Source organism: Grampus griseus (genome assembly GCF_964374135.1).
Source record: "Grampus griseus genome assembly, chromosome: 14".
Taxonomy (NCBI): domain Eukaryota; kingdom Metazoa; phylum Chordata; class Mammalia; order Artiodactyla; family Delphinidae; genus Grampus; species Grampus griseus.
Window position 1 is genome coordinate 59,835,727 of NC_139008.1, and position 144,179 is coordinate 59,979,905.

The 144,179-nt window shown below is 43.6% G+C and overlaps 3 protein-coding genes and 1 pseudogene across 6 annotated transcripts; 2 read left to right on the forward strand and 2 right to left on the reverse strand.

The window, feature by feature from the left end:
• Positions 1-1,468: 1,468 nt before the first annotated feature.
• TMC2 (transmembrane channel like 2) lies at positions 1,469-89,497 on the reverse strand (the record flags this gene model as incomplete). Its single annotated transcript, XM_082670718.1, has 22 exons — positions 1,469-1,683; positions 6,377-6,488; positions 7,318-7,396; positions 10,738-10,863; positions 19,605-19,844; positions 20,658-20,725; positions 22,404-22,532; positions 24,496-24,645; positions 26,087-26,266; positions 27,384-27,572; positions 33,165-33,312; positions 35,543-35,685; positions 38,892-38,990; positions 43,771-43,877; positions 44,267-44,348; positions 49,313-49,403; positions 58,952-59,104; positions 62,103-62,421; positions 83,235-83,408; positions 85,303-85,340; positions 86,718-86,794; positions 89,405-89,497. 22 exons carry the CDS (start codon positions 89,495-89,497, stop codon positions 1,469-1,471), a joined length of 3,012 nt encoding a protein of 1,003 aa, XP_082526844.1.
• Positions 89,498-99,927: 10,430 nt separating this feature from the next.
• On the forward strand, positions 99,928-114,863 carry ZNF343 (zinc finger protein 343). Of its 2 annotated transcripts, none has more exons than XM_082671068.1 (5): positions 99,928-100,395; positions 101,791-101,856; positions 106,819-107,084; positions 107,258-107,317; positions 113,542-114,863. In XM_082671068.1, the coding sequence occupies exons 3-5, from the start codon at positions 106,901-106,903 to the stop codon at positions 113,613-113,615; spliced, it is 318 nt and encodes a 105-aa protein (XP_082527194.1). In that variant the 5' UTR covers positions 99,928-100,395; positions 101,791-101,856; positions 106,819-106,900; the 3' UTR covers positions 113,616-114,863. The 2 variants fall into 2 exon arrangements, with proteins under 2 accessions (XP_082527194.1, XP_082527195.1); XM_082671069.1 differs by having other exon boundaries at positions 113,545-114,863.
• A 10,244-nt stretch (positions 114,864-125,107) lies between these two features.
• Positions 125,108-133,564, forward strand: SNRPB (small nuclear ribonucleoprotein polypeptides B and B1). 2 transcript variants are annotated; one of them, XM_082671386.1, is made up of 7 exons: positions 125,108-125,232; positions 127,476-127,627; positions 129,426-129,537; positions 130,602-130,754; positions 131,995-132,133; positions 132,454-132,579; positions 133,421-133,564. In XM_082671386.1, exons 1-7 carry the CDS (start codon positions 125,230-125,232, stop codon positions 133,456-133,458), a joined length of 723 nt encoding a protein of 240 aa, XP_082527512.1. In that variant the 5' UTR covers positions 125,108-125,229; the 3' UTR covers positions 133,459-133,564. The 2 variants fall into 2 exon arrangements, with proteins under 2 accessions (XP_082527512.1, XP_082527513.1); XM_082671387.1 differs by having other exon boundaries at positions 133,277-133,498.
• Positions 133,565-134,966: 1,402 nt separating this feature from the next.
• Positions 134,967-135,180, reverse strand: LOC309832072 (TP53-regulated inhibitor of apoptosis 1-like; annotated as a pseudogene). Its single transcript has one exon. The product of its transcript is annotated as a TP53-regulated inhibitor of apoptosis 1-like (transcript).
• Positions 135,181-144,179: the final 8,999 nt, after the last annotated feature.

Here is a 144,179-nt window from a genome sequence, read left to right on the forward strand (position 1 = left end):
TTCTAATGAATAGAAACTGGTGGAATTGATAGTGTAACTTCTTAGAACAGGTTATAAGAGGCCTTGTGGCTTCCTCTTTGCTTTCTCTCGGATCACTGGCTCTGGGGGGAAATCAGCTGCTGTGTTGTGAGGACACCCAAGCAGCCCTATGAAGAGGTCCACGTGGGGAGTAATCAAGTCTGTGGATAGCCAGCAAAGAACTGAAGGCTCCTGCCAGCAGCTGTGAGTGAGCCATTTGCAAACATATCTTCTAGCCCTGTCAAATCTTCTGATGACCATAGCCCTGACTCAGATCTTGACTGCAATATGCAGAACCAGAACTGCCCAGTGAAGCCAATCCCAAGTTCTTGACCCACAGAAACTGTGTGAGATAATAAATGTTTATTGTTTTAAGCTGTTAAGTTTTGGGGATAATTTGTTACGCAGCAACAGATAACAAATACATTCCTTCACATAAAGTTGTGCGTCATCAGAACAGGATAATTTGTCTGTGTTTGTGGTGGGTGTGTAGGGATATTGGTTAACCTTGGAAGCCTGAGGGTAACCATTGGAAGTCCTGGGTTGTTACTGGCACCCTGCTGATACTTGCCTTGCTGGCAAGGCCTCTTCAGCGGTCTGGCCTCCAGGGCTGATGCCCCCATGAGACTTCTGCACAGAACCAGTATGTGACACACAGCATTGCCAGAGACAAGGCTCTGCACTGCACCCTTTGCAAAACTCCCCCCAAAACCATCTTCCGTGTCCCTTTACAATAAACAATCAAATTCCTTTTAGAATTTCATGCATGAGAAAGATTTTTATGCCCTGAGAAATATTTTGTTTCCTTCAATTAGATAAGGAGAACCACACTGCTCTCTCTCCTTGCCTTGCTGCCAGGGAGGCTCCAGTGCATTTTTGGTGCTTGATGGCATCAGCTCCCCTCAGGCTAGTTTCTGGGGAATCACCATCTTCCCACTCACCAAGGCTGGACTTCAGTTCATTTACTTTTATTTTCATTGGCTTCTTCAACCTTTTGTTTACACTGGCTCACCTCCTTTGGATAGAGGTGGTGATCAGGAATGTGGGTCCCTCTGCAACCTCCTCCCAGTTGATGGGGCTGCCAGAAACCTGTCCCAACATGGGCTCCTTGCAAAAAGTCTATGATGGTGGTCATGGTCCTGCCCCCTCTTCCCAAGTCTGGAGCCGAGGGAAACAGCTGTGAGTGCAAGGTCTAGAGCTGCCTGAGCCAAGATACAGGGAAGGGCAGTTAGTGAGGGGAAGGCTCAGCTCTTCTAAAAGGTGGATAAAGCCATTGTCCTCCTGTTTTGGTAGCAAACAAGGGCTTGAGACTGAGTAATCAAGGTTCCCACAGTTCACTGAGAAGAGGGAGAATGTGCATGTGTGTGAGAAGAGAGAGGAAGAGAGAACAATTTGTGGGGGTGAGATGAGCCGGTGGGAGTCCAAGGATCAGCCCCAGGACCCTGCTCCATTAGTCCCAGCTGTCAGTGGGGAGGTCTCTGAGCACTCCTTCCAGAGGCTGACCTCCAAGGACGAGCCTGAGGCTGGGCTTGGCCAGAGTCTGGTCTGACGCCAGGGGGTGCTGGGAGGCAGGCGACACAGTCCTGCCAGCAGAACTGGAGGCCCTAGAGCCCTGCGCCTTCTGGTCCAGGGTCTGGCTTGGGCTAGCAGGGTGATGTGCGGTCCCTGCAAAATGAACAAGACAAGAATGAGGATGTGGGAGATTTCCCTACAGTTTTCTGGTGTGGAACTGGAGCTCTCTGGAGCTGCCCTGTGCTGTCATTAGCTTTCAGTCCTATTTAGTGATGTGAGAATGGTCGGATCACCCTCAGGCAACTAGGTGCACCTTGGCCTAGTCTTGGCATAAACAGCTGTGTAGGAGGAGCGGGCTGGAGAACTAGATTTTGAATGCTGGCCTTAGGCTACACTCTGTGAGCCTGGTTTTCTTGAGAATAAAATTGGAGCAATAATAACAGCCTCACAGGTGGCTACCAGGCTCAAATATGATAATAGGGTTATGGAAACTGTTTGGATCAACCCCAGAATGGTGCTCCTGCTAATCAGATCCATTTCCAGCTCTTTCTCTTACTTGTTTCCCTCCTTCAACTCTGAGTTGGGGGCAATTACTGGCTTGTTCTTCACCAAATCCAGTTCCAGGGACATAGAGATAGACTAAGTTTACATCGTGGATGGTATGGCCTGTGGCTGAAGCCCCGGCTTTGATGGGCACCATGTCCATGTGTGACCTCCAGGCTCCTCCCCGTCCCCGCTTGATGCAGGTAGAATCACAGGATGGACAGAGCCAGTGTTCCCCACATCACTGTAACGGAGCAGGACCCCATGGGGCCTTCCTGGGACAGGCTTTCCCCCATATCCTCTGCTTTAGCTCTTCTCTGAAGTACCTAGATAACAGTATTTGATGCACATTTCCTGAGTTGTTTTATAGATGTGAAAACACCCCACCAAATGGAAGAGGTTAACTACTTGATGACCATGAGCACATAGCCCCAGGCCTCCTGGAGCCTAAGGACTGATAACATTAACCCCTGTGGCACCACCCTGTTTCCTCACCATCAGCCAGTCAGAGAACTGTGCATGAGCTGATCACACACCCTAGGATCCCCTTCCCTCACGTGGCTTTTAAAAATGCTTTGTCGAAACCCTCTGGGGAGCTTGGGACTTTTAGGGCATGAGCCACCTGTCTCCTTGCATGACACTGCAATAAACCTTTCTCTGCTCCAAACTCCGACGTTTCAGTTTGTTTGGCCTCACTGTGTGTTGGGCATGTTGCAGCAAAAATAGAAATAAGACTTAAATAGAAATGAGACTTTTCTTTTCTGATAAACAAGGAAAATAAGGAAACAATGAACAGGCTGGGGAAACAATAAACAGGCCTGAAAGAGTTAAGCAATCTTGGTTATTCTTTAGCGGTTACTACTAACAAACACTTGTAGCTAGACTTGTCCTTCACAAAGCTAAACAAAGCTAATTACTCTCTGACTCCATAGGAATTGTTCTCTGCACCTGGCATTCTTCTCCCCCTACACTCGCCTGTAGCATTCTGCATTTCAAAAAGAATGTCTTGATAACTTCAGAGACACCAGACCTGGTTGCTGAGCCGCCTGAGGCCAGCTTTGGCTGTAAATTTGCAGAAGAAAAGAAAAACATGCAAGACCTTCATTACTTTGAGCCTGACCACCTACCACTGGGATATAAACCTCTATTCCCCAGGGAGGGGAGCACAGTTCTTGAGGCCCTAGCCCACTGTGTTCCCTCTTTGCCTGGCAGAGAATAAAGGTACTCTTTCTCGTTCCTCCAAAACTCTGTCTTCATATTTCCTTTTGGCATCAGTGCACAGAGAGCCAATATTTTGGCATCAGGCACACAAACTTACGTTAACATTACCACTTGGGAAGAAAGTGGTCATCAAGTGGAAACACCCAATTTGGACATTATGGAGTGAGAAATAAAGTTTTATTGTGTTTGAACCATTAGCTGTTTTTGGCCTGTTTGTTACATCAGTGTCATTCTAGTGCTAACTTCAAGAAAGAGAAGGTAAATGAGGACAGCAACAGAGGCTACTGGAGTTTTACAGGGAAAGATTAACCATCTTCCTCAGCTCTCCCCCACACCCTAGTCCCACTGATGTGTTCACATAACCCTTTCATATACTGTAATATTGACTTAATCAGCATAAAATGGAAAGAAAGAGCTTTAGATCTGTAATAAAAAATTCAAATTTGGAGAGGGGCAAACTTTAGATCAGCAGCAGTAGAGAAAGGAGGGGAAGGGAGTGGGTAAGGTGGACAGAAACAGTGGGACTGTAGGTGAGGTAGGAGATAGATGGGGCCAACCCCAAGGGTAAGCAGCTGGAGTTCATTCCCGTGGACAGAAACTCCAAAATATCAATAGCAAGATGATAAAGACAGGAGGCTGGGTCCTGCCCAGATAAGAGATAAAAGACCACATATTTCTCATTCTTGAAGTCAAGGAGACCTTCCTGACTAGAAAGCTCCTTGGAGGTCAAAAGGGGAGTGATGTCAAGGCCACCCATAGGCCTCTTTGCTGGAATCCATCTTGGCTGAGAGATGCTCACACACACAGGGGAGGACCGTGAGATATACCAAATACAGACTCAGAACCAGGCAAATCAAAATGATAGGCCAAAGGAAACCCAGAAGAAATGCCCCATATAAGTGATTTAAATTACCACAAGGGCGTGACTCTCTCTCTGAGCCCACCCGTGTGTCTATCCACAAGTACTGTACTTTTTCCTCCTAATAAACACTTTGTTTCACTACTTTCCTTCTTTGTGGGAACTCTTTTCTGCAAAGCTGAAGGGTCAGGGCCTTATCACTGACCATTCGTCTAGTGGCTAGGATTCTGCACTCTCACTGCTGCAACCCTACCTTAATCTGTGGCCGGGAACCAAAACCTTGCTTAAAGCCGCTGCAGGCCGAGGCCACCCAAGATCATGGGCACATGAATGGACCACTGTCAAACCAATGTAACTTTCTTGCTTTCTCATGTTAAATGTTTTATAAACCTATTTTTTCCTTCCATCGGTGTCCAAATAAGTCCATTCCATTTTTTTGTCTTGTTTTTGTTGGTGATATGACAACATAGTATCACATTTACTCCATTTCCTGCCCTGTGTGGAAAAATTAGGTGAATTCAAACACCTTCTACAGGGACTTCCTTGGTGGTCCTGTGGGTAAGACTCCACTCTCCAAACGCAGGGGGCCAGTGTTCAACCCCTGGTCTGGGAACTAGATCCTGCATGCATGCTGCAATTAAGAGTTCACATGCCGCAACTAAGAGTCTGCATGTCACAACAAAGAGTCCACATGTCACGACTAAGAGTCCACATGCCGCAACTAAGCCCGCATGCTGCAACTAAAGATCCTGCATGCCACAATGAAGACCCAGCGCAGCCAAAATAAATAAATAATAATTTAAAAAAACCAAAAAAGCCCCCCCCAAAACACTTTCTTCTGCTCCACAATAAGTGCCAGCCGTTCACTCTTCTGCATTCCATCTCTCAATGAGGCTTCCAAGCTATTGATGGACTGCAGCTGATCTTGCTGACAAGAATGTCTGTAGTTTTGAAATGCCTTCCATATATTTTGGAGACTTACCAGGAATAGGTTCTACATTGACACAGACCTCTTGTCCTCTTTTTGTAACATCCACTTGTTTATGGCTTATTTTAATACTTATTGCTATTCCAATATCAATAAGTGTTTGCTAGGGATACACACAGGTGCCCTTTTTTGCTCCGGATCTGCTTCTACAGTCACTCTCTGCACTATTGGAGTTCGAGAACTAAGGATTTTCATCTTCAGGGAAATACTGCTATGTGCTTAAATTCTTCTTGGTTCTGTTTCCTAGAGATGCCTATATGTTACAAAGGCATCAAATAAATGATAAGTAATCTCTGCACTAAAAATTCTAACTCCTAAACTCTCAGCCATTTCTTGTGCATCTCTTTCAATTTCCACATCGAAGGTCAAAATTACCGCATATTGACACTTTAATTTTGACACAGGGACAATCCTTGGAAAATGAGATCAGATCAGAGATGGTCTCTTTCAATTTGACCTTTCCTCACTCCCAAGGTAGAGATGGTCTGTGATTATTCCCCTTTGAAGCTCTGTGACACCTTTTTTGGAATGTGTGTGGCTTTTTCTCACCCTGTTATCCTAGCTATTCCAGTGCTGCTCTTTTCTCTAAGAGAATACAAACTGGTTCTGGTGGGAGTAGCAGCTGCTAGATGCAAATCTCCTTATTTCTCCTCCTAAAGAAAATGCTTAAAACAACACACAAAACAAATACCTCCTCCATCCCTGGCAGCTGTGATCCATGTCAGCCAACCTCAGAGCATCTTAAAGGATCTGGATGGGACACAAACCCAATGCTCCTACATTGGGTTAAATAGCCAGATATTAAGAGGATATGACACGGGAAATGACAGACTCGGGAATGAGAGTGAAGAAGACAAAGTCACTTCAGAAATGAAGATGAAATGACTAAGAACCACCACCATAGAAAATGTGAGAGACTCGGGGGATAGAAATGAGGGAAACAACCCTGGTATTTCCCCATTTTACAGACATTCCTCCTCCTCCTACCAGCTCACGTTCATTGGTTCTCTGTGCCAGGAAGTCTGTGTAGCACTTCACATGCATAATCCCACCTCATTTGTACCGCCCCTCGAGGTTGCCTGCGATTCACTCTTGTTTTATTTTGCCCAGCTTCATACAGCTAATAATTGCCAGAAATCTGATTTCAATCCCAGATGTATCTGATTTCACAGCATTTGCTCTTTACATTTTCCCACGTGGCCTTGTAAAAGTAATCATCATGAAATAGAATTTACCTTCTTTGGTGAGCTGGGTGGCATTTTTGGAGTTGCGTTTAGCTGTGTCCTCTGAATCTCTGGCTGTGGCTCTGCCTTTGAAAGATTTGTGGCTCTTTTCAACTTCACGTAGCTGCAGGAAAAAAAATGAAAGGTTGATCCTGGTCAGGGAAATGAGTGTTTGAGTTTCGGAGCCCAGGCTGGTGAGATCTAGAGGGCAGCCACCTTAAATAGCCGGTTCTTGTCCTCACCGCTGGTTGGAGAGGGCACCTGGGACTCAGGTTTGCATGGCATTTGAAGGAACATCTGACCAGGGGAGGACAGAACCTCTGCCAATCCTGTATTTCAATGGTTTTCTATACCTGGGCAGGAGGAAGTGTGGGTGGGGAACTGGCAGTGAGGCTGATGAGACTAGTTCCAGAAGAGGGGGTGAGGAAGCAAGGAAGGCAGGGCTTAGGGAGGGTTGGTGTAGAGCCTTTACCGCGTGAAGAAGGTGGGGTTGGGGGCTGGGAGAGCAGAAGAGGCAGTCAGCGTGTCAGCAGATGTTGAGAGAGGCTGCCCCAGTGTGGAGGGGACTTAAGAGACTCCTTAGGTCATGGGGCACAAGCACTGTGTTGTTCTGACAATGCTGTTTTCTTTAGTATTTCTAGTTTTAGTTTTAATAGGTAGGAATTACTGTGGGTACTGGTTTTATTGTGTATGAACATTGGTTTAATCTATTGAGTTTCTCCTGTTCTTTAGCAACCGCTCAAAATTTAAGTCATTACTGTTATGTATTCCCAAATACCCTCAGAATATAAATGCATGTCATTGAATCTCTCAAGGCTGCTTCCTACCATGCAGATAATTTGGGGTTTGGTTTAGAGGAAAGCCATTTAAAGAATACAACTGGGCTCAAAGAGCAAATTAGCAAAAACCAAAAACATAACATCTTTTTGAATGAAAATGCCCGACAGACTCACCGCTTGGATTTTCTTTCTCAGCTGGGCATTAGCTCGGGAAAGGCTTTTGGAAACTGAGTTCAGGTAGTAAATGGCCAGGCTGCAAGAGAAAAGCATGCTCCGGGGGTACTGTGATCTTGGAAAATGGCAAGAGCTGGACACCTTTCCCGAAGAATCACAGCAGGCTTCCTGGAATAGGTGACCAGGCTTTGCCTCTGGGCAGGGTGGAGGGAGGTCTTACCATCATCTTAAGTTCTCCACTTAACATCATTGACAAGGTCTTGGACATCCCTGTTCTCTCTCTATGTTATTGAACACATTTCTAGTTCTCAGAGTGTTTAATAAAGGTTAACTAAAAGAATCAGTCCTCTTCTGGGGAACATGAAGAGGCAGGGGAGAGGCAGGTTTCTTGTCTGCAGAAACAGCTGCTTGTGTTTCCTGGATACCTGCCCTGTGTCAGGCTCTGTGCCATGTGCATCCCACTCCACGTCTCACTGGTTTTGATGAAACCCTGTGAAGAAGAAAGGATGACTCCTGTCTTTACAGGTCAGCATCCTGGAATGCAGAGAGTTTAAGTCACTTGCCCAAGGCCGCCCTATCTATTTGCACTTGTCGGAGACCACATTTGATGCCAAAGCCTTCAAGTGCGGAGAGAGGAGAGAGAGGTGCTAAGTGACCTGCTCCAAGCTTGCCTAGAAACACAACTGCACAGACCCCAAAGGCCCTCTACCCAGGGTGCCCTGATGGGAATGTCTGTCCTGGGCTTGTGGTTTTCAGAGTCCAGCCCCCACTGGCTGACTGGGTGGCTGGGTGTCCTTTGAGGCCATAGCCTGGGCTTCCCTTTCACAGGATCTAGGATTTGGGGCTTGTCCTGGATGTACCACCTGAGAAGGAGGGGCCACAAAAGCCCGGGATGCCTCCTGGACTGGGTGCTCCAACAGCCTGTCCTTATCTGTCACTTTTCTTGGGTCTTCTGATCCTTGCCCTCAGGGTGGATCCTGAGGTGGAGTCACTTCAGCAGAATCCTCGAGCTCTCTTACAGGCAGAAGGGAGGAACCACGCAGCCTTTGGTAGAGTATGGGTCAGAGGCTGTCCCGTGAGCTTCCTGAAGCAAAGACTCAGAGGACCGTGGGCGACAAGAGGCCAGAAGGAGGACAAGCAAGGGACCACCATCTGTTGGCAAGGCGCCCATGAGGCCTTGCCCTCTCTCCTAATTCACAGCACATTTGTTAGGGAGGAACCAGAGATCAGAGAAGATAAAATACTCCTGGGTGGCTGTGTTCCTCCTGAGGCTGTTTCCAAGCTTAGCATTTCCCTGTGCCACCCCGTAAGGTCAGGTTTGGTGTCTGGGTTCCAGAATTTCCTCAGGTGGTTGTCACTACCATGTCAGCCCTCCTTCATGCCGGGACTAGAAGCAGAGGATGTCTGAAGTCAAGGATGTAAGGAAATACACCTATTTTGGAGAGCAATTCAGCACTATCTTCAAAGACTGAAGAAACGCATACCTATGACCCAGCAATACCACTTCTAGAAGTCTATCTTAGAGAAAACTGTAATATGCGCGCAAGGAGACATATAAGGAGATAGCCAAAAAGTGGAAACAACCTATCTCTATGCAGAGAAATGGTTAAACTGTGGTTTAATCACACAACTGATAAAAGAAATTTTCACATATTGAGGCATGGGGAAGTCATTCTGGTTTATACATGAGCTAACTTGAATTTTATGCTAACTAAAGCAGCCTGCTTGTGACCTATCAAGCATACGTTGTACATCTGCTTTTTTTTTTTTTTTTTTTTTTGGTGACCTCACGATTTGCGGGATCTCAGTTCCCTGACCAGGGATTGAACCCGAGACACGACAGTAAAAGCCCAGAATCCTAACCACTAGGCCACCAGGGACCTCCTATATCTATTTTAATTATGAAAGAAAAGGGCACATTGACCAGAAGTAAAGAATGTCCATGTGAAAAATAAAGATTAAATGTCTCCTTTCCTAGGATTCCAATGCTGGTCCTCCTTTGATGATAAGATTCGCTTCCCAGATGCCAAGGCCATGCTGACTCGCTGTGTGTGTGCTGATCTGTTTTCTTTTTTGAAACCTTGAAAGAATGTATTCCTGATTTGTTTAATGTTCTTTGTTCTGTCAAGATATAAAATTGTGCTGAAAACCATGCTTCTCTGGAGCAACTTCTCAGAGTTATCTAAGAAGCTGTCTTCTGAGCTATAGTCCTCAGTTTGGCTCAAATAAAACTCTTTTCTATTCCTATTACAGATTGTTTATTGATTATTTTTGTGACACAGTGGAATACAACAGAGCCATGAAAATGTGTGCTCGTGTATCCACATGAAAAAGTCCCCCAAACATAACGTGAGTGAGGAAAGCTGTGTAGTCTGAACGAGTCATGAAAAATTTTTGAACTCAGAAAGCAATAGTACGTACACGTGATTAAATGGTCCAGATTGGAAATGATGAAAACTAATCCAAATAGTGGTCACCTTTGGAGAGGGAGGGAGAGAGAAAGACTGGGTGGGGCTTGAAGTGTAACATTTCTTTCTTTTAAAAAGAGAGACTGATCTGAAGCAAATATTGCTAAATGTTAACATCTGTTTAATCTTGTGATCTTGTACATGCTTGTCTGTATGTTTCTGTACGTTAGGAATATTTCACAATTTCCTGCCCTGCTCCTTCCTTGAGCGTTCATTGTTTGCCTCCTACGCCCCAGGCATGGGGCTGGTGTTGGGGATACAGATATCGCCAAGCCCACCCACATCTTCAGTCTGTGAGAGGGATGGTGACAAATGCACCGAACACTCTAGTGCACGGGGTGCTCTGTAGAGAAGTCCTGCGGGCCCAGCCAGGGACAGGCTGCATCAGGCCTCAGCTTTCTTGGGGAAGGGGTCTTTGATATTTCCAGTGGATGTTTTGGAGGGTGCTGCAGACAATGCCAGTACTCACCTTATGCTTTGGGCCCTATCTTCAGTGTGCTCACTGAAAGACTTACAGCTGCCAGTGTAGCCCCGCCCCACACTCGGAAACCATTCTGTCCATGAAGGCAGCTGGCCCAAACTGCCGGGCAATTAACCAACGCCTCTTCCCTTCCACATCTCCCAGCAACACTCAACCAGTGATGGATGGAAACTGGTCTACGGATGCCCCGGATCCCTCACCCTTGAGCGGGATAACTCAGAGGCACACTTTCCCAGAACTCCCAGCAGGATTAAAGTCACCCCAGTAGTAAGAATGCACCTTCCTGTCCCTTCTCTGTCTTACTTCCCTACACACACTGCTCCCTCCAATTGCGATTTAGATTGCGTTTAAGTCTTTGTCTGAGGATCTGCTTCTGGGAAATCCAGATTGAGAGGGCAAGAAAGAAGGACCTGCCAAGGAAGTCTCGGGGAGGTTTCCACGAGGCAGAGCCACGGCCCCTGGCTAACTTACAACATCAGCAGGATGGCTGGAATGATCAGGCCTGGATTGGCGAGGAAAGCAAAAATCTTGCCCAGGAAGGTTGGGAAATCGTTTTCGACCGTCTCTTGGATGACGTCATACATTCTGTTTTTCCCACTGGAAAGAGGAGAGAATACATTATAGCGTGCTGTGAAGTTCATACGGCATAAACAACTGTGTCCATACCCTGGAGGGTCCAGGCCGCCACTCACGACTACTCTCCTGGAAGAACAGAGCTCTTCTCCACAGGGACTGCAGTGGAAAAAGCCCCCACGTGGGGCTGCCCTGTAGGCGAGGGCTTAGACATGCCTCAGCACCCTGGCTCCCCAGCTTCAAGTCCTCGGGGCCTCACAACCTCTCAAACTACCTCGGTCTCCTGTGCCTGGTACCTTCCTCGGCAAGATGAAAATGGGTTTTCTCCTATACTCTCATGGGAGAAAATGGCCTGTGATGTAGCTATGAGACCAACATGGAGCTTCCTCTGGGTCCCTGGGCCTGGAGGCAGCTCTCCAGATACTGATGTGATGGACAGCCTCATGGTGGCTCAAAAATACCTACAATTAGTCTTCAGATGAGAATTCTAGTATTGCCTAGGGCAGGCTCTTGGACTGTTCACAACAGTAATTTTGATTTTCTTCAAATACCTAAGAACCATTATGCAGACTGCCTTCTACAAATACCTGCCCAGAGATTACTGTCTGCTCCTGGCTTTTGGTTGGTAGCTTTGGTGCCAAGAACAGGAATTTATGGTTTGAAATTCCTGGTTTAAATCCTCTCTCCTCCATTTATTAGCTGTGGGACACCATGGACAATTTACTTACTCACTTTCTGCCTGTATTCATACCCTCACTCTCCCCACTAGAGCTGTACTTCTCTTTTCGAGGAGCACAGGCTCCGGACACGCAGGCTCAGTGGCCATGGCTCAAGGGCCCAGCCGCTCTGCGGCATGTGGGACCTTCCCGGACCGGGGCATGAACCTGTGTCCCCTGCATCGGCAGGCGGACTCTCAACCACTGCGCCACCAGGGAAGCCTGAGCTGTACTTTTCAATGTGGTTATTAAAATTAAATTAAATTAAATTAAAAATTCAGTTTCTTAGTCACACATTTCAAGGAGTCATGTGACTAATAGCTACTATATTTGAGGAGCAGATGTGGATTTTTCTCCCTCATATAGAAAGTTCTATTGGTTAGTGCTGCAGAGGTTTGATATCTTTGGGCAAGATACTGAAAATTTCTCTGCCCTGGTTTCCTCGTCCGTATAATATAGTACAATAATAAAATAGTATATACAATATGGTATTATAAATATAATAACAGCATTTGTCTCAGATTGTTTAGAGGACATAGACATGAATTCATATAAAACATTGAGTATGGGGCTGTCAAATTATAAGTGCCCTCCAAAATGTTGCATCTAGAAGCTTCATTTTTCTCTTATGTGTCAATCAGGGGTTAGCAAACAATGGCCCATGGACCAAATTTGGCTTGCTACCTGTTTTTATAAGGCCTGTGGGCTAAGAATGGCTTTTACATTTTTAAATAACTGGAAAAATATCAAAAGAAGAATATTTTGTGACACATAGAAATTGAAGTATGAATTCAAACTTCAGTGTCTGTAAATGTTTTATTGGAACACAGCCACGCTCATTTATTTATGTATAGTCTCTGGTTGTTTTTGTGCTATAATAGCAGAGATGAGTAGTTGTGTTAGCAAACATCTGTGGCCATCTCAATGCTTAGTACTGCTGCACAGCACACTACAAATTGCAATGATGTAGTTATAACATGACAGCATTTCAAGTGCCTTGCATATCGCCACATCATAACATTTAATTTATCATTAGTAGTATTATTTGGCTGTGCCCTGTAGCTTGCGGGATCTTAGTTCCTTGACCAGGAATTGAACCCGCACCCTCGCCAGTGAAAGTGCAGAGTCCTAACCACTGGACCACCAGGAAATCCCTATTATTTTTTTAATTACTGCTACATAACCATTTTGTAAAAACAGGAAAAGTGGACTTCAAATGTGATGCTTAAATCACAATAGAATGTGGATTATTTTGTCATTGAATTATGACGTATTAGATGATGCATTAGTTTTCAGTGACTACTGTGTAACCAATTACCACACTGGAGGCTTAAAACAATACAAATTATTTTCTTACAGTTCTGGAGGCCAAAAGGTCTGAAATGGTTTCACTGGACTGAAACCAAGGTGTCAGCAGGGCTGCTCTCCTTTCAGAGGGAGGCTCTAGGGAAGAATCTGTTTCTTTTTCTCAACTTTTAGAGCTTCATTCTCTGCATTCCTTGGCTCAGGGTCCCTTCCTCTATCTTCAAAGCTAGCAGCATAGAATCTTCAAATCTCTTTCTGCTTTCAAGGTCACATCACTTACTGCTCTTCTATAGTCAAATATCTCTTTGCCTCCCTCTAATAAGGACACGTGATTTAGGGCCCATCTGGGTAATTCAGATAATCTCCCCATCTCAACATCCTTAATCAGATAAGCAAAGACCATTTTGATGTATAAGGTAACATCCACAGGTTCCAGGGATTAGGACCTGGATATCTTTGGGAGCCATTATTCAGCCCACCAGTCTGCTCTCTGGCCTCCAAACATTCACACTCATTCCACCTGCAAAATATATTCACCACCATCCCTACATGCCCCAAAGTCTCAACCTATTACAGCATCAACTCAGAGTCCAAAAATCTCATCTAAATATCATGGACTCAAAAGTCCCAAATCTCATCTAAATCAGGTGTAGGTGAGACTTGGGGTATGATCCATTTTGGGGCAAAATTTCTCTCTATCTGTGGAGCTGTGAAACTAGAAAGCAAGTTATTTACTCCCAAAATACAATGGTGGGTCAGCCATAGGATAACAGTTATAGATATTCCAATTCCAAAAGGAAGAAAATGGAAGGAAGAAAGGAATCACCAGTTCCCAGCAATTTTGAAGTCCAGTCAGCCAAATTCCATTAGATTTCAAAGGCCTGAGAATGATTTTCTCTCGGCTCAACCCTCTGTGCCTGCCTGCAGCTCTGCCCTCCAGGCCCAAGACTCTGGCCTCGGAGTCATCCTTCCTTTTTCTTGAAGAGTAGCACAGGTTTCAGCTGAGTAGATTTGATCAGCCTGTTTACTGACTATAGAATATTTGGAGTCCAACAGCTTTCCTTCATTTTGTCTCTTCTCTGCCCCTTTCAGTCCAAGCTCTGATACTGCTCATACAACAATCTCAAATACCTGGTGGGGCTTCCATGTATGTTGTGGGAATTCAGTCCATTACACAAGAGGGTCCTACACAGATCTTTCCTGGATAATTCCATTTCTATTTCTGGCTTCTGCTGAGATGGTTGAGAGGATCCGAGTTACATGCTTAAAAGAATCATCTGTGTGAATGAATATTCAGATCCTTCAGAAGCACTAGCAAAATGTTGTCCAGCCTCCTCCTTGGCTTTCTCCTTAGAGCATGCTTTCCTAACAGTGAACCTGTTTTTAGAGTCTTCTGCAAACTGCACAGACTGAGAATTTCCCAAATCATCAAGTCCTGGTTCCTTTTTGCTTATCAGTTCTTTCCTCAATTTATCTCTTTCTTCTCACATTTTTAGTATAAACAGCAAGAAGAAACTAGGCTGCACCTTCAACACTTTACTTAGAAATATCCTCAGCTATAATCTCCAAAATATACAAACAGATCATATAACTCAACAACAACAAAACAAACAACCCAACTGAAAAATGGGCAGAAAATCTTAACAGACATTTCTCCAAAGACATACAAATGGCCAATAGGCACATGAAAAGATGCTCAATATCACCAATTATTAGAGAAATGCAAATCAAAACTACAGTGAGGTACCACCTAACACTGGTCAGAATGGCCATCATTAAAAAGTCTACAAATAACAAATGCTGGAGAGAGTGTGGAGAAAAGGGAACCTCTTACACTGTTGGTGGGAATGTAAATTGATACAGCCACTACGGAGAACCTTAAAAAACTAAAAATAGAACTACCATATGATCCAGCAATCCCACTCCTGGGCATATACCTGGACAAAACTATAATTCAAAAAGATACATGCACCCATATGTTCATAGAAGCACTATTCACAATAGCCAAGACATGGAAACAACCTAAAGGTCCATCGACAGATGAATGGATAAAGAAGATGTGGTACATATATACAATGGAATATTCCTCATCCATTAAAAAGAACAAAACAATGACATTTGCAGCAACATGGATACAACCAGAGATTATCATATTAAGTGAAGTAAGTCAGAAAGAGAAAGATAAATATCATATGATATCACTTATATGTGGAATCTAAAATATGGCACAAATGAATTTATCTACAAAACAGAAACAGACTCACAGATATAGAGAACAGACTTGTGGTTGCCAAGGGGGAGAGAGGGAGGGGGAGGGATGGACTGGGAGTTTGGGATTAGTAGATGCAAACTATTATATATGGGATGGATAAACAACAAGGTCCTACTGTATAGCACAGGGAAATATATCCAATCTCCTGGAAAAAAACCATAATGGAAAAGAATATTAAAAAATGTATATATGTGCATAACTAAATCACTTTGCTGTACAGCAGAAATTAGCAAAACACTGTAAATCAACTATACTTCAACTAAAAAAAAACAGAGAAAAAAGTTTTTACTAAGATTGATCTTCAAAAAAAAGAAATATCCTCAGCTGTGGACTTCCCTGGCGGTCTAGTGGTTAAGACTCTGTGCTTCCACTGTAGGGGGCGTGGGTTTGACCCCTGGTCGGGGAATTAAGATCCCACATGCCACGCAGTGCAACCAAAAAAAAAAAGAAAAGAAAAGAAAAAAAAAGAAATATCCTCAGCTAAATATAGAAGTTTATCATTTACAAATTCAGCTTTCCATACAACTGAAGGACATAGTTTATCTAAGCTTTCTGTCTCTATATAACAAGGATACCCTTTCCTCTAGTTTCCAAAATCATGGTCCTCATTTACCAGTGATGAAGTAATTAAATTGTAGGAGCTGAAGGAATGTATTCAGAGAAAATATACTTAAGACTTTGAGATTTTCCAGCAAGAGCAGTTGCTTGAAGAGTTGAGGACATTCAAACACAAGGCAAGTGATCTCAGGTGGTTTTCTTTGGCTCTTAATGAGTCAATAGATGTTTCTGATACTGCTTAGTTGTTATTTGAGGAGTTAATGCCAAGTCTGAAGTGACTGAAGAATTAACTCCTATGAATATTCTGTGCAGGACATATATGGGTGAAATTTTCTCAAAGAAATTGAGAAAACAGTAATTTAGTACAACTGAATGGAACGGAATTCAGTACAACTGAAATGAAGTGGAAGCTGCTATGATGTGCTACAACTGATAATGGTCAAACTATATACAGAGGAGAAGAAGGCATAGTTGAACAAATTAACAAAGCTTGTGAAAATTTCAGTGTGTGCACACTATGGTTATTCATTTTCTTATTCATCAGTAATTTGTAGAAAATATTTGAATCATGTACAATTGAGTCAATAGTGTCAATGGTAAACTTCATTTGCTCTCATGACTTAATCATTTTCATATCTGTGAATTTTTATCAGAAATAGAAACTGAATATCCTGACTTGCCCTACTGCACAGCAGTCCGATGGCTTGGCAGTAATAAAGCTTTATGGCAAATTTTTTTTCTATGGTGGTAGATGTGTTGCCATGTCTGGCACAAAAATTTATCTGGCAGCAAAGATGGCTATCTGGGCAGGACAACTGATTTTTTTTTTTTTTTTTAGGACAACTGATTTTTGATGATACAGAATAGTAACTCTGAACCTCTATTATGTGAAATATCACCTCCTTCCCCTCAAAAGAATTCCATTCTTCTCATTGGTAGTCCTGTATTACAAAAAATTATACTCTATTATTATGATCATATTTTGAATTTTGCCAGTAAAAACTTTGTGGGCATTTGTTTCTCTCCTGTTATATAAGTACCTACATAATAGTCTTGATTTTGTCTCTTGATCCTCAAAGCCTAAAATATGTACTATCAGGTTCTAAAAGAAAAAAGTTAGCTGATCCCTGGTGTAGATAATGCTTCCCACCTCATAGCATTGTTATGAGTACCAGCTACCCCGAATTCAGGCAGGACTCAAGCTTAACAAATTCGTATATATGCCCTACTATGGATTAGCACACTCCTCCAAGTACTTTACAGATAACAGCACACTAAACCCTCACAGCAACAACTGAAATAAAGTGGAATCTGCTGTGATGTGCTACAACTGATAATGGCCAAACTATATACAGAGGAGAAGAAGGCATAGCTGAACAAATTAACAAAGCTTGTGAAATTTTCCATCTCAGAGGCAATGAATCTGCTGTGTAACTTGCTCAAGATGACCCAGCTGGCAAACGACAGAGCCAGCTCTAGAGTCTATGCTCTAAATCAGGAGTGGGGGCAATTTTTCTCCAAAAAAGATTTTAGGCTTTGTGAGCCAGATGGCCTCTGTTGGAACTACTCAAATTCTACTGGTGTAGTTAGAGAGCAGCCATAGATTATTTGTAAGCAAATGAGTGAGGTTGTGTCCTAATAAAACTTTATTTACAAAAACAGGTGGTCTGGATTCGGTCCATGGGATGTAGTTTACCAACCCTTACTTTTAACTATACACTCTACAATGCTGCCCATCTCACTCATTTATCTTGCCTGCCTGGATCTGGTCCCAACCCTAAAAGTGAATTTCTCCCAGGTAAAGGGTCTGGTTCAAGCACTGACCATAAATTTTCTCCTAGACACTGGGTGTAAAGCAAGGAGAAAGGAAGAAAAAAAAAATCACACCCGCATGGAGCTTATGGTCTGGTGGGGGGGAGACGGACAGCAAACGAGATGAAAAAACAAAAAGAATGGCATGCCAGATGTTGGTAAAGAGATGTGATAAACAGAAGTAATGACAAGATGTGCGTGTGTGTGTGTGTGTGTGTGTCTGTGTGTGTGTGTGTGTGTGTGTGTGTGTGTGACTTCAGTTAGGGTCTCCAGGGAAGGCCTGAAAAGGTGACCATTGAGTAAAATTCAGAAGCAAGTGAGAGGACAGCTGTGAAAATGCTTGAGGGATGAATGTTCTCGCTGTTGGTGTTTTTTTTGTTTTGTTTTTCTGTACGCGGGCCTCTCACTGTTGTGGCCTCTCCCGTTGCGGAGCACAGGCTCCAGACACGCAGGCTCAGTGGCCATGGCTCACGGGCCCAGTCGCTCCGCGGCATGTGGGATCTTCCTGGACCAGGACATAAACCCGTGTCCCCTGCATCGGCAGGCGGACTCTCAACCACTGCGCCACCAGGGAAGCCCTGTTGGTGGGTTTTGATCAGAAGAGTGACAGGAAGGAGGTGGCAGCCACGTGTCCTCCTGGGCTCCACTCGTGGGTCCCTTCCTCTGCTATCTGGGTGTCAGCTGTCAGGGCCTCAGGGAGCAGATGAAGCAAGAGTGGGGCAGGTGGCGAGGGCCAGACACAACACGGGCCTACTCACTGGCCTCCTGCCTGGAACAGGTGGGTGGTCTGGGCAAAGGGGCACCGGCTGAACCTTTGCACCCAGAGCCCAGCCCTCCAAACATTGCTCAGGAAGAAGCCTAAAGAAGCTTCTGCCACTTCTGCCATGTGGTTGTCCCTCAGCCTGGTGCCCAGGCCTCCTGCCACTCAGCATGGTCCTCCACTCTGGATCCAGCCCCCCTTTCCTTCTATCTGGACCCCCGCTCAGCCCCATCACACTCTGCTGTGAGCTCTCCTGCTAACGACTCCTCTGAGCTCCCACAGCCCTTGCTGTAGGGCACCAGGCACAGGGCTTTATCAAGGTCAGTCCGTTATAAACTGAGAAGTGTCAGTTCAGCATTTCCCAAAGCGTGTTGATCCACATTAGTAGGCAGGGTTGGGACTGGAATGAGGCGGTGAGGCCCTGGGGTGCACAGTTTAAGGAGGTACTGCCCTCGGGGTTGTGCAAGTGCAAGGTGGGCACCTTACTAGCCTCACCCTCCTCCCTGCCCTAGATGGTGTTCCATGGAGCAAGGGTCTGTGGTCAGCAGGGACGGAAGCACCGGCTTGCACACGGTCTCTCACTGCACGTTTCTTCAGAGCCTTGAATAAAGGAGTGTGCATTGTGCATTTCTAAGCGAGGAGGTGGCAGATAAAAGGGGCAGCATGTCCCAAACTCTTGAACCACAGAATCCCTTTTTATGCAGAAAAGAAAGGGCTTTGTTTTCAGAGGGTGTCGCATTTGGAAATTGAGCAGTAGATGCACATTCTCCATCTACCTCCTTACATAATTGTTTATCTCTTTATATACAATGTCCAGTCTCTGAAACTAGTCTGGCTTATACCTTGAGCCTACAGTGCTCTGTAGAGCATGAGGACCCTGTCAAGAGTCTCAGTAGCGGCTTCACGTTTGAATGGGACTTGTAAATGTATGGTCATTTCATTTTCAGAATGCCCCCTGTTACTCATCCCACGGCAAGGCAATCCAGGGCAGTAGGTTATCCATATGTTAAAAGGTTAGAGCTGTGCTGTCCAATATGGTAGCCATTAGCCACTGGTGGTTATTTAAATTAAAATTAATTTAAATGAAATAAAATTAGAAATTCAATTTCTCGGTCCTCATTTCAAGTGCTCAACAGCCACATGGTGGCTACCATATTGGATGGCACAGACATAGAACACCTCCATCCTGCAGAAAGCTCTGTTGAACAGCATTAATGATTTTCCCAAAGCTCCATGGCCTTTCGCAGGCTGACGTGACACCAGAACTGGAATTCTGAGCCTGAGATCTCTGAGCAGACTGCCCTGGGAGAGGAGGTGCCCTCCTGCAACCGAGGCTGTGCACCTGAATGGCCCGCAGTCAAAGGAGGGTGGAAGGGACATGACGGTGTAGGCCACCGGCAGGAGGCTGAGGAAAAGCACCAGCAGCAAGAGGCCCATGTAGAAGTTGTTGGATCGGGAGGCTTTGAACACGCGTTCGTGGGGGACGTTGCTGCTCATCACTGCCCAGCACTGGAAGTACATGGAGGTCAGCAGGCGCAGCACGTTGATGCCCACCAGTCCTGGGGCATAGAAGGAGCCCATCCTGGAAGGGCAGAGACCGCACACCTGGTTGGCTCGACAGCAGAAGAGGCCGGGGAAGGACGACACAAGGAAACGGGACTGATGGGCTAGGGGCAGGAGGCCTTGTTGCTTTCTCTGTAGGTCCCAAGGGAAGGGGCCTCCCATTTAACCAGGACATTTATCACCAAGCCATAGCCATCCATTCCTCAGGACAGGGACTCTCTGAGCATTCCTGGCTTGGGTTCTGGCCAGGATTTTACCACTGCCCCACCGCCAGGCATGGAGCAAATTACATGGCCTCTTGTCTGTTTCTCCATGGTGTCCATGAAACAGCACTGCTGCTCAGAAAAGTATTTGACGTCCTTAACTTAAAAGAATTGGACATTGGCTTGCTATGAGCCTTTGAAAGCCTTTGGCTGAAGTCAGGCAGCCTCCTCTAACTCCCTCTCAGAGGGAAGTTCCTCAGTTCATTTATCTCCCTCCCTCCTCTCTTTCCTTTCCTCCCCTTCCTTCTCCCTCCCTCCTTTTCCTTCTCTTCTTTCTTTCCCACCCGACTTTTTTTTCCTTCTTCCCTCTCTCCTCCCTCTTTCCTCCCTCTTCCTTTTTTCCTTCTCTCTCCCTAGCTCTTCTCTCCCCTCTCTACATATATGGTAGCAAGTGGGTAGGCCAGACATTGTCCTGGTTCTCCTCTAGTCCTGTTCAAGCAAAAGAAGGGAGCTCAGAGAGGCCAGATGATTTGTCTAGCCTCTCTCTAGCTGGTTGAAAGGCAAAGCCTGGGATTCCAGCTTTTTGACTCCCCAAATGAGGTGATCACCAGAGGAAATTGATAACTCACCAGATCATTCCTTGGTTGAAGATCAAACCAAGCACATTTCCACTAATATCAAACTCAGCATATGAGGGCTGGAGGGAGAGAGAGAGAGAGGAGAGAGAGAAAGTCTGTTAGGTCGTGTCAGCCAGACCCCACTACCGGGCAACTGACCAAGCCACTCCATCCCAAAGAGCCTGCTCTGGTGACCAGAGAGGAACCTTAGATTCAGATTTCTATTTCTTTAACATGTTTTCAAATTTTAAAAAAGAGTTTTCAAGTTCTCAAACTTGAAACTTTCTTCAGTGTCTTCTCCAATGAAAATAATGAGAATTTTTTGGGAATTCCATGGCAGTGAAGTGGTTAGGACTCCACACTTCCACTGCAGGGGTCTGGGTTCAATCCCTGGTTGGGATATTAAGATCCCGCAAGCTGTGCAGCATAGCCAAACTAAAAAAAAAAAAACAGAGAGAGAATTTTTACTTTTTATGGCCTGCAGGCTGACAGTGTGTTCTTGGGAGGCCCCAAGAGAACATTTTACCAATGTTCTAATCAGAAATGTAACTTGAAATTATAAGCAAGGAGTAAATCAAATAAATAACAAAATGCAAATAATTAAATGAGGAGTCAAATGTAAAGAAAGCTTTAAAAACAAAATAAATAAATCCTCCAATTCTCTTTTCTCCTTCTCATCATTTTTTCAAATTAATTAATTAATTAATTTTTGGCTGCGTTGGGTCTTTGCTGCTGCACGTAGGCTTTCTCTCTAGTTGTGGTGAGCAGGGGCTACTCTTCGTTGCGGTGCACGGGCTTCTCATTGTGGTGGCTTCTCTTGTTATGGAGCATGCGCTCTAGGCGCACACGCTTCAGTAGTTGTGGCTCGCGGGCTCTAGAGCGCAGGCTCAGTAGTTGTGATGTACGGGCTTAGTTGCTCCATGGTATGTGGGATCTTCCCGGACTAGGGATCGAACCCGTGTCCCCTGCATTGGTAGGCAGATTCTTAACCACTGCACCACCAAGGAAACCCCACTGTCATCTTCTTTTTCATGGAAACGAACCACCTCAGCCAGATGCAGATTTTCAACCTGACTCTGATTTTCAGAGTTTTGGAAATTTGTCAACTGTTTGAAAGAACATAAAGTGTGTGAGCATTAGGGAGTAGTCGGTGTCCTTGTGAGGCCACCTGAAACCTGCTTCCCAATTTGTCTTCCAGAAATGGAGATAAAAAGTGACAAGAATGAGAGAAGGAGGAAAACAAAGTGAGGAGAGAGAGAAGGAAAGTCAGGTGAGCGTGGATTAAAGGAAGAAACATGCAGAATCCAAATATAGGAGGGTTAAATCTTGGGAATTTAAAATTTAACATTTGAAAATATTAAAAATACTTTTTAGGGCTTCCCGGGTGGTGCAGTGGTTGAGAGTCCGCCTGCCGATGCAGGGGACACGGGTTCGTGCCCCGGTCCAGGAAGAACCCACATGCCACGGAGTGGCTGGGCCCGTGAGCCATGGCCGCTGAGCCTGCGCGTCCGGAGCCTGTGCTCCGCAACGGGAGAGGCCACAACAGTGAGAGGCCCGCGTAACGCAAAAAAAACAAACAAACCAAAAAATACTTTTTATCTACTGGATTTTATGTCCTGCTTAGAAAAAATGAAATACTACTCCACAGAGTAGAGACTGTCATTAAGCATCTAAAGAAATGCACAGAATGCATCTGACTGTAACAGAAAGGATGATTGGAACGCCTTTCTGCACAATGTCCATGAAGTGGTGACCTACAAATCCAGCCTCCAGGTCCCAGCACCAGCAGTAGTTCATGAACCGGACAAAGCAAGCCCGCAGGAAGTCCCCCAGCAGGATGGTGATACACGTTACCAGCATGTCCGACACTGTCAGCCTCATGAATTCCTGCGAGGAGGAACATAGAGAAAGGGGATGGTCAGGGTTTGACCATGCCTGCTTCTCCCAACTGACTGCATGCCAACGCTCCCCCACCCACTCTTATTCTTCTCTGTGACCCTCTGATTAATGGTCGTGCAGATAAAAGACCCCATGCTTTGAAAAATGCTTACTATAGGTTCCAGCTCTACAAGTTACTAATTCATTGCTTTGGAATAGTCTCTGAACCTTTTGAAGTTGATACATTAACCTTGCAGGGTTACTGGGAAAGTTAGTGATTATGTATGCAAATTGCCTAGCAGTTGGCAATACCCAGTATTTGGTAGTTATCAGCACTATTGCATAGATGTAGGATCTGAAGGCTCACTCCTTGCTTCCCCCATCTGCTCTGAAGTGCCAGCTGCCGCAGCTAAGACTGAATCTGACCGCTGTCCCTGGGGACAGCTGCTGGTTTTCTTCACCCTCTGCTAACTGGATTTTTTTTGGGGGGTATGTAGAGAAAATAATGTAGGTTTTTCACAGAGGCACATAGAAGAAGAGCCAAAAGCAAAGGAACAAAGTTTTCTTTGATGTGTAGAGTACATATAATTTATTAATTTTTTTTGAAAAGTTGGAAAGATCTACCCGACTTCATCACAATCTTTAAGACATCTAATAGACTTGGAGTTCCCAGGGGACACAGGGTCTGCTCTATTCATTTTTGTATCTTCCAAGATGATTAATAAATGCTTGCTGGATGAACAGCTGATGAGTTTTCAGGGTTTTTCCTTAACAAGAATTCAGACTCTTACTCTTAAGTAAAACACAAACTGACTTGTATCAGGTCTCCACGTCTATGCAAGGTGATGCTCTGGGGCCTGGGGTGAAGGTGGTGGTGGACATAGGTGAGCAGGACATTATGCCTCAAACCCATCATTACCAACAAACTCAGAAGGAAACAAGTTTTAATCAGTGATGGGCATTCAGGGAGGAGGGCAAGAGAGATGCCTTCCAAGATGTGAGGAAGGAAAAGAGAAATTCTATAGCAGAATATTCCAAAGGAATCATATAGGTAACGAACTCTCTTTTGTCTTCTAAAGAGGGTAGGTTTCACTGACTTGAAGGTTTTCTCTGTTACACACTGTGATGGGTTTAGAAATGTGAGCTGCTCTACATATTAAAGATGAGGACGATTTGAAGAGAATGGGGGAATTTAGACTGGAGGAGATGAGAAGTCATGAGTCTGAGCCTTTTGTGAAGGAAGCAGGGAGAAAAAGCCCCCAGGACCCCGTGGAAAGGAAACCCTGCCTCAGGAAAATATCTGCTGTTGGACTTGTAGGCAGTGTTTGATGAAGTGTGTGATATAATCCTCTCCTCTATGGGACTTCATCAACCTCCGTTAAGAACACTGTTGTCCAATGCTCTATGGGCATGGATTCTTCAGGGGTGGCAGGTGAATAGAAACCCCATGCAAAGAGATGGAGTTGAGGAAGAGAAGGCAGCTGATCCCTGTGTTACCTGTGAATACTTCAAGTTTCTGCCTAGGAAGGCAAAGAACACTAGCCTTTGAAGTCCACACTGTGTAAGCTACAGGAACAGTAGTGAAAGTGGATAAGGGGAAATGGTCGTTGTTAATTTTTGACAATCTAATGAAAATCTTTAATTCTCTTTACAGAAAAATGCACAGATGCATATACACACAAAATCTTGTATACAACTTTTAGGAGTTGTATTCATGATTTCCAGGTGGAGAACCTCAGGCTTTCAGTGAAATCTGCAGTAAAACTCCAAATAAATCCAAGTGGTATTAGACTGCTAGATGAAGCACAGAGAGAAATGTTTGGGACACTGAAAAAAAGATAATGTGAAAAGGTGGAACTTTCCTAAGAAATGCTAGCTTGACATTTTGGTGGCTTAAAAATGGAAACATCAAGAAGGGACAACGAAGAACTGAGAACAGGGATCATCTTTTCAGGAGAGCGTAACTACTCACAATGCCCACAGCTGTCTCCCAGCAAGAACCCCGGGGCACATCTGCAGGGTGTAGGGGTGGCCGGGGGATGCTCTCATTCCAACCCGAGGAGTTGTAGTAGTGAAACAGAGTCCAGTGAGTGATGTTCTTTATTGTCTCTTCGTTAGAAAGCTAGAATGGAAGATGGAGATGTGGGGTTGGAAGGAGCCAGGGAAGGTCCAATGTTTCTACAGGAACAACAAATAGAGCCAGCATATGCCACAACCCTACCATCTAGCCCCTGCCCTACCCCTCAACAGGTCTCTCCAGAAATGCCCTCCCAGCCTTTCAATCTATAGAGGAGAGGGGGGCAACTGGCTAAAGTCCTTGGGTCTTTTCCAGGAAGTTTTCTTCTCTGTTATTAGTCATCTGTCCCTTCATCCATTTGTCCATCCATTCAGTTACTCATTGTTCTTTTGAGATTAATTTATTCAGCGTCTATTCTGGGCCTATAAGGCAATGGTGACACAAGAGTGAACAGGAGTGACACAGGAGTGAACGGAGCTTTCCTCAGAAAGTTCACTGTCTAGTAAGTGACAGAGATGAACAGACAATTACAGACCAGAGTGATAAGAGCTGTGGGAAATTTTCTTTGGGGACTGAGGAAATGCACATCAGACAACAGGGCCCTTCCTGGGGGCAGTGACATCTGAGCCACACCGCAGGAGGATTAGTCAACTAGTCAAACACGGGGAGAAGGATGGAGAGAGAAGCAAGAGAGAATTTTGCCCCGTGGAGGAAATGTGAGGCTCAGGAGGGTGAAGGAGTTTACTAGGGTAGGAGGGAAAAGAAATGAAGATGGAGAGCAGGCAACGGTCAGATCCAGTCACTTCCATGCTGAGAAACTTCCAGTAGCTTCCTGTTAACCTCAGGAAAAAGTTCATGAGGAGGGACGTGTGGGAAAGAGGAGCATCATAATCTGGCCCTTCCCCCAATTTCACTTTTCACTTCTTCCCCTCCACTCTATTGTTCAGCTAACTCATAGTTCCCTGTGTGCATGAGCTGTTCCCTCTGCTTTTTCCAAGGTCTGCTAAGATCCCCCACGGTGGGGTTTGCAGCCCCTCCTGTGTACTGCCACACTGCCCGGGGCTTGCTCCCACTGAAGCACCTGCCCCAGCATGCTTCGATGAATGAGTCTGTCTCCCCTGGAACAGGACCGTGTCTTACTCTCTGCTGTACCCCCAGGGCCTGGCTTGGTGGGTACGCTATATCCACCTGGTGAGCAGTGATGAAAGGTTAACTCAACCATGACTTATCATCTCAGTGGGCACATACTGGGCTGGTAAACATTTATGGTAGCTAAGAAACAATATGGAAAAGCCTGCAGATAAAATATTAAGGGTACCAAATGACATGCAGATGATGTGAAAAAGCCTAAGAAAAAGACAGTAAAGAACTGAAGCAAAATGTTAACAATTGGGTCATAGGAATCTGGTGATATTTTTCTTCATTTTATTTTTCTGACCTTTCCAAAAAATTTTAAATTGATATAAATTATGCACAAGGAAATTATTATATTTAAAAAAGAAATTTGGTGGGCACTAGGAATTGGGGGGATGTTTGTGGTCTCTACCTTCAGGTGGACGTCATCCATCAGGGCCAAAAGAAACGTGTAGAGGTTTCCCAGGAAGAGTGCAAAGATGCGTCCCAGCTGCCACTTCAGTCCAATGCGTGGGTGGTAATTCTCCAGGGCAGCAATGGTTTCAAACAGAGGGGGACAAAACATCCCAAGCAGGGACATCACAATTTCTACCTGAGAAATTGGGAGAGCTGGGTTAGTTTTGTCATCAATATCACTTGCTTCTCCACCATCTCTGCACCCCCAGGGCCATGCATCTCCATCTCCTTTTTGCCCCCTCCTCTGCCTCTGGAAATGCCCCGGGGTCTCCACAACTTGCTCTATGACCCTGGCGAAGGCACCAACAAGCCCTGAGCAGTCAGTGTATGTTCCACAGGTCCTAACTGCTCTGTGACTGGTTGTCACCACGATTGCTGTTATTAGCATTGATAAAAATAGCAAACTATCTTTGAGAAGTAAATGAATTAACATATGGGACAGTGCTTTGTGTTCTGTAAAAGCTGTGAGCTAGGTAAGAATCTCCTCATCTCAGGAGCATGCAAGACCAGAAACTCAGATCACAGAACGGAACCAACAGTAGAGGGATGTGGTGCAGGGTGTGGCCTTTGGGGTCAGCTTCATTCACACATCTGGTGGTGGATTTGCTGTCACCTAAGGTGATGAGATAATTGGGCCATGTGCCGCTCATCATTTAGGAGGCTAGCTGGGCATCATTCACATGGTGGAGGTCTCAGGTTCCCAAGAGAGCAAGTTCTAAAATACAAGCACTTTTCAAGTCTGCTTGTATCATTGCTGCTACTGTTTCACTGACTAAGGCAAGGGATGGGGAAACAGATTCCACCTCTTCATGGGAGGAACTAGAAAACCACATTGCAAAAAAATGTGGATACAAGGATGGGAAGAATTTGTAGCTATTTTTGCCAACTACCACAGATGTCAAATTCCCAGGAGAGATTTATGGATTCAATGCAAGTGCAATAAAACCTTAATGTGTGTTATTGTGGATCTTGATGAGAGAACTCACTCTGTCAGATATCAAGACATACTATAAAGCCATAGTTTATCAGTGTGTTATTAGTGCAAGAATAGACAAATAGACCAATGGAACAGAAAAGGAAGCCCAGAATCACACCCATGCATTACTAGACAATTGATTTATAAGCGATGTAATTTCACTTTTTAAAATTAGTCCAATAGTCCAGAATTCAATAATTCAGCTGAATGGCATAGGAACCAGGGTAATTTCAGTATTTTCCTGAAATATTCACTTCAGCAGAGATGCCCTCCTCACCTCATTTCTTTCATACCAGCTGACATTCTGCATTTTGGAGAATTCTTGGGATCGTTTCACCACAAAGTAAATGAGGTACCCACTTCCACACAAACAGCAGATGATGAGAAAGTTGGCCAGGACACGGAGAAATCTTGTCAGATGGACATTTTCTTCTTTGTTACTCTCTTGTTCATCCACTATTGATTCCTTGATGTGTGAAAATGAGATGTGAATAATAACAAGAAACCACTGTTGTTGGGTTCCTTGAGATTACTACTTTCTATATTTCCAGAAATGAAAGAATTCAGAGGGGGTGGTATATGGATAATTCTTTTCTTTAAGAAAATATATTTTGAATAGGTGAGGGAGATTAAGAGGTACAAACTTCCAGGTGAAAAATAAATGTCACGAGTATGAAATGTACAAAGTGGGAAATATAATTAATGACTATGTAATATCTTTGTAGGGTGACATATTATAACTAGACTTACCATGGTGGTCATTTTGAATTGTAGAGAAATATCACTCTGCTGTATAACAGGAACTAACATAGTGTTGTAAGTCAATTATACTCAACAAACAAACAAACAAACAAACAAACTTATAGAAAAAGAGATCAGATTTGTGGTTACCAGAGGTGTGGGATGGGGTGGATGGAGGGAGAACTGGAGGAAGGCAGTCAAAAGATACAAACTTCTAGTTACAAGATAAATAAGTACTAGGGATGTAAGGTACATGTTAAATATAATTAACACTGCTGTATGTTATATATGAAAGTTGTTAGAGTAAATCCGGAATTCTCATCACAGGAAAAATTTTTTTTTTCTATTTCTTTAATTTTGTATCTATATGAGATGATGGATGTTCATTAAACTTACTGTGGTAATAATTTCATGATGTATGTAAGTCAAAGCATTATGCTGTACACCTTAAACTAATACAGTGCTGTATGTCAATTATATTCCCTTGCGCCACCAGGGAAGCCCAGGGGGCTGGCTTTTTTAATTAAAAAGTTCTGGCCAAGTTTTTTTCTATTAGAAAACCAGATAGCAAATATTTTTGGTTTTGCAAGCCACGTGGTCTCTCTCATAGCTACTCAACTATGTCTCTGTAGCATGAAATCATCTATAGATAATATATAAATAAATGAGCATGACTTTGTCTCAATAAAATCTTATTTACAAAAAGAGGCAGGGCTTTCCTGGTGGCGCAGTGGTTGAGAGTCCGCCTGCCGATGCGGGGGACATGGGTTTGTGTCCCGGTCCGGGAGGATCCCACATGCCGTGGAGCGGCTAGCCCCGTGAGCCATGGCCGCTGAGTCTGCGTGGCCGCAGCCTGTGCTCCGCAGTGGGAGAGGCCACAACAGTGAGAGGCCCGCGTACCGCAAAAAAAAAAAAAAAGGCAGCAGGCTGGATTTGGACCCTGGGCCGTAGTTTGCTGACCTCTGTTCTAATCCATGGGCATGGTATATTTTTCCATTTATTTAGAGTTTCTTAATTCCTTTCAGCAATGTTTTGGACTTTTTGGTGTAGGCAGTCACACATTTTTTTGTTGTTGTTGTTAAATCTATATTCCTTGAAATTTTTTGTACTTTATGTCATTTTATTGAAAATGGAATTAAATTATTTTCTAATTATTTGCTGCTAGTGTATAAAAATACAATAGATTTTTTATTATTAACCTTGTATCCTGCATTAGTAAGTTTTTCATAGAAAGACACAATTAGTACATGGCAGAGCCAGGATGGAAAATGAGGTCTCCCGGACACCAAAGTACCTGGGAGATTTTTTTTAAATTGAAGTGTAGTTGATTTACAATGTTGTGTTAATTACTACTGTACAGCAAAGTGATTCAGTTATATATATATATATATATATATATATATATATATATATATATACATTCTTTAAAAAAATATTCTTTTTCCATTATGGTTTATCATAGGATATTGAATATAGCTCTCTGTGCTATATGGTAGGACCTTGTTGTTTATCCATTCTATATATAAAAGCGTCCATCTGCTAACCCCAACCTCCCACTCCCATTCCTCCCCCACCTCTCTCCCCCTTGGCAACCACAAGTCTGTTCTCTATGTCCATGAGTCTCTTTCTGTTTCCTAGATAGGTTCATTTGTGTCATTTTTTAGATTCCACATGTAAGTGATATCATATGGTGTTTGTCTTTCTCTTTCTGACTTACTTCATTTAATATGATAATCTCTAGTTGCATTCATGTTGCTGCAAATGGCATTATTTTGTTCTTTTATATGGCTGAGTAGTATTCCATTGTACCACATCTTCTTTATCCATTCATCTATCAATGGACATTTAGGTTGTTTCCATGTCTTGGCTACTGTGAATAGTGCTGCTATGAACATAGGGGGTGCATGTATCTTTTTTGAATTACAGTTTTGTCTGGATACATGCACAGGAGTGGGATTGCTGGCTCGTATGGTAATTCTATTTTTAGTTTTCTGAGGAACGTCCATACTGTTTTCATAGTGGCTGCACCAACTTACATTCCCAGTAACAGTGTAGGAAAGTTCCCTTTTCTCCCTTTTCTCCACCTCGTGTGAGGTGGTACTTCATTGTAGTTTTGATTTGCATTTCTCTAATAATTAGTGATGTTGAGCATCTTTTCATGTGCCTATTGGCCATCTGTATGTCTTCTTTGGAGAAATGTCTATTTAGGTCTTCTGCCCATTTTTGGATAGGGTTGTTTGTTTTTTTGCTGTTGAGTTGTATGCACTGTTTGTATATTTTGGAAATTCAGCCCTTGTCGGTTGCATCATTTGCAAATATTTTCTCCCATTCTGTAGGTTGTCTTTTTGTTTTGTTTATGGTTTTCATTGCTGTGCAAAAGCTTGTAAGTTTGATTAGGTGCCATTTGTTTATTTTTGTTTTTATTTCTATTGCCTTGGGAGAAGGAAGGAGATTTTTCAATCAATTAACAGTTATTGTGTTCGGGTTCAGTTTCAACTAACTCATCAGGTAGTTAGTATACATTAACGCACACAGTTCTCACGACATGTGTCCTGTTATATAAGTGGTTTTTAACAGACTCAGAGGGGAAGCCTTCTCCTTCCCATATGTTCAAAGTGTTTCACAGGCATTGACCTTCTTTGTCTCTCTCTAGTGGTCCCGAAGGAAGGGTCAAAGTCCTTGTTGACCCCTACCCTGCCCTTGGATGCTCCACCACAGACTTCGCATTGCTGAGAAGGAGAAGGAGAAGGAGAACTGAGCCCGCTCCCTGCTCTACTCACTGCCAAGCTGACTCTGGGGCTCATGAAACCCATGTAGTGAGTTGCTGAACCCAAGCCCTGTCCCTGGTGGGTGTACCTGTCTTCTGTAGGCAACGATTGGTATCAGTGGGCAGCAGCCCACTTCTCCTCCCAGAAGGGCCAGGAGAGAAGAGAGAGAAGAAGGCAAGACAACCAAGCACCGTTGCGGTGTAGATCTGACCTCTGCAAGGTTCTGGGGTAAAAAAGTCTGACTGATCAGACAGGAGAAGCATTGGACTATCAAGAACTTTATTTATCTTTTTTTTTGAGGACTATTTAGAACTTTGAATGGTTTTTAAGAAAACATACAGATGGCCACCAGGCACATGAAAAGATGCTCAACATGCTAATTATCAGAGAAATGCAAATCAAAACTACAATGAGGTATCACCTCACACCTGTCAGAATGGCCATCATTAAAAGGTCTACAAATAATAAATGCTGGAGAGGGTGTGGAGAAAAGGGAACCCTCCTATGCTGTTGGTGGGAACTGCAGCCACTGTGGAGAATAGTAAAACTAAACATAGAGTTACCACATGATCCAGCAATCCCACTCCTGGGCATATATCTGGAAAAGACAAAAATTCTAATTTGAAAAGATATATGCACCCCCAATGTTCATTGCAGCACTATTTATAAGCACCAAGACATGGAAGCAATCTAAGAGTCCATTGACAGATGAATGGATAAAGAAGATGTGGCGTACACACACGCACACACACACACAATGGAATATTACCGAGCTATATAAAAGAATGAAATAATGGATGGACCTAGAGATCATCATGCTAAGTGAGGTAAGGCAGAAACAGAAAGACAAATACCATATGATATCACTTATATGTGGTATCTAAAATATGATACAAATGAACTTATTTACAAGACAGAAACAGACTCATAGACATAGAAAACAAACTTATGGTTACTAAAGGAGAAAGGGGGGAATAAATTAGGAGTTTGGGATTAGGCAGATACAAACTACTATATACAAAATAGACAAACAACAAGGTCCTACTGTATAGCACAGGGAACTATATTCAATAACTTGTAGTAACCTAGGAAAAGAATATGAAAATGAATATATATGTATAATGGAATCACTTTGCTATACAACAGAAATTAACACAACATTGTAAATCAAATATACTTCAATTTAAAAAAAAGAACTCTATTTGTAGTGAGGTGGATGGACCTAGAGTCTGTCATACACAGTGAAGTAAGTCACAAAGAGAAAAACAAATACCGTATGCTAACACATATACATGGAATCTAAAAAAAAAAGAAAGGTTCTAATGAACCTAGGGGCAGGACAGGAATAAAGACGCAGACGTAGAGAATGGACTTGAGGACACGGAGAGTGGGAAGAGTAAGCTGAGACGAAGTGAGAGAGTGGCATGGACATATATACACTACCAAATGTAAAATAGATAGCTTGTGGGAAGCAGCCACATAGCACAGGGAGATCAGTTCGGTGCTTTGTGACCACCTAGGGGGGTGGGATAGGGAGGGTGGGAGGGAGAAGCAAGAGGGAGGAGATATGGGGATATATGTATATGTAGAGCTGATTCACTTTGTTATAAAGCAGAAACTAACACACCATTGTAAAGCAATTATACTCCAATAAAGATGTTATAAATAAATAAATAAATAAGAACTCTGAATGGTTTTTACAGTCATGGAGGGAAAAGTGAGATGTGCACTGCTTCTGCCTTCATTCATCTGCTCACCCTCAGGCTTGTTTTCGTTCTATATTCTGTAGGCCACCTCATATCTCTCTTGTGAACAAATTAATAGATAATTAAGTGTGGAGTTGTACACTTAATTGATTCCTTTATTCCCACACCCCCAAACCGGGTTCTCAACTCTTTGTGGGTGTTCTTGGGGGATTTTTTAAAAAACCAATGCCAGGGGCTTCCCTGGTGGCGCAGTGGTTGAGAGTCCACCTGCCGATGCAGGGGACACAGGTTCGTGCCCCGGTCCGGGAAGATCCCACATGCCGCGGAACGGCTGGGCCCATGAGCCATGGCCGCTGAGCCTGTGCTCCGCAACGGGAGAGGCCACAACAGTGAGAGGCCCGCGTACCGCAAAAAAACAAAACAAAACAAAACAAAAAAACCAATGCCAGGACCCCACCCCAGACCAATTACACCAGAATCTCTAGGGGTGGGGCCCAGAAGATTTTTAATGTTCCTTAGATCATGCAAACATGTGTAAATGTTGAGAACGGCTGCCCCAAGTGTGTCCTTTCACTTCCTCCAGCAGAAAGCAGTTCCATGAGGAAAGAGGCAGAACCAGGGACCAGCTCCATGATTCTCTGCCATGTTAAGAAACAGATGGTGGGTACCAGCCATGAACATTCTTTCTTGAAGGCTTGAGAGCTATGCTCCCACTTCTGGTAAATCTCTTACCACAAATTAATCAGGGATCTTATTTCCCATGCCCCAGCTGGGAGAAGTCTCCCAATGAGAGGAGGGACCCAAAGTTCCCCCGGGAAGTGGGAATGGCCCTGAAGCGACTACCTTGAAGCTGATGGTGATGGAGGCGTATTTGTTGTCGGCCGTCTCTGAATTCCCGATCAGGTAGTCCCAGCTGGTGAACATCTTAAAGCTGAATGTGAAGTTATCGCTCTCCCCGTCGTTCGTGCTGCCCTGGGTGTTGCCGGCCATCCTGTAGGGTGCACACTGCTGTTGTTATGTCTGCCCCTGTGTCTACTGTGTCAGCCCAAAGGAACCTGGCCTAAGCTAGTCTTGGGCACAGGTGGCAGATATCCAGTGAAGGGAAAGAGCCAAGATGGATTTGAATCAGGCTACCGATAGCCAGAGCACCTTCCCCCCAAATTCAGAGTCCCCTGCGAGCACACATGGTGTCAACTGCGTAACAAGGAGTCTGCAGGGTACAGAAAACACTAACCATGTTTTCTACCCTGACGTCTGATGTCTTGCAGCTTGACTCACCTGCAAATGTTTTAGAACTCTTCATTCTCACAGAGAATATCCCCTTCTAATTCATCTGTTTTCTTGGATAAAAATCATATTTTTCTGATGTAAAATTCAATAAGCCCTGAGGCGGTTAGTACTACAACCAGATAATACGCACATCTTTTTCTTAAGCAAGCTCGGAGGAAAGTACCTTGGACCTGCCTTGATAGCCTCCTATTTCATCCTACCTGTCCTCATCCTCTTGAGACAGGCCTGGGACCTGGGACCCTTTGCTGCAGTGCTGGACACACCTCTCCTTGAGCTACAAAATACAAAGAAACTATATGGGACTAAAAATAACTGTGTGCATGCTCAGTTGGGGCAAATTCTGGACCCAAAAGATACAAAAAGACAAAAGAAAAAACAAAAAAAACCCAACTGCCATTTCTGAAGAGCCAGGAGCAAAAACAGGGCATTGGGAGCAAAAGCAGAGTACTGAGCATGCCTGCACACACCACCTAAGGAATGGGCAAAACACCTAAGCCACACCTCTGGCCTGACCCCTGGACACGCCCCTACCTTCACCCCATATAAGAAACAAGCTTTCCCCCCCTCAGTGAGCAAGCAAGGGAACCTGCTGTTTGTTCTTGCTCCTCCACTGCTGCAGCAGCGGCCCCAGGAAAGGCTTGCCTGAATTTCTCATCTGACCTCTAGTCAATTTCTACTGATTAAGGAAGCCAAGAGCCCTGGTTGGTATCACTCTCTTTGTGCTTCCTGGAGATCAGCCCTGTGGGAACCATGGAATCCCAGGCAGGGGTCCCATCAGATACAATGGGGGTGGGGTTGCCCCTCTTTGACTCTATCTGATGTGTTAGGCTTTTGGGATTTGCAGTTCCAGGGGCCTGGTTGCCTTAGCTAATTTTTTGGTTCAACAGAGAAACATTCCACATCCTTAAATCTGGCAGGGAAAAACATAGCAATGTGAAGGCTAAGAATAAAACCAAGCCTGTCTCGCCTGTCTCCTTTTTTTTTTTCCTTTTGTTTGATAGAGCTGGGCAGCCACATGTCACCTAGTGGTCACTGTCTTGTGCCAGGCAGGCTCTTGTAAACAGCAGCATTTTCCCCTGAGACGATGAGATAGAAAACCCAGCTGGGCCCGCACATCGCTTTCTGCTTTCCGGGGGTTCTAGCCGGGCTTCAAGGGCGCTCTGTTTCCTGTGCACACACAGCGGCCCTGTTCTTCTCTTGTGGCTCTGCTGAAGGGTGAGTGGGCCTGGTGGTCAGGTCTGTGCACAGACTGTGTCCCCACCCTGCACAGTCTGTGCTAACTGGGGTCCTCTGACTTAGAAGAAGGCAGTTCGGGCTGGGCCAAAGTTTTTCTTCAGAGAACATGAATTAAGAGGCACAGACATATTAAAAAGCCATTTCTGACCACAGAGACAAGTAGAGTTGGGGCTGGAGAGGACACCAAGGTTACTCACTGCCATATACACTGGTTTAGCCTCATTGTATCTTTGTAGGCACCAGCTCAGTTCTCACATGCCAGCTAGACAGAGAAGCAGAGGGTTTTTCTGAGGATACTGGGCTCTGGGGAAAATAGAAACAGGCCTTGGAAACTTCTCCAGCCTCTCCTTAATTAGGGTACCATGTTCCGTTTCAAGCCACACTGTTTTTTTTGACCGTTTTGGGGACTCAGTAGGATATTTGCTGCCTCAGGGCCTTTGCACATAGTCTTGCTTTGTCTAAAGTGCTGTGCCCAGCCTCCTCTAAAGGACTTGTCTATCCCATTTCCCAGAACTTCCCACATTACCCTGTCTATGTCTTTTATACCCCATATGACAATCTGCATTTGCTTTATTTGTTTCCTTGTTTTCTCTCTAAATCCCCAACAAGAAGGTAAGTAGGCACAGTGTGGCCACAGGAGTGGGCTGTTTCTGGGAAGAAAATTAAAAGCCTGTAAATGAGACAGTCATACTTACGATCTAATGACGATCATCAGGCTGTAGCCGAACACGCTGACCCCCACCATGAAGTAAGCCATGGGTAACCTGTACCTCAGCCACCCGATGGTCCTCTGGTTGTTGTAGTAGCCGTAGAAGAGAGCGGAATACTTGATGTAGCCCTGTGGGGCAGCAAAGCCAAATGCTCTGGGTTTGTAAGCTCAACGTGACCATCATCGGACGCTTCCATCGACCTGGGGTTTCTTTCTCGGGTGTGATGGGAGCCGGAGGGGAGGAAGGAAGGGTTCTCGATGTTCCTGTTCTTCCCTTCACTCCCCCAGTTGCCCCAGAGTCTATGCCTGTCTCCACGTCTCCCCTCGTCTTTCTCCTGTCTATTTCTCCGTTACACAGAGTGCATGGAGACACAGCACGGGGAGGAGAGTGTTGTTAACATTCAGGACAAATTAGGGATAAGGGGTGTGTGTGTGTGTGTGTGTGTGTGTGTGTGTGTCTGTGTGTGTGTGTCTGTGTGTGTGTGTGTCTGTGTGCACATGCACACACGGCTCCAAATTCCCCCTCCAACCCCCACCCAGTGCTCAGGGTCTTACACTCTGGAACTAGAAGGGAGTCCGTGAACTTTCTCAGTATTTCAAAACTTCTAAAGAAAACTATGTGATAAGGCTCACAATCTAACCTGAGCTTCAAGTTTCATTTTGGTTTTTGGTATAATTGGCTTTACGTGTAATTAGCACACTTTTTAGGTATAATTATTTAGGTGTAAAATTAATTTATAATTTTAGCATTTCTTTTATGTCTTTGCTGAATATAAAACGGGATTATTCTGGCCTCACACAGATAAGTAGTTGGACAGGGGAGCCAAATTTTAATAGTATTTTTTCATATACTTGGGGCTATTTCTTCTTCGATATCATACCTCAACCCAATAACTAAATAGTTATTTCTTAAAGGTTAGTTGCAATGTGGAATATGAATCATATAATGAACTTTTTCATACCTTAAGATCCATTGCTCTCCCCCAAATACTAAGTAATTAAAAAGGGAAAAATACTAACTTTACAGCAGAGAATTCTGGCAGATATCACTATTTTTTTTTTTTTTTTTTTGTGGTACGCGGGCCTCTCACTGTCGTGGCCTCTCCCGTTGTGGAGCACAGGCTCCGGACGCGCAGGCTCAGAGGCCATGGCTCATGGGCCCAGCCGCTCCGCGGCACGTGGGATCTTCCCAGACCGGAGCACGAACCCGTGTCCCCTGCATCGGCAGGCGGACCCTCAACCACTGCACCACCAGGGAAGCCCAAATTCTGGCAGATATCACTTTAACCAAGTGGTCAACATAATGTAACCCTGATTTGACACTCTGAGAAAGGCACGCTACCTCCCCAACAATGCGTAAGCTTAATACAATCATGAGAGAACATCAGACAAACCCAAATTCAGGGGCAAACAACTGACCAGCACTATTCAAAAGTGTCAAGGTCACTGAAAGATAGAGAACAGTCACAGATCGGAGGAGAGTAAGGAGATGTGACAATTAAATCAATGTGAGATTGTGAGTTGGGTCCTGGGATAGAAAAAGAACATTAGTGGAAAAACTGGTGAAATACAAATAAATACTATATTTTAGTTAATAATATTGTATCAAGATTAATTTCTTAGTTTTGATAATTGTTCTATGGGTATATGAGATGTTATCATAAGGTGAATGGGTGAAGGGTATATGGGAACTCTCTGTACTATTTATGTAACTGTTCTGTAAGTCTAAAATTATCTCAAAATATAGTTTTTAAAAATCTATTGCTCTGTCTTTTACTATCAAGATGTGGGATCTTTTACTCACACATGATTTTGTAACATCATGTATTGGTCATCTGGAAAGTAATGGTTCATTGAGTTGTGAACATATGCCAAATGTTGACACATTTCTTATACAATATAAAAAAAATCACTCTGTTAATATCTCCATTGATCTCATCAGAAAAGTATTTAACTACTGAGAAACTGCCACTGTCATGGTGATGGATATAAGTTTTCCAAAATTTTAATTTTTACTTGAAAAATAAAAATTTATCCTTGGCAACAACAACAAATACAACATGGGATTGTTGCTGAATAAATTGTTGGTTTTGAGTGGATAGGACATTTCAACAGCAGCCCTTGGGTGAAATAAAGAATAAAGGAAATTCTTAGTAGTAGCATATAGTGGTAGTAGTAATTCTTAGTGGTATAGTAGTTATTTGGAACACCCCTGTTCCAAATGACTTAGAAAAATACTCCAACTTACTTTCGCACATTTCTGAGGTGTCTTGAATCTGACTATGAGAGTGAAGGATGGCAGCAGCAAGATGTGTTGCTTGAACCACCACTGCCAGTCCTCCTGCCTCTGGAACTCCTTGGAGCTGCAGACCAAGGGCCCCAGAGGCACGGGGGTATGAGGATTCCAAAAAGAGGGAGGGATGTTCCAGGCATAGGATCGTGAGCAAAGGCAGGGAGGCACTGGACTTCCCCGAAAGTTGATAATATTGAGGCATGAAGTGTGAGGTCTTAGACAGACATGGGACTGGGACTGGAGAGGTAGAGGGCAGCCAGGTCATGAACAATTCTTTTGTAAACACAATTCAGAACACTCGGCTTTATTCCATCTGGGAGTGGGAATAAATGAATATCGGAGGTGGGGAGTGACAGGGTCAGGTTTACATTTTAGAAAGGTCACCTGGCAGCAGAGGGAATGGAGATTTGAGGAGACAAGCCAAGGCAGGGAGGAGAGGTAGCAGATTCTGACAGTGGTCCTGGAACAGTGAGGTTTGAGGAGAGGTGCGAGGGATGGAGAAAAGGAGACTGGTTTAAGAAACGTTTAGTAGATAGGCTCAGATTTAGTGAGTGATTTGATGTGAGGGGTGGTGGTGAGGAGAGGAAATGTGGGATGACTTTCAGGTTTCAGACTTGAATGACTGGATGAACAGTGGTTCCAATAAATGAAATGGGAAAAAGTGATGTAGGTTTGGTTGGATAGTTGTTGGACTTGAGAAGCAGGTAGGATATTCAGTTGAAGATGTCACGTGAAGGTTGGGGAAAGGCTGGACTGGCAATAGCCCGGGGGTCTTACTGTGGTTATGCCGAGATAAAACCATCGTGTAATATCACCTTACATAGATCTGGCAGAATGCGGGGACCAGTGGCCTCATGGGGAAGTCACGTTTATCAGAGTGTGTGATAAAAGGACCCACGAAGGGGGTCTAGGAGGACATGGTTGGCTAGCTCATTTTGCACAGTGCTAGGATCCCATTTGGTTAAAGCACTGGCTTTCCAATAGTTAAACACTTCACACTCATCCACAATCACAAAATGGAAGTGCATTGGCATGTTGGTACCTCAAAATCCCAAAGGACGGAAAAATCCATGGCTTTTTCTTCCTCAGCCCGAGGCACCGTCTTTCTGGGTATGCTTCCATAGGGCATGCCCATCAGCACCTTGTGTTGGGACAGAACGACACAATTACACGTGGAGAAGATACAAACACACGGAGATGTGCACATAGTGGGCTAAATCTCTTCTCAGAGCAGGAATATCCATTCTTTTTCCTTTAAATAACATTAATCACTTTTCTGATTTTAAAAGTATTACATACTCGGGCTTCCCTGGTGGTGCAGTGGTTGGGAGTCCGCCTGCCGATGCAGGCGACACGGGTTCATGCCCCGGTCCGGGAAGATCCCACGTGCCGCGGAGCGGCTGGGCCCGTGAGCCATGGCCGCTGAGCCTGCGTATCTGGAGCCTGTGCTCCGCAACGGGAGAGGCCACAACAGTGAGAGGCCCGCGTACCGCAAAAAAAAAAAAAAAAAAGTAATTAAAAGTATTACATACTCATTGTAGAAAATGTGAAAAAGTATAGAAGAATGTTTAAAAAATTACCTGTCACCTTCACATCCTAAAGATAATGACTGTTAAATATTCATGTATTTCCTTTCAGAGTTTCTGAGTTTTATATACGTTTTAGCTTGACTATCTAGCTTAATATTATTTTATGACCAATTCCCTATGGCATATGGTATTTTTCAAAATAAAATGACTTTAAAATATCTAATCACATGTATATACCATAACCTTACTTACAAATCCCCTACTGTTGGACTAATTGGAGTATTTCTAGTTCTTCATGTGTACATAATTCTGTTATTAATACCCCTTTATATATATGACTTGATTCACAGCCTTAATTATTTAAAAAATAAGGATTGTATTAAATTTATATATTGATTTAGGAAGGATTGATCTTTTTTATGATATTAAATTTTCCCTTCCACGAATGTGCCTTCCTGTTTATTCAGTCATATATATATTTTTAAAATATTTATTTATTTGGCTGCTCTGGGTGTTAGCTGTGGCATGCAGGATCTTCGTTACCACATGTGGGATCTTTAGTTGCAGCACACGGAATCCCTAGCTGCGGCATGCAACATGTCAGAGAATCAACAAATGTAAATGAGAGAGGAAAAAATTACACTATCATGCAAAGGGGAGTATAACTTCAGATACATGAGTGATTTTAAAAAAAAGAAACTATGTTATTTAACTTTAAGCCAATACATTTTAAAATGTAAGTTGAAATGGAAAGTTCAGGAGAGTGATTACTTGTGAGAGTTATGTGGGTAACATAATTGGGGAGAAGTAGATGGAGGACTCTAGCGTGTGTGTAATTTTTTATTTTTAAACTTAGTGGCAGGCAAATGGGCTCATTCTTTATACCTTTGCATATATCTGAAAGTTTTAATAGTTATTTTTAGAGGAAGTACCCATATGAGGCTTACTGACTGACTGCTGCCTATGTGACCCCTAGAGCAGAACTTACAAGATATTTTAAAGAATTATTTAATTAAATTAATTAAGGTACACCAGCAATGTACACCCTGGCTGCATATTAGGATCACTTGGGGAGCTGTATTTGTCATCTATTTTTGTATATCAAATTACCATAAAACTATCTCCTCGTTTCTGCAGGTCAGGAACCTGGGTTGGGCTTAGCTGGGTCCTTTGCTTCAGGGTCTTTCACAGGCTTCAGTCAAGATGTCTGCCAGGGCTTTGGTCTCATCTGAAGGCCTGGTGGGGGAGGATCTGATTCCAGATGCACTCCCGTAATTGTTGGCAAGATTTAGTTCCTCATGGGCTGTTGGACTGAGGGCCTCAGTTCCTTGCTGGCTCTTGTCCAAAGGCCACACTGAGTTCCGTTCCAGTGGGCCTCTCCAGTCTGGCAGGTTGCTTCATCAAAGCATGCGAGCCAAGAAGGGAACCAAGAGAAAATGCCACATGGAAGTCACAGGCATTTATAACCTAATCATGTAAGTGACAGCCTGTCACTTTGGTTACATTCTATTTGTTAAAAGCATGCCACAAGGTCTAGGCTTTACTCAGGTGGAGGGGATTGATTATACAAGGGCATGCTACCAGGAGAAGAGGATCACTGGCGGCAATCTCAGATGCCTGCCTACCATAGGAACTTTTAAAATAGGGACACCAGAGCCACATTCTCAGAGATTCAGATTCAATTGATTGGACTTCATATTTAAAAAAAAACTCCCCAAGTGATTTTCATATGCAGCCCATGTTAAGACAAGAAATACATGAGCTCATCGTGTAGCAAGGCCTTGATAGCGAGCTCCTGCAGCATAACTGAGGGCACTCCTGGGACCATGAAGGCATTCTGGGATCTGCAGGCAGTTGTCATTAAAGCCGAACAAGATTCACTCAAGCATTCAGAGAAGTTTGATTCCATTAAAATGTATCAAGGATTTGTGGCAAAAGAAGATGAGTATGAGGAAAAATTCTGTTAAAGTTGTCTAACATTTGAGCACTTCTAATATTCTTATTCCTAGACCCTCTGAGTCACGGTGGTTAGCCTTAAAACAGCCATGAGCCATAGGAATATCTGATCATTAGGTTTAGGCTTAAAACCTTTGGGCCCTGAAGTTAGCCGTGTCCTTGAACAAACAGGTCATCTCCTCTACTCTACCTGCAGTGAATTTGGATGTGTCAGATTCCCATGAAGCCAATTTCCCACTATCCTAATTAAAGGGCATCTTAGGATACCCCACATTCTCAACTGCTGTTATCCAACCTATCATCAAGTCTTGTCTGTTCTACTCTTTCCCTGTCTCTCTCTTTCTCTTCTTTCTCCCAACCTACTCCAAGACGGCTTCCCAAACACCTGCCAATCAAATCAAGGTGTTCTTTCCTGAACAGTTCAGGTCTTGGCTGCTTCATTGGAATGCAGCAATCACTAAATTTTCATTGTTTCAAACAAATGTCCCCTTGATAGGAAATATTTATAAATTATATCAATTTATATAAATTATATAAAATGTAATATTTTCTTTGAGGAAAATAAAAAACCTCAGTGTTTTAAAAATTATTCACCTTTCCCAAAACACTGCCTTTCTGGACCACTGTATAGCAAAATTCTAGTGATGTCTCATAGGCCTACAGCCTTTAAATGTAATCTGTTCTCATGGAAATAAATCTATTTGGAATCAAAAACTCCCAGGAAGAAAGCAAAGAGTCTGTGAGAGTAAATTTCCCCAGTAACTACTGGGGAAAACTGTCTCCTCCTTGGCTATGGAGGGGAGAAGTAAAACTTCTATTTAACTTCTGACAATACTGGGGAGAACCAGATTTGTTTTCAAGAGCATTTGTACACATTTGCCAGAAGGTTTAAAATCTTTATCTCTGGGGACTTCCCTGGTGGTGCAGTGGTTAAGAATCCACCTGCCGGTGCAGGGGACACAGGTTCAATCCCTGATCCGGGAAGATCCTACATGCCGTGGAGCAACTAAGCCCACGTGCCACAACTACTGCCTGCGCTCTACAGCCCATAAGCCACAACTACTGAAGCTCACGCACCCTAGACCCCGTGCACCACAACTACTGAGCCTGCAGCCTGTAACTACCGAAGCCCGTGCACTCTAGGGCCTGCGTGCTGCAACTACTGAAGCCCGCATGCCTAGAGCCCGTGCTCCACAACAAGAGAAGCCACCGCAATGAGCAGCCCACGCACCGCAATGAAGAGTAGCCCCCGCTCGCTGCAACTAGAGAAAGCCTGCGCCCAGCAACGAGACCCAACACAGCCAAAAATAAATAAAAATTTTAAAAAATGTTCATATGGAATCATTTAACAAAATAAAATAAAATCTTTATCTCTGTATTGGAGAGTGACAATGGTTTAAGAATATATATAGGACAAAGTGGACTGACTCATAATCCTTGATTTCCAGGTGTGCACATAAAGGAGTATAAAGGTTAGTTAATGACATAATTGTAAGTATACTCTTTGGGTAATGTAGAAAAGAATTCAATGGTTTTATCAATAATATAACACTCCTTTGCTACCAAGTACTATTATAATAAACCCTCCACTTCTTCTAACTAATCTGATTTAATTCACATTCCATGGAAGTCTTTTAATTTTGTGAAAAATAGATGTTCAGGAAAGTTTCCCAAAGATGTGACTACAGATAGAGTTGACTCTAATATTCTCATGGAATCATTTGTAATAAAGTAGGAATCAGTAACCTATCATAGAGCCAATTAATAAACCTAAAAGGAAAAAATACTAAATGCATAAATATCATTACCCTGTAGGCTGTAAAGGTAAATCCACTTGTGTACCCAGCACAAGCACCAAATGGTTCAGGCAGGACTGTAGCAATTACTGTGCTAAGCGCTAATGGACCACAGGCACCCCTGGAAAAGGCCCCAGGCCAACACTCTGGAAACCTGGAATCTCATTCACCACAAATTTACTGTGTAAATTTGTACAGGTCATTTGTTCCTTTCTTGTCTCTCAATTACTAAGCTATAGGTAAGGATCTACCTACACCCATAATAAGATTGTATCTGGGAGAACAGTGAGGAGTGCTATTCAAATGCAGGGTTTCTTTGGGGTAATAAATTATGATATAATGCATTCTATCTCTTTTTTTTTCAAGGTGAAAGAGAAAAAAACCTCACTGAGATATTAGTTCTCCACTAATTTTAAAGTAAAATGAAAGGTAGAAAAATGTAGGGTCCACCTGTTAATTCAGAAATGGAAATATTTGGTTCCATTCTTTGTACTCGGCTATCTGGGCAAATGATGTGAGCACAGAATTTAAAATGAATGACGGATTCTTTGTAAAACAGAGTATTTGATTTATATAAATGAAGATGGCTGTCATGATAAGCCTCAACACTATCTGAAGTTGTAAGCAGTTCTTTTCTTACCTCTGGGATTATGACTAGACCAAATATTAAGCCAAAAAGGACGAGGTTAACTCCATACATCCATCGGAGAAAGATGAAATATGATGCCACTGAAGAACCAAAGTGACCTGAAGAGAGAAAGATGGTGGATGTAAGTGTTGCAGAAGGACATTAACATAAAGGAGGACTTTATGTGTGTGATGGATTCAATTTTCATGTCAGTCTGTGGAATATACATCCCTTTTCTTTTTCTAGATGAAAAAAAGGGCCTAACCGATGTGAAGAAGCACATCTTAAATTTTGGTCTGACTAGTCCAAAGTTCATCTTTTTTCTTTTTTTTTAATATCTTTATTGGAGTATAATTGCTTTACAATGATGTGTTAGTTTCTGCTTTCATCTTTCTCCTAGTACAACAGAACCTATAACATAATCTAGTCAGTTAGTCAAGAACACAGTCCAAACCCTTGGAAAACCCTTCAGCAAACGAACTAAAAACAGTGACACCAAAATACTCACTTTCAATGTCCTTGATCTTCATTTCCCAGGGAATACATTGAGTCTTGAAATTATCAAAGTCTCTTTTAAACTTGACCCATTTCTGAAATTAAACAGGCAACACCCTTAGTTCATTAACACGCTGCCTTTGGGCCTGGAGGGGAAATTGGAGGTGCATGTAGATGTTGACATGTTGACATGTGGGTGAGGCTGCCATGTTGGAGCTGTTGAGCCTAGGCTGTCAGAGGTGGATGTGCACATCTTCACTTTCCAAAGTCAGGTGTGAGTCAGAGAGAAGCAAGGGCAACACAATACTTTGCATTTGTCTATAGTGCTGATAAAGTTTCAGGTTTGGACACTTTACATATGAACTTAGAAAGTCTGTGTATAATTTATGATTTGGGGAATCAAATTGGCTTAGCAAACTCTGATACAACTTCCTTCATCTTAAACCAAAAATTCAAGAGAAAAAAGAAATTTCATAACTCTCATACCTACATTTGGCAGACAGCCAAGTGCCTTAATCTGATAGGAACTGTTGCTAAACTACAAGGCTGGTGGAAGTGGTAAAGAGATCTCAGCCCGTGGCTTCCCATTCTTCTCCTAGTGAAACAGCAGCCTGTTTTTTTTTTTTTTTTCCTAAAAGTAGTTGGGAAGGCATTATGCCCCTTTCCATGGTCTATTCCAGCTCCGACACTTTGTACCAATCAGAAACTTGAATAGCTGTCTGTCTGCCGGCTGCGTGAAAGTTTGTCAACTCTTCAAGGGGCTTCTCTCCAACATCCCCACCCCCTGGAAATAAATCCATTTGGAATGAAAAAAACCCAAAAACACCTCATAGAAAACAGCAGGCAAAGAGGAAGTAGGGAGAAAATCCTCAGATCAGTTTCTATTATTACAAAGGTCTCAAAAGAACTTATTCATGAAGGAAATGAGATTTTCCTTTGTAAATTCACTAAAGGATAAAAGGGAAATTTTATCTGAAGGAATCAGACGAGCTTCCAAACCTGAAGGCTTTGACTATATCATGATTGGATAATTACTGTATAAGGAAGGAAACCACCTGTCAGAAGAGGGAAATGTTCACAGATGCCAAGGAGAAGAGGGGTTCATAAGCAAAAGTCAGGTTGATAATAACGGCAAAGATCTCCCTAAGACAGGAAGGGATGTGGGGAATGGCAGATGGTGGACATGGACACCCCAACCCCATTGCTTCCTCTCCCTTCCCTAGTTCTGATTCTGTGCTCAAAAACCATCTTTGGCTTATTTGGCTTCTTATCTAGGTCTGTCTCTAAGGAAAGCATTTGCGCATCATCTGGGCTGTGAATATTTTGATTTCTATGGCAGTAATTTTTTTCATTGCAAATTAATAGATTGGAATTGGGATTATGGTTTAGTTTCCCATATAACTAACTGTACTATCAAAAATAAAAGGCACTGGGCTTCCCTGGTGGCACAGTGGGTGAGAGTCCGCCTGCCGATGCAGGGGACACGGGTTCGTGCCCCGGTCTGGGAAGATCCCACATGCCGCGGAGCGGCTGGGCCCATGAGCCATGGCCACTGAGCCTGCGTGTCCAGAGTCTGTGCTCCGCAATGGGAGAGGCCACAACAGTGAGAGGCCCGCATAATGCAAAAAAAAAGAAATTTGTTTTTCATTTCTTGCACCAGTTATTCCTCCTTGTAGATTAGTAATCTGGTATCTGGTTTTATATATCAGTCTCATAAGCTTTATTAATGTGAGTCCTCCCCCGAGAGACAGATCCCCTGTCAGGGTGCTGATAAAATCAGTATAAAATATAGCCTTGCAAGGCAGAGGACCAATGGAGTAATGAATGTTGTCAAGTGAGGCCCCTGGAGACATAGCCTGCCAGTTGATCACTTGGCAACCACCTGACAGCCCCTCAAGGCTGTCGGCATCTTGGCCTGAAAAGATGATGCCTGGGGGCGGGGGGCAGAGGCAGAGAGAGGCCTGGGAGAAGCTCTGCATTGAAGCTCTTTCCTTCATTGGTTTAGAGAATCAGAAAACTGAGCTTGGGCGTGGGCGGGAGAAGACCCCCAACTCCCTTCCTCAGAGCTGTGTGATTTGGTAGCTGCTGTCCTCAGACTGGGTTACTAGCTGTGCATGTCATCTTACTAGTCAGCTGTATATAGGAAAACAGATTTCAAACAGTGGTCGAACAAGACACAGGCACATCCTGTCCATGGATGAAATCTGGATCTGAATAACTAAAGACAACCAGTGAAGCCTGAGAATTAGTACGTCAAAACAAGGAAAAAGTGATGCCATTCTTTGAAATTTTTGGAAAGCATTTCCTCCAGGATACATAATTAAATTTTGAGAGATGGCTCAATATTCTTAGTAGGATACAAAAAATATGGCTTCTAGAGTACAGGTTAGCACTTAGAGAGTTAAAAAAGAATACAGGAGGGGAAATTCCTGGCGGTCCAGTGGTTAAGACTCTGCATTTGGTTGGGGAACTAAGATCCTGCAAGCTGCATGGCGTGGCCAGGGGAGAAAAAAAAAAAAGGTTACAGGTGAAGTATGGAAGGATTGATTACAAGGTTGCTAAAAGTTCAGTAATAGAATGAAAATAAACATTACACTTTGAGACAGAAGAAAATTGATCCAATGATATTGAGAATAAACCTGAGAAATTTTTGAGAACGCAAAGAGAGAGAAAGCAAAGAATTAAAAACCATGAAGGAAAGTAAATACAAAGAATGGAGAGTTGGCAGCCATCCTTCTGCTAACAAAGAAGCTAGAACTGTTTGAATAGAAACACGATTGAATAGACCATTTATCACGTATATGTGAAGAACACATTCCTTAATTGGGAAAAAAGTTCTGAGTGTGCAGTTGTTAAGTGGTAAATGGTTTTTAGATAAAATTAATAAACGACCCATAGATAGTTGTCAGGCAACTATAACTGAAAAGGAAGAAAAAAACAAAATTAGGAATAAAAGAGATTAAAACTCAACATATGTAAAATGTAATGACAAAAATTATGGGACTACCTATATGCAACTTTCTGTTAATACATATGAAAATCTTAATGAAATGATCAAATTTGGGGAAGAATATAAAATATCAAAATGGCCCCAAGAAAAAGTTAAAACTTGACTACACCAATTGGAAAAACATTAAAAAATTATCAAGATATTCTATAAAATGCTTCCTGATCCGTACAGTTTTAAGGGTGTCATCTTTCAAATTTCCAAAAAAATGAATGAGCTGTACAAACTGATTTACAGCATAAAAAGGAGGTGATGCTATGCGTTTAATATTATAAAGCAAGTGCAGCCCTAATATTAAAATATGCCAAGATAGTGTACGTGCACGTATGTACACACATAAATTCAAATCAATCTTATGAAAAGTTATGTAAAAATTATAAATAAAATACTTGAAAAATCAGATGTGCCTGATAAAAGTAAGTGTATGAACAGAAGGGAAAGGTATTTAATAAAATCTAACATCTATTTCCAATAAAATGGAAGTCATTAAACTAGAAATAAAAGGATAATTTCTTATTGGGAGAAAGAAAATCTATTTCAAGGCAACAACTCCCATCAACTTAGTGTGAAACAGTAGAGCCATTTTCATTAAAGTAATGGAAAAGCAAAGAGACCCACTATCACCATCATCAATTGAAACTATTCTAGGATTGCTAACCCGCACTTTAGGACAGGAATGATTTAGAAGAACCCAAGAAAAACACCTTTACATACACAATCAGATGAAAATGATTAGAACTAATAAGGGAGCACAACAGGGGAACCAGATTAAAAAATTAATATTCAAGGACTTCCCTGGTGGCACAGTGGTTGAGAGTCCGCCTGCCGATGCAGCGGACACGGGTTCGTGCCCCGGTCCGGGAAGATCCCACATGCCGCGGAGCGGCTGGGCCCGTGAGCCATGGCCGCTGAGCCTGCGCGTCCGGAGCCTGTGCTGCGCAACGGGAGAGGCCGCAGCAGTGAGAGGCCCGCTTAACGCCAAAAAAAAAAAAAAAAAAAAAAAAAAAATTAATATTCAAATACGTAGCTTTCCTACATACCAGGTATCTCTAGTTATTAAATAAATGGAAAAATGATTCTATTCACAAAAGCAACCAAAACATAAATTTTGTAGAAATAACATATGACATGGAAAAGATCTATATGAAGAAAATGACAAACTTTGCTGAAGGTTGTAAAAATAAGGCTCGAGAAATGTATGGTATTCTTAGATGTAAAGACTAAATATTGTACAGATAAATCTTCCCAAATTAAATCAAGGATTTAAAAAAATTTCCAATCAAAATCTCAATGGGCTATACTGGACCTTGGCAAAGTGATTTTAAAAATGCATGTGGAAAAAAAGAATGCAAAGAAAACAAAACAAAATGCATATGGAAACATAGGCAAGACTGGCCAAAACATTTCTGAGAAAGAAAGGTAAAAGGAGGAAGCCCTATGAGCCATTAGAATTAATCAATAGCTGAAAGGATGAATTCAAATAAAAGCTCCAAAAAAGGCCCTATACAAGAATTAAGTGGATGAAAATGATAGTTTTTCAGATCAGTAGGTAAAGGAAGAATACTTCCATAAGTTCCACATTAAATATCCAATTAGAGATCATTACCCTAGCCTGAATCAGAAGCTCAGTTTACGGCATAACTCAATAAACCAGAGCTGCCCCCAATGCCCCGTCGACACTACTGTTGTCCTTCTGTATGATCCTGATTACACCATGGCCCTCTGGGTCTCCACCAAATCAAAGTCTTGATTTGGGGGTTTGGAAAATAAGATCCCAGTGGATTCAACATCATTAATTCTGTGAGTTTAGTTCTTCACTGGAGAGGAAACAAGTCTCAAGTATACTGAAGCCCTCACAGATAAGTAGAGAGAAATGGACAGGATACGGTTGGTTTCCATTCTTGGATAAATTGAAATGGTTGACTGGACCTCACGCTCAGGATTCTGGGGGAGGTGGACACAAATGGTGAAGCTGGGCAGGCACTGTGATGGTCACCCAGATTCAGGAGTTGAGCAAGTCCCCCCACAGGTTTGCGCCTCTGCACCACACACCTTAGCCATCAGCATCCTATAGGCGTAGAGTCGCTTGCCTTTCCCCTTTCCCAAGGCTCCTTCATACTTCTCCACAAATTCTTGGGCCTCCCTGGTTAGCGGGGGGGAAAAAGGCAGAAATTCAATTAATGCCCAAGCAAAAGAAATCTGAACTATGAGGGTGTATATGTGGCTGAAAGCCTTAAGTGTTTTATATCCCTAGTTAGAATGTAAGTTCCACGAAGGCAGGGCATTTTGTCTGTTTTGTCCACTGAAGTTTCCCAAATGCCAAGAATAGTGATTGGAACATGGTAGGCACCAGTAGGCAGAATTTTGGCTCTCATGACCTTTGCCCCTTGGTGAATGGCACAAAGGATTCTGCAGATGTAATTAAGATTACTGACTTGAAACCAGGGAGATTACCTTGGATGTCTGGAAGGGCCCAATATAATCATGTGAGCCCTTAGAAAAAGAAGAGGAAGGCAGAAGAGTCAGAGAGAGATGCAGCAAAAGGGGAAATCAGAGAAATTAGAAGCAAGAGAATTCTCCACCCTCTGTTGCTGGGGCCCCTCTGGAGGATGCCACACTGGAAAGCAAGAGAAGAAAATGAATTTCTATCAAAAGTCAGGGAACCTGGAAGAGGACCTCAAGTCCCAGGTGGGAGGGAACCACAGCCCCACTGATACCTTGATTTTAACCTGGTGAAACCCTGAGCAGAGAATCCAGCCACACCAAGTTGGACTTCTGACCAACAGAATTGTGAGCTAATAAATGAGTATTGTCTTAAACTATTAAGCTTGTAGTAATTTGTTAGAGCAGCAATAAAAAAACCAGTACAGCATTCAGTAGGTATTTGTGGAGTGAATGAACGCTGGATGAGTGAGTGAACATCCAAGGAAGACGGCACGGGAAACACATGGATGGGTTTGTCTGTTAAATATTCTGGGTGGTGTGCTGGAGCTGGTGAGGGCTGGCTTCTGAGAACCAATTGTTAAATATTCTGGAACTTGGCCAACAAATTATTAAACTGTTGGTAGCTTGAAATCAGCCATGGTGGGAGTATTTAGACTATGGGATTCAGCAAGTGCTCCAAATCAGGGTTCCCCCATCCATCCCCCCACAGAAACAGTTTATCAGGAAACACTGGATAAACCCACACAAGTAGATGAAGAATGAAGTCCATCTCAGGGTGGGTGGAAGAAGACATTGGGTCCTGTGTGTCTGACTGCTGTTGTTACAGCGCCCCCTGCTGGCAACACAACCTAAACCACCTCCAAAGTGCAAACGCAGGTAGTAGACACCTGTTAAAGTTACATTCTAACCTGGGGTTAACTCCAAGGTTGGTTTTATTAGGATGTCTCAATGACGTCCTAATGTTAATGAGGCCAACTGTCTAGCTTCTGAGTCCAGGGTCAAAAGCTGGATTGTATGGGATTAAGACTCCTTTATGGGGTCAGCCCCTGTTTTCTCCCTAGGCAGCGCTCATTCTGGCAGTGAGTTATCTGTGACTACCAATGACTCCAAGACACCAAAGAATGTTTTCATGAAATTCATATTTTTGTCCTCTTCCTATATCTTATGAGTGGGTAGAGACTCCTAAGCATTTGAGGTTTGTGAATTTAAATGTGATAACTAGTAAGATTTGAAGACTTCTGATAAAAATTCTCAAAAGTAAAGGCCAACTCTTATGCCTGCGCCATTGAGCCTGGCACCAAATGCTTCTCTTCTCAATGTCCAGACTGTGTCCAGATGCCCAGAGGGCCCTCAGGAGAACAGAGGGCCCTGCCCAGCACTGGGTGCAAATGCTGAGGACCATTCACTGCAAAGAGAACAGCTGGTCTAACAGTTTTGATGGACACAGCAAGCTTTTTTGGATCCACTGAAAGTATATAAATAATCACAACTAACGTTTTTACAGCAAACCCCTTGAAACATGTCATACGTGATCAGTGTTCTTCTTACTAGAGATAGTAGTTGGTTTATGGAAATACTGGCTCTTGCACTGCACTTCCCAACTGTTGCAAATCTTACTTCTTCCCCTCCCCTCCAACAGTTTTGCACATCTTACTTTTTTTTTGTTTTGGCTGTGCCACATGGCTTGCAGGACCTTAGTTCCCCAACCAGGGATTGAACCCGCACCCTCGGCAGTGAAAGTGTGGAGGCCTAACCACTGGACCGCCAGGGAATTAATTCCCTGAAAATCTTACTTCTTCTTTTTTATTCCCCTAACAGTTCTGCAAATCTTACTTCTGTAGGGTGCTTCTGTCCCCTCCTTGTCCCCTCCTTTCAAATGGGGAACTTTCTGCAAGCTCATCTCTCCTCTTCCTCAAACCAGATGGTGTGTGGTAAATGAAGTAAAAAAGCAAAAGAAGAGAGATCCTTTGCTTTGTGGAAACTTCTAGGGGCCTGGATCTCAAGGTCACTTTTGGCAGGTGATTAGCAACCCCTCAGGTCCCTCCAACACTCAGGAGAGGAGGAAGCCATTGAGGCAAGGCTCTCCTGGGCAGCCATCCACAGCAGAAGACAGCACTTCAGCAGTCCCTCACATTGCCCTAGAAAGACCCTCCTTGTCGATAAAAGGGCCCAAATAACAGTTTGGAAGACACAGTCAGGGTGGCCAGCAATTAATGCTGGGAGAGAAGGGGTGTATTGTGTGGCTTTAGTGCCAGAGAGAGCCAGGCAGGATTCTGTGCCTCTCAGGGTGGCAGTTCTCATCTAGAAATGGGGACAATGTTATGAGACTTAAACGAGTGGATGCATGTCATGTAAGCACAGCAATTTCATTTATCAGGCAGTCACCCCTCTCCTTCTGGGGAAACAGCAGCTCCTGGAGTGGGCAGCTGATAGGATTCTTTCCTAGCCCAGGGGGCTGCTGTGAGGAGACTTCTGTTCCCCAGGGGTCTGGACAAGGGGCACAGCAATGCCGCCTTCCACAATGAGAATACTCTGAAGTTGATCCAAAGCATCTCACAGAGACTACATATTTCCAAAAACTACCCCCTGGTGAAGGAGTTCAGATTCAAAATCACACTTAATTTTGAGATGCAGAGGTATAAATAGACACAGGGCAGCCCGCATTTGATGGCATCCTTACAGAGCTTTGCCGTCCCGTGCAGAACGTTGGGAGAATGTATCAGCCAGCCTGAAATCCAGAAGACAACCAGACAAAGGTAGGGAATACAGGTGGCCAAAGGGAGGTGGCTAGAGGTTGGAGGTGGTCAAGAGGTTGAAGGTGATCTGGGCTATGTTGGTTTGGTGTCTCCCTTTGTCCCTAAGCAGTTTTTATTTTTCAGTTATGGAGACAAAGATCAAACAGAGGCTGAGCTCACTCTAAGTGGAAATTCAGATGAGTCAGGTGATGGCATCTGTTCTAGAGGTGTCACTGAATCAATTTAAGGGCAGTTGAGTTTAACCAAGCATGCCTGGCTTCCCATATGTGGTGGTTTTAAACTATGTCAGCAAATTATTTGACATTCCTCCCTTTAAAATGTAGAACTGGGGAGTTCCCTGGCTGTTCAGTGGTTAGGACTCTGCGTGTTCACTGCTGAGGGCCTGGGTTCAATACCTGGTGGGGGAACTAAGATCTCACAAGCCAAGCGGCGCAGCCAAAAAAAAAAGGAATTGAATTCTCCTCCACTTGAATGCAGGGCAGACTTAGTGATGTGCTTCCAATGAATAGAAGGTGGTAGAAGTGACAGTTTATGACTTCTGAGACTAGGACGTAAAAGGTATTGTGACTTCCCCCTTGAAATCCCCCTCTTCAGTGGGAAGCCGGCTGCCATGTTATGAGGACAGTGAAGCAGCCTGTGGAGAGGCCTGTATGGAGAGAAACTGAGGCCCTTACTAACAAACAGAACCAACTTGCCATCCATTTGTGTGAGTAACCTTGGAAGTGGATTCACCAGCCCCAGTCATCTGAAGCCTGAAGCCCTGACCAACACCTTGACTCAACCTTATGAGAGACTCCAAGTCATAACTGACCAGCTAAGCTGCTCCTGAATTACTGACCAACAGGAGATAATAAATGTTTATTATTGTTTTAAACTACTAAGTTTTGGGGTAATTTATTACGTAGCACTGGAAAATTAATACTCTGTAGAATCCAAACCACTGATCTCTTTGGTGCATATACATTTAGGATTGTCCTGTTTGCTTGGTGGATTGACCCTTTTATCATTATGTAGTGTCCCTCTATGCCCTTGGTAATTTTCTTTATTCTGAAATTGACTTTGTCTGGTATTTACATAGTTTCTCCTGCTATCTTTTTTTTTTTTTTGCGTTACGTGGGCTTCTCACTGTTGTGGCCTCTCCCGTCGCGGAGCACAGGCTCCAGGCGCGCAGACTCAGCGGCCATGGCTCACGGGCCCAGCCGCTTGCGGCATGTGGGATCTTCCCGGACCAGGGCACGAACCCGTGTCCCCTGAATTGGCAGGCGGACTCTCAACCACTACGCCACCAGGGGAGCCCTAGGTGGTGTTTTAATTTTTACTTCAACTGTCAAACATAATTTTAAAAATCAAGAGGAGAAGGAAAATCCATGGTATTTTCCAAGATTTTTGCTCTCACCATGTTCTTCCTTCCTGATGTTCCAAGATTCCTTCTTTTACCATTTCCTTTATGTTTAGAGAACTTCCTTTAGTTATACTTTATGGTAGGTCTGCTGGTGACATGTTCTTTTAGTTTTCCTTCATCTCAGAATGTCTTGATTTCTCCTTTATTCTTTGTTTTGTTTTGTTTTTGTTTTGCGGTACGCGGGCCTCTCACTGTTGTGGCCTCTCCATTGCGGAGCACAGGCTCCGGACGCGCAGGCTCAGCGGCCATGGCTCACAGTCCCAGCTGCTCTGCAGCATGTGGGATCTTCCCGGACTGGGGCACGAACCCGTGTCCCCTGCATCGGCAGGCAGACTCTCAACCACTGCGCCACCAGGGAAGCCCCGACAATTCTTTTCATTTAGCACTTGAAGAATCTTTATGTCACCTCCTCTGTCCTCTATAGTTTCTGATGAGAAATTTGCTGTCATTCTAATTGTTTGTCCTTTATAGTAATGCATTGTTTCTCTCTGACTCTTATAAGTGTTCAGAAGTTTGACCATGATGTGTATTGGCATGGATTACTCTGGATTTATCTTGTTGGGGTTTTGTTTAGCTTCTTGAATCTGTAAGTTTTGCCAAATTTGAGAAATTTTCAGTCATTATATCTTTGAAGACTTTTTCAGTTCCACCCTCTTTCTCTTCTTTTGAGACTCTATTTTCTTCTTTCATCATCTAGGGATTTGGAGGAGACACTAATGTTAGATCATTTATAATAATCCTACATGTCCCTGAGGCTCTGTTCACTTTTTTCCCCAGACCATTTTCTCTCTATTGTTCAGGTTGATTTGTCTTGTTCTACCTTCACTTTCACTGATTCTCTACTCAGTTCTCTCCATTCTGCTGTTGAGCCCATTCATTGAGTTTTAAAAAACTTTAGTTACTATATTTTCCACTTCTAAAATTTCCACTTGTTCTTCTTTATATCCTCTATTCATTTTCTGAGACTTTCTATTTCTTCATTTGTTTCATGTGTTCATAATTGCTCACTGAAACATTTTTATGATGGTTTCTTTAAAATCTTTGTCAGATAATTCTAACATATATGTCCTCTTGATGTTAGCATCTGTTGATTACCTTTTATCACTCAAGTTTGAGATCTTCCTCGTTCTTGGTATGATGACTGAGTTTTCAACTGAAGCCTGGAATTTGAGATACTATGTTATGAGACTCTGGATCTTATTTAAATCTTGTGTTTTAGCAGGCCTCCTCTGACACGGCTCCAGTAGGTGAAGGGGGATGCTGCCTGCTTACTTCTAGGTGGAAGTCCAGATTATTCACTTGGCCTCCTTTTATACCTGGGGCTGGGCTGGAGCTCCTTGTTACTGCTGAGCAGGGATGGGAGTTCAGGCTCCCACAAGCCTTCCACTCATATCCTCCTGGCTTGAAGAGATGCCTTGTTACTTCCAGGTGGTGGTGAAATTTCAGACTCCCCATGTAGTCTCCACTGACACCCCAGGGAGAGGGAGGGCTCATTACACTGCCCAGTGGGGATGAGAGTCCCTGCTCCTCACTTGGCCTTCTCTGACATTTGATGGGGGTGTTAGGGGCACCATGTTACAGCCTGGCAAGGGAGGAAATGTAGGCTTCTCCACTTGGCTTTTGCTGCCAGGGCTGGGGCTACAGCTGCTCATTTGTTTATGATGTTTGGCTGGAGTAGGTTTGTTATTGTTTACAAGTCTTCTGTCTTGCCAGGCTGTCCCTTTTCTGGTCCTTTGGCTGGAGACAGCAGACTTTTCTTGAGGTGCTTTTGTGTGTGACTGTCAGTGTTTGGGGGCAGCCAGCTTCTCCAATATCCAGTCTGGATATACAGGCAAAAAGGAAAATTGGAACTCAATGCTCTGTCATTCATTTGACCCTGAGGTCCTTAGCCAGTCTGCCTTTCTTCTCTCCACCTTTCTGAGTCTCTTATGTTTGCTTTACACATAATATCCATGGTTTCAGTTGTACTTAGTGGGAAGACTATGGAGAAGTATATCTACTCCATCTTCCTAGAAGTGGAATTCTTCAGATCTCACTTTGGGTAATTTTCTAACACATTAGGTTTCTGACAAAGCTGAGTGACATACCTGATTAATTCTATGATTAAAGCAAACATCCCTGACTCATGAGCACTAGAAACTCTTTTGCCAACATCACAGCCTGCCTCGTGTCATTATTAATGATGTGCGTTAATAATGTCTTCTCTGATTCATCTTTGTTCCCCATCTTCATCTCTCAGGGTTCAGCACAGTGTCTGGAACAAGATGTTCAAGCTTTAATAGCAATAATTACTATCTATTAATTGCATATTATATGCTGGGTACTTAAATATTTTTTATTTGTCAGAACAACTCTGCAGGTAGATATTATTATTCCTACTTTACAAAAGCCAGCTGTGAGGCTCAGAGAGGTTAAGGGAAGGAATCCAGCCTGAGGGGATTGAATAGCCAGTCAAACCACACAGATATGGTAGAGGTGTGAAGGCAGGCTTGCCCCAATTCACTGCTGTTACTCTTTATGCCTTGCCATCCTTCTTTGATTGTCTACAACAACTATGCCAGCTGCCTGAGTGGGCCAGAGACTGGGGTCCCCACACCATTGCTTCTAAAAAAAGATGTAGTCTGGACATGTTATCTGCAGATCTGCAATTGAAGACTTTACTGCCAGAAGAGGAAATCATACAGGAGGCAAAGGGGTGTATTCTAGAATGTCTAGTAATCCTAGAGAAGCAGTTACAATTTAAGAGTGCAAGTTCTGGAGGCAGAATTCCTGAGTTCAAATTCTGGCCAGACCACTAAACTCACTGTTTAGCCTTGGACAAATTACTAGATTGCTCTGTGTCTCAGTTTGCTCATCAGTAAAATGGGGGCAATAATAATGGTACTTACATCAAAGGGTGATTATGAAGATTAAATGAATTGTTACACACCCAGCGCTCAGAACAGTGCCTGGCACATAGGGAGCACCCAGCAAATGTTGGCAATATATATTAAAAAAAGAATATTAAAAGATTAATAAAAAACAGCTCTGCAAACAAGAGCATCCAGTCAAGTGAGGGCCTTAGGGGTCAGAGAGGCCGTAACTAACTCAGCCTGAATGCAGGGAGGGGCAATGGGGACTTCCCTGCAGAGGGGACACCTGGCCTGAGTCTCAGAGTGTGGGAACTAGCCAGGTGGGAGGGCAGAGGCACCAATGGAGCTGAGACCCAGAGGCTGGAGAGCCTGAGCCTGGGATAAGGAGTCTTGCAAGAGGGAGAAGGAGGGGAGACCTGCTCCAGTGGGAGAGACAAGTCTTTTCAGCTTCTAGGGCCTTAGCCACTTCCCACCCCCACCAAGAGCAGGAACTCTGCCCCCAGGCCTGGAGGAGATGCAGACTTCTCCTCAGGGCAGCTGAATGGCCCTCAGGGATTTTCATGGTCCCTGAGACTTCCAGCCAGCTGGAGATCTCATTTCCACAAGCATCAACATTGCTCTTTTTCCACTGTTAATAAAAGATGTGTTCCGGTGACACCTGAGTTGGAGTGAGGTTCTGTTAGACTGACAGATGGAAGGAGGAAGAACTCGGCTCTGGGGGAGCAGGGAGAAGAGACTCAGAAAAAGGGAGGTGGGAAGGCAGACAGCCTGCTGCTTGAAGCTGTAGCTACTGCCCAAACTGTCGCCACCATTCACCTGTGATGACTTAAATTTAAATAAATTAAAATAAAACAGAAATTCAGTTTCTCAATTGCACTGACTACTTTTCAAGCGCTCACTAGTTTCATGTGACTGAAGGCTACTCTATTAGCGCAGATTTAGAACATTTCCATCATCCCAGAAAGTTCTGTTGGTCAGCACTGGCCTGGAGGCACCGCAGGGAGGCATTTCTTCCTGCAGCTGAGTTGTAGACAACGTAATAATTTGCAAAACAGTGGAGTAAGCTCTGTTTACCAGGCTCCTTCCTAGTCAGGGTTTGCACAGCCAGCATCTTTGCTGTGCCTCCGAGACACAGTGAGGCTGAACGTCAAAATATGTCTGCTAGGGCTTCCCTGGTGGTGCAGTGGTTGAGAGTCCGCCTGCCGATGCAGGGGACACGGGTTCGTGCCCCAGTCTGGGAAGATCCCACATGCCGCGGAGCGGCTGGGCCCGTGAGCCATGGCCGCTGAGCCTGCGCGTCCGGAGCCTGTGCTCCACAACGGGAGAGGCCACAACAGTGAGAGGCCTGCGTACAGCAAAAAAAAAAAAAAAAAAAAATGTCTGCCAACCTGTTCTATGTGATAAGGGGCGAGGCATTTGACTTGAGCAATGAGGAAAATCAGGTGTGAGAGGAACCAGGGAAAATGGCTTCTTACACAGAGGGAAGGAGGGAGTCATTCCAGTCTTGTGGCAGAAAGACCGAGGTGGGACTTGGGGGAAGATGGTAACACTGAATGGGATTTTTTCAGGAAAAACGTCCTGCCCTTCTCTCAAAACTTCAGCAGAGAGTCAAGAGCCATAAAATGCATGGTGGGCTGGCTCGTCATATGGAAACCAGGGAAATAGCCGAGTTGCAAATAGGAGTCAGGGGCGTGGGCACCAGGCCACGCAATATTCATGGAACCTCACTGCAAGCTTGGCCCTGTGTTAGGCATTTGGACACAAGTGTAGCTAAGACAGCCCCTCCGCCTGCTCTCCACACTGTAAGGGTGAGTGTGTGACAAGGGGAGAGATTCTAGTGCTTAGGGAACACAAAAGAGGTCTGAACTTGTTGAGATGGGGGTCATGGAAAGTCCCCCTCACCCCCAAGGAAGGCGTGTCTTTTTGGTTGTGAGGGAGACGCGGAAGCCACCAGATGGGGCGCGGGACAGAGAGGTGACCTGAAAATGGAGGGGGGTGCGTAGCCGGAGGGCCACGATCCTCCTTGGCTTCCGCCAGGCCCCGCTCGGTGCTGGCCAACAGCAGGGCCCGATGGCCAGTTGCGTGCTGGGGATGACGTGACCAAAGCAGGGTGGGAGGGTGAACCCCCCTTCTTGTTGAGCCCCCTTGGAGTGGAGAGGAGGAAGGGACTCCTGCGCTCATCAGAGGAGCTGAGCCTTCTGGACGGGGAGGGCCCTGGTCGACCACCACTGCTCACCTGAGCCCCGCCAGCTTCCTCGCCATGGGCCAGGGCTTGGTCCGCATGGTGGCGATGAGCTTCTTCTTGTCTTCCACCTGCTCCAGAATCCGGGCCAGTTCCTCCTCAGACAGAGACTCCCCACCAGAGGTGCTGGAGGCCAAGGAGGATGACCTGGAGCAGAGGCGGGGTGGAGCAGAGGGGAGTGAGGAGGAGGCCGGGGTCCTCAGGGGCACTGTGGGATGTGAGGGGCCCACCCAAGATGCCCCCAGCTCCCGCCCACACAGGCCTACCCCGCTCAGAGCCCTCCGCGACTCCCCCCACCTGGCAGAGGAGGCCACTTCTCCTCCTGGAGCCCAGGGCCCCTCGTGGTCTGCCTCCTCAAGCTCCATGCCCCTGAGTCCCCCCCACGCTGCACACCCTCGCTCGTGCAGGGCCGCCCAGTGGGAATATAATGTGAACCATGTATCGTAACGTTAAGTTTTCTAGTAGCTATATTAATATGATAAACGGACATGGACATATTAATTTTAATAATACATTTCATTTAACCCAGTATATGAAAAATTTATAATTTATAATTACAGTAATGTAATCGGTGTAAAAATTATTAATGAGACATTCTACATTCTTTTTGTACTGTCTTCAAAACCCAGGGTTCATCTTGTACTCACCACGGATGTCAATTCAGGCACAAAATTTTCATTGAACATATTTAATCTGTACTTGGATTTCATAAAATTTAGTTGAAAAAGTAGATTTACATATCCAAATTTTTAGACATACTTAAAAGTTTCCTTGTAAATGAATAAAGTAACATAATATCATTTTCCTTTGGTGTTCACATCTGCACTGACAAAATTAGTTTGTCTTTTTTTTTTTTTTTTCCAGAAGAAATGCTTTGGCTTCAAAGTTAAATCAACTTCAAAACTACATCTTGGGCTTCCCTGGTGGCGCAGTGGTTGAGAGTCCGCCTGCCGATGCAGGGGACACGGGTTCGTGCCCCGGTCCGGGAAGATCCCACGTGCCGCGGAGCGGCTGGGCCCGTGAGCCATGGCCGCTGAGCCTGTGCTCCGCAACGGGAGAGGCCACAACAGTGAGAGGCCCGCGTACCGCAAAAAAAACACAAAAAACAAAACTACATCTGTTTGTCCAAGTTCAGTAAATTTTTTAACTCAGTGGTATTAACATCAGATTAAAATTAAATTGAATTAAAAATGCAGTTCCTCAGTCACACCAGCCACATTTCAAATGCCTAGCATGTGGCTAGTGGCTATTGTATGGGACAGCACAACTGCAGAGACCTTCCAGCTGGAGGGTGTGATGACCCTCACCAGCTCACAGACAAGACTGTGTGCTCATCTGCCACAAAATCCAAGTTCTTGTCTGTGCTACTCACAGCCTCCTTCACTCATAAAAACACTGACTCTCAGCTGAGATGGCAGCAGCTGACAGGGGGTGAGGGAGGGGCTGGAGAAGTGTTCTGCCTGTGCAGCCTTTTTAGCACGTTTGATAAATGGAAATATCAGGATGTGGGCTTGGGTTACCACGGGTTTTAGAGACCAGTTTGCCTCTGTGAGTTTAGCTTCTGATCAACTCCTAAGGAGCAAGGAGAGGTCACAGGAATAAGGTGGAGAAGCGGGGGGACCCTAGCTCTTAAATGCTGGAAAGCCTAGAGCACAGGGACATTTTGCCTTATCTCACCCCCCCGCCCCCCAGGATATCTGCCTTTGAGTCTTTGCATAAGTTGTTCCCTCAGTTTGGGTGGTGGTAGGAGGGTGGGACATTCAGTCATTGCTTGTTCAAATTCCACCCGGGCTTTAAAGTCTTAACGAAATATTTACCTTCCTCGTGGAGGAACCGCAGCCTCCCAGCAACATGCTCTTTATCAAATCCTTTCTTGCATACATATTGCCTTCTGCTTTTTGTTGTGATAGCTGATGCCCATGTCCTACCTCCCCTGCTAGACTGTCAGTTTCTGAGCAACAGGACTGGATATTTTTCATCTCTATGCCCTGCCATGACACTCAGCTGAAAATGGCACAAATGGGTCCTTGTCTGCATCCCTTACTTTGCATCTGCCACCCAGACAGGATGGGACCGCCTCCTTCTAAAGTTCCGGACACTCTGGGGCCCATCAATGATGCATTCAAGTTCTCTCTAAGTTGCTAAGGACACCATGCACCCTTTACCCTGTTAGCTCAGGTCTACGGACAACCAGACAGTAGACAAAAGCCCTAACTGAGCCAGGGATGGCTGGCAGGGGTGACAGAAGAAATCAGTGGCCCTTGCTGTGGGCCTTAATTTCCTCTGTAAAGTTGGAGATGTACAGTGGAACACCTGAGTGAGGGTGTGGGCAAGGAAGGTTTATTAGAAACCATTGGAAGGAGCATCAGCTCTTTGCCATAGTCCTGGTATCTCTGTTTCCAAAGCCTCCCAGCCCATTATCAATGGGGATTCTTAAAACATCCTGAGAAGTGATGCAAAGTAAAGTGGAAGAGGGAGGCAAAGAGAGGGAGATGTCCCATCAAAATTGGTAGCAAAAAATGAAACTAAAATCCCAACTTGCTGATTCCATAAACTGGCTCTATCCACTAACCCCCGTATGCAGATGCTAATGGAACAAAGGAAACACAGCAAGTAAACCAAACCCCCAAATCCTAGAATTTCAGAGCTGGTAGAACTTTTGAAGTTCTTCTAGATCAAAGCCACATTTCACAGAAGAGGACACAGGTCACCTTAGGAAATGGTGTGCTTAAGCCCTGGAATGACTCCTAAATCCTATTTTGTTAATTTCTCTCAGCTCCTCATCAAGAGCTGTGGTGAGTCACCAGCTGAAATTGAGAATTGGGATCTTTTCTCACCCTGCTGCCATATCACCTCCCCACTCAGAGCTCCACTTGCACCTGTGCTCCAGGAGGGCTTTGAGTCGAGAGTGCGCAGTGGCCCCTCAACCTGGGATGGCTGTGACCCTCATCCCGGTTCCACCCCCAACCGCGAAGAGCTTGGCAGGGGCAAAGGCAGGGACTAAGTAAAGAGAGCAGGGGCCGCCCGTTTATGGGAGAGAATGAGGGGGGAAGACGACACCTGGCCCTTATCAAGGGAGGAAGCAGGGCTGGAAGGAGAGGGAGAGCGCGGACTGAAGCGCGCCTGAAGCCCGGTCACAACACACCTGTGTTTCTTCAGCTGCTTCCACATCTCCTCCTTCCTCGGCACCTCCTTTTCCTTCTTTGGAGGTGCTCGGTGCTCCCTGAGGGAAGCTCTCCCGTCCCTCTTCCTCCTTCCTCCGCAGGTCTTCTCTGCCGAGCCTCGCTCCGGTTCCCCCAGCTGCTCTCTGCGTCCCCTGCGCTCTGCCTGCTTCCTCCGGGGAGACCCCGACCCCGGGCTGCCCCCGGCCCGCTCCTTCTGTTCAGGCGGGGCTCGGCGCCTGCCTGGCGCGTTCTCGGCTTTGTGAGTCCGCTTCCTCGAGGGTCTCCTCCCGGACCTGTCACCTGCAGGGGCAGGGAATGAACAGTTCTGGCCTCACAGGCCTCGACCCCAGGAAAGTGTCCCCAGCTGTGAGAAATCAGATGTACAAGATGCTTCCTGGACCTTATTGGTTCCAAAAGCCACCTCTTTCAGACAGAGCCTCTGGTCTCGGCTGAGAGCTAATGTCTCCCTCCTCTGACCGGCTGGCACTCCCACACTCTCACCTAAACCTCAGCTAGAGACCCAGACACATGACTTCCTCTGCTTGGGGGTGCAGTCCCTTGGGTCAGAGCTCAGTCCTCTCCTGACGCCCAGGACCAAGGCCAAGCGTAAGCCTCTGTTTGGTAAGGCTGGAAGACTGAGACGCAGAGGGCCTGCTGGCTCCGTTCTCCAAGGGCTGTCCCCTCATGTGCCCCACCTGGCATGAGGGAAGGGACGGGGGGTGGTGGTGGTGGTGAGAGCAGCGGAGTCGGTTCCGATCCTGTGTCTCAGCGCTGCTCCCACGTTGTTGCTGTTATTTTAAACCATGACTTTATAGCACTGGCAAATGGCCTGGCTGAGCAGAATCTACTCTCAAGTGTGAACTTTCCCCAACAGCTTGCCCAACACCTAGTGTAAGCACAGCTATCCCAGCTGGGCAGTTACACATTAAATGCAGGAAAAATTGTAATGAGGTTCTGGTATTAATAAGCAACCTCTCCACCACTTACTAGCAGGGTGTCTTTGAGCCAGTCACTTAACCTCTCTGAGTCTCAGCTCATCTCTAACATGGGAATGTTACTACTCCATCAGCTTGTTAATGAACATGACACAATGACTGACTTCTGAGAACGGATGTCATTACCCTGATATTCTTATCCGGAAATAAGATCTTTTTTTTTTTGCGTATGCGGGCCTCTCACTGCTGTGGGCTCTCCCGTTGTGGAGCACAGGCTCCGGACGCGCAGGCTCAGCGGCCATGGCTCACGGGCCCAGCCGCTCCACAGCATGTGGGATCTTCCCGGACCGGGGCACGAACCCGTGTCCCCTGCATCGGCAGGCGGACTCTCAACCACTGAGCCATCAGGGAAGCCCGGTCAAGATCTTTTTACTTGTATAAAGAACACAGGTTTGGAGCTAGGCCAGTCTGCCCGAAAATATCAGTTCTATCATTTACTTATCTCTGTGACCACAGATAAATTACTTAACTTTTCTGCACCTCAGGTTCCTCACCTGTAAAACGGCTCTAGTAGCCACTACATAGTTAGGTTAGGTTAAAACAGGAATAGTTAGGTTAATTTAAAACAGGAATAAAGGGTCTGACTCATGAGAGGTACTCAACAAAGGTCCTCCTCCTTCCCTCCCACCTCCAGCCTGCCTTGCCATCTTTGTGCTCTAAGTGGGCATCACCTGGAACCTGATCTGTCTGCAGAGCACAGGTTCTCACTTTTCACAGTGGCTCCCCATCCAGGCTTTTCTGCCACCACTAGGCAGATTTTCCCAACAGAGCTGTGAGAGCCCCAACTTTGGGCAGGGCAGGGCAGAGTAGAGTTTCATCACCCAACATCCCCACCAACAGTCCCATCAGTGATGGAGTCCAGGACAAGGAGTCCCAGGTTGTCAAATTCTTGCCTCTGTCCACCCCTTTTCCAGCCTCTCAAGGTTGTGCATGCAATGCAGCAGCCACAGAGAGTTTTCCTCGCTGCTCCCTGACCCTTGAGCTTTACATTCTGAGAAGCAAGCCACCCCGTGAAACAGCAACCAAAGCTGGTCGCTGGTGGATTTGGGTAGAGTAAGCTGGGGATTCAGAGTCTGGATATGTGGGCCTGAAACCTTGTTCTGCTGGTTATTACCCCGGTAACACTGGGCAGGTTTCTTGTTCTCTCTGAGTCAGTTTTCTCGTGGGTGTGCTGTGGGTGGTCTACCCAGATCTCCATTGTCTGGCCGTGGCATTGTCCCTTAGCTGCTATGCATGTTGGCTCTTACCATTCACAGCTTCTCCCTTCCCAAGGGACCCGTGGTTGATGGAAACCATCTTGGGAAATGTCTGGGAGTTTACACCCCTCCCCTCTCCTCAAGTCAGCTGACAGCCAATTGCTAACTGATATGGGGTATAAAAAGTCCAGTCCTCTGGCCTCCAGGCAGAGCAAGTCTGTGGTTCATTCACTCTCCAGAGCTCTCTGTGGGATCAGGCAGAGGCTAGACCCCAGCTGAACACACAGCTTTGCTCAGCTCCTTCCCTTGATCTGTCCTGATTCCCTTACTCCTTGTCTCCTGAGAGCTGCCCTCAATAAATCACATGCACAAGAATCCCCATCTCAGGCTCTGCTTCCAGGGGACCTGATTTATCTATAGGCATCTATCTCAAAGTGTGGTAGGTAAATCCAACTGAGATAATATCTATACAAGTGTGATGTAAGGGGAGCATGCTGGGTTTAGCAAACAGAATTTGCTCTGTGGTTCAAAGATAAACTATCCAGAGTTCTCCTCTTGGATCTCAAACTAGGATACTGGTAGAATCCAAGAAGCACAGTGGTGGGCTTCACCCAGACCTGAGGAAGATATTCTGGAGGAAGAAACTTCTAAGCTAAGACCTAGAGTGAAAATAGAGTGTGTGTGTGCAGCGAGTGGGTATAGGGCAGGGTTAGGTAGTGAGTGGGTAGGAAGGATGCCAGAAAAGTTTTACGCAGAGGTGACATGGTCAGTTTTGTGCTTTTATAAAGGCCTCATTCAGTATTCAAACCCCAATGGAGGGAGTTTCTTGATAAAGATACTTCAAGAAACTGTAATCATAAAGGATACTGGAAAAAGAATTGTTCTGCCTTGGCTAAGAAGATAGAGAAAATAGATAAAAAATGAAATGATTGGACTTCTGGGTTTCACTCCAATGTGTAAAGAGCTCCATCCTACTAACAAGAAAAAAGCTGAACAAACTGAAAAACAATTCTTTTTAGATCCATCAGAAAATTGAGTTTGTAGGGCAAGCTACTGTCCGCAAACTGGAGAGGCAGAGAATCATAGCTTACCTTGAGCAGAAGCCCTCCATGGGAGCCAGTGCTTATAGTGCTTAAAGGGAGAGTATTCAGGACTTACTTTAATTAGGTATGGTAAGATACTCAGACATGGAAATGACTGTCATGGAGGAAGAGGTTTTTGGACTTACAGATCCCAAGCAACACCGTGTCACATAGGGCCACATGAGGAAGCACAATGTTCAGTCAGTAGCAAGGCAGAGAGGAAAAATGTGGGCATGAGCCTTTATTATGGTTTCTAAGGAAAGGAAGGGGTGAGGCAGGGTAAGCAGGTTTAGGATTGGCTAATTTGAATAATTTCAGTGGGCCCTGGAGCATAGGGGCATTCCCTAGTTGTTCTGATACCAGGCCCTGGGGTGAATAGGGCAGGTGGATAGAGGCCCAGAGTATGAGCTTGATAAAGATTGAGGTTATAAACTTGGGTTGGTTGGTTTGCATACGAAAGGAAAGCTTGCAGATGAGTTGTTTGCTATCTCTAAGAATTAGCTAAAACTGGGAGGGCTGTCCTTCCAGGGTCAACAAAGCCTCAAGGTGCCAAAGGATCAGAATATAGAAGATAAAAAGCATGGCTATTACTGGTAGGAATACAAACTGTAATTGATGAAATGCTGGAGGCTTATTGTGTGCTAGCTTGAGAGTTAAAAACTATGGGGCTCAGTCTTTGGAGGAGGGGGCACACTTTCGTGAATTTTACCTCCTGGGAGCACTAGCAGGTTCTCACTGTGAAGACTGGAGGAAAATCCATGGTGCTTCCAGCAGGGGGAGGGGAAAGTACTCATTTTAAAATATGAAAAGTAACCCAGATTGTCCTGTTCTCTTTAACAAAGGCCTGCTGTGAGATAATAGATATATCTATTGGTCTGTGTCCCCAGTTCCAGGCACAGAGGTCCTAAAATCTTTGTAAAATCCTAAGAGCACTAGGAACATCTATTCTTCTAATGAGGTGATTCTGATGGGCTCCTGAATGGCTGGATGGGGACTGGTCACCAGAAAGACCAACCCATGATTAGAAGCTTGCAATTGTCAGCCCTGCCCCACCCCCAACCTCAAGATGGGGGAGAGGGGCTAGAAATGAAGTTAAGAATTGATGACGCCTATGTGAGGAAGTCTCTATAAAATCCCAATAACAGTGGGTTGGGAGAGCTTCTTGTTGGGTAAACACATCCACATACTGGGAGGCTGACACACTCCAACTCCCAGACCTTCCCTCATGTATCTCTTCATCTGCTATTACTCTGTATCCTTTATTATATCCTTTAATAAACTGGTAAATGTAAATAAATATTTCTCTTAGTTCTGTGAGCCACTCTAGCAAATTAATTGAACCCAAGGAGGGGGTCTTTGGGACCTTGGATCTATAGCTGGTTGGTCAGAAGGACCTGGGCTTGTGATTGGTATCTGAACTGGGGGTAGGTTTCAATCTTGGGGAAATAAGCCTGTGGGGTCTGAGTAAGTAGTGTCAGAATTGACTTATACTGTGGGACACCCAGCTAGTGTCACACTGTTGTAAGGGAAAACTTCCATACATTTGGTGGCAAGAAATATCAGAAGTGAAGTGTTCTGTGTGAGTAGTAAAGGAGACACATAGGGAAGAAACTCACAGTAGGGAAGAAACTCACAGTAGGGAAGAATTGGGTTTTTCCCTATGTGGGAAAGAAAAAAAACAGAGTGTTTCCTTTACACCTATGCTCCAGGGAAATTATTTTACCAGAGTGAGCGTAACTGACCAGAGTTTACCAGCTTTATTGACCTGGAGGAATGGAAATACCCCCACTCCAGCCACCTTTAGACTTCTTGTGTCACCAAAGGCTGGGGGGAGAAGGCTGAGAAGCTCTTGTGAAGGTCACAGCCTAGAGGCACAGGCTCACTAAAGATTGAAATCTAGTCATAGGATCATAGCATTTCCCTTGCCCCATACTTCACCACCACATAAACAAGACTCCAGTATAATGACAGGGGATGACAACAGAAAAAACTGCAAGGCTCAGACTCAAAAAAAAAAAAAAAAAAAAGAAGTTCCTAGGGAAACTCAAAACAACAGGAGAGACAAGAACAAGGACACTAAAGGAAATTGAGTCCTCTGACACCTACAGCTACAGTGAACAATGAACATGGCCTAACAGACAGACAAACATAAAACAACATACTAAAGGCCTATTTACCTCAGTTCTGTTAACCCAGTACATCATGTTTCTCTCAGCAAACAATTACAAGGCATACTAAGAGATAAAAAACACAGTTTGAAGAGACAGAGCAAACATCAGAACCAGACTTGGATATGGCAGAGGTTCTGGAATTATCAGACCAAGAATTTAAAATAACTATGATTAATATGCTAACAGATCTAATGGAAAAGGTGGACAACATACATACAAAAACAGATGGGTAGTGTAAGCAGAGAGATTGAAACTCTAGAGAAGAATTGAAAGGAAATGATAGAAACCAAAAACACTGTAACAGAAATGAAGAATGCCTTTGACGGGCTCGTTAGTAGACTGATCATAGTCAAGTAAAGAATCAGGAGAGTGGAAGATATGTCAATAGAAACTTCCCAAACTGAAAAGCAAATAGAAAAAAGGATAAAAAGATAGAACAAAACATCCAAAGAACTGTGAGACAATTACAAAATGTGTAACATAGAGTAATGGGGATACCAGAAGGAGAAGAAAGAGAGAAAGGAATAGAAGAAATATTTGAAGTAATAATGGTTGAAAATTGTCTAAAATCAATGACAGCCACCAAACCACAGATCCAGGAAGCTCAGAGAACACCAACAAGGACAAATGTCAAAAAATCTCCACCTAGTATATTGTATTAAAATTACAAAGAATCAAAGACAGAGAAAAAATCTTGAAAGAAGCCAGAAGGGGGAAGAAAAAAACTCATTTTACCTCTAGAGAAACAAGGATAAGAATTATATGATTTCTCTTCAAAAACCACACAAGCAAGAAGAGAGTGAAGTGGAATATTTTAAAGTGCTGAAAGGAAAAAAAAAAAAAAAAAACACCCCATGGTCTAGAACTTTGTATCCAGCAAAATTATTCTTCAAACATAAAGGAGAAATAAAGACTTTCTGAGACAAACAAAAATTGACCAGACTTGCCTTGAAAGAAATGATAAGTTCAAAAAAGAAATGGTAAGTTCTTCAGAGAGAAGGAAAATGATGTAGGTCAGAAACTTGGATATACGTAAAGAAAGAGCATTCAAGAATGAACAAACAAATGACGTATAAAATCTTTTATGTTTCTTACTTTTAATCTAACAGATAAGAGTTTTAATATAATAGCAACAATATATTAGATGACTATAGCTAATGGATAAGTGAAATGAATGACAGCAATGTTAAAAGGATGGGAAGGAGGAATTGGGAAGACTCTGTTATAAAGTACCTGCACTACCCATGAAGAGGTATAGTGTTACTTGAAAGTGGACTTGGCTTAGTTGTTAATGTATACTGCAAACTCTAGTGCTAAAAAAAGTGAAAAATGTAGTATTTAGTATAATATGCTAAAAAAAGAGAGAAATTGGAATCATATAAAATGCTCAATCAAAACACAGAACAAGAGTGGAAGACAAGAATAGGAACAAAAAACAAGGGCAGTGAATAGAATCAGCAAAAAATATGGTAAATATTAATCCAACTATATCAATAATCACTTTAAATGTCAATAGTCTAAATGAAGCAATTAAAGACAGAGATTGTCAAAGTGGATAAAAAAAGACAACTATATGTTGTCTACAAGAAATCTACTTTAAACATAAAGACACATATAAACTAGAAGTAAAGGGATGGAGAAAAAAATATCATGCTAACACTGAACAAAAGAAAGCTAGAGTAACTGTACTAATTTCAGACAAACAGATTTCAAAGCAAGGAAAATTACCTGGGATAAAGTAGGGTATTACATAATGATAAAGAGGTCATTTCTCCAAGAAGACAAAATAATCTCTCATATGTTTGCACCTAACAACAGAGCACCAAAATATGTGAAGCAAAATCTGATAAAACTGCAAGGATAAATGGACAAATCCACTACTATAGTTGGAGACTTCAACACACCTCTATCAGTAATTGAAAGATACAGTAGGCAGAAAATCAGTAAGGACATAATTGAACTGAACAGCACCATCAATCAACTGGATCTAATTGACATTTATAAAACACTTCATCCAACAACAGCAGAACATACATTCTTCTTGAGCTCACGTGGAACATTCACCGAGATAGACAACATTCTGGCCCATAAACATATGTTAACAAATTTAAAAGAATAGAAATTATTCAAAGTATGAGGTCAGATCACAATGGAATTAAACTAGAAATCTGTAACAGAAAAATAACTGGAAAATACCAAAATATTTGAAGATGGAACACATTTTTAAATAACACATGGGACAAAGAAGAAGTCTCAAGAGAAATTTTAAAATACTTTGAATTAAATTTAAATGAAAATAAAACTTATCAAAATTTGTGGATGCAGCAAAAGGAGTGCTTAGAGAGAAATTGTAGTACTGAATACATACATTAGAAGACACTTAAAAATCTATAATCTAAGCTTCCACCTTGTGAAACTAGAATAGAAGAGCAAATTAAATCCAAACTAAGCAGAAGAAAAGAAATAATGAAAATTAGAACAAGACATCAATGAAAATTAAAACAGGAAAGCAATGGAGAAAATATGAAACCAAAAGCGTTTTTTTTTTTTTTTTTTTTTTTTTTTTAAAGAGCAGTAATATTGATAAACCTCTAGTCTGGAAAACCAAGGAGAAAAGTGAGAAAACACAAATTTCTAATATCAGAAATGAAAGAGTAGTTATCACTATTATCACATGGACTTTAAAAGGGTAGTAAAGGAATATTATGAAAAACTTGATGCTTATAAATCTGACAGCTTGGATGAAATAGACAAATTCCTAGAAAGACACAATTTACCAAAACTCATACAAGAAAAAATAGGTAATTTGAATAGGCCTATATCTATTTAAGAAATTGAATCAACAATTAATCTTAAACAAACAAACAAACAAAAAGAACCCAAGCCAAAAACCAACCAAACAAACCCAAAACCAGGCCCAAATGGTTTCACTAGTGAATTCCACCAAATGTTTAAAGAAAAAATATAATTTCTTTACAATCTCTTCCATAAAATTTCTATTAAGGAATACTTCCCAACTCATTTTATGAAGCTTGCATTACCCTAATACCAAAACTGTACAAAAATATTACACAGAAGGAAAATTACAGATCAATATCCCTCATGAACATAGATGTCAACATCCTCAATAAAACATTAGCAAATTGAGAGTTCCCTGGTGGCCTAGTAGTTAGGATTCCAGGCTTTCACTGCCATGGCCAGGGTTCAATCCATGGTCAGGGAACTGAGATCCCATGAGCTGCATGGCATGGCAAAAGAAACAAAACAAAACAAAACAAAAATATATATATGAAGAATAACATACCACAACCAAGTGGGATTTATTCCAGGTATGCAAGACTGATTCAATATTAGAAAATCAATTAATATAATCCATCATACCAACATGATAATGACAAAATATAATATGATCATATCAATAGATTCAGAAAAAGCATTTGAAAAAATACAACACCTATTCATAATAAAACCTCTCGGCAAACTAAAAGTAGATGGGAACTTCCTCAACCTGATAAAGAATTTTTACAAAAAACCTACAGCTAATATCACAGTTAATGGTGAGAAACTATATACTTTCCCCCTGAGATTGGGAACAAGATGTGGATGTTCCCTCTTATGTATTCAACATTTTACTGGAAGTCCCAGCTAATGCAATAAAACAAGAAAAAGAAATAAAAGGTATACTGATTGGAAAGGAAGAAATAAAACTGTCTTTATTTACAGATTATATTATTATCTATGTAGAAAATCTCAATGAATCCACAAAAAACCTTCCTAGAACTAAAAAGTGATTATAGCAAGGCTGCAGAATGCAAAGCAAATGTGCCGGGGCGGGTGGTGTGGGGGCGAGTCAAGATGGTTGTGTGGGAAGACGTGGAGTTTGCATCTCCCCACAACTAGGGTGCCTGCTGGATGCTGGTGGGGGACCTTGATGCCCAGGAAGATGGGAGGAACCCCCAAGCAACCAGCTCATTTGCTCTGAGGGAAGCTGGCCACCATGTTGTGAGAATGCTCAAACAACTCTAGGAGGACGTCGATGTGGGGAGGAACTGAGGCCTCCTGCCATTGGCCAGCATCATCTTGCCAACAGCCATGTGACTGGAGCAGATACTCCAGCCCTAGCCAAGCCTTCAGATGAGACTGCAGCTCCAGCCACAATCTCACCCAGTCCCTCTTGAGAGATCAGGGGTCAGAACCACATCACTAACCATCCTCAGATTTCTGACCCACAGAAACTGTATGTGATGATAAATATTTATTGCTGCTTTAAAAAAAGAATTTAATGTGCCAAAGTCCTATATACCAGCAATGAGAAAATTGGAATTGAAATTAAAAACAAAACATCATTTACGGTAGTACCAAAAAATGAAAACTTATGTATAAATCTAACAAACTATATAAGGTCTATATGAGGAAAACTACAAAACTCTGATGAAAGAAATCAAATATCTGAATAAATGGAGAGCTATTTTATGTTCATGGATAAGAAGCCTCAATATTACTGAGATGTCAGCTCTTCCCAATTTCATCAATAGATTCAACACAGTCCCAATCAAAATATCAATGAGTCATTTTGTGAATTTTGATACATTTATTCTAAAGTTTATATGGAATAGCAAAAGATCCAGAATAGCCAACATAAGAGAAGAACAAGGTTGAAGGACGGACACTACCCAACTTCAAGACTTACTATAAAGCTACAGTAACAAGGCAGTGTGATATCAGTGAAAGAATAGACAAATAGATCAATGGACCAGAATAGAGAGCCCAGGAATAGACTCACACAAATATAGCCAACTGATCTTTGACAAAGGAGGAAAGGCAATTCCCAAAATGGTACTGGAACAACTGAACATCACATCATATGTCAAGAAAAAAAAATCTAGACACAGACCTTATACCTTTCACAAAAATAAACTCAAAATGAATCATAGATCTAAATGTAAAATGCAAAACTATAAAACTCCTAGTAGGTAACATAAGAGAAAATCTAAGTGATCTTGAGTTTTGAAAGACTTTTTAGATAAAACACCTAAAGCGTGATCTGTGAAAGAAAAATTTGATAAGTTGGACTTTATTAAAATTTAAAAGTTCTGCTCTGCAAAAGACACTGTTAAGGGGCTTCCCTGGTGGCGCAGTGGTTGAGAGTCCACCTGCCGATGCAGGGGTCACGGGTTCGTGCCCCGGTCTGGGAAGATCCCACATGCCGCGGAGCGGCTGGGCCCGTGAGCCGTGGCCGCTGAGCCTGCGCGTCCGGAGCCTGTGCTCCGCAACAGGAGAGGCCACAGCAGTGAGAAGCCCGCGTACCGCAAAAAAAAAAAAAAAAAAAAGACACTGTTAAGAAGAAAATGAAAATACAAGCCATATGCTGGAAGAAAATATTTGTAAAACACATATTCAACAAAGAATTTGTACACAAATATACAAAGAACTATTAAAACTCAACAGTAAGAAAAACTCAATAAAAAAAGTGGACAAAATACCTGAACAGATACTTAACCAAAGAAAATATACAGATGGGAGATAAGCATATGAAAAAAATGTTATCACATGTCATCAGGGAACTGCGAATTAAAACAAGAAGATACTACTACACAGCTACCAGAATGACTAAAATTCAGTAGACTAACAGCACCAATTGCTGGTGAGGATGTAGAACGGCCACAACTATCATTTATTTCTAATAGGAATACAAAATGGTACAGCCACTTTGGAAGACAGTTTGGCAGTTTATTAAAATGCTCAACGTAGGTTTACCCTATGATGCAGCAATTGTACTCCTAGATGTTTACCCAAATGAATTGAAAACTTAGGTCCACACAAAATACCTAAAAATGTTTATATCAGCTTTATATTTGCCAAAAATTGGAAGCAACCAAGATGTCCTTCAATGGGTGACTGCATAAACAAACTGTGATACATACAGACAGTGGAATATTACTCAGTGTTAAAATGAAATGAGTTATCAAGCCATGAAAAAACGTGGCGGAACTGAGACCTCCCTGGCGGTCCAGTGGTTAAGACTCCACGCTTCCACTCCAGGGGGCGTGGGTTTGGTCCCTGGTGGGGGATCTGTCCCGCATGCAATGCAGCGTGGCCAAGAAAACCCACAAAAACATGGAGGAACCTTCAATTCATATTCCTATCATATTCCTAACTGAAAGAAGACAGATTGAAAAGGCTACATACTGTATGATTGCAACCATATGACATTCTGGAAAAGGCAACACTATGGCGATGATAAAAGATCAGTGGTTGCCAGGAGGGCAGGGGAAAGAGGAGGGACATTTTTAAGGCACATCATTCTGTATGATACTGTAATGGTGGATTTGTTAAAACCCATAGATTGTTTTATACTTCAATTTAAAAAAAAGGAAAAAAACCCATAGAATGTACAACACAAGGAGTGAACCCTAACGTAAACTGTAGACTTTAGTTGATAATAATGCATCAATATTGGTTCATCAATTGTAACAAATATAACACACTAATGCAAGATGTTAATAATAGGGAAAGCTGGGGTGAGAGGAGGAAGGAAGATTATATATGGGAACTCTGTATATTCTGTGCAATTTTCCTGTAAATCTAAAGTTATTCTAAAAGATAAAATCTATTAAAAAATGAAATCATTGATCAATGAGATGCTCCAAGGGACATCTAAAGGAGAAGTTTCTCTAAAGATTAAAGGAGCTCATTTGATTTGTTTATAAGATATCAATGTGTTTATATAAATTAAATATTCCAAAAAATCGTAGAAATTTGGTAAAAATTTGGCAAATGAACTAGTTTATTATGTCTGGTTTAATAAAAAGAAACATGCCTTCTTTGATTTTTCAGCATTAAATACAACACAAGATTATACTTTTATTCTACTTAGGTATCCTAAACTTATATAGGTTCATTGATTAAATATGCTAGTGATACTTCTACTTAAAGTTTAAGATTATGAAATACATAAATTTGTGCTTAATTAAATTGATTCATCATTCTGAACATTTGATTTCAATAGATTTATGTTTTATAGTATTCCAGCTACAAGATTAATTTCCAAGATTTATAGGTATCTTGAAACTTTGGACTGATACTAAATTGAGCTAATGGTATTCATTGGATGCCTAGATCATTTCTAAGTAAGATGAAATTCTGAAACATTGATTACTAAGCAAGATTTTAAGTTTGTATCCTTTTGCTTCTTTTTAAAAAATATGCTACCTAGAAGTAATATCTTTGTGTCTGTAAATGAACATGTACATTTCTGTCCCTTTGAAAAATTATGTGTGGGGTGTGTTTGTTTGCAGAAAGTTGTGTTATGTGTACTCATGAGTTCTGCTAGTCTAAAGTGCTGATGTGTGACAGCTGACAATTATCCATCTTCCCAGCTTATTCTGTGAGATAGAAGTTCCTTCAGTTAACGGTTATAATTCAGTGAGACTCTACTATGATTAGTCTTGACAGAAAGGCACAACTTTGTATGCAAAGTGAAAAATGTGTTTTTGTTAAGGGAGAAGGAATAGGTTTGCCCTAAAATGAAATGACAGGCTGTTGCAGAGTGAATGGAGCATGGTGAAGGACAAAACCTGAATGGATATAGAAAATAGCAGAAGGTTCATGGAAAGGGAATTTTACTAGCCTTGGATTATAGGTGAGTAAATAATGAGTCTGAGAAGCTGTGAAACCTGTTAAAATCCTAACAAAATCTGCTCAGTTTTGATGGGCTTGTTTCTGTTTATTTTTATAGTTTACTGTTAGTTGCCTTCATTTATGATATAAAGCACCCCCCCATCCTTTATCTGACTATATAGCAAAGATTCTGAGTCTTCCCACAATAATTCTTTGTGTTGGCTTTATTATGGCTTTGATTATTTAGGAAAACAAAGCTTCCTCACTTATGAAGTGCTAAGGTTCTTGGTAGGTGATCATGTTACCCTCTAAGTATATTTTTCAAAGTTTTTTTTGTCACTCTCAAATGAGTAGCCAAATATTGTTTCTAAGGCATCCATGATCCTATCTTGTGTTCAAATCTGAGAGCTTTTTTTTTTTTTTTGGCAGTGCTGCATGGCTTGCCGGATCTCAGTTCCCCAACCAGGGATTGAACCCGGGCCACCGCAGTGAAAGCGCCAAGTCCTAACCACCGGATCGCCAGGGAATTCCCATCAAATCTGAAAAATTTTGATTTCATTTTTGTTTCTAAGATTGACTCGTAAGTGTAAAATGAAGTAAAATAACTTTCAGAATATCTTTTGTATCTAAAACTTTCTTTGTGATTTCCTAGAGGGCCCTGGGAAGTCACAAAGATTTGTTTTTCCATCTCTTAAAAAAGAAAGGTGCCAGAAGCAGTTAGGGTTATTTGATATGTTACTGTTGGAGTTTCATGGGAAGTGGTGTCAAATCAGAAGAGATGCTTAGCCTTTTCTAGGTTAAACTGGTATAGGTCAAATGTTAAATATTTCAGCAATTGTATGCTCTATGGGTTGCTCCTAGAGATTTTTCAATGCCTTTGTTGCCAGGATTGGTTTCTATTTATCAGAGTCCTGATGATGATTTTCTCATGTTAGGCAATGCTATAATTATCAGTCATAATTCAGTTATCATTTAAAATGTTTATTTGATAACAATCTTTTAAAATTTGAATCTAGTATTTTTAAGGCCAGTGCTGTTCAACTGGAGATGAACATCAGACTTACCTATGGAGTTTTATTAACATATGCATACTTAGGACCTACTCCAGATCTACCGAATCTCTTTACTTGATATAGTCTTGATATATTTTTCTTACATGCTTAGTATGTTTTGGTATATTATGTATATGTCTTTTTAAAATTGTTTTATACCTCAAGATATCTTTATCTGTTTAACCATCTTTATAAATCTGATATAATGTTCATTGTCTATAAAGACATGCTTAACTATTATAGACATTCTGTTCAAAACTTTTAGATTGCCTTAATTGTGTTTGTTTTGTGTGCTACAGAAACAACTAAATTTCCTTGTCAATTTCATTACCGTTATGAAATATTTCACTTTTGACAGCTATCAGTAATAAGTTAACCACAGCCATTTGAAGTTCCTGTTACCTACAGAGACTATTTGTTTTACCCCAAAGCTTCCTTGAAACCTCAGCTGTAGGCCAGAGTTTTTGTCTTCATCAAAGGACTGTCTCAGAACCCTGACTGGAAGGACTCTGTCAGGTACTGTTAACAACTAGCAAAGCAGTGAAATGCTTAAGTAGGTTGGTTCTTGAATTCATGTCCTTCAACTAAAGAGACATAAACTATCCTCAAATTACTGGAAGATTGTCCCTAATGGTGACCTCAGGCTGAAGGTTCTTAGGAGCCACCCTGAAGCAGCAGCCTTCGAATGTACACAGCTGAGCCCAAGATCCACAGAACAAGACCACAGATTGTTAGTTTACGATCTGTATTCCTCTGTTTTCTATTCTTTTACCTATCTTCTATCCTCTCACTCACTTAAGGCTACTTTTAACTGTGTTACTTATAATCCCTGTTTCTAATATTGCTGTTTGCATCCTTAATCACTCCTTGGAATGACTAATTCCCAGCTACAATTCACCCATGAACTGGCGAAAAGGAGCCTTGGGAGCCAACCAGCTTCCCTTGGTCCCAGTTCCTTGTAAGAAATCAGTTGGCCAAAAGCAGGTCACTGGGTGGCCCTCAATGACTGGTATTGAATCTGGCACAGAAACCTGCTGGCTACTACCCACAAATTGGACAGGAACTTATTACGTTGGTATACTAATACTGACTCTCAAGATTGCCTTTGACATTACCCAGGCTCCATTTTGGCCCATTGGTTTGTCCTCTAGGAAAAAGAGATCAGCTTATAGTTTCATTGAAAAAGGAGAAAAACTGGCCCTGATTCCAGAACTGAAACCCTAACTACTCTAGGGGAATTCTGGATTTCTTTCTTCTCTCCTCAGTACTCTTCATTTTATACTTTACAAGAGGCCCAGATAGTAGGGTGAACCTTATGATTGAGAGGAAAAAGCAGCAGGACTCAGGCAATGCCACGAAGGCCGTAGAATGTATCTCCTTAGAGGTTAGAACAGAGCTGCTTTAGATATAGTATTGACCTCTCAAGGGTAATATGAGCTGTTTCAGGGGAAGAATATTGTACTCACATTCCTGCAGACCTCTCAGAGATCTTTAACATTACTAAAAAGATCCAGGTAGTAAATGAAGATATCATAAAACTGGGTTATATGTCTAATGACCCCATATGTGGACACATCAGTTTGGGCATGAGATCTGTGTTCTTGTTCAGTCTGGGCACTCTTGGCTCCTGGCTGAAAAGTGGGCTATATAAACTCTGGTCATAATCCTCTTAGTATTTTTCTGCATTCCCGTGTTCAGATGTGTGATCTCCAGAGTTTTGAATTCTATTACACAGCTGCTGTGTGTCAAATGATCCAGCAAAGGGTCATCCCTCAAAAAGAACTGGAAAACCTGATACACAGGTTGAAAGGACCACCAGCAGAACAACTTTTCAGCAGACAATTGACATGCAATTATGACACCTCAAACAGCAGTGAAGATCCGAATTGATACTCTCAGATATTGATGGTCAGTCCTTCAGCTCAGGATGAAGAATGACCAGAAAGACAAACTGAGAACTGAAGCCATTTCCCCACATTCAGCCTGGACATGGAGAAGCCCAACTACACATTAGTGTCTATATGAAGATGATGTTGTGCTATGCCTCTATCTTCGTTAGCATGACTTTATTTTTCCAGGAAACTCCTGACCAGCAAATGGCTTGATTGCTCATTACAGAATTTTCCCAAAGACCCATCAGCTCTGCAGTGGAAAGCATAACAGACTCTAATTTGCTTCCTAAGATTTTTTTTCAATGCTTTGCTTCAAAATCCTGGCCTTGCTGTTTATTGTGGATTGTTATATTGTGATTCTTACCCAATCCTAATCAAGCTGTCACTTTGGAAGTCCTATCCTAAATCAAACGTTCATTTCTTAATAAATTCTGACTTACCTTCCCCTCTCTGAGATATTGTCAAGACTTTGCTTGCTGTAAGCAATAAATCGGCTTTGTCTTATCAACAGGCCTGTTGGTGATATTTAGGGAGCCAGCTCTTGACAATAACTTAGATGAACGTATTTTTTTTTTAAAGAAGGAATGAAAGGTGGACTAAATAAAAAAAGATCTTGGAACTACAGAGGGAGAGTGATGAATTATGGTTGGGATGGTTGGAAATGCTTCACCAAGAACTGATGTTTCCTCTGAGTCTTAAAGGATGAACATGAGTTTGACAAGAGAAGAAAGGGGTTGAGATAGAGAGGGGTAGTGGTGATAGTGAGGTGGGGGGATTCTGGGCAAAGTAAACGGGGGCTTGAAGGACTCCAGTGAAAATGCCAAGAGGTCTGGGGCATGGGTGACCAGGGCAGAGTTGAGTCTCGGGTGTGGTTGGTGCTGGGGCAGGGAGCATGGAGAGAGGAAGTTGCCCAGAGAGCAGTACATACCCTTGGGGAGCAGGGGGAAATCTGGAGGGAGAGAGTGTAATACTGGAGCATCGACCAGATGTGATCTGCATCAAAGGATGATGCTAGCAGCATTGAAGAGGCTGTTGAGGGTGGGGACAGTGGTTCCCAGTCACTGTGGGGCAGACCCCATGAGCATGTTTGCTGTGGTTGCTTCACTTGTTGTGAAGGCAAGAAGAGGCATCAAGCAAGGGTCTGACTCCACCATTAACAATCTCCATGTCTTTGGAACTTGGTTTCCAATTGCTGCAATGACTGCAGGGTCTGATGAGACACCTGGTGTAAGTACACTGAAAAGTACTGAGTGCTAGTTACAGACTCAAAGACAGGTGAGCGCATGTGTGGCAGGGTAGGTTTTCTTTACCCACTCCTACCCTAATGTCTTCTCCTTCTCACTTTCTATGGGAAGAGTGTTTTGGTAAGACAATGTAACAACAAATTATTTAAGTGTGATAGTAACTCATCCAAGTTAAGAAGCTGTTCAGTATTAGCCATGAAAGATGGGTTTGTCCTACAGATGCTCTTTCCCATGGTCTGAAAGGCTTTGGCCAGAAACAAATCTACTTCCTCCAAAGACATGGGAGCAAGTGTGAAAAAGTGTGTGCCACCACAGCTGTGATCCCAGGGAAGAGCTCTAGAACTGAGCTAGGCTCTCAGAGAGGGCAGAGGAACAGAAAGGGTGGGCAAGGGATTAAGGAGAAGGGTCTCATGGTCATCAAAGACCAGTTCCATATTGCTTGACAAGACTGAGTAAGAAAGTCAATATACGTTTGTATCCTCTTCTGAACTGTGTATCCTCAGTCAGCTAAGAAACAGTTTTCTCTTTGGTAATGAACTGTACCAGGCATTCTTCCAAGCACCGTAGATGTAACTTGGTGGTTTACATATTTTTTCCAAGCTGTAATTCCTGTTGTAATCTCATTTCCCAACTGAATGGAATTCATGTGGAATGTGGAAAGCAAGCCAGAATTTGTCTTTCAATCTTCCCCAACCTCTTTTACACAGAAAGCAAGCTGCTTTTTTAGTTTTTCTTTCATAGTCAGTTTTCAATAGACTCCACGTAATGCATAATTTAGGAGCCAGGAAGGCAGCTGTCACATTAGGAAGACTTCCAAGCCCCGAATGCACTCGTTTACACTTAAAGGCTTCCTCACGTTTATGCACCTGACTCAAGTCAGAAAATTCAGAGCAAAAAATAGGCTGAAAGGAAAATAGAGAAGCTGGAAGACACAGTGGGTCTGGCTCACCCTCCAACTCTTAACAGTTAAGTATGTTCACTAAATGATACAGGAGGAGGGAGAATTCTGATCCTCCTTTTCAACTAATAGAATAAAAAATTGTAATTATTTTGAGAAACAAACTTTGTATTCTCAGACATTTTTTTCCTTCTTGTAGAACATAAGCTGAAGGTATAGGATTTAGGTCCCTCAGAGGTGACTCCACAGGAGATTTAAAATGGAAATCTTTATGTAATTGTGTTCCAGTTCATTTAACAGATTCCCATTATTGAACTTCACTGCGTCCCTTGACCATTTGGGTCCCTGAAGTTAAAATTTTGAATCACTTCCTCTTTTCTATGCAGAAGGGAAGATGGCAAGGGCGGGGAGGGGTGTGTACGTGGCATATTTCAGTAGAAAAAGGTTTGTGTTTTAGGCAAAATAACTTTCCATTTCAGTCCTGCTCAAGGACCATTCACCCACAGGTGACCCCCACAAGGCCCACCCCTTCAGGGGTGGTGGAGGGGGAGTCAGGATGGGTGCAGACGGGACAGCAGCTGGAAGACAGCAGGGAAATGGAATGTAGAGGACCAGACCCGAGCATCCTACACACAGTGTCATCAAGGGAGCTGACCCTCCTCGAGGACAGGTCCAGCCCCACTGAGCACCATGCACTTTCTCACACTCACTCCCAAGACTCTGGAGAGATGTGAGGACTGGATGCAGAGGCAGGTGGGGTGGGGAGGAGGGAGAGTGGCCATGGGGCAGCTCTGGGCATAGGAAGGAGTGTTGAGATGTCAGTGGTGTCTCCATGGCTCCTCCCGCCTGCCCAAGAGCCCTGGCTCCCCTGCACATCTTGCTCTTGGGTGCCCCCCCACCCCCCGCATCACGGGGCTGCTTCACCAAGGGCTCAGGACCCTGGCAGTGGGGGAGCAGTAGGTGCAAGAGGAAGGGCCAGGCAGAGGAGGCAGATGGGGTGGATCCTGGGGCCAGCTCCTCCACGTACCGTGTGCCAGCATGGGGCCAGGACTAGCCCCTCTCAGAATGAGGTAAGAGGATCTCTCCCAGCACCCCCACCCCCACCAAGAAGTCCGTCACCTCCTGAGATTCTGCTTCCTCACCTATAAGCAGGGCCCTGCGTGGGATGCAAGGAGGAGAGAAGGGCACCATAACCACATGTCTCCTGACCTGAAGTGCAGGATGCCCGACCCGTTCATGTGGCTCCTGCCCTCCTGGCAGTGGAGAATCTTCCCCCGTTACTTCTGCTGTCTCTTCAGCTCCTTGTGGAGCAGGTCGCCCCCTCCAGGTGAAGCCTTCACTGGCTCACAGAGGAGCTGCGTCTGCATTCCCGATGGGGAGGTGACCCACCACTGCTGGTATTTTGTGGAGGGTAAGAGTGTGCCCTCTGCAGTCAGGCGGCCTGCGTGTGAGCTCTGACTCCCCCTCCTAGCAGCTGCCTGGGACGGAGGCCCGGCCTCCCAGGCTGGTGAGTGTTCACTGCTCCCTGAGGCTCAGCTCAGCGTCACTAACTCTGGGCCTCTCCCCTGACTCCTGTGGCCGAGCAGCACCCAGCCTCCTCCCCAGTTATTGGGAGGCTCCTTACGGTGAAAGGGAGGGAGGGAGGGAAGCAGGAGCATGGAAGAGAAGGCTGGTGGCTGGCTGGGCCTTGGGGCTCCCCAGGACACCTCACCCCATCTCACCTGTGCCGGGAGAGCTGCTCTTCGCCCGCCCCCTCGCGCCACCTCCTCCTGTAAGAGATACAACAGGGATGACCCACTGACCTCTGGAAAGTCCCCTTCCCTGCACTGCCCCATCTCACTGTGGGGACCCTCAGAGGGTTTACAGCACCTCAGAGGGAACCAGGCTCCAGCTATCTAACTCAACAAGCTCCAGAGTTCCCAGTCCTGACATTTCTTTGACACCCTGGAAAATCATGAGGTCAGAATATCTCCACAACCCCAGACAGACAGATAGACAGAGAAATCTGTGGAAGGGATTGCTAAGGAAAGGTGGCTCTAACCAAGACAGGGGCGGCTGAAAGAGCCCCGCGGGCTCTGATGGCTTCTGTCGCTCAGTGTTAACGCAGGCACAGGACAGGTCGTTTTTAATCCCCCCAACAGCCCTGCAACGGGGCCATGGCTGCCTTCATTTCATAGATGAGGCAGGGAGAGCTTGGATAACCAGACTGAGGCTGCTCAGCCAGCAAGCGGCAGGCCCTGCACTCGAACCTGTGTCCCTGTGCCTCAAAGGCGCTGTCTGCTTCCCCATCCCCTGCTGCCCAGGAAACCTGGGAGTGGGCAGAGATGAGGATAAACTCACCTTCCTCCCCAAGGTCCTTTAGCTGGCAGCTCATGGTCTGCAGGGCTCGCTTGGCGCCCAGGCTGGCTCACAAGGCTCGCTCATCCACGCACACCGTCGGCCCAGGGTGTTTTGAGGCCCTCATGGTGGCCGGCCTCCTTTCCTGGCAGCCAGTGCTCCTTGGCTGTTTGAGATTGAATGTGGAGGCGGGTGAAGTTTGGGAGAGAGGCAGGGCAGGAGGCGGTGAGTTCCCAGCCCTTCAATCTAGCTGCACACTCCTCCGCTCAGGTTTCCCGGCAAAGGGGCGGTGTGGCCTCACGTTTCAGGCATCACTTACACACGGAGGGGCCCTGGAGGGGCCAGAAGCTGCTGGCTCATGTCCCGGCAATGCTGTCACTTGCACTCCAGCCAGGGGAGGTGTGAGGATCATCCCAGGGTTTTTTCCTTCTATCTTGAGTCACTGGTTGGGACAGGCACCAGGGAAATTCTAGGATGTTTGTGAAAGTTATCATCAGGGCTTCTATTTAAAATACAGATTCCCAGGGCTACCACTGGGCATTCACATGAGTCCTGGTCTGAATCCTGATACAGGAGTCCTGAGCCCACTTTGATGAACTGTTCCTGCTCCCACTATACCTGCTCACTCGCCAGCTCTTCCCACTGCTGCCTGGTTTCAGAAAAGGCAGATTTGGCTGCATTGAAAACCATGACCAGGCTTTCAGAGGAACGGTCTGAAAGGTAATCACAGCCCTCAGCATCCCCTGTTCTTAACCTGGGTTCCCTGGCACTCTGAGCATCATGGATGGAATTTTGTGGGTCTGTGAACAGGAATGGGGGAAAACATTACGTCTTCATGTTTTCTAGCCTTTAACTGAAATTTAGCATTTCCCTCAAAAAATGTGTGATTTTGTCCCCAGTAGGAGTCACGGACATTTTCTTTTCTTTTTTTAATTGAAATATAGTTGATGTACAATATTATATGTTACAGGTGCACAATACACTGATTCACAATTTTAAAGGTTATGCTCCACTTATAGTTATTGTAAAATATTGGCTATATTCCCTGTGTTGTACAATATTTCCTTGTAGCTCATTTTATATACAGTAGTTTGTACTGCTTAATCTCCTACCCTTATATTGCCCCTCCCCACTTCCCTTTCCACACTGGTAACCACTAATTTGTTCTCTATATCTGTGAGTCTGTTTCTTTTTCTGTTATATTCACATTTGTTGTGTTTTTTAGATTCCACATATAAGCGATATCATATATCTGACTTATATATATTTCTGTTTGACTTATTTCACTTAGCATCCTTCCAAGTCCATACATGTTGCTGCAAATGGCAAAATTTCATTTGTTTTATGGCTGAGTAGTATTCTGTTGTATATATATATACCACATCTTCTTTATCCATTCATCTGTTGTTGGACACTTAGGTTACTTTCATATCTTGGCAGTTGTAAATAATGCTGTGATGGACATTGGGGTGCATGTACCTTTTTGAATTAGTGTTTTTGTTTCTTTAAGATAAATACCCAGGAGTGGAATTGCTGGGTCATATGGTAGTTTTATTTTTAGTTTTTTGAGAAACCTCCATACTGTTTTCCACAGTGGCTGCACCAATTTACATTCTCACCAACAGTGTATGAGGGTTCCCTTTTTTCCACATCCTTGCCAACGTTTGTTGTTTGTATTCTTTTGATGATACCCATTTTGACAGGTGTGAAGTGATATCTCATGGTGATTTGATTTGCATTTCCCTGAGGATTAGTGATGCTGAGCATCTTTTCATGTGCCTGTTGGCCATCTGCATGTCCTCTTTGAAAACATGTCTGTTCAGGTCTTCTGTCCATTTTTTAATCGAGTTATTTGTTTTGTTGTTGTTGTTGAGTTGTATGAGCAGTTTATATATTTTGGGTATTAACCCCTTATCAGTCATATCATTTGGAAATATTTTCTCCCATTCTGTAGTTTGTCTTTTCATTTTGTTGATGGTTTCCTTTGCTGTGCAAAGGTTTTAAGCTTAATTAGGTCCCATTTGTTTAGTTGTTTTTTTTTTTTCTTATTTCCTCTGCTTTAAGAGACAGATCTAAAAAAATATTGCTATGATTTATGTCAGAGTGTTCTGCCTATGTTTTCCACTAGGAGTTTTATGGTTTCTGGTCTTATATTTAGATCTTTAATCCATTTTGAGTTTATTTTTGCATGTGGTGTTAGAGAAAGTTCTAATTTCATTCTTTTACATGTAGCTGTCCAGTTTTCCCAGCACCACTCTGAGAAATAAAATATTGCCTGCCATATCAATAAACAAAGGATGTCACAGTCATCAGTGATTGTAGTCCTCCAACGCTGAGCTCGTGAGTCCTGAGGGAACTCAGGAAAGAAACAAAGAATACCTGCCATCTAGCAGCCATCAGACTGCAGCCACTCCCAACAGTGAGCCTGAGGGAACTCAGGATGAGAAAACCCAGGATACTGGCCCCAGATAGCTGAGGTGCATATCAAAGGAATGATTTCAGTGAGCCCAGACTCTTGCATCTTCCCTTACATAGAAAAGCACTAAATTCCTTCACTTGAGATATCTGGTTTTCTTTAATTAACAATAATCTTTTGATGCTCAGACTACCTGACCTTTGTTGCAAAACTCCTATATATTCTGGCACACCCCCCTCCCCCACCCCACCTCCTCGGAGCAATTTTCTCAGGGTTACTTGAGATGCTGCCTCCGGGCTTGAAGTCCTCATTATGTCTGCCGCATAAAACATAACTTTTAGTCTACGGCCATACCACCCTGAATGCATCCGATCTCGCCTGATCTTGGAAGCTAAGCAGGGTCGGGCCTGGTTAGTACTTGGATGGGAAACAGGGCAGAGAGCCAGGCTTTTTCTCCTGAGGACACTTTAAGATAACAGTCATGACAGGAACAGAGAGGAGCTAAACCCTGTTTGAGTAAAGGATCAAGAGGTCACATATTTCCCATCCTTGGGGCAAGGGAGACATTGCACATGTGCAGGAAGGCTCCTCAGGGGTTAAGAAGGAGGGGACACCACCCCAGAATAGGTGATACCAAGGCCGTCCCATAGGCCTCTAGGCTGTAATCCATCTTGGAAAAAAGTTGTGCACACATGTTGGGGAGGGTCCTAGGGCAGGGCAGGTGTGGAAACAGAAACCAGATAATTGGCCAAAGGTAAACAAAGATCCAGAAGAACTGCCCTGTATGAATGACTTAATCGCCTCTTTACTGCGCTCCTCCTCGTTAGGGAGGACGACGCCCACACCCTTTCTTTGCAGGTGTGCATCTCTGCCTTTCTTCTGTCTTAACTAAACAGTTTCTCTGTGTGCTCTCCCACTTGTGCTGTATCTCTAATAATAAACTTTATACCTGTTTTTACAGTTTTTGCCTCCTTGAGAAATGCATTTTTCAGTGCAGGCAAGGGCCAGGGGAATTTTTCTTCTAGCCTCTAGCCCCTGGTGGACTAGTGGCTAGGATTCCTGGTTTTCATCCAGGCTGCCCAGGTCCAATTCCTGGGCAGGGGACTAAGATCTCACTTCAAGCCACCACTCATTGCTGTCTCTCCAAGATCACTTACACATGTTATTTATCCTTCCTGAGCCTCTGTTTCCTCATCTGAAAAATGGGGATAAGAAGACCCCTTCTGGGACTTGTGAGGGATAAATGGATGAAGGCAGGTAAAGGAGCTTGCACAGGCCAAAGAACTCCAGTAGATGGAGAGCGCGTCCCACTGCCCACACATGGGAGGTGCCTGCTTCATGCTCTGGGCCCTACTGGGCCTTGTTTACCTCCCCTCACTCCATGTTCTCTATCCATGCCCCTCTGTGCCCTCGGCAACTGTGCAAAGAGGGCTTATCTCTTCCTTGTTATAGGAAGATCCCAAGGCCAGTGCCAGGTTAGCCAAGAAACTGCTCACCTGTCAGCAGGGAAGCACTTGGACTCAACCCAAGCCAGAGTCCAAGAACAGCTCTTGCAAAAATCTGCAGCCGATCCCAGTCAGAGTGGCTTCTCCACTTTGAAGTGATGTTTCTTAGGCTGTGGGTAGCATTCTTCCCAAGCAGGGGAGAACCTTGTTAGAGCAGGTGGAGCCACACCAGGGAGTCTCGGCGTCACCTGCAGTCCACCTCCTGCTGCTTCCGCTGCATGGGCTTCATGTCCCACCATATTGATTTCTCCTTGTCTTCCTCCTGCTAGAGGACAGAGGAGTTCTTGTGGGCATGAGTCCAATACCTCCAGGGTTGGGGAGCTCACTCCCTCTTTAAGCTGCTCTTTTCACTCACACGCACACTGGCTTTGGGGAGAGTTCATTCTGGTGCCTATTTCTGAAAGCTTCACAGACACAGAAGGCTCATCATCGGAAGCACCCAGAGTGCTCCTTCCCAGGTGGTCAGCCACACCCACAAGTTTTGGTCATTTGCATCCATCCAAACCAGTCCCTGAAGCTGAATCCAGCCTCTGTACCCTGATGCTAAATTAAATCTCGGAGACAGAATTTTGGGTGAAGTAGGAAAGAATAGCTTTATTGCTTTGCCAGGCAAAGGGGGCCACAGCGGGCTAATGCCCTCAAAACTGCGTGTCCCCACTTGGAGAGGGTAGTGAGAAATTTTATAGTAATGGTTCAAAGAGGGCGTGATCAGCTCGTGGACATTATTCTGATTGGCTGGTGGTGAGGTAAGTGAGAGTCAGCATCATCAACCTTCTGGTTCCAACCCTTCTGGGGTCTACGTGGATGTGGGCAGCACACCTTTGTTAACCGTTAACGTCTCTCACCTGGTGGGGGTGTCAGTATCTGGGAAACAGCTCACAGATATTGTGTGTCTCCCCTGATGGGGCACCAGGACCCTGTCCCAAGGCTGCACTGTTGTTTCTCTTGACTGTTTTTTCCTCCCTGGTCTCACATCCCCTCCCTTCCCTAATTAACAACTGTTTGAATCTGCTCGTTGGAACTCAGGGAAGGTCATGGAGACTGAATGAAGCCTCTTTCCTGTAATCAAAGAAGTGGGGGACACAGAAGGGCTTTGTGCCCAGGAGCCCCACAGGCCCTGCTCGGTGTCACCCACAACCCACTTGCCACAACTCTTTGATTGCACTGGCCACACTTGGCGACTTGAATCTCTCTCCCTCCCTTATGTTCCCGCAAGTGTGAGGCAGCCCTTGACCCTCCACAATGCTAGAAAAAAGGAGGTACCCCGTCTTGTTTGTGGGGAGGGATCAGGGGACCCCCCAGGAAGTGGCATGCTGAATTGGGTTTTAAATGTGAGGAAAGTATCTTGGGCTGAGGTGACAGCAAGGACAGGGCAAGAAGTCTGCCACCTGTCCTTCAGTGGTGTTGCTGGGTAAGTGTGAGGTGAGGCCAGGAGGAAGGTGAGTCTGATGGGCAGGCTGGGCAGACTGTGGAGGAGACTGGCAATCATATTTCAAGGATACAGCACCCTGAAGGGCTTTGATCAAGGACACAAGCCTCTCAGACAGAGGGTTAGAAGCAGGTGAGTCATATAACCTCTGACGCTGTGTCACTTAATTCTAAAAGTTTTGCCATCCTTGAGGAAATGCAGCCATTGGATATGCAGTGTCTGAAAACAATATGCGACTCCAGCCACCAGCAGGAGAGAATAGGCATCCTGCCTGGTGGTCTCTGGTAGTTGCAGGGCAGGTGGGGCAGCCATGGCTGTGGAAGATGTTTCCAGGTTTCTGGCTTGGGTATTATAGTTACACTGCTGTCCACATTCTTTATACTCCTTTCCTGTGGAGATTCTGAGTCCACTTGGTATGGTCAGTATTTTGCCAGATGTCTGATTCTGGCTTATATTCTCCTTGCATCTTTGCCACTTCTCCAGGACGGTGGGTACACGAGGACTCAGGCACACAACTCCACTGGCCTAGGTTGCAGGTTTCTTCAGAGGATGAGGAGGTGGTGTACCTGATACCATCCCAAGAAGCCCTGTAAGAAGACAAGCTCTGCTCCTTACCTGGGGAGACGCAGCAAGGCAGAGGTCAACACTCCAACCACGGGAAGGAACTGCACCCCGAATCGTCACGTGGAGGCTGGTGTCTGAGGAGATCCTTCGAGCCTCTGGGAGGATTCCTTCTCTCTTTTGCCCTTGAGTTTTGCCTCAAGAGTTGCCTTTTCTTTGTGGTGATTTCACCACGACTATAAGGTGAAATCTCTTGATTTCACATATTTGCAAGTTTTAAGAAAAGCAACCTACTTTGAGGACAGTGAGACCAAATCAGGGGGTGCAAAAACACATCTTTTAACTTTTCATAAAATATTCTTTTTCTTTTTTTTCATTCGCTCAACACAGGATCTAGCTAATTAATACTTGAGTTACATTTATCGGACATTCAACCCAACATAAATAAACATTGCTCTGAAGAGTAATAATGTTGGAGTGGTATTTTATCACGATGGTGAATATTTCTATTGCTAAGGTTAAGGGTGGTAAGCTCTGTAGTAATTCTCTTTCATGGGTGTGGCTCGATCTGAGAAAACAAAATCCTAAAATCCAACAAAATGACAACAAAATGACGTGCGATTTCAACAACAGTCACAGGCATCCAAATCTGATGGTCCTTTTGTCTCAAAACCCCTCATTAATGGGGAAACTTCTTGGATCACCTTGTTAATTTAGCTCCCCAATTAAAAAAACATACCTCTATATAATTAGCTATGGGTATCTGCTTACAGACATCCAGTGTCCCTCACAGGATGTTGTAAACCAGCACAGTGGAGAGGATCCAGTGACAGGAGGGAACGTCCTCCCTGGATAAGGTGAGCTGGCCGGTGGCCGGATGCTTACCTTCCAGCTTCTAAGGTGCACCAAAGAGCTCCCTGTGGGGAAGTTTGTGGTGCAGGGTAGCAGCGGGACCATAGAGATCTGGACAGCAGCCATGTTTCCCTGCAAGCTCAGGGGCATGTATTAAGAACAGGCTGATTCTAAGGCTCCTTTGGGCAGGTTCTTTGTTCCTCAACTTTCCTAGATCAGTGCTGAGGGTCGCGCAGAGCCCTGAAAGTGTTCGCAAAGATCTGCTGTGTTGTGTCTGCCATTCTGGGCTCTTAGTCAGGAAGGGAGACCCACACCCAGGTATTTGGGACCTCAGGGAGCACTACTCCCAGGGAGAGGATGATTCTGGCCAGATAGAAGCCGAGCAGATCAAGAGACCTGGCTGGGCATGACCCATGGCCCACGAAGAATACTGCAGCCAGGCGGTGGACGGGGCCATGGGCTTCATGTGCCTGCTTCTTTCCCCTCCACCCCAGGAATCAGTCAGGCAGATAGCTGGGAGCCAGAACTCCGAGGCCCTGTTACTTCTGCCCGTAGGGGATAAGGACAATTAATAAGTGGAATGCTCCTCACAAGCAAGCCATTTACAGATGTCACCTGAATCAGACAGGTGACAAATCCCTCTTCAGTCCCCATTATATATATATAGGACATAAACAGGATACTCCATTTCTTCATCTGTTTGGTGGAGGTAATTCTGCTACGAGTCCTATAAGGGTGCTTTGGGGATAGAGGGAGTAATGTGGCTATAACAGGAACACCCTGAAGCCCTGAAGAGTTCAGAGGGGTCCCCTCGCTCACAGCCCCACTTTTAGCAGAGCACAGACTGGGGGCCCTTTCCTCTGCTCCTTGATGCACCTGCTGCAGTGCTCTTTACCACGGCGGCAGAGAGGTCAAATTCGCTCCGCTGCTGCCCACCTCTGGCCTGTGCTGTGCTCCCTCGGGGCCATGTGGCTCTGGGAGCAGGGTGGCTTCTCCTGCATCCCCCAGAGCAGCACTAAACCCAGGACACAGTGTGCAATCGCCTGTCATCAGCAGCTTGCGGATAACCAGGTGTGGTTGTAGCAGAGCCCTGGGCAGGAAATCCCAAACAGGGACAACTTAACAGCTTGAAGCTCCTTGGCTGCTTGTGCCCTGCCCCGCTCCCCCAAGTTTTTGAATGCTGCCTGCCATGTTGTTTCTAGAGTTCAATCTTCCTGGCACGATGCCTCTCATCTGATAAACTAGACTGTCAAGTTGATCATGCACAGAGCGGGGTGGAGAAAAAGACCTTTACTGAGCTGTATATTCCCCATGGTTTAAGATCCCTGGGGAACTCCCAGCCATGTGGTTGGAATGCTGCTTGGTGAGCATGGACCATGGGAAGGAACCAGAAAGGGTGCAGGGGGCTTCACTCGTTGAGATGCATGTATCTGTCAGGGATACTACCTACCTGCCTCAGTGATTTGGGTAAACTCTCATGAGTCCTCACTCTTTTGATGTTTGTTTTTATTGTGTGGGGGTTCTTGGCTATCTGTTTATATTTAACCTTGAGGTACTGAAAAGCCATGTGGAAGCTTTCTGCCCATGGACAAGCCTTGCTGATGGGGAGCCTCACTTTAGGATAGGGTTTCTCAACCCGAGCATTATTGACATTTAGGACCAGATAATTCATTTTGTGGGAGCTGTCCTGTGACTTGAAGATGTTAAGCAGGTCCCTGGCCCCTATCCATTAGATACCCATTAACCCCCAGCCCCCTCCTCAGGTGAGACGACCAACAGGGTCTCCAGATACTGCCAAGTGTCCCCTGGGGGCAAAAATGCCATGGGGTTGAGAATCACTCTTTAGGCTGATGAGGCAGGGATAAGAAACACCCACTCAGCGTTTGTGTGCCTTTTCTTTCCCAGAGAGAAGTCTTCCCATCTCCCGCCTGAGGAAAACAACCTTGGCCGCCAGTGTGTGCGAAGCTGAGGAAGAGGAGGCCGAGAGTCCCACTCTTCAGTATGTGGGTTTTTACTCAGTTCTCCTGTCTTCTGTGTGCCTCATCTTGCCCTCAGTACAGAGCTGCTCATTTTGTCAGCCTCTCCAGAGTCAATGCTGAATCTTCTTCAGGAGTCGGGGAGAGGAACTGGGGTCTAAGGTTCTAACTTTTTGTTTGTTTGTTTGTTTTTTAATATCAGCTTTATCAAAAAATAACAGCTTTACCAAAAAATGCACCCGTTTAAAGTGTACAATTCAGTGGTTTTTAGTACATTCACACATTTGTTTCTGGTTTTCGGAGGTGACTGCTTCATTAAGTTTTTCTAATTTGGTGCTGACTGTGATTATAGTTTACACTTGCTCTGTGGTAACCCTTTCCTGGTGAAAGTTCTGTGAGCCACGTGTGCCCCAAGTCCAGAAGGAGGGAGGGAGCAGAGCCAGTTTGCACAAAGGTTGAGCCTTGTTTGGGGTTTCGTCTCCCCTTTGTTCAGGAACACGGCCCACTCCCACCCCTTGGCACCTTGCAGAGGGCTCACCGCCAGGTGGTCCCCTCCTGGCTGTTTGGTCGGGCTTGTAAAAGTTGGGACAGGGAGGCCACCAAGGCAAAAAGTGGGGACAGGGTCGGTGGCCATTGGCACTTAGCCTCTGGGGGTGGGGTTGGGGGAGGGTGGCATAGATCTTAGTCTCTGGAGCTGAAGGTCAGGACTTAGACCTTGGGTCAAAAGTTCCAAATTCAGGTTCTGGGGTGAACAATTCGGGAGTCCTGAGGGAACAGAGGGACCCTAGCCGCTGGAGGGAGAGCGGGGACTAAGCATAGGGAGTGGTTACCGGGGGTCCAGGTGGACTTTGGGACGGAGACTCAGTGTCTAAATCGGGACCGGGGGACTTGGCCTCTGGGACCAGCTGTGCGCAGGATGTTCCCTAAAAGGCCCTGAGAGCTCCGCGGACTCCCCGGGAGGTTCCCAGGTCAAACCCGGCGCTCTCCATCCTTAGAACAGGGGCCAGGAAGGGACCAGGTTTGGGAGGCCGCTACTCCGTGGCCCTGGGGGAAGCCGGGGGAGGGGCTGAAAGGCCTCGCATTCTCCGCAAAGGGCCCTCGGCTCCCCCTGCGGTTCCGGCAGCTCTCCCACCCCAGCGGACCGGAGAAATTGCGCCTGGGTCCTGGCGGAGGTCGGACGCCCCCTGCCGGCCAATCCGGGACTTGGCCTTTGCGGCAACCCCGGGACAGGCTGGGGCCAGAACCAGAAAGAGCCTCTGCAGGGGCAAAGCGAGCCTTAGTGGGCCTTGGCGCCGGGAGACTCTACCAGTGTTTGTTATATGTGCAAACAAATTCGAAATCACGCGTTCCTTGCCAAGGTAAGAATTAGAACAACTTTACATAAATCTAAGCAGTATAATTAAAAGAGGCTCAGATCTTTGATCTCAAAAGTAACTTCTTGTGAATTAGAGCATATACAAATGTAACCAAGCAGTTTAGTTAAAATGAAAACCAAGCTATATTGATTTCTTATAGTGAGCTAGAAGCACATTAGCTCAGAAATGCAAATTAGCTCAGAAACATTTCAAACTACAAGATCTTATTGCAAGTTAGAGCAAATTAAGATACATCTAAGAAGTATTCCTAAACCTAACCGGGCATGGGAAATTAGAACAAATTGCGTTTGTGTGAAGTCAAACTTAAAAGCACTCATTTAAAATAAAATGTATGATCTTTATAAAGTCCTATATAAATTTTTTTATGTGCAAATAAGCTCAGAAACACACCGTCACCTCAAAAGTACTATCTTTGTGCAAATTAGAGCAAATTAAGTAGGTTAAGTGAAAACAGTGTTAATCACACACTTATATGTAAAGTAAATCAAAAGTGCATTATGTTGTTAGTGAAAATAAAGATGAAACCAAACTATTTGTACAAATAAGCAGTATGTTTGCAAACAAACAGTATGTTTGTTAACAAGCTAAGAATCAGACATTCCCCTCTAAGGAAACTTCTAATGGTTAGAGAGAGCAAATAAGAATGAGTTAGGACCAATTTAGATAAATCTAAGCAGTATTAGGGAATATGTCATTATTCTTTAATTTACCTTGTGAGGAATTAGAATAAATATAGTCAATACTAAGCATTTTAGGTGAAATCAAGCTCAAAATCACGCATTCATTTCAAATGAAACTTCTTATTCCTCCTTAGAGATATCCATATGTAACAGTTGATATTAAAACAAATACCGACTCAAGTGTTCCCAAAAGGACCTTCTTAGGGTAACTTAAGAGTGTATTTAAGAGTTTATGTGAAAAAAAAAAAAAAAGAGTTTATGTGAAATCAAGCTCAAAATCATTCATTCATTTCAAACAGCTTCAGAAGTACTTTGTAAATTTTACATATGCAAACAAGCTCAGAAAACACATTCATCTCAAAATTTTCCGCTTTCCTCAATCGCTAGGGGAGCTCCTCAGGCCTGGCACAAAGACCCCTCTTTTCCTCATGACAGACCGAAGCTGATTTGACTGGGACCACCAGTAACTATGTCCCTACTTCCCCCTCCAGAGGCTGAGTCCATATTTCGGCTCCAAAAACGAAGTCCTAATCTCCAATTTCAGAGGCTAAGACCCCACTCCTCACACCAGAAGCTAAAGACCCCACTTCTCCAACCAGAGGCTAAGTTTCCACCACACACCCCACTGGCTAGGTCCACAAGACCCCTTACAGAGGCTGATGGGTCCCAGTTTTGGCTGCAGCAGTCACCTGGTGCCACAGAGACTACATCCTGCTTCCCTCACCAGAGTCTAAGTCTCTGCTTCTCGATCCAAAAGCTAAGTCTTCAGAGCTCTCCTCAAAGGTTAGGTCCACACTCCCCTCTCTAGAGGCTGAGTCTGGATTTTGGCTCCATAGGCAGTACCTACCTCTCACATGAGAGGCCGTGCCCCTGCTTTCTTTCCAGAGGATGAGAACCCACTGCTGGCTCCAGAGCCTAAGTCCCAATCCCTCTTCCAGAGGCTGAGTCTCCATTTCAGATCCAGAGTCTAAGTGCCAACTTGTGCTGCCAGTGATTCCCCTATATTTTGCTTCAGAGGTTACATATGTCCCCCTAGCCAGAGCCAACCGACAATCTTCCCAGCTGGGTCTCCTGCTGGGTCCCCTTCTCCTTAAAGTGAGTTAGAGTGTATTTAGTCAAAATTAAGCAGCATATTAATAAAAACAAGCTGAAACTCAGACACTGTTCTCAAGAGAAACTGTAACTTCTTAAGGAGTTAGAGTGTAGCTGGTCTAAATTAGCCAGTGTAGGGACTTCCCTGGTGGGTAAGGCTCCATGCTCACAATGCAGGGGGCCCAGGTTCAATCCCAGGTTGGGGAACTAGATCCCGCATGCATGCTGCAACTAAGAAGTCTGCATGCCGCAACTAAGATCCCATGTGCCACAACTAGGACCTGGCACAGCCAAAATAAATGAATAAATAAATATTTTTTAAAAAATTAAAAAAATAAATTAGCTAGTTCATGTGCAATCAAGCTCAAAATCACTCATCCATTATAATTGAAATTTATAAGCTTCATAAGTGATATATAAATTATATATATATATATAAACTAGCTCAGAAATACATATATGACACAAACACAATCTCAAATTACATTAGAGTAATGTGCATCTAAGCAGTATTAGTGAAACCTAGTTCAGAGGCAGACTTAGTCTTCAAAAGTACTTAACTTATAATGGTAAGTTAGTGGAAATATAGATGAAACTGTGCAACCAAGCAGTATATTTGTATACAAGCAAAGAACCAGATATTCCTCTCTTCTGAAGTGTGAAATGGTGAGATAGTGCAAATATAAATGATTTACAGCCAAATTACATGAATCTAAGCAAGTTTTAGAGGAAATAAGCTCACAGTTACATGTTGTTCTCTTATTTTCCTTGTTTTTGTTACTTACAACAAATTAGAAAGAATGTAAGCAGCTTAAGTGACAACAATGTCAGAATCGTACATTCATATCTAAGATAACTTCCTATGGTGATTTAGATAAAAATCTGTCTGAAACTAAGTAGATCGTTGAAAACAGGCAGAAAAACCACACCTTCAACTAAGGTTCAGGTTCAGGAACATGTGAAATGAAATATCTCATTATGAGTTAGAGCATGTTTAGATGAAACTAAGCTCTTTATGTCAAACAAGCTCAGAATCTATCATTCTTCCTGTATTAGTCTGAGTTCTCCAGAGAAACAGAACCAATAGTGTGTGTGTATGTGTTTGTGTGTGTGTGTATTTGTATAGATGGAGGTTTATTGTAAGAAATAGGCTCACACAATTATGGAGGCTGGCAAGTCCAAAACCTGCAGTGTGGGCCGGCTGGCTAGAGACCCAGAAGAGCCAATGGTGCAGTTCCAGTCTGAAGGCAGTCTGCTGGAGATTTTCCTCTTGCTCTGGGAGGCCGGGCCTTCCACTGATTGGATGAGGCCCACCCACATTATGGAAGGCAATCTGCTTACTCAAAGTTCACTAAGTTAAATGTTAATCTCATACAAAAACACCCTCCAAGTTGACACATAAAATTAACTACCACACTTCCCAAAGCTAACTTTTTATAGGGAGAGCAAATCAAGACATTTTATATGAAGTCAAGTTCAATACCACTCGTACATTACAAATGAAGCTTCCTATTTATCGTTAGGACTATGCAAGTTCAGATGTACTCTTCTCAATGGTATCCGATTAGGGTGAGTTAGAGCACAGTTAGTTGAAAGTACAAATGAAATCAAGCTTCATTCAGCCTGGTAGCCTGGTTTTTGCAGGATTTAATATCTGAACTTAGACTTGGACATTGGACTTCTGCATTGTGCCCTTACCTTTGATCTGGAACTAAGCCTTAGAAGTCTTAGAAGGCTGATACTGTAAGCAGCTTTTGCAGGAAAGAGATCTTTACGGGAAAGAGCTTTCTGCAGGAGGCCCTTTTTGTCTTGTCACTTTAGCAAAGTTATATTGTAAGTAACCGTAAACCAGGCACTGCATGCTCTACTCACCTCTGGCCCAAGCACACCTTTCAAACCTTTTGATCACAAAACGCCTTGCCTAAACTGTTGGTTCTTTCCATAGATCAAAGAAGTAGAAATGAAGAATAAGTAATTAACAGATGACCAGATCTCTTCCCTAGCTTCCCCTTCAGCAATCTTGCAAACAAACTGTTTGAACAAGATATCATCTAAAGAAAGCACGAGGAATTGACAAGTCTGCATGTAGTGGGAGATGGTGACAGTTTGATCCCCTATCTCAATGATTAACTGAGATTATTTCCTCTTTTCCCTTTTAAAACTTTCACGGCCAAGCAGAATCTTTGAAGGTGGTTTTGGGATGAGTCCACCTTCTCCCCACATTGCCAGCTTTCTGATTAAAAGCCATGTTTTCTGTTTCTACAAACACTTGCCTCTAGGGTATTGATTTTCGAGTGGTAAGCCCTGGCCCTGAGTTTAGTAATAATGTCTGGAAGGTGAAGAGAAATGAGAGGGTGGAAGAAGAGATGGTGTTGGAGAAAATTAAGAATAAAATTGCCTGCCAACCCAGATAGTTCTCTCCGTAAATGTAGAAAAGAAAGAAAAGTTTTATTATTGAATAAGTGTTAAACCAGACTGTGAAATGCATCATAGGCAATCTTCTGAGATTGCAAAGAGAGAAATCCCAATTTTTATATAGTTGAGTGGTTACAACCCATTACAAACATGTTCTTAAGGTTAATGGTAATTTGTCCTCTTATAAGAGGATTTGACAACTTTGTTTACTGTACATTTTTTTTCACAGTTCATACTAAATTCACCTGGTAATTGGGGGTAGCCACCTGTGCCGATGAGGTAGGAGATAGATGGGTCCCTGGGCTGAGCAGCTGGAATTTGTCAAGTGGAATAAATTGGAGCTTTGTTTTCCCTAGACACTCCAAGGACAAAGTTAGTGGCAGGAGCTGAGCTCTGCTAGAGTAAAGAGATAAGACAACCACTCTCAGGTCAAGGAAACCTCACCAACTGTACATGTGCAGGAAGGCTCCTTGGGGGTCAAAAATGGAGGGGGTGTCATCCCATAATAGGTGTTGTCAGACCGCCCACTAGCCTTTGTGCTGGAATCCATCTTGGCAAAAGGAGGCACACACATATTTGGGGAAGGTCCTAGGGCAGGTCAGATGTGGGAAAAGAAGCAAGATAATTGGCCAGAGGAAAACAAAGACCCAGAAGAACTGCCCTGTATAAATGACTCAATCACCTCTTTACTGCACTCCTCCTCATTAAGGAGGATGCCCACACCCTTTCTCTTCGGGTGTGTACTTCTGCCTTGCTTCTGTCTTAAATAAATAAACTGTTTTCTGTGATCTCTCCCATGTGTTGTGCTTCTTTTTTTTTTTTTTAATAAATTTATTTATTTTTGGCTGTGTTGGGTCTTTGTTGCTTCGTGCGGGCTTTCTCTAGTTGTGGTGAGTGGGGGCTACTCTTCATTGCGGTGCGTAGGGTCTAGGTGCATGAGCTTCAGTAGTTGTGGCACGTGGGCTCAGTAGTTGTGGCTTGAGGGCTCTAGGGCGCAGGCTCAGTAGTGTGGTGCACAGGCTTAGTTGCTCCCTGGCATGTGGGGTCTTCCCGGACCAGGGCTCGAACCGGTGTCCCCTGCATTGACAGGCAGATTCTTAACCACTGTGCCACCAGGGAAGTCCTGTGCTGTGCTTCTAATAATAAACTTTGTACCTGTTTTTACAGTTTTTGCCTCCTTGAAACATTCTTGTTACAATGGGTCAAGAGCCAGGGCAACTTTGCATCTTGCCTCTAGCCCCTGGTGGACTAGCAACTAGGACTCCAGGTTTTCATCCAAGCTACTCAGGTTCAATTCCTGGGCAGGGAAATAAGATCCTGCTTCAAGACATTGCTCACTGCTGTCCCTCTGAGAACACTAATTACTTTTATTTGAAAGAAAAAAAAAAAACAACTTCTAACTCTATGACAAGGAGGTAGTTATAGTTTTGAGCTAGGCATTGAAGCTAAATTCCCACATGATGGGAACATAGGGCAATATCTTCCTTAATGGTTTATTTCAGAGATGGCTGCCAGGCCTTTAAGAAAAACAACATACTTCTTAGCCTTTAAAAAGATTTACATACATATCAAAGGGGCACATGATTTACAAATAGGTTTCTCAAGGAAATGATAACAGTGAAAGCTAATTTTCAGTTACCATTACAATTTAAACGCTCTTCCTATGAATTGAACTTGGTCTGCTTTGCCGAATCCCAATTGGCGTGTTGCCAGTTGAAGGTACCAGCTTAGCCCTTAAAGAGGATCTTTGGTAAAAAGCCGAAGAGCCAGACTCCAGCCTGAGTGAGGCTTCTGAGGCAGGCGACAGATGGGCCCCAGGCTGAGCAGCTGGAATCCTTCCCCTGTGGACAGACACTCCAAGATAAAGATAATGGCAGAAGCAAGGAGAAGCTGAGTTCTGCTTGGATAAAAGATAAAGAGAACATGTATTTCTCATTCTTGAGGTCAAGGAGACCTCTCAAACTACACATGCACAGAAAGGTTCCTCAGCAGTCAGAGAATGGAGGGGGTGCCAGACCATAATATGTTCTTCTTTCCAGAAACCCTAGGGCTGTACTCTATTTTGGCTAAAAGACACAACGGCCCAAAGTGGGGGGCCCTGAGTCAGATCAAATGTGGACTCAGAGCCAAGCAAAGCAAGACGATGGGCCAGAGGAAACCCAGAAGAAATGCCCCACGTAAGTGATTTAAACTACCCCAAAGGTGCTACTCTTTCTCTGAGCCTGCCCCTGTGTGTCTACCCACATGTACTTTTTTTCCTCCTAATAAACACTTTACTTGTTTCATTACTTTCCATCTCTTTGCTGAAATCCACTTCTACAAAGCAGACGATCCAGGGCCTTGTCACTAGCCACTGGCCCTCGTGGTCCAGCAGTTAGGATTCCGTGCTCTCAATGCCACGGCGCGCAGCTTCAATCTCTGGTCTGGGAACTGAGACGCTGCTTCAAACCACCACAGGCCGAGGCCACCCGAGATCACTTCCATCCTCTAGGAACTGGATGTGAGCTTGTCACTAACCCTGAGAACCCTGACGAGGGGAAAGTGACTACACGGCAAGGAGAGCGCCGGAGTTGAGTGTAAGGGATCAACAGAGACTTTGGGAGTCCGCTTTACCTCCGCAGTCCGTTTTCCAACCGCCAACTCCCCCGCCCCCCACAAGTAAAATGGCAATGAACACAGGGGTGAGCGAACAGCACAGAGCCAAACTTAGATGGTGCTCGCGGAAGGTGGCATGCATATTTTAGCGCCTAAGCCCAGGGAATTTAGCCTGGTCACGATAGGAAAAATCCACCTGAGATGCTCGCAACCGGAAGCCGGACCCTCCACAAGCCAACCGGAACTGCCTTCGCCGGGTGACCCTGAGCGCCGAGGGTGTGGACCTGGAAGCCGTCACGGAAGCGGCCGCAGAGGCTTCTGGGGAATCTTTCAAGCGAACAGGCAGAGGGAACAGAGATTTCATTCGGGAACCACTACCTGTTTATGCATGGGTATTTTATAAACAGAGACGGGTAGGCTGTCACTACATAGCCACTGTCGTGGTAAATTAACCGCGCGGTCCACAAGCGGCTCCTGGGACGGCCAGCGGGAAGGGAGTCCGCGAGGATTCTGGGAACTGTAGTTCTGGTGTAGTTGAGCGGCCGAGGGCGGGGTGAGCGGTCGGGTCCTCTTTGGAGAGCGAGGCCTGCCGGGCCCGTGGCCCCACGGTGTCCCTCCCCTGCTGCAGTAGGGTGGGGATAGGCCGGGCAGGGCCTAGGGTTGGGAGTTGGGGAGGAGTGCGGCTGCTGGGGGAGTGCGGCGGCCCAGGCCGGCGGGTTCGGGCGGTTTCGTGCTTGGAGGAGGGGGCGCGGCTCGAGGTGCGCGTTTGTGGCGGGGAAATGGGGTGACTCCTCTAGCTGCGAATCCCTGAATTGCGGGGCGTTACGCGGAACTTCACTCCTCGGCTGGGGCGAGAGACCTGGAACTCAAATTTCTTTCTTGGAAACGGGGTGGGTATATTCTGGGCCAAACAATTTACGAGTAGGGGGCAGCTCCAGTGCGCATCCCCGGCGTTTATTTGGGGTGTAGGGGTGTGTTCAGCCAGGGCCAAATAGACATCCCTTGTGATGGGGGCTGGGGGCGCGGCTTGGGCCATGTGTCCCTGGGTGTTGTTTGGCCTGGGAGCACTTACGTGCGTCCCGCATCCCTGAACGGTTGTGGGAACCCAGGACTGATCGTGAATGTCAAGTTTTGTTTTTGATGGGGCTGAATATGACCCAATGGTGATTGGGCGGAGGTGGGGTGGAGGAGAGAGCATCTCAGGCCCTGCTCTGCGTTGGCTTGTTGGCGGTGGGTGGAGGTGAGTTCGACGTGGGCAAAATATCCGTAAGGGGTGGTGGAGTGTCTTGGCTCTGGAGTTCCTTGGGTTTTTAGAAAATGGGGAGGTTTGGGGCCTGAGGCAGACATCCTACAGTGATGGTGCACTGCACCGCTGGGGCCTGCATCTAGGCAGTTTTTTGAGTGCAGGCAGGTCTGCTTCTCTGGGATCTCTTGTCCCACGGTTTGTCCTCATCCCGGGGCCCACTCTGCTTTATGACAAAGATCCCAGATTTGGTTGTAATGTAAGTGGCTTGTTTGGCTAATTCTCCCTCTCTTAGAATGCTTTTCCCTCATGTGTTGGGGTTCAGACCTCTAGTTTGGGACTTACCCAGATTAGGTAGTGTGGGGACCTCTGAGGGCTGCTGGCCAACTGTCCAAATCACTTCTGGGATCTGGTGAAACCCAGGTATCAGGACTTTAATTTTGGGGTAAGGTCAAATTTTAAACCCACGCAGTAGAATAGTACAGTAAACTCACATGGACGTATCACCAGATTCAACATTCATTAATTCACAGACAATCCTGTTTCATATACATCTCCTCAACTTGTCTTTGGATATGCTTTGAGAACTGTCACACCCGGTAGGGGTTGACCATCACTGACATTACAACTCATCCAACGGGCTAAGGCCATGGCACTCCACAGCTAGAGATCAAATCTAGGCACTTTCTAGCTCTGTCACTTCAGTTTATTAGAAGACCTAACTCCGGGCCTTTGGGAGACAAAAGTTGTACAGTGCCTGGAATTGTCTGTGGTGTATAGTAAGAGTTTAGTAAGTGTTAATTATTATTAGTAACAAAGGATGATTTTCCTATTTAATAGCATATCAGGACAGGCTGTATTTTGATGCCCACATATGACTGTGTCCCCAGGAAGCTGTCTACATTCTTCTTTGACAGATCTGAGGCTGTTTTTGTTTTTTAAAGAAGAGGAGCACCCCTTATTTTAAGCTTGGGGATTTTTAGCTTGGTATCTGGGGGCCAAGAGACAGTCCTGAAGCTCACACTGCCTGTTTCATCCTCAGGTTCACCTTCTCACATCCCTGCCTGCCCAGAGAGGACTGTATAGAGAACAAGAGGACTTCTTGCAGGTGGATACCACTCACCTTCCATGTTTCTGCAGTGTCTTCTGTTCTCCAGACCTTGGGCAAATTTCCTTTGCTCATCCTGACGTTTTGTGCCCTGCAGTGTTCCATTTGAGGCTCAGAGGACCTGCTTGTTTCTGTAGGATACCAGGGCTGATTTAAGGGCAAAGGCCTTTAACAGGGAATATTACCCCAGACAAGTGCTCTCATTCAGGTTACCACCGTCCTTGCCCTAGCAACATTTCATCCTGGCTGCTGGATTCCCAAGACTGTGTCAGCTGTTGTAAAATAAAAAATGATGGTAACTACCACTTATTGGGAGTTGTTCTGTGCCAGGCACTGGGCTTTACAATCTCTGTAATATTTTATTCCCTCAGCACTGACTTATTTGAACAAACCTACGCTCACATATGATTCCTCTCTTTGTTACATGTGACGGATAAGAGTTGCACTGTTAATTTCTACAACACATCTTTGGAGCATGTAACTGCTGCCAGAGGGCTTTCTTCTAAGTTAAAACATAAGAACAAAATTACATAATTAATGCCTTTTTTTTTTGGTGGTTAACTTTTCACATAGAAACTACAAATCCATCGTCCAGCATCAACAATAATCAATTCATGTTCAAGGTTGTTTCATATACCACCCCTGCCTCCCACCTTTTTTTGCAGAATTATTTTAAAGCTAATTCTAGACATCATATCATTTCACTTATAAATGTTTCATTATGTGTCCTTAACTGAGAAGGACTTAAATTTACCCTTTTTAAAAAAACTGAGGTATAATTTATATACAACCAACTACAGAGATCTGAAGTATATGTTTCAATGGATTTTGACAGACATGTACTCCCGTGTAACCGTCACCTCCAACAACTGGAATTTGTGTTCTGTTTCAGAATTCTTTGCCTACACCAAAGTCATGATGGTATTCTCCTATGATTTTTTTTCCTAGAAGCTTAAAGTTTTAGCTTTTACATTTATGTTTATGATCCATTTTGATGTATTTTTTTTGTGTATGGTTTGAGGTTTTGAGGTTTGACATAGTACTTGTTTATAGCACCATTTGTTGAATCGACTCTCCTTTTACCATTGTATTGCTTTGGTGCCTTTGTTGAAAATCATTGACTGTGTAAGTGTGGGTTTATTTCTGGACAGTCTCTTCTGTTAATTTAATCAACATCACACTGTCTTGATAGCTTCAGCTTTATACTAAGTCTGTTGTTTTTATATTTTTAAAAAAATTTTTAAATTTATTTTTAGCTGCGTTGGGTCTGTGTTGCTGCGCACGGGCTTTCTGTAGTTTGCAGTGAGCAGGGACTACTATTTGTTGTGGCGTGCGGGCTTCTCATTGCAGTGGCTTCTCCTGTTGCGGAGCATGGGCTCTAGGCACATGGCCTTCAGTAGTTGTGGCGCATGGGCTCTAGGGTGCGTGGCCTTCAGTAGTTGTGGCACGTGGGCTCAGCAGTTGTGGCTTGTGGGCTCTAGAGCGCAGGCTCAGAAGTTGTGGTGCATGGGCTTAGTTGCTCCGGGGCATGTGGGATCTTCCCGGACCAGGGATCAAACCCCTGTCCTTGCATTGGCAGGTGGATTCTTAACTACTGCGCCACCAGGGAAGTCCCTATACTAAGTCTTGAAACCATTTATCATAAGTCTTCTTTTACAGGGTTATTCTAGCTATTCAAGGTCCTTTTCATTTCCAAATATTTTTTTGAATCAGCTAGATGTTTTCAACAAAAATAAGTCTTGTGGGATTTTGATTGGAATTGTGTTGAATCTGTAGATCAGTTTGGTTAGAACCGACGTCTCAAGAGCACTGAGTTTTCCAGCCCACAAACTAAGTATATCTCTCTATTTATTTAGGTCTTTAATTTCTCAAAGTAACATTTTGTAGTTCTCAGTGTAGAATGTTTGCACATCTCTTCAAATTCATTCCTATACATTTTATGTTCTTGAATTTTTGGAAATGTTTTTAAAATGTAACTCTCCAGTTGTTTCTGACTAGTATTTAAAAATACAATTGATGTTTGTATGTTGACCCCTCATGTCCAGCCACCTTGCTAAATTTAAATTAACTTACTACTTCTAGTTTTTCTTTTATTGAGGTATAGTTGATTTATAATATTATATAGGTTTCAGGTGTACAACATAGTTATCCACAATTTTTAAAAATTATACTCCATTACAGTTATTATAAAATATTGGCTATATTCCCTGGAGGGTATTATGCTTAGTAAAATAAGTCAGACAGAGAAAGACAAATACTGTGTGATCTTACTTATATGTGGAATTTTAAAAAGCTGAACTCAGGGAAGCAGAGAGTACAGTGGTGATTGCCAGGGGCTGCAGATAGGGGAAATGAGGAGATGTTGGGTACAAACTTTCTCTCTCTGACTTATTTCGTTAAGCATAGTACCCTCCAGGTCCATCCATGTTGTTGCAAATGGCAAAATTTCATTCTTTTTATGGCTGAGTAATATTCCATTGTAGTACATGTATACCACATCTTTATCTGTTCATCTGTTGATGGACATTTAGGTTGTTTCCATATCTTGGCTGTTGTAAATAATGCTTCTGTAAACATTGGGGTGCATGTATCTTTTCAAATTAGTGTCTTTGTTTTCTTTAGGTATATACCCGGAGTGGAATTGCTGGATCATATAATACTTCTATTTTTAGTGTTTTGAGGAACCTCCATGCTGTTTTCCACAGTGGGCGCACCAATTTACATTCCCATCAACTGTTCTCACCAACACTTGTTATTTGTGTTTTTTTTGATGATGGCCATTCTGATAGGTGTGAGGTGGTATCTCACTGTAGTTTTAATTTGCATTTCTCTGATGGTTAGTGATGTTGAGCATCTTTTCATGTGCCTGTTGGCCATCTTCATGTCCTCTTTGGAAAAATGTCTATTCACATCTTCTGCTCATTTTTTTTATATTTTATTTTATTTTATCTTCCAAAAAGTGGATATTTTTAATGTATTCGATTAGCAAAGATTAAAAAGTTAGATAATTCCTAGTGTTGGTAAAAAGTTGGAAAGCAGAATTGTATATTCATTGGTGGCAATGCTTCTTATCCAGTCCATGTTCTGTGTATACTGAAAATTTGAGGTCTCTAGGTGCCATACTGTGTATCAGTCTTCACTAAACATCTTCCCTTTTTTTAAAATTAATTTTTATCGGACTGTAGTTGCTTTACAATGTTGTATTAGTTTCTGCTGTACAGCAAAGTGAATCAGTTACACGTATACATATATCCACTCTTTTTCAGATTTCCTTCCCATCTGGGTCACCACAGAGCATTGAGTAGAGTTCCCTGTGCTATACAGCAGGTTCTCAAATTAGTGATCTATTTTATGCATAGTAGTCTATACATGTCAATCTCAATCTCCCAATTCAACCTACCTTCCCTTCCCCCGTTGGTAACCGTAAGTTTGTTCTCTACATCTTTGACTCTATTTCTGCTTTGCAAATAAGTTCATCTCTATCATTTTTCTACAGTCCACATATAAGTGATATTGTACGATATTTGTTTTTCTCTTTCTGACTTCACTCTGTATGACAGTCTCTCGGTCCATCCATGTCTCTGCAGATTTCTGCCCTTTTTTCTTTTTTTTAATTAATTAATTAATTTTTGGCTACGTTGGGTCTTCGTTGCTGTGTGTGGGCTTTTTCTAGTTGTGGAGAGTGGGGCCTACTCTTCGTTGCGGTGTGTGGGCTTCTCATTGTGGTGGCTTCTCTTTTTGCAGAGCACGGGCTCTAGGTGCACGGGCTTCAATAGTTGTGGCATGCAGTCTCGGTAGTTGTGGCTCGCGGGCTTAGTTGCTACCTGGCATGGGGGATCTTCCCAGACCAGGGCTTGAACCCGCGTCCATTGCATTGCCAGGCAGACTCTTAACAAATGCGTCACCGGGGAAGTCCCCCCATTTTTTAATTGAGTTGTTTTTTTGATATTGAGTTGTATGAGCTGCGATTTTTTGATATTGAGTTGTATGAGCTGCTACAACTTCTAGTTTTTATTTGGACTTTTGGATTCTAGGATACAGTCATGACTGCAAACAAAGATAGGTTTATTTCCCATAGATAATCATTTTTATTATTTTTCTATATATACCTCCAGTATTTAAAAAAATTTTTTTTGAAGTCCAGTTGATTTACAATGTTGTGTTAATTTCTGCTGTACAGTAAAGTGATTCAGTTATACGTATATCTGTTCTTTTTCATATTCTTTTCCATTATGGTTTATCACAGGATTTTGAATATAGTTCCCATGCTATACAGTAGGACCTTGTTGTTTATCCAGCAGTATTTTTTATGAAAAGACAATCAAAGATTAAACACACATATTAAACCCTGCTCCCCACCCCCCACCTTTCCTAAAGGGGTCCTTGTTAAACTGAACCTTTTAATTGATATGTAATAAAATATACCCACCACTTCCTTACTGGCTTTTGGATTTTATGTGTGTTTTTTTTTGGCCATGCCCTGTGGCTTGCGGGATCTTAGTTCCCCCATCAGGGATTGAACGTGCACCCGCTGCTGTGGAAGTGTGGAGTCTTAACCACTGGACTGTCAGGGAAGTACCTCCTTGTTTTTTTTTTTTTCTTTTAGAGTAGGTTTACCTTTCCTCTGTTCTCAGAACATGAGAGATGGTGGAATAATGCGGTGCTTACAAGTGGCACTGTCACTTTCAGTCACATTTCCTTGTCCAGGGCAAGTCATGAGACCAAGCCTGACGTCAGGGGCAGAGAATTACACAGAGAAACAAATAATTGGGAATGTTGATGATATCTACCACAAAGGGCCTACAGGCTAGAAAGGAATGAGGTAAAAAAAAAAGCAAGGAACCTTGTGGACTGAGACTCTATGTGTATTGTGTGAGAGGACAGGATCCCTGCTGAAGAGGCACAGGCATAGGGCCCACAATAAGGGTCCCAGCAATGTCAAATTGCTTCTCTGTCCCACAGGTCCCGGCTGCATGGCAACAAGTTGGGCTTTTATAAGTAAGTTTTGGAGGAATCACACCAGGCAGCAGAAATTGATCTTGAGATGAAATCATTTCTACCAGGCCTCCTGGCAGAATTTCAAGGCGAACACGGGGCTGACTCTGGGGCCATGATGTTGCCTGATCCTTCTGCCTGGAGAGAGCAGGACTGGGAGGAGATGTTGCCTTTGGAGAACAGGGAAGTTGCGGAAACTGTGAAGACACCGACTCAGAATCACAAGGCAAAAGGTGAGTGCTGTTGAGGGTCCAGAGAGGTGAAGAGGGGGAGCAGGGCTCCAGGTTTATGCGAATGCCTTGTGATCACAGGCAAGTGGCGACTTCCTCTTCACAAGTCACGGAGGAGCTGCTCTGGGAGCACCATGGGAGCCCCAGTTTCTCATAGCTTCTTTTTCCTTCTCTAGGTTTGCCTTCTCACAAGACTGACTGGCTTCAAGAAAAGGAGGGAAAAGTCCAAAATACTGGTGAGTTGGGGTTACATTTATTTAAAGTCTCTCAAAATTGCTCTTAAGGACATGTGGCAAGTAGCGAAACATTTATTCAAGAAAATCTACTAAATCAGCAAGAGTCTGTGGCATTTGTCCCACAACCTGCTCCCTCCTGGTCACCCTTCAGCTCAGTGTAATGGAAGCTGTACTCCAAATGGGTACAGCTAAGAAGATGGGACTTTCTTCCCCCAGTTCACAGTCTTTTTCCCTGGGAGGGGCAAGCTACCAGCAATTCTTATTCCCCCCAGCTCAGTGTGGCAGGCAAGTATGGCCAAGAAGTCTGGCATTTTCTATCTCTATTTGTATGATGACCCTATTTGTATGATGGAAGCTCTGTCTCAGGCACAGGTGGTCAAGAATCAGGAGGGACCTTATTGCCTTTTCCCCATCTTGCTCATAGGGCAGACAGAGATCCTGTGCTAGGAGAAGCATGCTGAGAAGAAAAGGAGCTGCCACCCCTGCCCAGTGCCCCACTGTTAGAGCAGGAGTGTCACACTGAGCGAAGTGGTCTGCCAGTCCTGTGCCACCTCTGAGTAGTGGTGCAGAGGTCCTGCCCTGGTGGGAGGCAGGCCATAGGAACAGAGAGCTCTACAGCGCTCCCTAAGGGGACTGGCTTTGTGTGGAACTGAGCAGGGAAGTTGAAGTCTTAGGGTGTTGTTGAAAACAGTGGAGATTTTGGTGGTGAGCAATTAAGAGGAAACTGAGAAGCCTGTGATAGCAACAAGGGAAATGGCAGATCACCTGGAAGTTTAACAGAGAAAGCAGGGAAAGAAATTGCTGAGAGGAGCTCTCCTACGGGTCGGAGTAAGTCTCAAATACTGGCCTCAAAATTACCCCTGCAAAAGGATCTGACTTTAATTGGATCAGACTATGGAGCCATTTATACTCCAGGACATTGTTGAAAACAGTAGAGCAATCAGCAGCCAATAGTGGAGGCTAACAGTCGGGTGTGATACCAATAGAGGCAGACCTGCTGGAAGCTTAACGGGGAAGTCAAGGAGAGACACAAAGAGAGCCCTCTGTCAGGAGGGGGAAGGTCTGGGTGACTGTGTGTTTGCTCAAGGCTGCACCCTCTGAGGAGCCACTGCTTCAGGGAAATAACCTTCATCGAACTAATCCAGACAGGTCTCAAAACAAATGAACAAGCAGACAGCCACAATCTAGGAAGATGGCAGGGTTGGTATCCAGAGTTGCTACAATATTTTACCTAAAATGTCCAATATTCAAAGAAAAATTATATGGATAAGGGGAGGGAGAAGGAGGGAAAGGGAAAGAAAGAATATATGAATTTAAGAATGAGAGAAAGCCTAAATAAATTTTCCGGTCTGTAAAATGAAAACAACTTTTCAGTTCTGTGAGTTAAATTATAATCTCACTGGATTGTAAATTCATCTTCCCCTATTGGTTATGAGTTGTTCATTCATTGATACACTATAGACACAAAGTTATACTCCTAGAGAATGTCCAGTGGGGTTGGGGCTAGGAAGCAAAGTAAGCTAAATGCCCTGCTTTCATTCCAGGAAGCTTATTGAAGTCTAGGCAGAACTTGGAGATATTGTGGGTTTGGTTCCAGACCACCATGGTACAGTGAATATCACAGTAAAGTGAGACACGTGAAATTTTTGGTTTCTCAGTGAATATAAAAGTTATGTTTACACTATACTGTAGTCTATTATGTGTTCAATAGCATTATGTGTGAAAAAACAATATACATACCTTAATTAAAAAATACTTTATTGGACCCTGGAGGTCCAGTGGTTAAGACTTCGCCTTCCATTGCAGGGGGTACAGGTTCGATCCCTGGTCAAGGAGCTAAGATCCCACATGCCTCACAGCCAAAAAACCAAAAACATAAAACAGAAGCATTATTGTAACAAATTCAATAAAGACTTTAAAAATGGTCCACATCCAAAAAATCTTTAAAAAACACTTTATTGCTAAAAAATGCTAACCATCCTCTGAGCCTTCAGCAAGTTGCAGTAGTAACATCAAAGATCATTCATCACAGATCACTGTAACAAATATAATAATAATAAAAACATTTGAAATGTGAGAATTACCAAAATCTGACACAGAGACACGTGGTGAGCAAATGCTGTTGGAAAAATGGCGCCAATAGACTTGTTTGACTTGGGGTTGCCACGAACCTTCAATGGTAGAAAACTTGATGTCTATGAAGGGCAATAAAGCAAAGTGCAGTAAAATGAGGTACACCTGTACTGCTCTACGTGATGAGTGAAGCATTGAGGGCTTTATTTTAAAAAGGTTAAAATACCAGGCAAAGACAGATTTTGCAGATCCCATTTAGTATAACCCGAACTCTTCAAAAATGCTTATTCCGGGCTCCATCTGTTCACTCCTGCTTTTCTCTGTGGTTGACGTTTTCTTTCATTTTCTCCTCTAAATCGTCTCTATTCCCTAATGCCCAGCACAAGCCTTGTGTACATGATGCTTTTTTTCTTCTCCAGTGCATGCCCTACTCTTCATCTCAGAATTCCTCCATTCCTCAGGGTCATTGAGCACTGCTTTAGGTTTTCAAATTGATTCACAAATCATTTCTCCAAAGAAATCAAAAGCGTCCGAGGGCCAAGAATGAGTTTTATGCATCAGTTATGTGCTCCTCAGATTTTAACACAAAGCCGTAGTAATAATGCCCAGAAGAACTTGATACAGAGAACCATGTACTCTGAAAAGAATTAGATCAACTTCTTGCATATCCAGACTCTCCGGGGCCACCAGCTATGTTCCTCATAGTGGGAGGACTGATGGGGACTTGCTGTATGTCCCTTAATTTATTGCTTGTTTATAGGTACCAGTTACATTCAGGGATGTGGCTGTGGTCTTCACAGAGGCAGAATGGAAGAGACTGAGCTCTGAGCAGAGGGACCTATACAGAGAAGTGTTGCTGGAGAATTATAGGAATCTGCTCTCATTGGTGAGGCAGTGTTCTTTCCTTCATTAATTCAGTGGAGATTTACTGACCACCTCCCATATGGCAGAAAATGTTCTAGACACTTAGAACATGTTAGTGAATGAAGTGGTAATCTCTGCCCATGGGGAATTACTTTCTACTGTAGGGAGACAGCTAACAAAAAACTTCATATTCAGGGACATTATTATTATTTAAAAATTTTTGCATATGTTTAATTTTCTTTTTTATTGAGGTATAGTTGATTTACAATATTACATAAGTTTCAGGTGTACAACGTAGTGATTCACAATTTTTAAAGGGTATACTCCATTTTTGTTATTACATATATAGGGATATTATAATATGGTATGTTAGAAGGTGATAAGCACTACGTAGTAAAAAATAATAATAAAATAGAACCGGATAAAGGAGTATTAAGTGTGAGAGTGTGGCTGGCTGAATTTTGAAACTGGGTATTTGAAATCACCAAGAAGGTAACATTTGACCAAAGGGAGTTAGAACTCTAGGTATCTAGGATAAGAGCATTTCAGGTGGAGGGCCTCATCGGTGCTAAGGCCCTAAGGAATTGGGGTGCCTGCTGGGTATAAGGAACTACAGTGGAGGCACAGTATGCAAGGGGAGAGCAGTGAGAAATGCCTTCTAAGACAGAAGTTAACATTAAATATCAAAGTTTGTATGGCTTTTGAGTTTCATAAGCCATATTTTTTTCATTTATTTAAAAACTGACATCGATTCTTTAAATCTAGGTTGATAAATACTTTTGATTGTGACATTTCTCTGGATCAGGGGTTGGCCAACTTTTTCTGTAAAGGGCCAGAAAGTAACTATTTTAGGTTTTGTGGGTGATATGGTTTCTGTAACCACTCTCAACTCTGCCCTTGTAGGGCTAAAGTAGCCATAGACAACAGGTAAATAAATGAGTATAGCTGTGTTCTAGTAAGACTTTTGTGGACACTGAATTTTGGATTTCATGTAATTTTAATGTATCATGAAGTATTATTGTTCTTTTGATTTTTTTCCAACTCTTTAAAAATTTAAAAGTCATTCTTAGCTTGTAGACTGTGCAGAAATAGAGGGCCAGATTTAGCTTGTGGGCCATAGTTTTCCCACCCCTTGTTCTAAATCAGTGCTGTCCAGTAGAAATATAATGTGAGCCATGTGGGTAATTTTAAATTTCCTAGTAACCACATTTAAAAAAGTAGAAGTAAATGGATGAAATTAATTTTAATAATATCTTATTTAACCCAATATATCAAAATATTTTCATGTCAACATATAATCAATATAAAAATTAATTAGATATTTTACTCTTTATTTTTGTACTAAGTGTTCAAAATCTGGTTGTTATTTTATACTTAGAACACATTTTCGCTCAGACCAGCCACATTTGAAGTGCTCAGGAAGCATACAGCTGGTGGCTACCATATTGGATAGCGTGGTTCTAGATATTCCTGTAGTTCTAGATAAATCAGGTAGAGAAAAATCACATTTTTGGAGACACAAACTAGTTTTAGGCAGGAGTTTCTTCAGGTGTTTCCTTAAATGGCATAGCTATTTCCCTGATATGGATTAATCAGGTTTACTTTTTTCATTTTCATCTTCTTTGACATGTTTTGATCTGATTTCATCTCGTTTGAGCTCCATCTAATTAAGTGTGGATTCATCTGTTTCAGTCTGGTTCTGTGTGTTTTGATTTGGCCTTAGCTAGTCAGTCTAACTAGATTTTGTTTTTATTTTTCTCTTGTCATATTATCTTCCTTCTCTGTGTTAATATGTTTAACGGGTTCCAAGGAAAATATCAAAATGACCTTGTTCAGATTAGTCTTGATATTGAATGCCTGGATCCCACTTGCATTTCTTGAAGTTGTGTCCTTTGTCTTGCTCAGCACCACAATATCCTGCAGTTCTCCTGCCTCTTACGTCTCTTGTGGGCTTTTCTCTTACTTTTTTCTTTTCTTTGGACTGTAAGGGTCCATAGGACTAGTGTCACATTCTCTTTTTTTCTATGTCAGTATTCACACCCTTGAACAGTTTGTGAACTTCACCGATTTTACCCATCACCTATTATAATGAATCCATTTTCTTTGTCACTGTCTCACCTGTGCTTTATCTTCATATTTCTATTTGGTTACAAGACAGCACAAGTTTATTCTCAAACTTATTTGAGATAATTGAGATAAATTGAGATCATACTATTTTTCCTCCTAAACCAGTCTCTCTTTCTCTAGTTCTTCACATGTTCATGTTATGATGTCTCTTCTTCAAAGGTACTCCCTGAAATAATCTTTAAAGCTTTCATAGGGGAAATATTTCAGTTAGTTTAGGCTAGGTAATGCTGTGATAACAAACAACCCCAAACTTTGCAAATGTTCATTTCTTACTTAATATTTACTGTCTACAGTTCAGGTATACAGCTCTATTGGTTCAGCTCTACTGGCTCTGGGATCTAGGCAAAAGGAACAGCCTCTATCTGGGTCATGGGATTCTTAAGGAAGAGGGAAAACAGCAATGATAGAACCATACTGTGCCTCTTAAAACTTGTTTGGAAGAAGCACTAACTTTTCACTAACCTTTGTTGGCCAAAGCAAATCCCATAGCCACGTCTGATGTCACTATAATGGGATTAGTTTGGGCACAAGGTACCAGAATCCTGAAATCATGGAGCATGTCTTTCTGTCCACTGCTGAATCCACAATACTTTAGTAGAGAACCTAGTACTTAGAAATTTTTAGTATTTGTTTGTGGGTGGACAACTGGAAATTCAGATTTATTTCATATACAGTCTCTTTAACCACTGTTTCATATACTGTTTCCTACATTTGAAAGCCTTCAGACCTAGTGACTTTTTTTGTATATCAGTCTTCTATTTTGTAATAGAAAAGACATGAAAGAGGTTTCCACATAGGTCATAGAGACTGTTACCTCCAAGTAGAACAGAGTTGTGGACAGTCTATATCAATGTGATATAGACTTAGATGATTTAGTCAGAGGAAAAGTCTAAGGGTAGTTGAGGCTACTTGCAGAGCAAAAAGGTTCCTAGTCTGACTGACATATAGAAGATGCTTTTGTTATGGATTTTCTGGATTGCAATAGAAAATGGAATGTGTAGAAGTGGAATGTAAAGGAATTATTGGTGGGAAACAAATTGTGTTGTATGTATATTGTCAATTACAGTTGTGGCAGTAAGACACTTTCTGTCCTAAGACAAGGCAGAACGGCCCAGCAGCCCTACTTAGGGCTTCTCTAACTGAAAACCTTCTCTCTCCAGCAGAACCAAAGCCAGAGATCTACCCCTGTTCTTCCTGCCTTCTGGCCTTTTTCTGTCAGCGGTTCCTCAGCTAACACACGCTGCAGATCTTCCCGGGTGTGTGTGTAGAAAATCACTTCCACCTGGGGGATTCTGGCCTGGGGCATCGGGGGCAGCAGTATTCTGCTCACAGCTGCTGGAGTAAAAACACAGAAGGCCAAGAGAAAGAAGGTGACTCCAGACTCTGGTGCTCGAGGACAGAGGAGAGACGGCCCTTACGTGCATTGCCCAGCCCACCCTGAGAACAGTCAGCAAGTCCTGGAGAAGGCAGCGCAGTGGTAGAAATAGAGCCCAGCGCAGCCCAAAGGGTAAACCCTTTGCAAGCAGACAAAGAAATGAAGGAATTAGAAACCTCAAGCTCTGGAGCAGTCAGCTGTCAAGAACGTGAACTAGACTGTAGCCCCAAATCAAACTGCATTACAAACCAGACCATCCTCTTAGGGGAGAAGCCCTGTGTCTGCAGGGAGTGTGGGCGAGGCTTTAAAGATAAGTCGAACCTCATCAGACACCATTGGACACACTCAATGGAGAAGGCTTATGTGTATAGTGAGTGTGGCCGAAGTTTCAGCCAGGTGTCAACCCTTGTTAATTACCGGAGGACACACACAGTGAAGAAGCCTTACATGTGCAAGGAGTGTGGGCGGGGCTTTAGCCAGAAATCACTCCTCCTTGTGCACCAGAGGACACACTCAGGGGAGAAGTATTATGTTTGCAGGGAGTGTGGGCGAGGCTTTAGCAACAAGTCAAGTCTCATAAGACACCAGAGGACACACTGAGAGGAGAAGTCTTGTGTATGCAGGGGTCCTGGGCAGGACTTTAGCAATTAGTCGAACCTCTTCTTACGCCAGAGAGACATGCGGGGAGTAGTCTGTATGTGTGTGTGGGGTGTGAGTGAAGCTTCAGAGATGTGTTGACCCTCATCAGGCAGTGAGGCACATTCAGGGCAGGAGCCTTATGCGTGCAGAGTGTGGGTAGCTGTCAACCCTCAGTGCTCAAAGAGGACGCACTTAGGTGGGAAGTATTGTGTGTGTAGGGACTGTGGGGAAGCTTTAGCAATAAGTCAGCATTTATGGAACATCCAGTGGCCGACTCAGGAGAAGCGTCATGTGTTCAGGGAGTGCTGACAGGCATTGGGAAAAGAACCGACAGGAGGGCTCCAGATGGCTCACTCAGGGAGGAGCTGTGTGTTTGCAGGGAGTGTGGGCAAGGCTCTTGTGATCAGTCAGCTTTCTTCACACACTGTAGGGAGAATCCTTATATGGGGATACTGTGGGGCTGCTCCAGCCAACTGCTGCTGATAGCTGCAGAGATGAATTCCTCACTAGAATTGCTCTCAGCCACAGGGAGCTGCACTTCCCAAGGGATGCCTCCTGGCCAACGACTGATTGATACGGGGAGACAACCCTAGCCGGACTCTGCTGGGACAACTCCACAGGGTCATCCCAGATCCCAGGGTCCCCATGAAACTGAATGATCTCAAACACATTGCAGGTCAGCTTCTTCCTCTGCCCAGTCCTGTCCTCATTCCCCGATAAGCCACTCAATTCTCTGCCTCATTGTCTCTCCAGGGAATCCACCTTAAGATAGCATAAGCACACAAGGAGTGTGGACGAGGCTTTGGCTAAAAGTCGCTCCTCAACAAACCCCAGAGTATACAGAATAGAAGCTCTGTGTGTGCGGGGAGAATGGGTAAGGACACCTCAGGATGCATCAGAGAACAGCTTTTGAGGGAGAAGCTTTACAAGGCAGGGAGGGAGACTGGGAAGATTTAGCAGTAAGTTACACCTGGTGCAGCCGAGGACACTCAGGGAGTCCTATGTGGGTGGGGTTGTGGGCGGAGCCTTATTCTGACACCCCTCCTCACAGATCACTACCTCACTCACCTCCTGGGGGGGTTTCAGAAGTCTTGACCCCCACCCGTCCCCATACTCTTTTTGAGAGTGAAGATGGCAGTAACAATAAACATGTTTTTTCCACTCTTTGTAATCAGATGGAATAAAAAAGTAGAAGGCTTTATTTAAGTAAGAATAATCAATTTGTTTTACTTTCAAACACCAATTTTTCCCCATGTTTTCATGTCTTTCTGTTCTCATAAATTGTTCAATAAGCTCAGGCTATGTACCTTAGTCACTCATCTGTCTGGAAAGGAATTAAATTTCACAACCTGGATTTCTGCATGAATTCAACCCTTGAGAAAAAATAAGTCCCAATCAACCTAGTAGATTTATTGGAGGATCTGATTCGTTGCATGGGGAGGAAGATGTAGGTTCTGGAGACATGCCCACTGAAGCAAGGGAATTTCCCGGGTCTCTGGGGGCTGGGTTGCCTCTTCTGACTGATCACTCCCTTTGGCTTCTGTGAAAGCTCCCTTCCCTGACTTCTTTCTCTTCCTTCTAGTCTCTATTCAGGTCTCTGCTGTATCCTTCTCTACCACTGAAGCATTGTTTTTCCTTCCAGATTCCAGAGTCAGGTCCTTTAACCACGCCCAAACTGTTTTCCAGTCATGAATCATTGTTTTGGGTCTCTTAGCTACTTTGGTATCAGATCATAAGTCTAAAGACCCCTGGGGAATTCCCTGGTGGTCCAGTGGTTAGGACTCTGTGTTTTCACTGCTGAGGGCTGGGGTTCAATTCCTGGGCCCTAATCCTGCAAGCCACGTGGGGCAGCCAAAAAAAACAAAACAAAAAAACCCCTAAACACAGCTCCAATGCCACGTCCCCTCATCCCTCCAATCCTAGGGTCTAGTCCTGCTAATGACACCCACATCATCCCTCCACTAACTGGTCCAAGATAACCTGGTCATACCCCTGCCCTTGTTTTTCAGCCCAAGGACCTGGCCTTTAATCACACCCTTTCCTAGTCTTCCTCCCTCAGAGCCCAAATTGCCCAGATTTTTGACAACTCTGCATGCCCTGGCTCTGACTTCTATGTCCTAAGCCAGAACTCTTTACTGGAGAGGGTTGGCCTCAGCTCTAGCAAATTTGTTTGTTCAGTTGGAGTTTGCCAGATCCACAAAATGGATATCAGGCTTTGAAAATCAGAAAAAGCACAGGCTGATTTTGTTGCACTATCAAAGAGGGGGGCAGTAAAAGAGAGCCCAAAGGCCATGAAGTCAGCTTTCCAGTGGGTCCTGAGTCAGCTCTGGTTGAGAGGATGTGAGTGCCAGGAGCGTGGGTCCCCACCCTTTGCCACATTTCCCGTCATGTTTCTTTGCTGGAACTGCCCCTATAACATCAACAATTTGCTTTGGGTCAGAACTGGAAGCCACAGAAGGAAAAGTGTTTATGGGTATGCAGTCTCTAGGGTCTGAAGAGGGATAGGCCCTCTATGTTCCAGATGACCCCAAGACCCCTCCCTGTGTCCTGCCATTGGGAGAGAAACATGTGAACAAACCAGCACCTTCCTTTGGGAAGGAAAGGTGGGAGGAAAGAAAATGATGCAGATTCTTTTTAACTGAAGTCCCTTATAACCTGTAGTGACCTCAGACGTGTTCCAGGGGAAGGACTGTCAGTCCTAGCCCAGCAAAGGGAGAGGGGTATGGGGTTATCTTTCCAAGCCTGGAAAGGGGCTTCCCCAGACTGCTGCTACTCTGTCCTTTATCTCTAGGAAGGGCCACTGGAACCAGCTCCTGTATTCCATCCCAGCAGGAAGCAGAACCGGGGTGTGTGAGGTGAGCTCTCCCTCCAAAGAAAGGAAGGTACACATCCCCACTCCCTAGGATTTTCCTTTCTGCCCCCAGGGAGGAGCTCAGACGTACAATAAGAGCTTATTTCCGACAGGAGGTCAGTGGCCTCAAACTCAGAGGCCTGCAGTGTCCAGGCAGGTCCTATACTAATGAGGGGGTCAAGCCTCAATTGGGTGGGGGTGCTTTGGGAAACTGGGGAACTCAAACTCAAGTTGCTTCCTACATCCTTCCTGGTCTCCTCACTTGACCCCACTCTAGAAAGCCTTGAGCACCTCGTTTGGGCCTTTTCATTTAATGATCCAAATGTCCTGCCCCTTTTTGAGCCATGACCTTGACTTCAGAACCCTCCAGCATTCTTCCCCGTGTTCAGTTTTAGAACTGTCTTTTTCATGTTGAGTTTTGCTTAGTTTTCTGAAAAACATGGCAGTAGATTATGAAAAATGAACATCAGTTTTGATATGGGAACATCTGACCCAATAACACAATGGTGTGGAAACTCCGTAATCTGACAAAAGAACGTGTAAAAATGCGATGATTTGGCGGCACCTTGTGTGATGAATCCATGTGAGGGCCACCTGTGGGTCACAGAGAGGATCTGGGTTGGGGGGACTTTAAAGATGGCTGGCAATCTGACAGCCCCTGGCTCTGAAATTAGGTACAGTGGGTTAGATTTAAAGTGACCTAATTTATACACACAAGCTCTAATCTGACTTTTAAATATCTGTACATATATTTCTCATATATTCAAAGTAAGCATGTATAAATTTTTTATCAATTTTTTTCTAAAAGAAAACAGATAGTAAAGGATTCTTGGCAAAACATGAGATTTTCTCATTGCATAATCTTTCTCCTAGTGGAAATACCATGTTATCCTTTATTTCCTCCTAATTAAGCACGACATATATAAAGGATAAAAATCCATATTCTTATATAAAGATTATTTTTATCTAGCTCTGTACCCTATTCATTAATTTTAACTTCATTATCATTTTGGAGAATAGCCAAAAACTCAACTGCCATTTTTTTTTAAAAAAATTTTAATTATTATTATTTTTTAAATAAATTTATTTTATTTATTTATTTTTGGCTGCGTTAGGTCTTTGTTGCACAGGCTTTCTCTAGTTGTGGCGAGTGGAGGCTACTCTTCGTTGCGGTGCACGGGCTTCTCACTGCAGTGGCTTCTCTTGTGGAGCATGGGTTCTAGGCGCACGAGCTTCAGTAGTTGTGGCTCGCAGGCTCTAGAACGCAGGCTCAGTAGTTGTGGCATACGGGCTTAGTTGCTCCACAGCATGTGGGATCTTTCCAGACCAGGGCTCGAACCCGTGTCCCCTGCATTGGCAGGCGGATTCTTAACCACTGCGCCATCAGGGAATCCCCTCAACTGCCCTTCAAAGAGAAGTTTAGGACAGGTTGAAATATGACATTCTAGAATCCTAAAAAAAATGAAACCAGATTTCTAGAGTTCCAGCCATCAGTGCTCTAAAAAGGATAAAAGCATTCCTTCTCTGTCTGAGTGTTGAGGCAACAGCTGAGGATTGGAAGATCTCACAAAGCCAGATTACACACAGGGACAGGCTTGTCTGCTTCTAATGTAGACCACAGTGTGGGGCCCAGCTTACCTTGCTTACTAGGTTCTAAGGCAGAGCTGGTTTTACAGAATCCTTGCTGCTACTAGTCATCAGTTCCCCTTTTCCCTACTTCCTACTTCTTCTGGGAACTAGAAAGCTATTTTTTTGTCTGGTGGGGGGCAGAGAGCTTAATTTTATGAAGTTTAATGCTACTTATCATAGTTTTTGTCTGAGCTGCCTCTCTTTTGTGTATTATAATAACCTTGGGTAAAAGCGGCAGGACCCCGACCTTCCCCTAGGTCTAATAAACACTGCCACTAACAGAGGCTTCCTTGTCTTTTGATAGAGGGGTTCAACTTGTAAAAATCTTAGAGTAAGTAAATTTTGCAATATTGGAGGTGTGCCTAATAAAATTGTGAAAACATTTGAGATCAGATTTTCTGCTTAATATATTGGTACAGGAATTATTTGGGTGTTGAAGACCTGGAAGAGATGATGTGGGGAATCTGAGAGAAAACTTAAGAGAAAGGTATGATGAATAGCACTGAGACCAGGGTAAATCTGGGAGGTCAGAAGTGTTGCACTTGTCCAGGCAAAATTTACAGGACAACTATGGTAATAGTTTTGTGGACTGAAAGAGAAGATAGGCTTTGTAGGGTTTGTCTTCAAAGCACTTGGTGATCACCTGGATGTAGAATTTAAAAGCACCCCCGCAAACACAGCTTTCCAACAGTAGAAACATTTGCAAAAGATAAAAAGTGCTCATCACTCCAAGAATCGAAGCAGAAAGCCAACGTCTTATCTATGTTTATCATGAGAGTAGTTCCTTCTTTAGAGGCTACCATCGTTTCCCTCTGAGGCCTGCATTCTGCTGACCTGTATGGTAGAATATGTTTGGGTGTATGTGGAGTGGTGTCACTTAATCAATATATTGTCTTAGCTCCAAATTCACCTTTTGTTGCCTGATCTGTGAAAATGGATCTGGGCCCTTTATATATTTTTCCTTTGTCAGCTGTCATGAGGTACATCAGTAGTGGGCTGTTCTGGAACAACATTGCTGGAGGAAGGGGTCCTCTCTCCTGGTGTAGGTGGCTCTTCCACCAGGCTCCTGGAGAGTACCCTTTTCCCCTGCTTCTCGGCCAGTGCACTTTTGTCTCATGCTAAATGCCTGCAGGGACACAGCTTTCTCAACCGATTGGCCACCCTGTGTTTTCTCCAGCTCTCCACCCAGGTGATGGTGGCTCAGGAGCCCCAACAGCACAGGCCTGTGCTCCAGCCCAGATTGCTGCTCCTGTACCTTCTCTTCAGCACCATGGGGACACACCCTGGGGCCACCTTGGACCTTCATCCTGTGCAGAGGCTCAGAGCCTCCCAAGCCTGATTGTTGCTCCCCAGACCCTCTCCTTAGCTCCACATGCATGTGCACCAGGGTTCCAGCAGCCACCCATAGCTGCCCCAGCCTAAGCTGTGCACCTAAGTGCACTAGGCTTTTGCAGCTTTTCAGCCTCCATTTCTAGCAGCACCTATAGCAGTACCTTGACCTCTTTTGCTCACCCACCCATCAGTCTTGGCTGACTTGGCCCCAGAGGTTTGTTTGCTGCGGCCCTTCAGACACAGATACTGTATGGTCCAGGCTTTGTGTCAACATCAACACCCTGACTGTCTGTGCATGTTGGGCTCCCTTTGTGTACCTGCCAACCAGCCTTGGCTTGCCTGTGCTCCACAGGGATATTCCTACTTGCCTGGCGACTGCAGACCAGCTCTGGCCTGTGCAAAGTTCTGGCCCTTCCTACCAACTTCTCCACCATCCAGTGGGCTGAAACCACACCTTCTCTAGCGAGGGCTGAACCCAAACCTTGCGGAGGGAAACAACCTTCTAGGTTTATCCTTCTTTAGGTACTCTCCCTTAGCTGAGGGTTTTCTTTTAATATTTACAGTTACTTTTCTATCATTGCAAAGTAATTCTTCCTGCTAAATTTCCCATTTAAGTTACTGTGTGGTTTCTGTCTCCTCACTGGACTCACGTTGATACAGATGTGAATGTGTACAGTTTTTATATGAGGGCAAAGACGCAAACTTCTGACTGCAGTTATTCAGTGAACCCAGAGATAAACCAAAGAAATAATGCACGTCAAAATTACTATTAATACTAGCTGGGGCAATGGCCCTGAACCCAGACACAAACTTAATGGTCTAAACCAGGGGATGGCAAAATGCAGCCTGAAGGCCAAATCTGGCCTGCCACCTGTTTTTTTAAGGCCTGCAAGCTAAGAATGCTTCTTACATTTTAAATCATTGGAAAGAATCAAAAGAAGAATAATATTTTGTGACACATATTTGTGTTCATAAATAAAGTTTTATCATAGCACAGCCACACATTGTTACATATTGTCTATAGCTGCTTTCATACTACAATGGTTGGGTTGAGTAATTGCATTAGAGACCATATGGCCCAAAACCCTAAAATACTATCTGACTCCTAACAGAAAATGTTTGCAAATCCCTGATCTAGACTGAAACTTGGGAATACTTTACCAAACAAAGGCCAAATGAATAGCTTGTTTAACCCCCAGCTCTGGAATTCATGGCCCCCTTTTCCTGATCTGTGGAAATTGACAAGCTGATTCTAAAATTAATATGGAATTTTCAAGGGATGCAGAATGCCAAAACAATCCTGAAAAAGAAAAACAAATTAGGAGGACTCACATTTTCTGATTTCAAAACTTACTACAAAGCAATGGTACTGACATAAGGAAAGACATATAGATCAAAGGAATAGAATTGAGAGATAAGAAATAAAATCATGTGTCTGTGGTCCACTGATTTCCTCAAGGTGCCAAGACCATTCAGTGGGGGAAAGAATAGTCTTTTCAACAAATGGTGCTGGGACAACTGTACATCTTCTTGCCAAAGAATAAAGTTTGGCTCTTGCCTTATGTCATGTACAAAAAATAACTGAAAATGTATCAAAGATCTAAATGTAAGAATGAAAACTGTCGAACTATTATGAGAAAACATAGGGTTAAATCTTACCAAATCTTGGATTTGGTAAAAGATTGTTAGATATGGCACCAAAAGCCTGAGCAACGAAAGAAAAAAGATAAATTGGACTTCATCAAAATTAAAAACTATTGTGCAGGACACTGTAAAGTGAAAAGACAACTCACAGAATGAGAGCAAATATTTATAAATCATATATCTGATAAGGGACTTATATCTAGAATACATAAAGAACTCTCACAACTCAATAATAAAAGACAATGCAAGGATGATACACAGATGGCCAATAAGTACATGAAAAGATGCTGGACATCATTAGTCATCAGGGTAATAATGCAAATCAAAACTTTGAGATAGATACCACTTCACACACACTAGGATAGCTTGAATCTGAAAGTCACATAGTAACAAACATTGGTGAAGACATGGAGAAATCAGAACTCGCATACACTGCTGGTGGGAATGTAAAATGGTGCAGCCCCTTTGGAAAACAGTCTGGCAGTTCCTCAAATGATTAAAGTTACCATGCGACCCAGCAATATGACCCATATGACCCATTCCTAGGTATACATGCAAGAGAAATGAAAGCATATAATCACATGAAAGCATACATGCATGTTTATAGCAGCCTCGTTCATAATAGCCAAAGGTGGAAACAACCCAAATGTCTGTCAGCTGATGAATGGATAAACAAAAGTGGTCTATCCATACAATGGAATATTATTCAGCCATAAAAAGAAGTGAAGTACTGATACATGCCACAGCGTGGATGACCCTTGAGAACATTATGTTACGTGAAAGAAGGCAGTTACAAAAGATCACATATTACATGATTCCCTTTATATGAAATGTTTGGAATGTCCTTCACTTGACTGAGGTCTCTGCTCACATGCCACTCCTCAGAGGCTTTCTCTGACCATCTAGCCAAACTTGCAACCCATCACTCTCAGTTCCCCTACCCTACTTTATTTATTTTTTCATGTCACTCTAATGTTACCTTGTATACTTATTTGTTTGGTTTATTGTCTGCCTTTCTTACTAGAACATAAATTCCTTCAGGGAAGGGACTTTGTATCTCAGTAACAGTGCATAGCCTTAGTAGGTGCTAAATAAGTAATTTTTAAGTGTGTGCATAAGTGATAATGTTAGGAGGCAGGGTAACTTTGGAGCCACTGAGGAGACAAATGGCACCATATTCCTATTCTGACTGTCGACTCTGCCACCTTGGACAAGATAATCCATCTCTTTGATCCTCCATCTCTTCATCTACGGGTTGACAGAAACAGGGTGACAGAATGTGCATTTTAGGTCTGGTGTGAGGATTAAAAAGCCCTGAGGTGGAAGATATCCTTGCTGGATTTGAGGAACAGGAAGGAGACTAGTGTGGCTGGAAGATGATGAATGAGGGGAATGTTGAGGGAGATGAAGTTAGATGCAGAGAGAGAGATTCAGGGCTGGATTTTATTCCAACGTGTGCTGGGAAGTTATTGGGAGGTGGAGAGCAGGGTGATGACATCATCTGATATAATCTCAGTACATTATAGAAGGATCCCTCTGGCTGCTGTGAGAGCAAGAGAGGAAGCAAAGAGACCAGTTACGGCTTTGTTCAGTGATCCAAGACAGAGATGATGGTGCTTAGGACTAGCATAGTAGAAGTGGAGCAGGTGACTACAATCTGATTCAAGACATTTTGAATCAGGGATAAGGAATTCCTCAAAGAGAGGAGTCAAGGATGCTGCCAAGTTTTGGTTTTTTTTTTAAAATTAATTATTTTTTGGCTGCCCTGGATTTTCGTTGCTGTGTGTTGGCTTTCTCTAGTTGCAGTGAGCAGGGGCTACCCTTTTGTTGCAGTGCGCAGGCTTCTCACTGCGGTGGCTTCTCTTGTTGCGGAGCACGGGCTCTAGGCATGTGGGCTTCAGTAGTTGTGGCACATGGGCTCGGTAGTTGTGGCTCCCAGGCTCTAGAGTGCAGGCTCAGTAGTGTGGCTCCCGGGCTCTAGAGCACAGGCTCAGTAGTTGTGGCGCACGGGCTTAGTTGCTCCGTGGCATGTGGGATCTTCCCGGACCAGGGCTCAAACCCATGTCCCCTGCGTTGGCAGGCGGATTCTTAACCACTGTGTCACCAGGGAAGCCCTGTTGTTTTGTTTTTTAAACCAAGAAACTTCTGAGATGGGGAACACTGGTAAGAAGTGGTTTTAGGAAGAAGAGTGAATAGAAGCAAGAATTCAGTTTTCAACGTATTAAATTTAGTATACCTATTAGACATCCATGTCTATGGATACTAAAGGCCAAGAGTTAAATGAAGAGCCCAGGGTCAGAGGAATAAATTTTTTTTTTTTGTTTTTTTTTGCGGTACGCGGGCCTCTCACTGTTGTGGCCTCTCCCGTTGCGGAGCACAGGCTCCGGACGCGCAGGCTCAGCGGCCATGGCTCACGGGCCCAGCCGCTCCGCGGCATATGGGATCTTCCCAGACCAGGGCACGAACCTGTGTCTCCTGCATCGGTAGGCGGACTCTCAACCACTGCGCCACCAGGGAAGTCCTAGAGGGATAAATTTGAAAAACCCGATCATATAGGTAGCATTCAAAAGTCATGGGACTGGATGGGATTGATAAATTCATTCATCAGATATTTATTAAGCCCTTGTTTTGTGCTAAGCAGTGTTCTTCTAGGCACTACAGCAATGAACAATACACAAAGAAAAATCTATACCCTTCGAACTTACATTCTAATGGGGAGGGATAATAAAATAACATATATGGTATGTTAGCAATCAATGTTAAGGAGAAAAATAAAACAGGGATGGGTGGGAAGATTGCAGTTTTAAACAGGACGACAAGGAAAGTCCTCAGTGGGAAAATATTTGAGCTTAAGTCGTGAAGGTGAGGGCGTGAGCCGTGCACATACCTGGACGACTAGCATTCTAGGCAGAGGCAACAGCAAATGCAAAGGAGCTGAAGCAGGTCGACTAAGTTCACGGAAAAGCAGGGACACTGGCTGTAGAGGACAGAGCTGGGGTAGAGTGGTGGGAGATGAGGACCGAGAGTTAATGGGCTGGGGCGCGGGGGGTTGGGTGGTGAGGGCGAAGAGGAGCAGCTCTCGTACCGACAGAAACTAGGAAGGTGTCCAACAGAGAAGATCCTAAGCCTCTGCGATTCAGTTTAACGCTAGCACCGCCCCCAACCCCGCCGAAGCCCCGCCCCATTCTAAGCTCACGGCTCAGCACCTCGGCCGGAACTCAAGGGACTGGCTCCGGGACCGGAAGCAGCCTTCTACCTTACCCCATTTTGCCCGCGGTCGCGTTTCCGGTAGCGGCGGCGGGAAGCGAGCTAGTGGCGGGTTTCTAGGCCTCTGCGGAGGCGAATCCGGCGGGAATCGGAGCCATCAGAACCGCCACCATGGTGAGGAGGCACAGGCTGGCGGCGCGGGAGCTCCCGAGTCTGTTGTGGAGTGGGGAGCGCGACTAACCGCGAAGGAGGCCGTGGGTTGGCCGCTCCGGGCGGTGAAGGCCCCGGCCGCCGCGGCCCCTCAGTCGGGACAGGGAAGACCCGGACCTTGGTCGCTCGGCGGGGTGGGGGAGGGGAAGGCTGGAAATGAGGGTCCGAGGCCAGGGTCGCTCGGTGCAGGAGAGGTTAGAACTGCGTTGCGGTCCTCCACGCCGCTGTGACCATAGTGCTTGGGATCCCGTAGGCGCTGAGTAAACTTTGCAGCATGAGTGTGTGTGTGTCTGGGGTGTCGGAGCAGGTACTAGCGCCGCAGGGTTACTGGGAAGACCCGGTGAGAGACTCAGACTTGTGAAGGCGGGTGAGGGTCCGAGAAGGAGTTGCGGAAAGAGGTGGAAGGGCTTGTGTCTGAAACTAGAGTCTTGGTTCTAGTAGATGGGGAGGAGTGAACGGAGGATGAACGAGTGGAGGAAAAGTTCAACTCGTTTGTTCAGCATATATGTATGTTTGAGTATGTCTGACTTTTCAGGCCCTAGGGCTGCACAATGAAATGTTTACTTCACCGAGTTCACTCTCTATTTGGGGACATGGATAGTATAATTCGGAATGGTAATTCAGCATTAAGTAAAAGTAACGGTGGGGGGCGGGGTAAGAAGGCTTTCTGGAGCAGAGTCCTGAAAGATTGTCAGGCGTTTTCCCAGCGAAAATGGGAGGGAATAGTGTAGATCCGGAGGATTGCCAGAACAAAGCATGAAGGGTAGCACCATTGAAAGTTCCTGGAGGGGAAAAGGAAGAATGAGGTGGGAGGAATTGGCAGGAGTCTGGTTATTAATGGCTTTACACGCTACTTAATTTTGTTGGTGATGAGGGATGCCACTGAAGGATTTTAACCAGCAAAATGACATGAACTTAGTTGTGTTTAGAAAGATAACTCTGTTCGGTAGCTGTTATATATTGGGTGAATTGGAAGCAGGGAAACCTAGTAGGGTATTGTTTGGAGAATTGGTTAGAAGAGTAGGCACTGGATTCAGGCTGACTAACATCCAACACAGCTTAACCTCTTACAGCCTCAGTGGCCTCATCTGTAAAATCTGATGTTAAAGATTAAGTGAGAGAATAGTGTTTATGGCAGTGCCTGCCAGTGAGCACCCAGTAAGAATTAGCTGTACAAGACAGATGGACCAATAAATGTTACCATAAATGTTCAGACCATGTGGTTAGAAGCTGTGATTACAGTTGGGTTAAAATGGTCATCTGAAAGAGACTGAACCACATAACTTGGGTCTCAGGGTGGCAGGAGTCGAGATTCCAATCCATGCATTTGTAGGTTCAGAGCACCTGTGCTCGTCCAAGCTCACAGAGATCAATAGTAAGCACAGTGCCTGGTACTTAGAAGGCCCTTGCATGAGTTAGGATTGGCCTATACCAGTCAGAATGATAGGAGGCTGATGAAACAAAGCAAATGCCAGGTCCTTTATTTCTAGAGAGAAATGTAACTGCCAAGGGCACTTGACATTCTCATTGTGAGGTCTATATAGTCTCTCTATTTTACCAAAACTACATTGGAAGCCAGGCTATAAAGCAGAATAGGTTGTTGGGTTAATTAAGGAGTATGTCAGGTTATATATTCTCATTATGTGTTCAAACTCATTAGCACTCTGAGCACCAGAAAGTTTTTCTCTCCTAAAGGTAGTCTTGGAGACACACTAACAAATTATTGATTTGGGGGATTCCATTCTCGCTTCCAAGCTGATCAGCTCCTTTCTGATAACAAGCTCTTCATTGATTGGATTCTTAGTGCCAGTCCCATTCCAGCTCTTTTACCCAGTCTTTTTAATGAGATGTTGGTGTTCGACAGCACCTATAATCTACACAATGGCAGATGGCTAATCTCTGATATACTCGGGTTTCATTAGTTTGGAGCCACCTTACCCTCTCACCCCTGAAACATACACAGCATAGACAAAGTCAATTGTAATACGAGAAAGATGATTTTAAGGGAAGGAAGAATAACAGCTCAGGATTGAAAACAGGGTGATGTGAGAGAATTCCCAGGAAAGGTCTGTGGCTGGAAGACAGAGCTGAGACTACTGAGAAAGACAGACATGGAAAAGAAGGCTGCAGCAGAAGTTTTAAGGAAGGACCAGGGCTATGTGGGTCTAAAAGAGCTGAGTCCCATTCTTCCTGATTTCTCCTTGCAGACCGTGGGCAAGAGCAGCAAGATGCTGCAGCACATCGACTACAGGATGAGGTGCATCCTGCAAGATGGCCGTATCTTCATTGGCACCTTTAAAGCTTTTGACAAGCATATGAATTTGATCCTCTGTGACTGTGATGAGTTCAGGAAGATCAAGTGAGGAGTGGGCTGTGGGGGGAGGGATTGGGTGGATGGGGAGTGGTTTGGGTGGGCGGGCCAAGTGACAGGCGGTGATGTAGCTAGCTAGTTCCTCTTGGTTTACTTTCCTGTTTTACAGGGCAGATTAAAATGGGGATATTGGACACTAAGACATCTCTTTCCTTAGTCTTGCTCTCTACTTCTAGCAGAGTACAAATTGTAAGGAGGGCTGCTAGGCTTTTTGTTTCTCTGACTTTGCGTGCCCCTGAGTACTGGGGTAAAGGGCTCTCATGTTCTCCCCACAGGTGTGTAAGGGGGGAGAGCTTGATTTTCTGGCCTCATTGCCTATTTGTAAAGCTGTAGCCTAAAGGGCTCTCCCAGTGCAGCCTGGTCTGAAACTGCTTTAAGAAGCCTCTGACCCTCTTCAGGGTAAGTGCTCAGCTCCCCTTGTGGGTTTGGGGCCAGTGATTTTTTGTTGGCATTTATAGAAACAATTGGAGAATACAATTCCATAAGTTATTAGGTAATTCCCTTGTCTTAGGACTCACAGATCTTAAGCTTCTAGGCTATTAAAAGATGTGGTCTTGCATTTCATCCTATTTTACATTCAAGGCATCTTGAGGCCCAGAGAAGTTACATGACTTCCATGATCATCCAGCTCTCTTTTGTCACGTGCAGCGTCCATAGTATGTTGCCAGTGGCTGTGAATTCCCTTTGATTCTCTTTGGGACAGTTGTTTTCTTTGTGGCATGAGGTCAAGAAATACAGCACAGAAAATGTGGTAGAGATGGCCGAGTGCCAGGTACACATTAGACAGTGACCAACAGATCAGTGTAGAACTATTCCAAATTGTTCTCTTCTGTATTTTTAAATGAAACTAACTTTATTCTGATAATTAAAAAGTGTCTATTAGAAAATATTTATGAAAAGTACATAAAAGTATGTGAGAAAAAACTTAAAATACCCAGAAAGGGTTTTTTTTTTTAAATTGTGAAAGGGCAATACATGCTTTTATTAAATAAGAAGATATAGGTAAGTCAAAAAAAGGAAAAAATGGCACCCACAGAAAACTACTGTTAATATAATATAAAATATCACTAAAATGAAACCTTTAAGTTATTTTAAAAAATTAGGGTATTTTGTATTTATTTTTAGGATATTGGCTGTGGCTTTCCTTTCCTTTCCCCATCTTCTTGCGGTTATTTTTCCTGGTTTACATTCATTTATATTTTGTTCATACTTCTCTGGTTGTTGCTGTTTGGAGATTTCTGTTTTTTGTTCTTTGAGGACAAAGGTGTAATTTCTATGTAGTTAACTCTTAACCTTTTCCTTTATAACTTCTATTTCTAATGTGAGGTGAGGGGTGGAGTTACAGGCCTGTGGGGTTGAATTGGTACTAGAAGGATACTGCATGTAAGTGGAATGAGTGGGATTCAGTTGACTGAGGAATTGTTTCGGCTGCCTTCTGGCACTGGTGAGGCATTAAGCTAGAGGGAGGAAAAGGGTAATAGCAAAGAAGAGATGATTGAGGAAAGGCTTTCACAGTGGCTACATGAGTGAGCCAGGGCTGGGCTTTCTTGACTCTTACCCTGTCTTGGTTTGTACATCCTATTGGCACGGGAGACAACCACCTAAGGGGTTACAAGTTCAGCCTGTGAAGACTGTCCAGAGGAGCTGTCTTAGGGAAAGTTTATGTACCATTTGTCAGTAGATATAGTGTAAAACAAATCTTGGAGTGTCCTTAGGTAGGTGAACTTGAACTTTACCCTTTTTCTAATGCTTGCTTTTTTGTTCCTTCTCCTAAACCTGTCTTTAGACCAAAGAACTCAAAACAAGCGGAGAGAGAAGAAAAGCGAGTCCTTGGTCTGGTGCTACTTCGAGGGGAGAACCTGGTCTCAATGACAGTAGAGGGACCACCTCCCAAAGATGTAAGTCAGCAGAGAGCCAGTGCAAGGCCAGGAACCTTGTGCAAGGGAGGCCCCACCTGAGCCAGGCTCTGTGTGGGGTTCTCTCTTTCATTGCAGTACTCACAGGCATCCTCTGGTTTCTGTCCCCCATTTACAGATAATAAACCAGAATCTTAAAGAGGTTACCTTGCAAGTAAGAAGTAGGGAACTAGAATTTGAGTGTTTCTAACTTGAAAGCCCTCCCTTCTTCTTTAGTTGGTGGACATAGTGAGTCAACAGAAGAGGCATCTAAGGCCATCCGGGTCAATTCTTAATGTGATGACAGTTTAGTGACCGTAAAAAGTCATAACTCCAAACAGTAGAATACATATGTACTTCTTGTACAGTTATAGAATAATAGTTAATGTTTATTAAGCATCTGCTATGTGCCAAGCTCTGTGGTACCTTCAGTATTTGATTTAATCCTTATAACAGTCTTTTGAGATAAATGATTCCCACTTTATAGATAATACAGACTGAGGTTTAGTAACTTGCACAAGGTGTCACAGCTAGAAAGCGGTGATACTGGCATTTGATTCCAGGCAGTCTTGGTTCATTAACATCAGCCTACCTTTAGAGATGGAAGAGGCTTTAGAGGATCTAACCAAATTTTTTTCCCCTTTTTCATTTTAATATATTGTTTGTTAAAGGAATAATCCTCTTACCTTGTTTTAATTTTTGTCCACATGTTTTTTTTTTTTTTTACTTAACATGTAATAGGTATGTAATATATCATTCTGCTTTTTCGCTTAATATTGTAAACATTTTTCCAGTTGCTGTACACTTTTAAAAAGTCATGGGCTTCCCTGGTGGCGCAGTGGTTGAGAGTCCGCCTGCCAGTGCAGGGGACACGGGTTCATGTCCTGGTCCAGGAAGATCCCACATGCCGCGGAGCGGCTGGGCCCGTGAGCCATGGCCTCTGGGCCTGCGCGTCCGGAGCCTGTGCTCCTCAACGGGAGGGGCCGCAACAATGAGAGAGGCCTGTGTACCGAAAAAAAAAAAATCTCTAGGCCACAAGCATTTTAACATGTATCTTTATTTTTCAGACTGGCATTGCACGAGTGCCACTTGCTGGAGCTGCTGGGGGCCCAGGGATTGGCAGAGCTGCTGGCAGAGGAATCCCAGCTGGTGTTCCCATGCCCCAGGCCCCTGCAGGACTTGCTGGGCCGGTCCGTGGGGTTGGTGGGCCATCCCAACAGGTGAGGAGTTGGGGAAGGGGTACCAACGTCTGGTGGTTAAAATATAGGATAGAGTGAGGGTCCACAGTTTGGGAAGAGTCCAGAGTGATCAATCAACTTATGATTGTCAGGCTCTCAGTATTTCACTGTGCTTCACATATGGTCCCAGAGTCAAGCAAAAAGGAAAACTTGCTATTACAAAATAATGTTGATACTATTAAAGATGCAGGGGATTTCCCTGGTGGTCCAGTGGTTAGGACTCTGCGCTTCCACTGCAAGGGGGCATGGGTTCAATCCCAGGTCGTGGAACTAAGATCCCACATGCTGCGAGGTGTGGCCAAAAAATGGGCAAAAAAAGTAAAGAGGTGTATAAAAAGTATTTTGGCCAACTGAATTGGAACAAAGTGTTTCCATGACAGCATTTGAATTCTTGACCCTTGAACAATGCAGGGGTTAGGAATGCCAACTGTTTAGCTGAAAATCTGCATATAACTTTACAGTTGGCGCTCTGTATCCAAGGATTCGACCAAGATTGTGTGTAGTACTGTAGTATGTATTGAGAAAAATCTGCGGATAAGGAGACCCTGGCACTTAAATCCATGTTCAAGGTCAGCTGTACTACAGCTCTTGCAACCTATTATCAGTCTTACTTGAAAATGCAAGTGCCTTATCTAATTTGGATTGGGCATACTTAACTTAGGCCTAGAAAATGGGAATTGAGCATTCAAGCTTGATCTTCTCTGACAGATAGTTTTATTTTTTATTTACTTATATATTTATTATTATTTTTAAAAATTTACTTATTTACTTTTGGCTGCGTTGGGTCTTCATTGCTGCGCGCAGGCTTTCTCTAGTTGCGGCGAGCGGGAACTACTCTTTGTTGTGGTGTGCGGGCTTCTCACTGCGGTGGCTTCTCTTGTTGCGGAGCACGGGCTCTAGGTGCACGGGCTTCAGTAGTTGTGGTGCATGGGCTCTAGAGTGCAGGCTCAGTAGCTGTGCATGGGCTTAGTTGCTCCACGGCATGTGTGGGATCTCCCCAGACCAGGGATCGAACCCATGTGCCCTGCGTTGGCAGGTGGATTCTTAACCACTGCACCACCAGGGAAGTCCCTGGCACATAGTTTTAAATAGGAAGTCTGATGCCACGAGTTGTAGCTTAGGGGATTTGGTGTCTGCTGTTTCTTTACCAAGTTGGGGAGGAGAGTGGGACACCACATTGCACTGTACTGTTCTGCCTAACTTCTCTCCTGTGTCCTCTTAGGTGATGACCCCACAAGGAAGAGGCACTGTTGCAGCAGCTGCAGCTGCTGCCACAGCCAGTATTGCAGGGGCCCCAACCCAGTACCCACCCGGCCGTGCGGGTCCTCCCCCACCTATGGGCCGAGGGGCACCCCCTCCAGGTGAGAAGCCCATGAGGAGAACCTTGCTAATTGATAGAAGATGCCTTAGCTGGATTTATGATGAGACATAACCTTGACTGAAACTGATGATGAGTTTGTGTAATTAAGCAGGATTACTCTGAGATCCAGCTTGGCTGACTGACTGTGGAACTATCTGGGCAAGAGCCTCACTTCTTTGGCTCAAGTCCTGGTTTGCTAGGAGGGGCTGGGAGGGTGGAATGGTCCTTCTGTCTCAAAACTTGGTGGACAGTTTTGTATGTTTCCTGCTACCTTTTCAAGACAGACACTTGAGCTATATTCTTGGGGCTTTTCTCTTGCAGGCATGATGGGCCCACCTCCTGGTATGAGGCCTCCCATGGGTCCTCCAATGGGGATTCCCCCTGGACGAGGCACTCCAATGGGCATGCCCCCACCAGGCATGCGGCCCCCTCCCCCAGGGATGCGAGGTAAGTGCCTTCAGCAGTTGCGTTGACTTCCTTCTCTAGAGCCATGTTGGGATGGGCAATGGAGGGAAGATTGGATTTTGACCATACCTTTGGGCTTTTAGGCCTTAAGCCTCGGGAAGTGAACTCTTAGAGGACAGTTTTGTCCAGAAAGGAAAGAGGGAACAAGCATTTCTTAAATTGACCTTACCTCCCTCTTAGAACAGTGAGAGCAGCCCTGTACACAGGGCTCAGTGTCCAGGGCAGTATTCTCAGGTCACTGTAAAATAATGCATTTTGTTGCATGACCAACAAAGGTCTTATGCCCTTTGGTTTGGGAGTGTCTAGTAATTAAGGAGGGGCTCTGTGCTTTGCTACACTATTATGTGTATCTGTTTAATTCCAGTTTGAGAAATGCTGAAGTAGATCAGCTCTCTCATTTTATAGATGAGGAAACAGGCCCAGAGAGCTCAGTGTCCAGACCAGTGTTCTTTCCACCAAGCCATAGTGGCCTCTAAGTTAACCCACGGCCAAACCTGCTGACCACTGTGTCTCTAATTCGGGTTTTCCATTTATGAGCTTTATAAGCATAAGGAGCCCAGTTAGCCCCAGAGGAGTCCCCCTCTGATCATTTGATAACTGCAGGGTGTGGGAGGCTGGGGTAGGGTGGGGATTCAAGTTGCAGATCAGGCACTGACTAAACTTCTTACTCTTACTTCAGGCCTTCTTTGACCTTGGCCACAGAGTTATGGAAGTAGCTCCACAGAGGCGTGGGCCCGATTCCCCAGGGCCACGTTACCACACCTGTTTGTTTGTTAAGCCGTTGTTCGCGGAGTCTCACCGGATTGTCTGGTTTCCCTTACAGGGCCCCCTCCCCCGGGAATGCGCCCACCAAGGCCCTAGACTCATCTTGGCCCTCCTCAGCTCCCTGCCTGTTTCCCGTAAGGCTGTACATAGTCCTTTTACTTCCTTGTGGCCTGTGACACTAGTTTATAATAAACTCTTAAGAGAATATTATAAATGCACCTGGTATGTTTGTTTATTTTCAGAAAAACCTTTGATATGCTGGGTGCTTAATACGAAGCGTTGCCTTGAAAAAATTTAGCCCTAATTGTAGCTGCTTCCCTTGTAAAATACTATATTCATGTATAGAGATGCACAGCCTCATCCAAGAGAATTACAAAATTGAACTACAAGAAGACATTTCACTTGTCAAACTGGCAAAGATCATTTTGTTGATATAAACATTCGTACCCTGTTGTGATTGGTATGTCCTCTTTGGAAGGCACTAATCTAGATAACTTCTTGAGCAGTACTTTATTTTATTTTTTAGAAACTAAATGTTACAGTTTATTCCATCTTCATGATTAAAGGCATTACAGGGCAGGGTGGGTAAGCAAGGCAGATAAAGCAACCCCCCCCCAACATTTAACCAGATGCCTCATTTTGGTGTTTTTATCATATACAGGTTGACTTAATTCATTGACTTAAGTTGAAAGGTGGCAACAACAAATCTTTGCCATTTAGGATCTTCCTCCTTAGCTACTACAAGGATCTTAATTCCTGAACTACACCATGAGCTCTGAAATGGTGTTCACCACACTGTTCTTGAAGTTTTCACATCTTAACATAAGATCTGACACCTCTTGTTAAGGTAGGCAACTGTTAAAAGCTGTCTTTCTCTTGGCTCACCCAGTCCATCAGCAATCTTAACAATTAAGTTACTATATAAAAATAAAACTGTGCTCCCAAGCATTGATTTTCTAGAGCGTTAGCTCCCTGAGAGAAAAGAGAGATCCTAACCAGTTGCTTCCATGAACAGTAACCCCAGTACAGTGTATGGAATGTCCTTCGAAGCATAGCCCAAGAGGTTAGGCAACCTTGGTCATCCTGACGAGCTTATCAGCATTTATATACAAGATATATTTGAAACTGATCCCAGGGCTTCCCTGGTGGCACAGTGGTTGAGAGGCCACCTGCCGATGCAGGGGACATGGGTTCGTGCCCTGGTCCGGGAAGATCCCACATGCCACGGAGCGGCTGGGTCCATGAGCCATGGCCGCTGAGCCTGCGCGTCTGGAGCCTGTGCTCCGCAACGGGAGAGGCCACAACAGTGAGAGGCCTGTGTACCGCAAAACAAACAAACAACAACAAAAACCTGATCCCAGACCAAATATTGCAACCATAATCCCAAATAATCCCATTATTTAGTGTGCTGAGATGCCAAAGCCAGAAATCTCAGAGTGATGGTTCATCATTTTCTACAAGTGAGAGGAAAATACCAAGGAGGAAAGGAAACTCCTCCCTCCTAAATTTATCAAATCCATGCTATCTTCACAGCTTTAATTGACACGATCCAGAGTCCTCAATTTCCCGATATGAGGAGTCCATTTTCAAGGTGACTGTCAAGGTCAAGAAGAACTTTCAGTCTTTTCTTTGCCATGCCCATGAACCTCCAGTCCTTCAATAGGAATCTCCTCCTTTATTGCTTTCTGAACTCACTGCTGAGTGCTTGAAGAGGTCGGTGCATGGGTCCCCATTGAGGAACTTCTCGGCAAACCAGCAATTGAAGCACTGGTCACACTTGTGCTTCGTGTCAGTGCAAGCCTCCCTTACGCTGTTCATGGTGTCAGCATCCACAGCAGTTGAGCAGTACTTGAGATTATCATATTTTTCTACAACAAAGTATGAAGGAAATACTAAAAATGGAAATTAATCCTATTGGAAGAGGAACAGTTTTGGTATAACTTTCTCCTGGGGTCATATGCATACATGTAGTCTAATCCAATTTTTGATTTGTGGGGTATCCATGACTTCTTTCACCCAAAGTCTGTCTTTAGTTGATAGATCACTAAGCAGTACTCTAGTAGTTCATCAGGCTTAAAGGATACAGAAATAAAGTGGATACTTTAAAAATTACTGCCTTGCAGGGGGACCATTCTAAATGCAAAGGAGACCTTAATGAAAAAGAAGAGACTAGTGTAGTATGGAGGTGTATCTCCAGGGATATTAAGGTGGTTCACCATAAAAATCAAATATGCCAAGCTAATATGACAAGAAGAAAGCCATATAATCTTCTCAGTAGATGCAGAAGACATTTGGTAAAATTCTAATGCTCGTTAGGAATAGAAGGGAAATTTATAAACATGATACAGGGATTTATGAAAAAAACACAGCAAGCATAATAGTGAAAGGCTGAAAACTACCTTTAAGATCAGGAATAAGACAAGGGTGTCCACTTTCACCACTGCTATTCACAATTATACTGGAAGGTATAGCAGAGCAATTAAGGAAGAAAAAAGCCAGATTGGGAAGGAAGAAGTAAAACTTCACAGATAAAATCCTATATATAGAAAATCCCAAAGAATCCATAAGAAAGCTCCTAGAGCTGATAAGTAAATTCAGCAAAATTGCAGGGTATGAGATTGCACACAAATCAACTGTATTTCTATACACCAGCAACAATCTGAAAAAAATTTTTTAATTCCGTTTACAACAGCAGCCAAAAGAATAAAATACTTGGGAATCAATTTAAACAAGGTGGTGAAAGATTTGTACACTGAAAGTTACAGGGACTTCCCTGGTGGTACAGTGGTTAAGAGTCTGCCTGCCAGTGCAGGGGACATGGGTTTGAGCCCTGGTCTGGGAAGATCCCACATGCCGTGGAGCAACTAAGCCTGTGTGCCACAACTACTGAGCTTGTGCTCTAGAGCCCACAAGCCATAACTACTGAAGCCCGTGCTCTGCAACAAGAGAAGCCACCTCAATGAGAAGTCTGTGCACTGCAATGAAGAGTAGCCCCTGGTCACTGCAACTAGAGAAAGCCCATGCGCAGCAACAAAGGCCAAACAACACAGCCAAAAATAGATAATAAATTTATGAAAAAAATAAAATTACAAACATCCTGAAAGAAAACCTAAATAAATGGTAAAACATACCGTGTTCATAGTTTGGAAGACAATTTTGTTAAAATGGCAGTATTTCCCAAAGTGCTCTATAGATTAAATGCAATCCCTATCAAAATTCCAATGGCTCTTTTTTTTTTGGCAGAAGTGGAGAAGCTCATCCTCAAATTCTTTGAAGGTTCAAGGGGTCCTGAATGGCAAGAACAATCTTGATGTCTCACACTTCCTGATTTCAAAACTTAGGACAAAGCTTGAGTAATCAAAACTGGTATGGCATAAGGATAGACATAGACCAATGGAATGGAATTGGGAGTCCAGAAATAAGCCCTTGTATATGTGGCCACAAAAGTGCCACGACCTCTCACTGGGAAAAGGATAGTCTGTTCCACAAGTGGTGCTAAGACAACTGGAAAACCACATACAAAAGAATGAAGTTGGACACCCAGCTCACTTCATATATCACTCATTAACTCAAAATGGATCAACAATCTATAAGAACTAAAACTATAAATTACCAGAAGAAAATAAGTAAGTCTTGATGGGCTTGGGTTTGGTGATAGGTTCTTAGATTTGACACCAAAAGCACAAGAAACAAAAAAAATGGACTTCATCAAAATTAGAAATTGCATCAAAGGACATTATCAAGAGTGTGAAAAGGTAACTTACAGAATGGGAGAAAATATTTACAAATCATATATCTGATTTGGGTTTAATATTCAGACTATATAAAGAATTTTTACAACTCAGCAATAGAAAGGTAAACAGCCCAATTAAAATGTCAGCAAAGGAATTGAATACACAGTTCTTCAAAGAAGATATGGATGACACATGAAAAACTGTTCAACATCATTGGTCATTAAATTCAAATCAAACCCACAATGAGATACCACTTCAACCCACTAGGATGGTTTAATGGGGAAAAAAGTTGGCAAGGATGCACAGGAATTGTGCATTGCTGGTGAGAATGTAAAATGTTGCAGCCACTGTGTAAAATGGTTTGGCAGTTCCTCAAAAAGATAAACAGAATTACCATATGAGCCAACAATCCTACTCCTAAGTATATATCCAAGAGAAATGAAAATATATGTCTACACAGAAACTTGTACACGAATGTTTATAGCAGTGTTCATAACAAGCAAAAGGTGGAAACAACCCAACTGTCCATCAGTGCATGAATGGATAGATAAATTGTGGCCTATAAATTCAATGGAATATTATTCAGCCATAAAAGGAATGAAGTATTGATACCAGCTACTACTTGGATGAACCTTGAAAATATTCTGCTAAGTAAAAGAAACCAGACACAAAAGGGCACATATGATTGCTTTTTTTTTAATTGAAGTATAGTTGATATACAATATATAAGTTACAGGTGTACAATATAGTGATTCACAGTTTTTAAAGGTTATACTGCATTTATAGTTATTTTTTAAAAATAGCTCTTTATTAGAGTATAATTGCTTCATAATACTGTGTTAGTTTCTGTTGTACAACAAAGTGAGTCAGTCATATGCATACATATATCCCCATATCCCCTCCCTCTTGAGCCTCCCTCCCACCCTCCCTATCCCATGTCTCTAGGTTGTCGCAAAGCACTGAGCTGATCTCCTTGTGCTATGCTGCTGCTTCCCACTAGTTAACTATTTTACATTCGGTAGTGTATATATGTTGATGCTACTCTCACTTCGCCACAGCTTCTCCCTCCCCTGCTGTGTCCTCAAGTCCATTCTCCATGTCTACGTCTTTATTCCTGCCCTGCTGTTAGGTTCATCAGTACCTTTTTTTTTAGATTCCATATACATGTGTTAGCATACAGTATTTGTTTTTCTCTTTCTGACTTACTTCACTCTGTATGACAGGCTCTAGGTCCATCCACCTCCCTACAAATAACTCAATTTCGTTTCTTTTTATGGCTGAGTAATATTCCATTGTATATATGTGCCACATCTTCTTTATCCATTCATCTGTTGATGGACATTTAGGTTGCTACCACGTCCTGGCTATTGTAAATAGTGCTGCAATGAACATTGTGGTACATGTCTCTTTTTGAATTATGGTTTTCTCAGGGTGTATGACCAGTAGTGGGATTGCTGGGTCATATGGTAGTTCTATTTTTAGTTTTTTAAGGAACCTCCATACTGTTCTCCATAGTGGTTGTATCAATGTACATACCCACCAACAGTGCAGGAGGGTTCCTTTTTCATCATACCCTTTGCAGCATTTATTGTTTCTAGATTTTTTGATAACAGCCATTCTGACCAGTGTGAAGTGATACCTCATTGTAGTTTTGATTTACATTTCTCTAATAATTAGTGATGTTGAGCATCTATTCATATGCCTCTTGGACATCTGTATGTCGTCTTTGGTGAAATGTCTATTGAGGTCTTCTGCCCACTTTTTAATTGAATTGTTTGTTTTTTTGATATTGAGCTCCATGAGCTGTATGTATATTTTGGAGATTAATCCTTTGTCCGTTGTTTCTTTTGCAAATATTTTCTCCCATTCTGAGGGTTGTCTTTTCATCTTGTTTATGGTTTCCTTTGCTGTGCAAAAGCTTTTAAATTTCATTAGGTCCTGTTTGTTTATTTTTGTTTTTATTTCCATTACTCTAGGAGGTGGGTGAAAAAAGATCTTGCTGTGGTTTATGTAAAGGAGTGCTTTTCCTATGTTTTCCTCTAAGAGTTTTATAGTGTCTCGTCTTACATTTAGGTCTTTGGAGTTTATTTTTGTGTATGGTGTTAGTGTTCTAATTTCTTTTTTTTACATGTAGCTGTTCAGTTTTCCCAGCACCACTTATTGAAGAGGCTGTCTTTCCTCCGTTGTATGTTTTTGCCTCCTCTGTCATAAATTAGGTGACCATATGTGCGTGGGTTTATCTCGGGGCTTTCTATCCTGTAGCATTGATCTATATTTTTGTTTTTGTGCCAGTACCATACTGTCTTGATTACTGTAGCTTTGCAGTATAGTTTGAAGTCGGGGAGCCTGATTTCTCCAGCTCCGTTTTTCTTTCTCAAGATTGCTTTGGCTATTCGGGGTCTTTTTTGTTTCCATACGAATTGTAAAATTTTTTGTTCTAATTCTGTGAAGAATGCCATTGGTAGTTTGATAGGGATTGCATTGAATGTGCAGATTGCTTTGGGTAGTATTGTCATTTTCACAATATTGATTCTTACAATCCAAGAACATGGTATATTTCTCCATCTGTTTATGTCATCTTTGATTTCTTTCATCAGTGTTTTATAGTTTTCCGATAATAAATCTTTTGTCTCCTTAGATAGGTTTATTCCTAGGTATTTTATTCTTTTTGTTGCGATGGTAAATGGGATTGTTTCCTTAATTTCTCTTTCTGATTTTTCATTGTTAGTGTATAGGAATGCCAGAGATTTCTGTGTATTAATTTTGTATCCTGCAACCTTACCAAATTCATTGATTAGTTTTAGTAGTTTTCTGGTAGCATCTTCAGGATTTTCTATGTATAGTATCATGTCAGAGGCAAACAGTGACAGTTTTACCTCTTCTTTTCCAATTTGTATTCCTTTTATCTCTTTTTCTTCTCTGATTGCCATGGCTAGGGCTTCCAAAACTATGTTGAATAAGAGTGGCGAGAGTGGACATCCTTGTCTTGTTCCTGATCATAGTGGAAATGCTTTCAGTTTTTCACCATTGAGTATGATGTTTGCTGTGGGTTTGTCATATATGGGCTTTATTATGTTGAAGTAGGTTCCCTCTATGCCAATTTTCTGGAGAGTTTTTAACCATAAATTGGTGTTGAATTTTGTCAAAAGCTTTTTCTGCATCTATTAAGATGATCATATGGTGTTTATTCCTTAATTTGTTGATATGGTGTATCACATTGATTGATTTGTGTATATTGAAGAATCCTTGCATTCCTGGGATAAATCCCACTTGATCATGGTGTATGATCCTTTTAATATGTTGTTGGATTCTGTTTGCTAGTATTTTGTTCAGGACTTTTGCATCTATGTTCATCAGTGATACTGGTCTATAATTTTCTTTTTTTGTGACATCTTTTTCTGGTTTTGGTATCAGGGTGATGGTGGCTTCGTAGAATAAATTTGGGGGTGTTCCTCCCTCTGCAATTTTTTGAAAGAGTTTAAGAAGGATTGGTGCTAGCTCTTCTCTAAATGTTTGATAGAATTAACCTGTGAAGCCATCTGGTCCTGGACTTTTGCTTCCTGGAAGATTTTTAATTACAGTTTCAATTTCATTACTTGTGATAGGTCTGTTTATATTTTCTAATTCTTCCTGGTTCAGTCTTGGAAAATTGTACCTTTCCAAGAATTTGTCCATTTCTTATTGATTGTCCATTTTATTGGCATATAGTTGTTTGTAGTAGTTTCTTATAATCCTTTGTATTTCTGTAGTATTAGTTGTGATTTTTCCTTTTTCATTTCTAATTTTATTGATTTGCATCCTCTCTCTTTTATTCTTAATGAGTCTGGCTAAGGGTTTATCTATTTTGTTTATCTTCTTAAAGAACCAGCTTTTAGTTTTATTGATCTTTGCTATTGTTTTCTTTGTTTCTATTTTGTTTATTTCTGCTTTGATCTTTATGATTTCTTTCCTTCTACTGACTTTGCGTTTTCTTTGTCTTCTTTCTCTAGTTGCTTTAGGTGTAGGGTTAGATTGTTTATTTGAGATTTTTCTTGTTTCTTGAGGTGAGATTGAATTGCTATAAACTTCCCTCTTAGAACTGCTTTTGCTGCATCCCATAGGTTTTGGATCATTGTATTTTCATTGTCATTTGTTTCTATGTATTTTTAAATTTCTTCTTTGATTTCTTCAGTGATCTCTTGGTTATTTAGTAGGGCACTGTTTAGCCTCCATGTATTTGTGTTTTTTACATTTTTTTTCTTGTAATGATTTCCAATCCCTTAGCATTGTTGTCAGAAAAGATGCTTGATACAATTTCAATTTTCTTAAATTTTCCGAGGCTTGCTTTGTGACCCGAGATGTGATCTATCCTGGAGAATGTTCCTTGTGCACTTGAGAAGAAAGTGTATTCTGCCACTTTCGGGTGGAATGTTCTATAAATATCAATTAAATCTGTCTGGTCAATTGTGTCATTTGAAGATTGTGTTTCCTTATTTATTTTCTGTTTGGATGATCTGTCCATTAGTGTAAGTGGGGGGTTAACGTCCCCTATTGTTATTGTGTTACTGTTGATTTCCCCTTTCATGGTTGTTAGCATTTGCCTTATGTATTGAGGTGCTCCTATGTTGGGTGCATAAACACTTATAATTGTTATATCTTCTTGGATTGATCCCTTGATCATTACGTAATGTCCTTATCTCCTGTAACAGTCTTTATTTTAAAGTCTATTTTATCTGATACGAGCATTGCTACTCCAGCTTTCTTTTGATTTCCATTTGCGTGGAATGTTTTTCCATCCCTTCACTTTCAGTCTGTATGTGTCCCTAGGTCTGAAGTGGGTCTCTTATAGACAGCATATGTATGGGTCTTGCTTTTGTGTCCATTCAGCCAGTCTGTGTCTTTTGGTTGGGGCATTTAATCCATTTACATTCTAGGTTATTATTGATTTGTATGTTCCTATTACCATTTTCTTAATTGTTTTGGGTTTGTGTTTGTGGGTGTTTTTCTTCTCTTGTGTTTCCCGCCTAGAGAAGTTTCTTTAGCATTGGTTGTAAAGCTGGTTTGGTGGTGCTGAATTCTCTTAGCTTTTGCTTGTCTGAAAAGCTTTTGATTTCTCTGTCGAATCTGAATGAGATCCTTGCCAGGTAGAGTAATCTTGGTTGTAGGTTTTTCTCTTTCATTACTTTAAGTATATCCTGCCACTCCCTTCTGGCCTGCAGAGTTTCTGCTGATAAATCAGCTGATAACCTTATGGGGATTCCTTTGTATGTTATTTTTTGCTTTTCCCTTGATGCTTTTAATATTTTTTCTTTGAATTTAATTTTTAGTAGTTTGATTAATATGTGTCTTGGTGTGTTTCTTCTTGGATTTATCCTGTATGGGACTCTCTGTGCTTCCTGGACTTGGGTGGCTATTTCCTTTCCCATGTTAGGGAAGTTTTCCACTATAATCTCTGCAAATATTTTCTCAGACCCTTTCTTTTTCTCTTCTTCTTCTTCTGGGACCTCTATAATTCGAATGGTGGTGTGTTTAGTGTTGTCCCAGAGGTCTCTGAGATTGTCTTCAATCCTTCTCATTCTTTTTTCTTTATTCTGCTCCTTGGCAGTTATTTCCACCATTTTGTCTTCCAGTTCACTTATTCGTTCTTCTGCCTCAGTTATTCTGTTATTGATTCCTTCTAGTGTATTTTTCATTTCAGTTATTGTGTTGTTCATCTGTTTATTTGTTTTTCAGTTTTTCCAGATCTTTGTTAAATATTTGTTGTATTTTCTCAATCTATGCCTCCATTCTATTTCCGAGATTCTGTATTATCATTACTCTGAATTATTTTTCAGGTAGATTGCCTATTTCCTCTTCATTTATTTGGTCTTGTAGGTTTTTACCTTGCTGCTTCATCTGTGACATATTTTTTTGCTGTCTTTTTTTTTATGAGTGGGATTGTGTCTTACTGGTTGTTTGACCTGAGGCTTCCAGCACTGCTGTTTGTAGGATGTTGGGTACAGCTGGGTCTTGGTGCTGAGATGAGAACCTCTGGGAGACCTCACACTGATGAATATTCCCTGGCGTCTGAGGTTCTCTGTTAGTCCAGTGGCTTGGAGTTGGTGCTCCCACTGCGGGAAATTTGACCTGACCCCCAGCTCGTGAACCAAGATCACGCAAGCTGTGCTGGGTGGCCAAAAGAAAAAAAAAGGAGAAAAATAACAAAGTAAAAATAAGATTAGGCTAGGAAACTAACAGCTATGTTAGAAAAATAAAAATAAAGATATAGATGAAACAACAATCAGGAGGTAAATCAGAACCACAATAGTAGAAAAGAGGAGGAGAAAAAAAATGGTGGAAAAGGCCTTGGCTGTGGAGCACAAGGCCTATGCTTAGTACCTACAGGGCTGAAAAAGGTTGGAGGTTTGTGGAGGGTGGGGCTTAGGCTCAACAGAACAGAATAAGCCCAGGTGTGCCCCCCACCTCTGGTCTCAGAAGGGCAGGCAGGGGGCCCCACCTTGGAGCCCAGCAGGCTTCCTGGGCTCGAGTGGGCAGTGAAAATGCCCTCGCTCCTCTCCTGCTCCTCCCATCCTGGAGGGCCCCTGTCGCCTGCCTCTCCTGACTTCCCCGGCCTCCCTCCTATGCCCCAGGACCTACAAGGCCCGTAGGGGGCTTTGGAGGGTGGGGGACTGCCCTGGGAGCTCAGCAGGTTACCCGTGCCCAGTGGGTGGGGCAAAAGCCCTCTGCTCCTTTCCTGCTCCTCTGGTCATGGAGGGCCCCTCCCGTCTGCCTCTCCTGTTCTGTCCCAGCCTCCTTTCTACACTCCCAGGACCAACCCAGCCTGGAGGGGACCTCTGAGGGCATAGGACCCAGCCCAAGAGCAGGGCAGGCTTCCCTGGCCGATTGGGCAGGGGAAACGCTGGGCCCGCTTCCCCCCGATCCAAGCCCCCCAGGGTCCCTCCAGGCATGGGAACCCCTCCACCCTCTCAGCCACCCCTCAGGGGTGCCGGTTCCTGTCTGGCCTCCACTTCTCTTTCTGCCTCAGTCACCCGCCGGTCCTACTGGTTCACCCTAGCTGTGGGGAGACATGAACTCTGTGTCTTCCCAGACCACCATCTTGATTCC

What these genes read in the sequence shown, in the direction of transcription:
- ZNF343 (XM_082671068.1), top strand. Translation starts at nt 106,901, where the DNA reads ATGAAATCATTTCTACCAGGCCTCCTGGCAGAATTTCAAGGCGAACAC. An exon ending in TCAGAATCACAAGGCAAAAG is followed by an intron (nt 107,085 to 107,257) that starts GTGAGTGCTGTT and finishes TTCCTTCTCTAG; the next exon opens with GTTTGCCTTCTCACAAGACT. An exon ending in GGGAAAAGTCCAAAATACTG is followed by an intron (nt 107,318 to 113,541) that starts GTGAGTTGGGGT and finishes TTCTCTCTCCAG; the next exon opens with CAGAACCAAAGCCAGAGATC.
- SNRPB (XM_082671386.1), top strand. An exon ending in TTGGTGGGCCATCCCAACAG is followed by an intron (nt 130,755 to 131,994) that starts GTGAGGAGTTGG and finishes GTGTCCTCTTAG; the next exon opens with GTGATGACCCCACAAGGAAG. An exon ending in CCGAGGGGCACCCCCTCCAG is followed by an intron (nt 132,134 to 132,453) that starts GTGAGAAGCCCA and finishes TTTCTCTTGCAG; the next exon opens with GCATGATGGGCCCACCTCCT.